Below are 103250 nucleotides of genomic sequence, written 5' to 3'. Positions count from 1 at the left end.
GAAAGGGTGAGGGTTTATCTGGATTGCTTGGTGGTCAGTGAGGGCTGGGCGATATATTGTCCCATACTGGTTTCTAGATAACCTTCCAAAAACAATTGATATGGCAACATACCACAGATCACAGTGTGTGTTTCTGGGATGCCCATTTGCCTGGAAGCAGCCGGCAGAAAGCTTTGCTTTGTGCAGCCCCTGAATATGCCGAGTTGCTGACTTCCCTCCCAGACGACAGGAAGCGAAAGACACACCTCCATTGCCCTGCTGAAACTGGATTTGCTCTCAGGAGCTAAGTTTTGTGCCTCACTGGGGACCCAGTGAGAACTGTACACTTTGAAAGCTCAGTAAACTATTACTGAAGAAGTCCTGCTGCCTCTGTGCGTGTTTTTGACCTCAGCGTGGGACTTGCTCTACACATGGCCCCTACCCTGCTGCTACTCCGCTCATGCCCTGGAGTTGCTGTACTTAAGCATGCAAGACGGGTGCGTTTGTGTGCACTTAAAAGCAAATAATGTAGGACTCGCCTTTCTATGAGAGTACAGTGGTACCTCGTGTTACAGACGCTTCAGGTTATAGACTCTGCTAACCCAGGAATAGTACTTCGGGTTAAGAACCTTGCTTCAGGATGAGAATAGAAATCGTGCGGCGGCAGCGGGAGGCCCCATTAGCTAAAGTGGTGTCTAGGTTAAGAACAGTTTCAGGTTAAGAACAGACTTCCGGAAAGAATTAAGTACTTAACCTGCAGTACCACTGTGATGTGTTTTCAACTGTTTTTTAAAAAATTTGTAATCTGCTCTAGGAGATTCAGATTACAGTGGTACCTCAGGTTAAGTACTTAATTCATTCTGGAGGTCCGTACTTAACCTGAAACTGTTCTTAACCTGAAGCACCACGTTAGCTAATGGGGCCTCCAGCTGCCGCCACGCCGCCAGAGCACAAATTCTGTTCTCATCCTGAAGCAAAGTTCTGGGTTAGCAGAGTTGTAACCTGAAACTTATGTAACCCGAGGTACCACAGTACAGACAGGGAACTAACAATAATGATGATGATGTTACATTGCTTAACATGCCCCTCCCAAGTCATGAATACTTGAGGGCACTCCTGGGTCCATCATGGTCGCTTGAGGCCCATGTCCAGCTCAGGCTAGTTCCCCACCCCACAGACCTTTTGGGACAGAGAGGACATGGCCCTGGTCCTCCCTGCTCTGCATCAGATGGGACGGTTGCAACGCTCTCTGTGTGGAACTGCCTTGAAGGCTGTTACCGGACAAATCCGAGGGCTCCCTTGGACAAACAGAGACACCAACCAGAGCAAGTCAGAGCAAAACAGCAGCCAGTAGGCTTGGTCTTTATTAGAAGGAAGACTGTCGTGACAGGGCTCCCACCGCCCACGAGGTGAAGCAAAATGGAAGCCCCGAACAAAAGAAGACCCTAACTTTTATTAGTTACTAATCCCCAAACTACACCCCCAGAATTACATCACATCTACATCATGATTACATTAAAATTAGGAGGAGTCGAGGAGGGGCTACACAGGTAATCCGAGTGTCCTGACACCTGGCCGGAGCCTCCTGCCTCCTCCCCACATGAGTCAATTTCAAGAACAAAAGGAGAAGGGCGAAGTTTCCTGCCCCCTGAGGGGAATCCGGTCAGTGTCCTTTGTACAAGTCTGGGTGGAATACACTAAAAGGTGCAGCTTGATTGTGTTCTTGATAGTCTCCTGTCTGGACTCATCACGATGGCTATCAAGGTAATCACGCCAGCCGGGGGGGAATCGCTGTGTACGTGACTGCTCGGTCAGGAGATTATGGTTACCCAGCGTCATGTCACCCCCCTTTGGTAGTCCTTTGGATATGTAGTAAAATAAAAGTGGTCCGATAAAAATCCGTCGTACGGTTGATTTTTAACGAATATAAAACGGCGAATACTTTGAAGTTCAAACCAACCCCAAGTTCAGGAAACAATGTAGCAAGCTCTTGATTGGATTAGTCACGGTTGAGTGAATTCGGAAACGTTGTATCAGTGAGCTGTCAAACAGGGACACAGCGAATGGCGGCTGCAGTACCAGCGCAGTCGCCACCAGGGGCGCTGTTCGCTAATGCTCATTGGTTGAAGCGGCTGTCGAGTGATCCAGAGTTCAGTCGCCCGGTCTACCCAAGTTAAGAATAGGACGATGCGGAGCGCTAGAGTGGAAAGCCGTCAGGCCAGCGCTTCCTTATTTACGGAAGGCTAAAGGGAAGGTGACCCTCTAAAGGGGCATCTCCAGGGCTGGGGGTGGGGAGATGCGTGTACGTGTGAGTGTGGTGCTTGTGTAATACACGTGACAAATGTGTGTGGGGGGGTGATTTCCGGTGACAAAGGCGACTCGGGAACTGGCTAAAAATGCAGCAGCCAGATGATTGGCTGGGCTGCCTCTCTTTATGAATGGCATTTCTCTCCCACCTCCTTGTCCAATGAGATCAAGGCGGCATCCATGGGTCTACCCCTCCCCACTGAGTCCCCCCACGACAAACACATTGGATTCCTGTTTTAAAAACAGTTTCACTGGTTGTTTCCTTTCCAGCAGGACCTCTCCTGCTCTGAATGCCTTGGCTGTTTACACTCCAGCACAGCTTTCTGGGAACTTCTCTTTGTGCACAGTGGTACCTCAGAATACAGATGCTTCAGGTTACAGACAGCGCTAACCCAGAAATATTACCTCGGGTTAAGTACTTTGCTTCAGGATGAGAACAGAAATTGTGCTCCAGCAGCGCAGCGGCAGGAAGCCCCATTACCTAAAGTGGTGCTTCAGGTTAAGAACAGTTTCAGGTTAAGAATGGACCTCCAGAACAAATTAAGTACTTAACTGAGGTACCACTGTATAGCTTTTGCTTATGCTGTCTTGTTTGGACATGAAGGAGAGCAGACATGATTCCTTTGTCCTGATGTGTGCTGAATAAACTGCTTGTAAATCTGCTCACATATGCCTCTCCAGCCACTTCTGCTGTGTGTTTACTCTGTTGAGTGTGCATGCCCAGCTTTTGAAGACTGCTGAAGCTCGGGTCGCTGATCCAAGGACTGGAGATCACCCAGCACACGGACTCCTTGGCTGAATCCCAACATTAAGCACTGGAGGAAAAAAGGAGGCCTGCAGGATCAGACCATAGGGCTGCTTCCTATGCAGGAGACAGAGCAGAGGATTCCCCCATCACTCTGTCCTACTCCTCCTCCATGGATTGGCCCCCTCCTCTTTTAACACCACCTTGATTGGTGGCCTCTGCCTCTTGTGGGAGGGAGTTCCACAGGTTTACTCTGCCCTGCAAGAGGAAGCGCTTTCGCTTCTCTGCATTCCTTCCTTCCTTCCTTCCTTGCACAGGTGAGGTTTTAGGGACCAGGGTATATTTCATGTCCAAATGTTTCCATCCACGGCCAACCTCTGTTATACAAGGGGACTGATCCATACATCTGAATGGGATTTCTCTCCATGCATTTCCCCGCTCCTGGATCCAAGGGGCCAGCAGCGCATCCATGCAAAGGAAGAGCAGATCTGCTGCCCTCCTACGACTCTCCGCGCCCTGACTTGCCCCCCTCTCGCCATGCAACGCTGGGACCCCCCTCCCTCCCCATGGGCCCTGTCCTGGGAAAGAGGAGACTCACCGGATCCCAGCAGGCGCCCCCAAACAGCCTCTGCAAAGCCGAACCAATGGGACCCCCACACGCCCAGCTTCTTGCAGGAAAGGGAGGGGTTGGGCTTTCACTCTGAAGGACCCTGCCCCCCCTCTTACTTTCCTGTCTAGGAATCTAGATCTTTCCGTTTAACCCTTGGCACGCCGAGCACACCCAACTCACGCCTCTCCCTCTCGAGAGACGGAGCATCGCGCACCAATGGCATCCCGAGAAGGCGGAGGAGGAGAGGTTTATGGATTACTTCCGGCAAGGGATACATTCAGTTATGGACAGCAGCTGAATGGTCCCCTAACAGCTGGCCCCTGAACACGGGTCCTAAGAAAACTTCACTGGCTCCCAGTCCGCTTCCGAGCACTGTTCAAAGTGTCGGTGCTGACCTTGAAAGCCCTACGCCTGAAAGCAGCACTTTATCGAGAAGTTTTTAATATTTCATGTTGTGTTATGTTTTCTTCTATTCTTTTGGAAGCTGCCCAGAGTGGCTTGAGCAATCTAGTCTGATGGGTGGGGTACTGTTACAATAAAATCTGGGTGCGAGGCTACTCTGCCACCAAGCTCGTCAGACTAAGTCCGCGGGTCCCTGCGGAGGAAAATGAGCTCAGCCGGGCACAGGAGCAAACTGCAGAAGATCCAAGTTTATTGTGCAACAGGTTCAAGGCGAGATTGAACAGCGAGAAAGGGGTGACATGAACTTTTGAAACTTCCCTCCATGTCCCAGAATACAGTGCAAAATACATCACAGTTACATCATGAATACATTAAGAAGATGTTGGGTTACACAGGTTACATCATGAATACATTAAGAAGAGGTTGGGTTACACAGGATTAACATATGGAGGAGGGAGGGGGGAATATGCAGAGCTGGAGATATGCGTAGATAAACACTTCCTTAGTGATGAGAAGACAATGGTCCATGTACTGGCATTGCCCGGAGGAAAGATTTGGCAGAGTGATTTGACAGGATTAGGGTCTTGACACCTTGCTTGAGGGATTATGGAGGACAGGGGAGGTGTCATGGAGTCCTAAAGAAATTGAGCAAATTGGCACGTTGATTTTCTATGAATTTTATAGATTTTAGTCCCTTTTGACATTGACAATTGGAAATAAATGGATATATTGTAGCTAAGAAGAAGGTGAAGAAGACATGCCCCCCCCTTCCGTATCAGTACAAAAAAACAAAAAAATTCCTTCCAGTAGCACCTTAAAGACCAACTAAGTCAGTTCTTGGTATGAGCTTTCGTGTGCATGCACACTTCTTCAGATACCATGCACACGAAAGCTCATACCAAGAACTGACTTAGTTGGTCTTTAAGGTGCTACTGGAAGGAATTTTTTTGTTTTGACTATGGCAGACCAACACGGCTACCTATCTGTAACTAGTACAAAAAAAGTTACTGTTGTTGTTAGACACCCAGCTTTTGATAGGGCTGCTTCGTTCTGTGCTTTTGGACTCCTATGTGGGCTTACGGGTTTGGTGCTTGTGGATCTCATGGGATTTAATGACTTGCCATTATAAATGCACGGACATAAGTGCATTTACACAGACACATTTCCAAAAAAACACCAAAACTCCGGCATGTAGCCGCAGGTGATACAATAGGCGCCTTTCTGCAAATAGCCTTTGCAACACAACTCACTGGATGGTAACAAAGTACACACATTTGCCTCTTTGCAACGGATGCTTTCACTTAGCCCCGTTTCCTCAATGAATCCACCCATTTCTTGATGAAATGTAACTTCTGCCAGGAAAACCTGAGCTGAAATAGTAAGGAGAGCAAAACAGCAGCCCTGTCTGACCCCCGCCAGCCCCCAGACTCCCCCAGTCACGTGGCAGGAGATTCTTCCTGAGCCCCCCCCTCCGTGAGATGGGTATGACATCATTGATGATCCATTGATGATCCACATGATCCAAGCAGACTGTTCCAAAGAGCAGATCTGTATGCCTGAATGAAACGGGTCTGCGATGATGGATTGTGGAGTCAAGAAATCCACCCTTTCCAATTATCTCTCAGGCTGGCCGGGAAAAGGCAGGGGGGTGGGCGACTATCTGAGGGTGTCCAAATTGCAACGCGCTTTACTTCTGGGCTGCTTCACTCCTTGCATGGGGGGGGGGGCTCTGCGCGCAAACAGATCAACAGCTGCCTTGTTTTATTCCTGGCCTCATTGTGTTACCTCTGACGGAGACAGAAGGGATGAATTTTACCTGGGTGTCGGGGCTGTGTGTGCAAAAGCCCAAGCCCCATTCTTTCCGTAACACAGGTGTCACAGAGCCTAACCCGCTGCTCAATGTGCACCAATACCGTCCTAAAACATGGAATGGATCTAAGCTCATGGCGTGGGGTGGGGAGGGAAGGATTTTGCAATGCAAACATTGTAGGGGGGGGGACAAGCTTTGCAAATGGATTGGCGTGATCAACCTTTTCCCGCTCTCCTCATCCCCTGAAGGAAGAAGGGAGGGGGGAAACCTTCCTCTCCTTCGCCCCCCTCAATTTCTCCCTCGCTGGTACATCCTCCTCTCACTCCGCCCCCACAACCCCAAATCCCCCCGTATGTCGCACCTCTTCCTTCTGCTCCTCCTCCTCTCCATCCGGCTTCTGTTTCCGGAATGAGGGGAGAGAGCCCCCCTCCCAACCTGCCTGCTTCGCCCGCAAGTGGAGCTTCTACTCCGAATTGCTGCTCTGCGGCGTAGCTCGCGGGGGGGGGGCGCTTTCGGAAAGGGGAGGAGGATGGGAAGAGGAAGATCCCCGCCCCCCGTGGATGTTGCAGGAAAGAAATGAGACTCGGGAGCGAGGACAAAGAGGCAAAGGGCTCCCGGGGGAGGAGAGGGGAGAAAAGGACCCAGAGACCCCCGCCAGCTCCCCAAAGCGCCTTTCGTGGGCCCCATGGGAAGGGCCTGGATCCCTGCACGTGTGCTGCGAAGGGGGCTTTCCTTGGCCCCTTAGGCGCCTTGGCAGCGGCAGAGATAACCCTAACCATATAAGGCGCCAAGGGGTGGGGGCCTCTGGGTGCAGGGGAGACTCTGGGACAGAGGGAGGGAGTCGAGGAAGTGGGGAGGGGTAGCATCCCTGGGGCAGGGAAGGGCAGCATTGGGGGGGGGGAGGAAGACCAGTCTTTGGGGAGACTTCTCCATGGTGGCGCCTGCGTGGATTCTCCAGAGGGGCCGCCTTGGCTTCTCCCTCCCTCCCAGGAATCGGCCACCCCTTCAAGGCAACCAGAGGGATCCCTGGAAAGTGGGGGGTCATGTCCCCCCTCCCCTCCTTCCTGCAACCTCCATCCTCTTCCCACCCCATAAGCCCCCATAAGCTCCTTCCCTGTCCAGGAAGAGGGGAGGGGAGAGGCCTTCTCAGAAGGAGATCTTCGTTTCCCCAATCCCACCCAGGAAGCAGCCAGAAACCTTTTCCTCTCTCTCAGGCTTCCATCTTTAAGTGTCTTTTCCACTGCCTGGTGCATTGAGGATGAGAATAACAATTGATCCCAAATCACCTGCTCTCAGCAGAAGGGAACTCCCTTATCAGCTAAAATGTTCCAGCTAGAGAAAACACCAGCTTTGAATCACACAGAGTAAAACCACCAGAACCTTCTTGAAGCAATAGACCAGGAATGATTGATCTCTCTACATTAGATCAATACTTTTCTATGCCTGAAAAATGCAACTATGACCCTTTAAAGGTCAGCACCAACAGAGCACTATCCAAGCATCTTAGAGACTCCACTCAAGATTTGTGTAGGTTTTCCTCCATAGCATTTTCTTCTCCTGAAGATAAGTCATGAGGCAGCAAAGTTTAGGATCAGAGTTTTCCTTCTCAATGGGCTCCCTTCCCTTTCCTCTGCAGGATGGGCAGAATCTGCCTTCTGGACTGTGGGATTCACTGTTGTTCTCATCCTCTCCATCCACCAGGGCCTGCCTTCACCTGCAGCAGAATTCCCCAACACACCAAGGATTTGAGACCCACCAGCTATCCTCACCTGGTTTTGCCAGCCAGTTGAAACTGTTCCTGGGATCGTGGCCCCTGTTGCATGCTGACAGCTTCTGGAAGCCACAGGTGAGAGCTGAGTGCAGGGTGGGGACCATTGATGGATAGATTACCCCATAAGGTGCATGTCATTTTCCCCACCAAACACAACTTCAGCGCATCAAGGAATCAATACCATATATTCAAGGCTGAAGTTTCTACTAAGTACAGTTATCCCTTTGCCTTGAATATCCAGCTTTGTCAGTGTCAGATTAGGATAGTTCTGTATCAGCAGAGGGGCACGAGATCAGGCAGGACATCAACATTATAAAGAACCATTGGGGTGGGGTGTTTCCAATTTGCCAGCTGCTTTCTTTCTGCTTCTCCTGCTCCCTCCAATGCAAGGCATGTAGATGGTGGTCCATCTCCAACAACAGGAGCTTCCCTGAGCACCCATTCAGCTCACCCCAAGCACCAAGCCTGGTCACTAGTTCTCTGACTGACCCAGACCACAGTCCCTGGAGAAGATGTAGACCTGGGTCTCACATAATAGTCCACTTGGACCTCCTGAGGCCAATGGGACTGTGCAGGTGATTCATTAAGAGACAGGGGTGGGTGGAGGATTATGATGCAGAGGATGGGGAATGTCCAAAGGAATCATGAACCAGAGAAAGAGAGGGCTGTTTCTTGGACAGAGAGCAGCTGTATTTCCTGTGAGGAAACAATTGATTTGAAAAGGCTGTTTTCCAAGATCATGCTGCTTTATTAATGATGATTGAGGATTACGAAAGGTTGCTGATGCATTACTATCATTTGACATCATTGCATCTTCATTTCATAAAAACTGGGAACATGGGTAGGAGGCAGGGGAATATAGGAAATGTTGAAATAAGAAAAGGGGCTAATTGTGTTTGATTTGTTATTTTCCCTTTCTTCTCTTCCTTGAAACCCAAACAGGATTTCCTTTCTGCCCATTCTGAAGAAGGTGATACAGAAGACAGTTAGAATTCCGGGAGATGGGGAACCTTCCGTTTCATTAGGAATAGCCATTAAAATGTGTGAAATGTGGAATATGCTTCACTGAATGAGCACACATATCTCACATCAATGAACTCAAACAGGGGAGAAACCATTTAGAGGTATGGAGAGAGGAAAAAGTTTCACTGACAGTGGAAAACGTACAACACATCAACGCACTCCCATGGGCAAGAAACGATTTCAATGCACAGAGTGTGGAAAGAACTTCAGTCAGAGGGGACACTTAAATTTACATCAACGGACACATACAGGTGAGAAACCTTTTAAATGTATGGAATGTGGAAAGAGCTTCAGTCAGAATGGAAACCTTAGAAAACATGAACAGATGCACACAGGGGAACAACCTTTTAAATGCATGGAGTGTGGAAAGAGCTTCAGTCAGAATGGAAACCTTAAAATTCACCAACAGACTCACACGGGTGAAAAACCATACGAATGTATGGAGTGTGGAAAAAGCTTTCATTTCACTGCAAACCTTAGAACACATCAACGGACTCACACAGGGGAGAAACCATTTAAATGCATGGAGTGTAGAAAGAGCTTCAGTCAAATTGCGCACCTTAGAACACATCAACGGACTCACACAGGAGAGAAACCATTCAAATGCATGGAGTGTGGAAAGAGCTTCAGTCAGATTGGAAACCTTAAATTACATCAACGGACTCACACGGGTGAAAAACCATATAAATGTAGGGAGTGTGGAAAGAATTTCAGATTTAGTGGAACCCTTAGAACACATGAAGAGACTCACATAAGTAAAAAACGATTTAAATGCATGGATTGTGAAAAGTGTTTCAGTCAGAGTGCACACCTTAGAACACATCAACGGATTCACACAGGGGAGAAACCATTCAAATGTATGGAGTGCGGAAAGAGCTTCAGTGACAGTTCAAGACTCCATTTACATCGACGAACACACACAGGGGAGAAACCATTTAAATGTATACAGTGTGGAAAGAGCTTCAGTCAGTTTGGAAACCTTAGAACACATCAACGGACTCACACAGGGGAGAAACCATGTGAATGTATGGAGTGTGGAAAGAGCTTCAGTCAGATTGGAAACCTTAGAATACATCAACAGACTCACACTGGGGAGAAGCCATTTAAATGTATAGTGTGTGGGAAAAGCTTCAGTTTCAATGCAAACCTTAGAACACACCAACGGACTCACACACGAGAGAAACCATTTCAATGTATGGAATGCGGAAAGAGCTTCCATTTTAATGCAAACCTTAGAACACATCAACAAACTCACAGAGGGGAGAAACCATTTAAATGCATGGAGTGCGGAAAGAGCTTCAGTCAAACTGCGCACCTTAGAACACATCAACGGACTCACACAGGGGAGAAACCATATAAATGTATGGAGTGTGGAAAGAGCTTCAGCCAGAGTGGGCACCTCAATATACATCAACGGACGCATACAGGGGAGAGATCTTTTTAATGAATGGAGTGCGGAAAAGTTTCAGTAAGAGTGAAAATCTTAGAAGAAGACATCTACAGACACAGGGGGGGGGGGAAACACTTATGGCTTCAGTCAGAGTGAAACCCTTGATTTACGTCAACAAACTCACACGAGACAAACCACATAAATGTCAAGAAGAACTTTAAGGGTAGAGGTTCAGTCCTATTGGAAGTCCTACATCAACAGAGCCAGTGTGGTGTAGTGGTTAAGAGCTGTAGACTCCTAATATGGGGAACCAGGTTTGCGTCTCCGCTCCTCCACCTGCAGCTGCTGGGTGACCTTGGGTCAGTCACACTTATCTGAAGTCTCTCAGGCCCACTCACCTTACAGAGTGTTTGTTGTGGGGGAGGAAGGGAAAGGAGAATGTTAGCCGCTTTGAGACTCCTTCGCGTAGTGATAAAGTGGGATATCAAATCCAAACTCCTCTTCTTCTTCTTCTTCACGGTCTACAAACCCACAACAAACTCAAAAATGAGAAGCAGTTTAGATGGATGTGGAATGGAATAAAGAAAGATCTGGAGGTGTGGGGACGAATTAAATTGTCATTTTGGGGAAGGATTTCAACGATAAAGATGAGCGTGCTACCAAAACTATTGTTTCTGTACCAAACGATTCCAATAATCAGGGGAACTGGGGTCTTTAAAGAATGGCAAAGAGTTATTTCAAGGTATATCTGGCAGGGAAAGAAGCCAAGAATTCAATTTAAGTTACTAACTGACGCAAAAGAAAGAGGAGGCTTCGCCTTGCCAGACTTGAAACTGTACTACGAAGCCTCATGTCTCTGTTGGTTAAAGGAATGGATAAAATTAGAAAATACAGAATTGTTAGATTTGGAAGGATTTGATAATAGATTTGGATGGCACACATATTTATGGGTGGGAAAGAAGAAAATCCATAGAGGCTTTGAAAACCACATTTTCCGAGGATCGTTAATAGAAATATGGGAGAGGTATAAAAACCTACTCGAACCAAAAACTCCACACTGGTTGTCTCCGTTAGAGGTTATGACTGTTAAAACAATTAATATGAGAAAGAATTGGATTACATATGGAAATTTGACTATGAAAGAAGGGGGGAAATGGAAAATGAAACCATATGAAGAAGTGAAAGAGTTTGTGTATGATTGGTTGCATTATTTTCAGATAAACGAAATGTTTAAAAAAGATTCCAAAGAATATGGTTATGCAGAGAAAGAGTCTAAATTTCAAACAGATATAATAAATAGTGAACATAAAATCCTATCCAAAATGTATAAGATATTGTTGGAATGGCATACAAAAGATGAAGAAGTTAAATCTGTTATGATAAAATGGGCCAAAGATATTGGATATAATATACAATTTAACAATTGGATAAAACTATGGAACGAAAGTATTAAATTTACTGCATGTACTGCATTAAAGTAAAATATTATGAAAATAATGTATAGATGGTATATTACACCAGTAAAACTTGCAAAAATGTACAAAACATGTAAGAAGTGTTGGAAATGTAAAGAAATAGATGGTACATTTTTTCATATGTGGTGGGAATGTAAGAAAGTGAAAAGCTTCTGGGAGTTGATATATAATGAACTGGAAAAAATGTTGAAATATACATTTGTTAAGAAACCAGAGGCTTTTCTTTTAGGAATTGTAGGCAAGGAAATAAATAGAAAGGACCATAAAATCTTCCAATATGCAGTAACAGCGGCAAGAATATTACTGGCCCAGAAATGGAAACAAGAACAACTACCTACGTTGGAGCAATGGAGAACGAAGCTGATGGACTATGCAGAACTTGATAAACTGACTGGGAAGATTAGATATCAACGAGATCAAAAATTCATCGAGGACTGGGCAAAATTAATAGATTACTGGGAATGTATAAGTGATAACGAAATAACGTTAGTGGCATTTAGAGAAGCTCTGTAACAGAATAAGAAATATTGTAAAAAAGCAAAATATAAGAGGGCGTAGGTATAAAGGCAATATCAAAATTTGGAAATGTGTAACTAAAGAAATTAAAATTTGAATGATTGGCAGAGAAGCCGAAGGAAGTCAAAAATTGAAAAGTTTAATATAAATTGTAATGTGGTATAAATGTATGGAAAACTAATAAAATATAATTGGGGGGGGAGAGAAGCAGTTTAGATGGAAACATTGCAGAAAGTGCTTTAGTTACAATGGAGTGTTTATGAAACATCTAGGGAGATCTAAAGGGGAGAGCCCATTTAGATGTATGGAGTGCTTATATGTAAAACTGTATAGTCATGAAATAATGAAGGTAATGTCTCACAACAGTGATTATAATTTTATATGTAAAGTACATTTTGATAGAGAGGGGGAATCTAGATTGCTGGTGGTGAGGATCAGGGCTTTGTAAAGCAATTGATATTGCAATACACCGTGAATCACACTGTGTGTTTCTGGGATGTGCCTGGAAGCAGGAGGCAGAAAGTTTTTCTTCATGAAGCCCCTGCAGATGCCGAGTTGCTGACTTCCCTCCCAGACGACAGGAAGCAAAACACACACCTCCATTGCCCTGTGTCCTTCCAGCCTCTTTCCTCCCTTCCTCCTTTCTGCCGGTGTGTGTGCCTGACTTAGATATCCTGTGTGCTGTATTTTTTCACTGCTGAAACTGGATTTGCTCTCAGGAGCTAAGTTTCGTGCCTCACTGGGGACCCAGTGAGAACTGTATGCTTTGAAAGCTCAGTAAAGTATTACTGAAGAAGTCCTGCTGCCTCTGTGTGTGTTTTTGACCTCAGTGTGGGACTTGCTCTACATGTGGCCCCTACCCTGCTGCTACTTGGCTCATGCCCTGGAGTTGCTCTACTCAAACATTCAAGACGGTTTTTGCACCAAACTGTGTCACACACACCCCACCTCATGATCTCCAAACACGGCTTCTTCACCATAACTTCTCCCCACCCCCTGTGTGTTCTGAAGAAAAGTTAAAATACTGTAATTTAATGGGAGATTGTCCCCCAAGCCTAATTCCAAGAAGGGGAAGGAGGAGCTTCAGGTACCCAACAGAACATTAAAAACACAGATTGAGTACAACAGAAAGCAAAGCAAAGCCTACTCCAAGGGAAGCCGCTTCAGCTTCCAGCCTGTCCACTCCCAGAAGCGCTGAAGGAGACTTGCCATTTGAGGATGGCAGAGCTGAATGGAAGCGGGCAAGGAAGCCCCACAATCGCTTCTGCTAGAGCAGGGGTAGGCAGCTTAAGGCCTGAGGGCCGGATATGGCCCATTCACCTTCTCAATCTGGCCTGTGGACGGTCTGGGAATCAGCATGTTTTTCCAAGAGAAGAATGTGTCCTTTTATTTAAAATGTATCTCTGGGTTATTTGTGGGGCATAGGAATTCATTCATTTCCCCCCCTTCAAATACAGTCCGGCCCACACATGGTCTCAGGGACGGTGGACCGGCCCATGGCTGAAAAAGGTTGCTGACCCCTGTGCTAGAGGAATAGGGGCAGTGACCCCTATACTCAAAGGTGAAGGCCAGGAAGGAATTCCTCCCCACCCTTGTCACATGCAGCTGGGCTCACTTGCCAGAGCCACCTGGAGAGCCTGACTAGAATTTCCATTTATATATATGGGAAAGGGGGCCCGTTCTCTGTTATGTTTCTGTGATTGTTATTAAGAAATGTATGCTCCCAACAGTGTAAAGCCTTGGCTCTAAGGTGGTCATGTTGATACAAAATCGTACTGTGTAATGCTTTGAATGTGCTACTGAAATAGACTTTGTAAAACTTTGTACAAAATAGCTGGAACTAAGTGAAACTGTTGCTGTCATGACAGACCCAATATAGACCACCCCACACTGGCTCCACAGTGAAAAACACACCCATTCATGACTAAGGCACTTTTATTGAATAAGCCATTCTTCAAACAAAGTAACAACCATTCACAAATAAAGACTGACTTCTCCCAGTCCCAATCAGACACAAAGCTGGGAGCATCTTAGCACAACATTCTAATTATGGCTTCCAGTGTTGTTGCCTGTGGCGTGCCCATTCCTGCAACATCACAAAAGGGACAGCCATTAACAGAATGGGTTCAGCCCAGACACCGGCACCAAGTACTTTGCAAACACATGAATAGCAAACATGTCACTATCAACCACCACTTCACAAAGGATCCTTAGCTGTAACCTCACGCTGGGGGACCTCCTCTCTGACGTCCTCTGTGACAGATCTACGAGGGCGGGAAAAGGTGGGGTGGACAACCTTTTTTGAAATTTATAAACATTTGGCCTTTCTTTTGTTCAGAGTTCCCTCCTTCCTCCTGTGTGAGTGCCTTGAGACTCTGCTGCAGAATGTCTATTAATAAAAGATCAGGGAGGACGCGGGTGGCACTGTGGTCTATGTGTGAATTTTTAGGGAGACAGGAGAGGCTATATTGTTTAATAATATCCTATCTAACTTGCGCTAGGAAGTTCTATAACTTAGCAGAGTTTTGCATTCCCCTATTAAACTCCCAGTCACCAATCTAGCTGCCACATTCTGGATTAATTGCAGTTTCTGGGTCACCTTCAAAGGTAGCCCCACGTAGAGCACATTGCAGTAGCCCAAGCGGGAGATAACTAGAGCATGCACTACTCTGGCGAGACAGTCTGCGGGCAGGGAGGGTCTCATCCTGTGCACCAGTTGGAGCTGGCAGACAGCTGCCCTGGACACAGAATTAACCTGTGCCTCCATGGACAGCTGTGAGTTCAAAATGACTCCCAGGCTGCGCACCTGGTCTTTCAAGGGCACAGTTACCCCATTCAGGACCAGGGAGTCCTCCACACCATCCTGCCCCTTATCCCCCCAAAACAGTACTTCTGTCTTGTTGGGATTAAACCTCAATCTGTTAGCCGCCATCCATCCTCCAACCGCCTCCAGACACTCACACAGGACCTTCACTGCCCTCACTGGTTAAAAGAGAGGTTGAGCTGGGTATCATCCACATATTGATGAACACCCAGCCCAGATCCCCTGTTGCTTTCCATCAGCGGCTTCATGTAGATGTTAAAAAGCATGGGGGAGAGGACAGAACCCTGAGGCACCCCACAAGTGAGAGCTGAGGAGTCTGAACACTCATTCCCCACCACCACTTTCTGAACACGGCCCAGGAGGAAGAGTGGAACCACTGTATGACAGTGCACCCAGCTATAGTCAATGGTATCAAAAGCCGTTGAGAGATCCAGCAGAACTAGGAAACAGCTCTCACTTTGTCCCTAGACCTCCGGAGACTCCTTTTGCTTTTAGAAGTGCTATTAAATGTTGCTTCCAGTGTACAAAATTTTATTCATTCAGCATAGGCATTTCTTGCCCTGCATCACTATCAAAAGCTATACTGGCCATCTCAAAATTCAAAAATATACAAAATCTCAAAATACAAAACAGATCTTCACTGCCTTAGGTCACTGTGAACTCTGAGGGACTGGGAGTAGGGTGCTTAATCCCCACCACACTGTGGAACAAAGGACCATGTGCTTACCAGGAAGTATGCTCAGAAAAATACTTTTCAGCTTAGGATCTCAATCCTCTGCAACCCTTCAAAACTACGCAACGCTGGGGCCAATAACCCTTTGTGGGAATGTTCAGAGAGGCAGGAGAGGATATATTGTTTAATATACTTCCTAACTTGTGCTAGCAAGTTCTATAACTTAGCAGAGTTTTACAATCCCCTTTTAAACACACAGTGGTTAGCTCGTTGCAAGCTTGTTTATGCTTCTCAATATAATATTCCTGGTAATTTCCCTTATATCCCTCTTAAAAAGAATAGACACGACACAATCTTGAGTAAAGTATATAAAAGAAGTGTACTCACACATTCAGTTCACAGATGGATCCCTGAAGGCAGACTTCGTTACAAAGTATATACACGTGGATCTACCCCCATATGAGGGGTTGATCCCAGTGACTGCAGACTGTCACTCACTGCAGCTCACATGGCGAAAGCAAGATGGAGAAAGAGAGAGGGGGTCTGCTTGCCCTGTGCTTTTGTTACCTGAACAGGTAAGGTCACGCCCACCTCTAGTCACATGCTAAAGGAAGTTTGTCCTAGTCAGGAGGAAACAGGATGTTTTTGACTGACTGGACCAGACATTCCCTTGCATGTCCACTCTAGACTAACTAGGAATGTTGTACTTGACTGCTATCTATGTATCACAGTCTACACCACTGAGCCTCTCGGGCTTGCTGACCAGCGGTTCGAATCCCCAAGACGGGATGAGCTGCCATTGCTCTGTCCCAGCTCCTGCCAACCTAGCAGTTCGAAAGCATGCAAGTACGAGTAGATAAATCAGTACCGCTGTGGTGGGAAGCTAAATGGCATTTCAGTGCACTCTGGTTTCCGTCACAGTGTCCTGTTGTCCCAGAAACTGTTTAGTCATGCTGGCGACATGACCCAGGAAGCTGTCTGTGGACAAACGGCAGCTCCCTGGGCCTGAAAGTAAAATGAACGTCACAACCCCATAAACACCTTTGACTGGACTTAACAGTCCAGGGGTGCTTTACCTTTTTTAACTTAATAAAAATCAGACTTAGCAGCTGGTTTGCTCCAGCATTACTCTGGTTAGTCTCTGTTAGTTTCTCCAACCATTGGGAGACTTACGGTTTCCTAGATGGGCTCCTCTTGCATCCCTTAAGGAGGAGCTGATTTACAATCTTTTTCACCATCATGCCTGACCACTAGTCTTGCTAGCTAGGGGTGATGGCAGCTATTGTCCATAAACAGCTGGAGACCCAAGTTTGGGAAACCCTGTTCACCTTGAGGAGAAAGGAGGGCTCACTTGCATCAGAACATCAGATGAGCCCTGCAGGATCAGGCCCAAGGGGCCCCTGCGGAGGGACTACAGCTTCCCCGCTCATGAAGGAGCTGTAGGGTGAAGGTGCCGTAGGAGCGATAGGGAGGCAGGCGGTATGTGGGGGGGAGGAGTGGAGGAACCAGGGAGGAGGAGTTTCTGGAGCCTCTACAGCCCCCTCCCCACCTGCTCCCTGAAGGTTTCCTCTCCCCTTCTCATTTCAAGGATTGGGGCATCTCAGCCCCCCGGGGTCGCTTTGCTTGGGGGGCGGGGAGCTATTTTGTTGCTGAGGGCAGGAGTCACAACCCTGTCACATTGTGGGTGTCAGGCTTTTAGGTAAGGGGGTGAGGTTCAGGTGGGAAAGAGTTGAGAAGGAAAATATCCCGGGGTGCGGATTCCCTTCGCTGCCCAGCTCGTCAGGGTGCCACTCCCCGGGGGTCTCTCCGGTCAGCAAAAGAAGGAGCCTCCAGCCAAGTTAAAGATGCAAAACAGCAGTCAGTTGACCTGATCTTTATTTGTTGCAACAAGGTTCAAACACACCAAGAGTAGGAACCCTGAACATATGGTTGCATGAATTTTTAAGACCTCTCCCCATTTCCCACAATACATTTTTCAACAGCATCTTTGATGCATCACAGATTTGTCACAAAGTAGGAGTCTTTGGCATTCAGAAACATGGACCCGTCACCCACCCCTGTCAACAACCCCAGTTTCCCAAACGTTTTAACTTCCCTCTTCCCCAAAGAATGTTGTTGTTTAGTACTTTAGTCCTGTACGACTCTTGGTGACCCCATGGACCAGAGCACACCACGCCCTCCTGTCTTCCACTGCCTCCAGCAGTTTGGTCAAGCTCCTGTTTGTGGCTTCAAGAAAACTGTCCAACCATCTCGTCCTCTGTCGTCCCCTTCTCCTTGTGCCCTCCATCTTTCCCAACATCAGGGTCTTTTCCAGGGAGTCTTCTCTTGTCATGAAGTGGCCGAAGTCTTGGAGCCTCAGCTTCAGGATCTGTCCTTCCAGTGAGCACTCAGGGCTGATTTCCTTCAGAATCGATAGGTTTGATCTTCTTGCAGTCCATGGGACTCTCAAGAGTCTCCTCCAGCACCATAATTCAAAACCATCAATTCTTCAGCGATCAGCCTTCTTCATGGTCCAGCTCTCACTTCCATACATCACTACTGGGAAAACCATAGCTTTAACTATACGGACCTTTGTCGGCAAGGTGATGTCTCTGCTTTTGAAGATGCTGTCTAGGTTCGTCATTGCTTTTCTCTCAAGAAGCTGGCGTCTTTGAATTTCATGACCATCTGCAGTGATCATGAAGCCCAAGAACGTAAAATCTCTCACTGCCTCCATTTCTTCCCCTTCTATTTGCCAGGAGGTGATGGGACCAGTGCCCATGATCTTCGTTTTTTTGATGTTGAACTTCAGACCATATTTTGTGCTCTCCTCTTTCACCTTCATTAAAAGGTTCTTTAATTCCTCCTCACTTTCTGCCCTCAAGATTGTGTCATCTGCATATCTGAGGTTGCTGATTTTTCTTCCGGCAATCTTAATTCCGGTTTGGGATTCATCCAGCCCAGCCTTTCGCATGATGAATTCTGCATATAAGTCAAATAAGCAGGGAGACAATATACAGCCCAAAGAACCATAATAGTATTTACCCATCCCCCTAGCTGCAAAGCTTTAATGGGCTTCTCCTTTGAAAGCATCAGAATTCAACCCACCATCCCGATGGATTTCTGCCTGGGGCATGTGCCTCCTGCCTCCTAAGGGATTATGGAGTCAGGGGGAGCCCTGGAGACCCCAATCACAGAGGAGTCATTAGGCGTTGGAAGCCAGGAAATCCGTCAAACCGTTGAATGTTGGCGATTATTTGAAGCTTCTTCAGTTTTCTATACAGTATTGCAGTGTTTCCCAACCGGTGTTCCGCGGCACACTAGTGTGCCGCGAGACGTTGCCTGGTGTGCCGTGGGAGGGAGGCGGGCGAGTCGGGCGGCGGGAGCAAGGCTTGCGGACGGCAGCCGGCAGCGCGGAGCACGGCACGCCCTTCGGAGGACGCCCCGTGCTCCGCGCTGGTGTCGGCAAGCCTTGCGCACCCGGGGGATCTCCCCCCGAGAGCGCAAGGGTTGCAGGCGGCAGCTGGCAGCGCGGAGCACGGGGCGCCCTTCGGAGGACGCCCCGTGCTCCGCGCTGGTGTCGGCAAGCCTTGCGCACCCGGGGGATCTCCCCCCGAGAGCGCAAGGGTTGCGGGTGGCAGCTGGCAGCGCGGAGCACGGGGCGCCCTTCGGAGGACGCCCCGTGCTCCGCGCTGGTGTCGGCAAGCCTTGCGCACCCGGGGGATCTCCCCCCGAGAGCGCAAGGCTTGCGGGCGGCAGCCGGCAGCGCGGAGCACGGGGCGCCCTTCGGAGGACGCCCCGTGCTCCGCGCTGCTGTTGGCCAGCCTTGCGCACCCGGGGGATCTCCCCCCGAGAGCGCAAGGCTTGCGGGCGGCAGCTGGCAGCGCGGAGCACGGGGCGCCCTTCGGAGGACGCCCCGTGCTCTGCGCTGGTGTCGGCAAGCCTTGCGCACCCGGGGGATCTCCCCCCGAGAGCGCAAGGCTTGCGGGCGGCAGCCGGCAGCGCGGAGCACGGGGCGCCCTTCGGAGGACGCCCCGTGCTCCGCGCTGCTGTTGGCCAGCCTTGCGCACCCGGGGGATCTCCCCCCGAGAGCGCAAGGCTTGCGGGCGGCAGCCGGCAGCGCGGAGCACGGGGCGCCCTTCGGAGGACGCCCCGTGCTCCGCGCTGGTGTCGGCAAGCCTTGCGCACCCGGGGGATCTCCCCCCGAGAGCGCAAGGCTTGCGGGCGGCAGCTGGCAGCGTGGAGCACGGGGCGCCCTTCGGAGGACGCCCCGTGCTCCGCGCTGGTGTCGACAAGCCTTGCGCACCCGGGGGATCTCCCCCCCCCCGAGAGCGCAAGGCTTGCGGGCGGCAGCTGGCAGCGCGGAGCACGGGGCGCCCTTCGGAGGACGCCCCGTGCTCCGCACTCGTGTTGGCAAGCCTTGCGCACCCGGGGGGCGCGTGGGGCACCCTGAAACAGAGGGTTCCCCATGCTGCAGACTGTAGCCTGCCGCCCGACGCGCGGGGCGCCCTGAAGCAGAGCGCCCCTCGTGCCAGGCAGACATGGGCCAGCCCCACAAGCTCGGGGGACAGCGGGGAGGCGCAGCACCGCCATCCCACTGTTCCCCGACCTGGTTTTGGGGGGGGAAATAAAGGAAAAAAATTTTTCCTTTATTTCCCCCCCCCCAAAAAAGTAGGTGCGTCCTATTTCATAATAAAGTAATTATAAAATACTTTCTTTGTGTTTATTTGATGCCTATTAAAGAGAGTTACTTTATATATAGTCAATATAGGCACACAGTTAATTTTTTAAACATTTTCTAATGGTGGTGTGCCTCAAGATTTTTTTCATGAAACAAGTGTGCCTTTGCCCAAAAAAGGTTGGGAAACACTGCAGTATTGGGTAGTCGGAGGAAACAGTCCGATTCATGGTATCCGCTTCTTGCTACAATTTTATAGGCTGCTTTTCTTAGCCTCTTTGTTGTTGTGCATGGAAGGTGCCTGTGTCCACGGTCATTGTCCGGTCCTTACTTAGAGGCTGCGTTGGGGACTTGGGGTTTTTTGGGAGTCGTTTAACCGCCCCCCCATTCCTGATGTTAACAGCACCAATACCTAAAACGTGGCCGGATCTAAGTTCATGGCGTGGGATGGGGGAGGGAAGAAATTTGCAATGTAAACACTGTTTGTGAGGGACTCCACTTTGCAATTGGATTGCCGGGATCAGCCCCTCTCCCGCTCTCCTGATCCCCAGAAAGAGGAGGGGAGGGGGAACCTTCCCCTTTCCCCCATTTCTTTACCTTCCCTCCCAGCATATCACTCTCTCACCCCTTCCCGCGCTACCCCAAATCCCGCCCCCAGATGTTGCCCCTCTTCCTTCTCCTCCTCCTCGCACGTCTGCTTCTGTTGTGGAAATGTGGGGTGTGAGCCCCCCTCCCAAACTGCCTGCATTTCCCGCAAGTGGAGCTTCTGCGCCGAATTGCTGCTCTGCTCCATAGCTCTAGGGGCGCGCGCTTTCGGAAAGGGGAGGAAGGAGGCAGGGGAGGACACACACCCCCCGTGGATATTGCAGGGAAGGAAAGGAGAATCGGGATCGAGGACTAAGAGGTAAAGGGATCGCGGGGGAAGGAGGGGGGAGAAAAGGACCCAGAGACCCCGCCAGCTCCCCCAAGCGCCTTCCGTGGGCCCCGTCGGCAGGGTCTGGATCCCTGCACGTGTGCTGCGAAGGGGGCTTTCCTTCGCCCCCTAGGCGCCTTCGCAGGGGCGGATATGGGGCCCCCACCCTGGGAGTCCCCACGACGGCCTCCTTGACCCGTTTCCCCCACGTAGGCATCCCCGGGGCGCTGTGGGGTTCGCGGGAAGAGAGTCAGGCCTTGAAAGAGTTAACGGGCGCTACAGACGCCTGGATAGAGACCTCACCCCCGTCCCTCCCTTGCTCGTCTTGGGGTGGCCCCTCCGGATGGAAAGATGGGGCGCGCATGGCGAGGGTTGGGCCGGGCCAAGGGGGCCTCCGGGTGCAGGGGAGAGGCTGGGAGAGAGGCAGGGGGTCGAGGAAGTGGGGGGGAGGGAGGGGAGCATCCCAGCAGCATTGGGGGGGGAGAGCTAGGAAGACCAGCCTTTGGGGAGACCGCTCCATTGTGGCTTCCTTGAGGAATCTCCAGAGGGGGCGCCTTGGCTTCTCCCTCCTACCCAGGAATGGGCCACGCCTTCAAGGCGACCAGAGAGGGATCCCTGGAAAGTGGGGGGTTGTGTCCCCCCACCCCTTCCTTCCTCAAGCTCCATCCTCTTCCCACCCCATAAGCCCCTGCCCTGTCCAGACACAGAAATTCTGCCAAGTCCAACCACTGTTCACCCTGGAGAGGAGAGAAAATCCTGACAGGAAGAGGGGAGGGGGGAGTCCTTCTCAGAAGCGGCTCTTGGTTTCCGCAATTCCACCCGGGAAGCAGCCAGAAACCTTTTCCTATCTCTCAGGCTTCCATTTTTAAGTGTCTTTTCCACTGCCTGGTTCACTGAGGATGAGGATAATGTACACCTGTCATCAGAAACAGGTGCAGAGTCCATGGAATGGCTCTCAGGATTGATATGGAAGTTGCACCTCAAAAGCATTCTGTTCCTCTTATTCTTTCTAGGCAATGTCAGAGTGACTGACAAGCTGAGATGCAATCCTTCAGCATCCGATGATAGCAATTGCATGAATCTTCCCAGTCAAAGGACCCATTTTCATGATAGACAGTACCTGTGGCTGGAGGCTCTACACACAGGGTGTGCCTATACAGGCCAAAGACTGCCAGTATTAGCACCGGTGAGGTGTGTGACCGCCCCAAATTTACAGACTCTATGTGAATGAGAGTTTGTGGGTGGGATTATCCTTTACGGCAACGCTGTGATTTTCTCCACCCATAACATTTCGTGAGCTGATATTGCAGTACGAATTCCAAAATAACTTTAAAAAATCACAAGATGATGATGATGATGATAAAAATAAAATTTTATTTATACCCCACCCTCCCCAGCCAAGGCCGTGCTCAGGGGGATGATAAGAATAATTGCAGTATTTAACCCCCGCCCATCACGTTGGGTTTCCCCAGCCACTCCGGGGAGCTTAAAATACATAAAAAAGAGAGTAAAACATCAAACATTAAAAACACCCCAATGCAGCTGTCTTCTAAATGTCAGAGAGTTGCCCATTTCCTTGCCCTCTGAAGGGAGGGCATTCCATGGGGCAGGAGGCCCTCTGGTTCCCAGGAACTTCACTTCTGCCAGCAAGGGAACCAGCAGAAGACCCTCGGAGGAGGACCTCCCTGTCCAGACTGAGTGATGGGGGTGGAGACGCTCCTTCAGGTCCACAGGGCCGGGGCTATTTATGCTTAAGGTTGCAGATCTTGTTCCTCCATAACGATCTCCAGAGCAAGTTCCACGCATAATTAGCAGAGTAGCAAAAAATGCTCAAAGGCAGCAAAAAAGTAATTCAACTGAGAAATCTATTACAGTGGTACCTCTGGTTGCGAACGGGATCCGTTCCGGAGGCCCATTCGCAACATGCGCAGAACACAAACCATGTCTGCGCATGTGCAGGTCACGATTCACTGCTGCAAATGCATGTGACATCATTTTGCACGTCTGCACATGCGCGAGCGGCAAAACCCGAAAGTAACTGGGTTGCCATGGGACACAAGACAGAAACGCACAACCTGAAGCAAACGTAACATGAGGTATGACTGTACTGAAGACAAATAAGCATAACAGGATCCAAAAAATAGCAAAAATGTAACTCACAGTAAAACCCTGATTTAGCATACCAAAACAGCACTCAAGTAAGAAACAGACAAACAAAGTAGAGTAATAGCTGAATATGAAGTGGGAGCAGGCGCATTTCAATACTGTAATTTATATATAATTCAATGTCAGAGTAACCCTGGGACTAGATAACAAGCCTCCAGGTGGACGTGCCCCACCAGCCCTTCACGTTCCTCTTCCACACGGGCAGAATCTGCCTTCTGGACTGTGGGATTCACGGTTGTTCTCCTCCTCTCCATCCACCAGGGCTTGACTTCAGGTGCAGCAGAATTCCCCAGCCCCCCAAGGATTTGAGACCCATCAGATTTCCTCACCTGGTTCAGCCGGCCGGTTGAAGCCATTGCTTGAACCCCTGTTGCATGCTGACAGCTTCTGGAAGCCACAGGTGAGAGCTGAGTGCAGGGTGGGCATGAAGGGTGGAAAAATGACCCCAGAAGGTGCAGGACATGTCCCCCACCAAAGGAACTACTTATCCCCAACACCCCATGACATCTCGATTCAGGTACGTAGCCGTGTTGGTATGACGCAGTTGAAATAAAAAATTACAAATTATTCCCATAGCACCTTAGAGACCAACTAAGTTTTTTTTAGGTATAAGCTTTTGTGTGCATGCACACTTTATCAGATACACTGACACAGATGTCACCAGACCCTTGTTTATCGTGGGAGGGTGGGGTGGGGTTTTCCTCAGAAGGGTACTCCTACTACCATCTCCCACTACCCTTCACTATATGAAGAAGTGTGCATGCACACGAAAGCTTATACCTAAAACAAACTTAGTTGGTCTCTAAGGTGCTATTGGACTATCTGGCTACCTACCATTAAGTACAGTTATCTCCTTGCCTTGAATATCCTGCTTTTCAGTGCCAGATTAGGATAGTCCTCTGTCAGAAGACAAGCAGAGGATCAGGCAGCACATCATCATTATAAAGAACCATTGGGGTGGGTGTTTCCCATGTGCCAGCTGCTTTCCTTCTGCTTCTCCTGCTCTCTCCATGCAATGCAAGGCATGAGGGCAGAGCTCCATCTCCAAGAACAGGAGCTTCCCTGAGCACCCATTCAGCTGATTCCAAGCACCAAGCCTTGTCACTAGTTCTCTGACTGACCCAGACCACAGTCCCTGGAAGAGATGAAGGCCTGGGTCTCCCAAAATGGTCCATATGGACCTCCTGAGGTCAGCGGGACTGTGCAGGGGATTCATGAAGATGTAGAGGTGGAAACGGGGGCAACCACTTGATTTGAAAGGCATTCTCAGAGGACAACGGTATTCCAAGATCATGCTGTGTTATTAAAGATGATTGAGGATTATGAAAGTTTCCTGATCCATTTGACACTTTTCATTTCCTAAAAATTGGGAACATGGGGAGGACATGGGAGAATGTAGGAGATGTTGAAATAGGAGAAGGTGCTAATGGCGATTGATGTATCCATTTTTTGTGTCTGTTCTTTCTCCTGAAGCCTAAACAGGATTTCCTTTCTGCCCACTCTGAAAAAGGTGATGGAGAAGAAAGAATTGCAGGGGACAAGGCACCTTTCGTTTCATTAGGAATAGCCATTAAAATGTGTGAAATGTGGAATATGCTTCACTGAATGAGCACACATAGTTCACATCAACGAACACAAAAAGGAAAGAACCCATTTAAAGGTATGGAGTGCGGAAAGAGCTTCTCTTTCAATGCAACACTTAGAACACACCAGCGGACTCACAGAGAGAGAAAACGTTTTAAGTGCAGGGAGTGTGGGAAGAACTTCAGTCATAGTGGACACCTCAATGTACATCAACGGACTCACACAGGGGAGAAACCATTTAAATGTATGGAGTGTGAAAAGAGCTTTAGTGATAGTGGAAAGCTGCGATCACATGAACGGACTCACACAGGGGAGAAACCATATGAATGTATGGAGTGTGGAAAAGTTTTCAGTCAGAATGGAAGCCTTAGATCACATCAACGGACTCACACAGGGGAGAAACCATTTAAATGCATTGATTGTGGAAAGAGCTTTAGTGATAATGGAAACCTAAGAAGACATCAACGGACTCACACAGGGGAGAAACCATTTAAATGCATGGAGTGTGGAAAGGACTTCAGTAAGAGTGAACACCTTAGATCACATGAACGGACTCACACAGGGGAGAAACCATATAAATGCATTGATTGTGGAAAGAGCTTTAGTGATAATGGAAACCTAAGAAGACATCAACGGACTCACACAGGGGAGAAACCATTTAAATGCATGGAGTGTGGAAAGAGCTTTAGTAACAGAGGATACCTTAGAAATCATCTACGGGTTCATACAGGGGAGAAACCATTTCAATGTATTGAGTGTGGAAAGAGCTTTAGTTTTAGTGGAAACCTTACAACACATCAACGGACTCACACAGGGGAGAAACCATATAAATGTATTGAGTGTGGAAAGAGCTTCAATCAGAGTGGAGACCTTAGAAATCATCTACGGATTCACACAGGGGAGAAACCATTTAAATGTATCGAGTGTGGAAAGACCTTTAGTGAAAATGGAAGCCTTAGAACACATCAACGGACTCACACAGGGGAGAAACCATTTAAATGTATCGAGTGTGGAAAGACCTTTAGTGAAAATGGAAGCCTTAGAACACATCAACGGACTCACACAGGGGAGAAACCATTTAAATGCATGGAGTGTGGAAAGAGCTTCAATCAGAGTGGAGACCTTAGGAACCATCAACGGACTCACACAGGGGAGAAACCATTTAAATGTATCGAGTGTGGAAATAGCTTTAGTTTTAGTGGAAGCCTTAGAAAACATCAACGGAGTCACACAGGGGAGAAACCATTTAAATGTATGGAGTGTGGAAAGAGCTTCAATCAGAGTGGAAAGCTTAGAGGACATCTACGGACACACATGGGAGAAATCATTTAAGGGTATGGACTGTAGAAGGAGCTTCAGTCAGAGTGGAACCCTTGATTTATGTCAACAGACTCACACAAAAGACAAACCATATACGGTAAATATCAGGAAAGTAGATAGAAATTCACTCTTAGTGGAAGTTCAAAATCAACAGACTTATGGACAGGAAGAACTTTAAGAGTTTAAACCTGTCATACCATCAACAAACTCAGAGGGGAGAAGCAGTTTAAATGAAAAGACTGCAGAAAGTGCCTTCTTTATAATGGAGCATTTAAGGAACAGGGACGCGGGTGGCGCTGTGGGTTAAACCACAGAGCCTAGGACTTGCCAATCAGAAGGTCGGTGGTTTGAATCCCCAAAACGGGGTGTGCTCCTGTTGCTCGGTCCCTGTTCCTGCCGACCTAGCAGTTTGAAAGCACGTCAAAGTGCAAGTGGATAAATAGGTACTGCTCCGACAGGAAGGTAAACAGCGTTTCCGTGCGCTGCTCTGGTTCGCCAGCAGCGGCTTAGTCATGCTGGCCACATGAGCCGGAACCTGTACGCCAGCTTCCTCGGCCAGTAAAGCGAGATGAGCGCCGCAACCCCAGAGTTTTCCTTGACTGGATCTAATGGTCAGGGGTCCGTTTACCTTTACCTTTATTTAAGGAACATCCAGGGACTCTCACATGGGAGAACCCATTTAGATGTATGGAGTGTGGGATGTCTTCCTCTCAGAGTCCACTCTGAGCAATAAACTCAGCTGGAAATCATTCCTAAAAACATGAAGTATATGTGAAGTTCTGGTGTTGATATGTAAAACTGTATAATAATGAAATAGGGCAACATCTCACAATGGTGAGTATAATTTTAGATGAAAGTACCTTTGGTTTTTACACCAAACTCTGTCCCCACCCCACCGCATGATCTCCACGCACTGCTTCTTCACCAGAACTTCATCGCTGCCTCCTGCCCTGCGCGTTCTGAAGAAAACTTGGAATACTGAAATTGAATGGGAGATTTCCCCCCAAGCCTAATTTCAAGAGGGGGAAGGAGGGGCTGCAGGTACCAGGAAAGTCTCCTGGGGGGTCCACCTTCATTCATGAACCCCATGGGGCAACCCCAGAGCTCCTGCTCATTCTGGGGTTTGAGGAAGATGGTCCCAGAAGTTTTGCTTCAATCATGCTTCTCAGGAGTTTTCCTACCAGAGGACCACAGTGCTGTGGCTGCTGTTGTTGCCATGGACTGGCTGGTGAGGGGGGGAGGCACCAGCTGGGGGACCAACAAGGGGAAAAGGCTCAGATCCTGTGGACTGGTGGTGGGATGACAATGAGTAGAAAGAGGGAGAAAATGGAGCAGACCAGAAGGGGAGATGTTGCAAGCTGAGGAGGAAACAGGGTTTGGTGAGCAGGAAGAGCTGGGGCAGAGAGCAGTTCAGGCTCAGAGGGAGGAGAGGAGGGGGCCTGGAGACCCAGAGGAGGCCGGCTGCTGAAGCATCCAGGGAGACTCCCCCTCCTGCTGCGCCAGCACATGCCTTTGCGTCTGGGAGTTAGAACTCTTAGAATGTGGGTATCCCATTTTTCAACCAGAACAAAAACCCGCTAGCCTTTTCCCAGGTCTTTCTTGTCCTGACAGTCATATGTCTTCTCTACGAAGGACTCTACAAAGTTCTTTTCCCTCCCTTTATTTACCATGGGGTCCCAGCAAACTTTTCTGCCTCTAGGGAAAAGAGTCCTTTTCCATTGGACGCCTGGCAGCCCAGTGCCAAATCCGGTTGCTCCAGAGAGAACGGAAAGGAGCTGTAAACGCCCTTGCGCTCTGACACGCACCAGTCACTTCCTCCTGGATCTTGGTGCTGCCAGTGCAGCTGCATTTACGAGAAAAAGAGAAATTGGAAACCGAGCCCAAGTCCCCTGCTATGCAAACTGGCCATTGGACCAGCCTTGGGGCGTCTTCCTTGGGAAAAAGGAAAAGTTTCAGATCTCAGGTTCCCCGACAGGGAATGAGAGCTTTGATTGGCGTTCTCCCCTTCCAGTTAATTGCCTCTCTAATTGCAGAACCCCAATTCTCCCATTCTCCCCACCCCCTCCTCGCTACTTCTTGCCAGGAAGGCTGGGAGTGAAGACCGTAAGCAAAAGAGACAGCAAAGGATGAGAATCTGGGTTGCTGGGTGTTTCAGAGAATCCCGCCCACAATCTTCTCCATTCCTAGACTCACGTCCGCATGCGCTGCTCCTGGCCATCCCGGGGTCTTTTGCTAGATTAATTTATGGCCAGCCTGGGGCTGAAAATAAACTACCAAAAAACTAAATTACTGACAAAGAGCCTCACAATGGAAGAAAAAAAAGAACTTCAAGTAAAATCAGGCCTGGAAATTAAAAAAAGGTTAAATACCTTGGGATCTGGATTTCAAATAAAAGTTTAAATTTCTATGAGGATGATTCTAGTAAAGTATGGAAAGAATTTTTTTAAAAAAATATATGGAAACCTGGACCAAACTCCATCTCTCTGGGGAAGAGTCTCGGTTGTGAAAATGAATATCCTACCCAAAATGATTTTCTTATTCCAAACAATACCCATTTTAGGAGAAATGAATTGTTTTAAGGAGTGGAAAAGGGAAATGTCTAGATTTATATGGAGTGGAAAGAAACCTAGAATTAACCACCAGTTATTAACAGATAAAAAGGAGAGAGGAGGTTTTGCATTGCCAGATTTGGAATTCTACCATGCGGCGGCAGGATTGGTTTGGATAAAAGACCGGATTACACTAAAAGATACGGACATGTTAGATTTGGAAGGCCACGAGAATCGGTCTGGATGGCACGCTTCTTTAATGTACAAAAAAGTGAAGGTCCACAGGGGATTTTTGAGCCATGTGATAAGGAAATTGTGATATAAAATCTGGAAGAAATATAAAGGACTACTTGAGCCAAAAATACCCTTGTGGACATCACCAAGAGAAGCCATATACTCATGTTAGAATATTTACAACTAGCAAAACTGATGGGAAGAGTCAGAGGAGTATTGAACCAGAAAATATTTGGAGAATGGAAAATATTTGAGGATTATAGAAGATCATAATGAGTGTTAGAAAAAATGTTGGAATGAAACTACTTGGCTTTAGTAGAAATGCTATAAGGAATTATGTACAAATAAGTTTTAAGCTTTAGGGCTTTTTTTGGTAAGATAAGGTTAAAATAAATTAAGGTAATTTAATGACAGAATATAGCAAAAGATGGAAAGTATTTGCTGAGATAATTAATAACTAGAATAAAAAAAGGGAGGTGTGAGGAGGTCGATGAAACAAGTTAACGAAAGATAAAGATTTGGGAATATTGGATTTGTTTTTAAATTTTTTGTTTGCTTTTGTTTTTGGTTTTGATGTATTGTGTGTTTTGTTTTTTGTTTTTTTCTTCTCTTTTTATTGACTTGTATAGTTTAATTTTTTTGTCTATCTTTTTTCCTTTTCCTTTTTTTCTTTGTAATTCTAAATTCTCAATAAATATCTTTTTTTTTTTTAAAAAAGAGGATTATAGATCATATTGTACCAACCACACCATATTAGCAGAACTTGAGTGATACTTGTAAACACAACAAATGCTGTTTGTGGAGTAGACTGGGACAATATTAAAGAATATAAAACTGTGAGGGAAAACAACGGCAGTATAAACAGTACCATGAGAATGATTGAAAGACTCATTTTGTCAGAAGTCTTTTTTATTTAATTAAGAAGATTAAGTTTTTTTATGCACATAAATCTGCTTTTTCTTCTTTCCTTTTTCTGTATTTTCTTCTTTCCTTTTTTCTTAATTGTTTTTTCTTAATTGTCTTTTTTGCAGTATGAGATTGTAAATTCTTTGTATATGTGTGTAGTTTAAATTAATAAAGATTATGTTAAAAATAAATAAATTTGTGGCCGGCCTGATCAAGCGTTGCTTCCTCTGGTTAGCCCCACTGGAACTCCAGTTCTTTTCAGACCCTGGGGTCACTAGAGGACTGGTGGCTCCTCCTGGCAAATGGACTGGTGCGCGCTGGATCACCATTCCTTCCTTGCCCCCAGAATCCAGCCAACCGAAGGTCCCATCTGGGGTGCCATCTGTTGTAAACAAAAGCTGCCCTTCTTCCCTTATGGGGGACACAAGAGCCCTTTATAGAGTCCCTTGTAGGTTCTCCATCGGTAGGAAAAAAACAACTGAGGCAACCAGAGACTATTGACTATTGAGAAGCAAAGCATCTAGTAAGCCTGATCTTTATTGATCTCTTGCAACAGGGTGCTCCCCTCACACGCAGAAAAGGAGGAGGACCCAGAACAAAGGTGTGCCTGCCTTTATATAGACATTTTAAATTCCCTGCCCTGGAGCTCCAGACCACCCCTCCATACATCACAGAAGGGGTGTAACCCCAGACCACCCCCCACAAACATCATACCTGCATCACAGAAAAGGTGGTCTGCAACAGAAATTTGAATGTTGTCGTTTTTCCTGCCTGCCAGGTTATCTGATAATGCCTTATCTGATTCCCTTTCCTGGTAGTCTGGCCATTCCTTTGAGATGGTGATTTCCCAATTCCTGAGACAATGGGAAGGTTCCCTACCCGCTCCCTCCTTGCAGAGTAAACATTTGGTCAGTTTGGGAGTCAAAATAGTTTTAGGACGGTCTTCCTGTGCTGCTCCAGACATGTGGTCGACATATCTATGTATGTGCTTGCTTGGTACATTTATGAGCATTTATTATATATATAAGACCTTAAATTTTTTATTACATAGTTCATCCAGTCCCGCCTTTTGCATGATGAATTCTGCATTTACTTTAAATAAGCAGGGAGACAATATACCGTCCTCCTTTCCCAATTTTGTTGTTCCATATCCAGTTCAAACTGTAGCTTCTTGTCCAACGTGGAGATTTCTCAGGAGACAGATGAGGTGATCAGGCACTCCCATTTCTTTAAGAACTCACCATAGGTTGCTGTGGTAGACACAGTCAAAGGATTTTGTATAGTCAATGAAGCAGAAGTAAATGTTTTCTAGCTTTCCCCATAATCCAGCGCATGTTTCCAATTTGGTCTCTGCTTCCTTTGTCCCTTCGAAATCCAGCTTGCACTTCTGGAAGTTCTCGGTCCACATACTCCTTAAGCCTGCCTTGTAGCATTTTAATAATAATTAATAATAATATTTTTTTTATTTATACCCTGCCCTCCCCAGCCAAGGCCAGGCTCAGAGCAGCTTACAAGCAATAATAAAAACAAGATGAATGATTACAACTTAAAAACAGAAATAAAATACAACATTAAAATAATGGAACATTAAAATATACCCTCATTGCAGGAGGAAAAGGAAAAGAAAGGGCGGGAAAAGAGAGGGAGGGAATCAAATTGGCTCCAAGCCAAAGGCCAGGCGGAACAACTCTGTCTTACAGGCCCTGCGGAAAGAAATCAGATCCTGCAGGGCCCTGGTCTCATGAGGCAGAGCGTTCCACCAGGCCGGAGCCAGAGTTGAAAAGGCCCTGGCTCTGGTTGAAGCCAATCTAACTTCCTTAGGGCCTGGGACCACTAGGGTGTTGTTATTTATGGACCTTGAGGCTCTCCATGGGGCATACCAGGAGAGGCGGTCCCGTAGGTACGAGGGTCCTAGGCCGTGAAGGGCTTTAAAGGTCAAAATTAGCACCTTAAATCTGACCCTGTATTCCACCGGGAGCCAGTGCAGCTTGAAAAGCACTGGGTGAATATGCTCCCATGGCAGAGACCCTGTGAGGAGCCTCGCTGCAGCATTCTGTACCCTCTGGAGTTTCTGGGACAGCTTCAAGGGCAGCACCGCATAGAGCGAATTACAGTAGTCAAGCCTGGAGATGACCGTCGCATGGATCACTGTGGCCAGGTCGGGGCGGGAAAGGTAAGGGACCAACTGCTTGATGCGGCGAAGGTGGAAAAATGTCGCCTTGGCTGTTGCTGTAACTTGCGCCTCCATGGAAAGGGAGGTGTCTAGGATTACACCCAAACTCTTAACGGAAGGCAATGGCACTAATTGGGCCCCCGCAAGAGAAGGGAGTTGGTCCCTCATCCCCATGCCATCCCGACCTAGCCATAGGACCTCTGTCTTCGAAGGATTTAGTTTCAATCGGCTCCCACAAAACCATCCAGCCACAGCTTCCAAACATCTGGTCAGTGTGTTCGGGGTCGAGTCAGTGTGGCCATCCATCAGCAGATAGAGCTGAGTGTTATCAGCATATTGGTGACAGCCCAGCCCAAAGCTCCGGATAATGTGGGCAAGGGGGCGCATAAAGATGTTAAAAAGCATTGGGGAGAGAATTGCGCCCTGCGGCACTCCACACACCAAGGAGTGGCGCGACGACATTTCCCTCCCTAGTGCCACCCTCTGTCCCCGACCAGAGATAAAAGAGCACAACCAGTTACGGGCTATGCCCTGTATCCCCACGTCTGTGAGGTGGTGGTCCAGAAGATCATGATCGACCATGTCAAAGGCTGCTGACAAATCTAAAAGGATCAGCAGTCCTGACCCGCCTCGATCCAGTTGTCTACGGAGATCATCTGTTAGGGCAACCAGAGCCGTCTCCGTCCCAAAACCAGGACGGAAACCGGACTGAAATGGATCTAATGCCGATGTTTCCTCCAGAAACCTACCAAGCTGTTCATAAGCATAACCTTGCTAGCGTGTGAAATGAGCACAATTGTGTGGTAGGTGGTGTGGGATGTGAAACACAAGAGCAGTCAATTACAACATTCCTAGAGAGAAGGTGGGGAGGGGTATTACTCAGAAGGGTGGTGGGAATGGGTGATTGGCAGGTAGCTGTGATGAGCCTGTTGACAGGCTCATCACAGCTATCTGCCAATCACCCATTCCCACCACCCTTCTGAGTAATACCCCTCCCCACCTTCTCACTATATAGAAGGGTCTGGTGACAGGCTCATTACAGCTATCTGCCAATCACCCATTCCCACCACCCTTCTGATTAATACCCCTCCCCACCTTCTCTCTATATAGAAGGGTCTGGTGACAGGCTCATTACAGCTATCTGCCAATCACCCATTCCCACCACCCTTCTGATTAATACCCCTCCCCACTTTCTCACTATATAGAAGGGTCTGGTGACTTCTGTTTCAGTGTATCTGAAGAAGTGTGCATGCACACGAAAGCTCATACCTAGAACTAACTTAGTTGGTCTTTAAGGTGCTACTGGAAGGAATTTATTTATTTTTTTATTTTGTTTTGACTATGGCAGACCAACACGGCTACCTATCTGTAACATTCCTAGAGTGTACATGTTTAGACATGGGGAGGAATGTTTGTCCTGCCAGCAGGTAAACTTCCTGTTTCCCTCTGGGCTGGGACAGACTTCCTCTGCATGTGACTAGAGGTGGGCGTGGCCTCACCTGTGCAGGTAATGATAAAAGTACAGGGCAGGGGCAGCCATCTCTCTCTTGCCTCTCTCCCTTCGAAGAAGCAACATCTACTAAGCCAGTGTTTCCCAACCGGTGTTCCGCGGCACACTAGTGTGCCGCGAGACGTTGCCTGGTGTGCCGTGGGAGGGAGGCGGGCGAGTCGGGCGGCGAGAGGCGCGGCGGCGGCGGCGAGCACACGCGGGGCGGCGAGCGAGCTCCCTCCCACATCCCATCGCCGCTCGCTTCGGCTGGCCTACTGGGCTGTCGCAGGCGGAAGGCCTGCGCATGCGCGAGGTTTTCGCGCCTTCGGGATTCCCTTCACGCCTTCCTCCTCCCGGGTCCTTGAGAGCGCGGGAAGCGGCAGCGCGAGACCGGCGTTGAGACAAAAACGCAAAGTTCCATTCAGGGCTCCCCTTTTGCCACGTCGTCTCACAGTTTGGAAGATAGCAGCTCTCCAAATTAATAGTCCTCTTTGAATAGGCGGGGCCTGAGCGTTCCACCAATTTAGGCCTCCTGTCGGGATGTGATATGGCTCCACCTTCCTCAAGGTGGTTCTGCTTTTAAATATTTTCCACCCTGTCACCATGAGGACTAGCGACTTCTTTTCATAAAATATAAAATCGCTGCTCCTTGCTCTCGTGAGACTGTGTGTTTTAATTCGAAAAGGGTGTTCCGTGTACATTTGTGCGAGCTGTGCTGTAAAAAAAAGGGGTCTGTATCCGTTTGTCAGTGGCAATTGGATGGCCGGATACTGCAGTGATGGAAAAGTTTTTGAAAAGAAAAGAACTGGACTCTGAACAAAATTTGGAGCCAGATGAGAGCCCAAGTATGAGTGGGCATGAAAAGAAAGCAAAGATGGTTAGCTCAAGCAAATTCTCTGGCACAAGGCAATATAGCGAAAGCTATATTTCATTTGGATTTACTTTCACCAGAGATGCAAACCAACCAACTCCACTGTGCGTGGTGTGTGGTGAAAAGCTAGCTAACAGTGCTATGGTCCCAAGCAAACTTAAACGCCATCTCCAAACGAAACACCCTTCGCTTCAAAACAAGATGCGGACTATTTTGTTCGCCTGCATGAAAACACGGAGAAACAGGCAACTTTCATGAGACAAACCTCAAAGGTAAATGAAAGAGGTCTTAAAGCTAGCTATCACGTTGCTGAACTTATAGCCAAGTCAAAAAAGTCGCACACTGTGGCAGAGACATTAATACTTCCCACCTGCAAAGCTATTGTAGAGGAGATGCTCGGACCTGAAGCAGCTAAGGAAATAGCCAAAGTCCCTCTCTCAAACAACACAATTTCCAGACGTATTAATGACATGTCTGCAGACATTGAAAGTGTGGTTTTGGAAAAGATCCATAGCAGTGAGAAATTTGCATTACAACTTGATGAGTCTACTGATATCAGTGGACATGCTCAACTCTTGGCCAATGTGCGTTTTGTTGATGGTGATGCAATTAGAGAAAAATTCTTTTTCTGCAAGGCATTGCCAGAAAAAGCAACAGGAGAAGAAATTTTTCGGGTCACATCAGAATACCTTGAACAAGGAGGACTTAAGTGGGAAAACTGCACAAGTGTCTGCACCGATGGAGCTGCAGCCATGGTCGGGCACACCAAAGGCTTTGTAAGCAGAGTGAAGGAAAGAAATCCAGATGTGATCGTTACGCATTGTTTTTTGCACCGTGAGGCCCTCGTAGCCAAGACTTTACCAGCAGACCTAGTTCATGTGTTGGATGATGTTGTGCGCATGGTAAACTTTGTAAAGTCACGACCCGTGAAAAGTCGCATATTTGCAGCTTTGTGTGAGGAGATGGGAGCGAAGCATAAAACCTTGCTGTTTCATACGGAGGTCCGGTGGTTGTCGCTTGGCAAGGTCTTGGTTCGTGTGTATGAGCTGCGGGAGGAACTTAAAGTGTTTCTGACAAATGAGAGGTCAGATTACGCAAAGCTGCTTGCAAGTGATGAGTGGTGTGCAAGGCTGGCATACCTGGCAGATATATTTCATCATCTGAATGAACTGAACACACGAATGCAAGGCCGAAATGAAAACCTGCTTACAAGTACAGATAAAATAAATGGATTCCGTTCAAAGGTGCAACTCTGGCATCAACACGTGGAAAGTGGCAATCTTGAAATGTTCACACTCACCAAGCAATGGCAAGGTGTTCACACTGCTGCACTGTGTGAGATAATAGGTAAACATTTAAAAACTCTCGAGGGGAAGTTGTCATTTTATTTCTCTTCAGTCTCCACTGAATGCCTTGACTGGGTTAGGGACCCTTATAGCTCAGCATCAGTTGGTGGAAAGGACATGACTTTACAGGAGCAGGAGGAACTAATTGAACTGAGACAAAATCGTGGTTTCAAGCTAAGATTTGCTGATCTACCTTTGGACAGATTTTGGTTGGAAACTGCCAAGGAGTTCCCCCTTCTGGCAAACAAAGCTATTTTGACATTTCTCCCATTTTCCACTACATATCTCTGTGAGTTGAGCTTTTCAAGCATAATTGCTATAAAAACTAAACACAGAGAGAGACTGAGAGCTGTTGACGAAGAGCTAAGTGTGTGTCTTTCTTCGATTCCAGCCAGAATATCAGCTTTGTGTTCAGCCAAACAGGCTCAGGTTGCGCACTGAATAAAGTATTTTATAATTTTTCATATTTCTGTTTTCTTACTATTTCATAATAAAGTAATTATAAAATACTATCTTTGTGTTTATTTGATTCCTATTAAAGAGAGTTACTTTATATATAGTCAATATAGGCACAGAGTTAATTTTTTAAACATTTTCTAATGGTGGTGTGCCTCGAGATTTTTTTCATGAAACAAGTGTGCCTTTGCCCAAAAAAGGTTGGGAAACACTGTACTAAGCTAAAGATGCCCTCTTGGCTCCCAGCCAAGAGAGGAGACAGGGACTGTCTTCTTATAAGATAGACTCCAAATGTATATTACTTCATTAAGCCAAAGTCTGCCTTCTGGGATCTGATTGTGAACAGAATGTGAGTAAACTCTTTTTATACTTTTGTAAAAGACTGGGTCGTCTCTTCTCTTTTATGAGGGAATAAGGGGAAATTACCAGAATAGTTATTATTAGAGAGGCTTAAGCGAGCCTGAGCAAACGCTGCCATTGCAAACTTAAAATAAAAGGGAATGTTTTACTCTGCTGATATTGGAAACTTGTTAACACAAGTTGGATAAGGATATAATCAGATAATAAATACTCTCCTGCATCCTTGAACATTCCCACAGGTGGAGCATTCTTTGGCACTGCCCTTCTTTGGGATGGGGATTCATGTGTTGCAGGAACCCCCCCCCCCCGCCCAATCATTCAGTTTGTACAAATAATAATAATAATAATAATAATAATAATAATAATAATAATAATAATAATAATTTATTATTTATACCCCGCCCATCTGGCTGGGCCTCCCCAGCCACTCTGGGCGGCTTCCATAAAAACCACGTTAAAAACTTCCCTGAACAGGGCTGCCTTAAGATGTCTTCTGAATGTCAGGTAGTTGTTTATCGCTTTGACATCTGCTGGAAGGGCGTTCCACAGGGTGGGCGCCACTACCGAGAAGGCCCTCTGCCTGGTTCCCTGTAACTTTGCTTCTCGCAATGAGGGAACCGCGAGAAGGCCCTCGGCGCTGGACCTCAGCGTCCGGGCAGAATGATGGGGGTGGAGACGCTCCTTCAGGTATACTGGACCGAGGCCGTTTAGGGCTTTAAAGGTCAGCACCAACACTTTGAATTGTGCTCGGAAACATACTGGGAGCCAATGTAGGTCTTTCAAGACCGGTGTTATATGGTCTCGGCGGCCGCTCCCAGACACCAGTCTAGCTGCCGCATTCTGGATTAGTTGTAGTTTCCGAGTCACCTTCAAAGGTAGCCCCACGTAGAGAGCATTGCAGTAGTCCAAGCGGGAGATAACCAGAGCATGCACCACTCTGGCGAGACAGTCCGCAGGCAGATAGGGTCTCAGCCTACGTACCAGATGGAGCTGGTAAACAGCTGCCCTGGACACAGATTTGACCTGTGCCTCCCTGGACAGCTGTGAGTCCAAAATGACTCCCAGGCTGCGCACCTGGTCCTTCAGGGGCACAGTTACCCCATTCAGGACCAGGGAATCCTCCACACCTGCCTGCCTCCTGTCCCCCAGAAACAGTACTTCTGTCTTGTCAGGATTCAACCTCAATCTGTTAGCTGCCATACATCCTCCAACCGCCTCCAGACACTCACACAGGACCTTCACCGCCCTCAGTGGTTCTGATTTAAAAGAGAGGTAGAGCTGGGTATCATCTGCATACTGATGAACACCCAGCCCAAACCTCCTGATGATCTCTCCCAGCGGCCGCATGTAAATGTTGAAAAGCATGGGGGACAGGACAGAACCCTGAGGCACCCCACAAGTGAGAGCCCAGGGGTCTGAACACTCATCCCCCACCACCACTTTCTGAACACGGCCCAGGAGGAAGGAGGGGAACCACTGTAGGACAGTGCCCCCAGCTCCCAGCCCCTCAAGACGGTCCAGAAGGATGTTATGGTCGATGGTATCAAACGCCGCTGAGAGATCCAGCAGAACTAGGAAACAGCTCTCACCTTTGTCCCTAGCCCGCCGGAGATCATCAACCATTGCAACCAAGGCAGTTTCAGTCCCATGATGAGGCCTGAATCCCGACTGGAAGGGATCCAAATGGTCTGCTTCTTCCAGGCGTGCCTGGAGTTGTTCGGCAACCGCTCGCTCTATCACCTTGCCCAAGAATGGAAGATTTGAGACTGGGCGATAGTTGGCCATTGTGGCCGCATCTAAAGATGTTTTTTTAAGAAGCGGTTTAATAACCGCTTCTTTCGGCGGGTCTGGGAAGGCTCCCTCACGGAGGGAAGCATTCACCACCCCATGAAGCCCATCGCCCAGTCCTTCCCGGCTAGCTTTTATAAGCCAGGATGGGCAAGGATCCAGGAGACAGGTGGTTGGCTTCACTCGTCCAAGCAGCCTGTCCACATCCTCGGAGGTAACAGATTGGAATTGATCCCACTCAACTTGACTAGACAGAACTCTAGCACTCTCCCACCCCGGCCCTGCTCCCACAGTGGAGTCTACTTCTTCCCGAATCTGAGCGATTTTATCTGCAAAAAACTTTGCAAAATCATTGCAGGAGAACATGTGGCCCGTACTGGGCCCCGATGTTGCAGGTGGTTCCACTATATTGTGAACCACCTGAAAAAGTCTCCTGCTGCTGTTTTCTGCAGATGCAATAGAGGCGGTGAAGAAATTCTTCTTCGCCATCGCTATCGCCACTTGGTAGGCTCGACATTGAGCTCTAACCTGTGTCCAGTCAGATTCGGAATGAGTTATCAGCCACCGACGCTCTAGCCGTCTCAACGATTGTTTCATTGCCCTCAGATCCGTGGAAAACCACGGGGCTGTCCGGGCTCCATGCAATCGGAGAGGGCGCTTCGGAGCCAAACAGTCAATAGCCCTGGTTAACTCCGCATTCCAGCGGGCCACCAGGGAATCAGCTGAAAGGCCATCAACATGGGATAAAGCATCCCCTACCACTCTCTGGAAAGCATTTGGATTCATTAAGTGGCGGGGGCGGACCATCCGAATTGGTCCCACCTCCCTGCAGAGGGGATGGGTCACAGAGAAGCCCAGTTGCACCAGGAAGTGATCTGACCATGGCACTTCTTTCGTTTCGCTTTTACTTAGTGTCAGATCACCAACATCCATAGAGGTAAACACCAGGTCCAAGGCATGTCCGCGACTATGGGTTGGGCCAGACTTATTCAGGGACAGCCCCATGGAGGCCATGCTTTCTACGAAGTCCCGAGAAGCCCCTTGTAAGGTCGTGTCGGCATGGATTTTAAAATCCCCTAGGACAACCAAACTAGGTGTCTCCAGGAGAACATCCACCATGACCTGAAGCAGCTCGGGCAGGGAATCCATGGTGCAGCGGGGAGGTCGGTACACCAAAAGGAATCCTGTACTGCCCCTATTGCCCAACTTCCAGAACATGCACTCGGAAAACTGGGTCTTCCCAATAGGACGCCTGGTGCAAACTAATGACTTCCTAAAAATCACAGCAAACCCCCCCCCCGCCCACATGACCTGGGTTGCTGTGCGTAAGAGAAACCTGGTGGACAAGCAGCGGTAAGGACAGGCCCATCTGCTTCATCCAACCAAGTCTCTGTTACACATGCCAGGTCAAATCCTCCATCCATGATCAAGTCATGGATGGCAGTGGTCTTATGAATCATTGACCTGGCATTGCACAGCAGCACCTTCAGGTAGTGTGGGTATCCCTTGCTGATTCTAGTATCCATCCGGTCAGGACCAGACCCGGAGGCAGGAATAGTCCTCAGACAACGACTAAACCTGCCCCCTCTGTAATGACATGGTCTAATCTTAGCATAAATCCTCCTCCTACCCGTGATCCCTGAGATCGGTTGTCCCAGTGCATCCCCCCCTGTGGAACATGTGAGGAGAATCAGAACTTACAGGGTTAAACAGTTCTGAGTGACGTCTCAAATTCTGAGGCGTGGCTATGTTCACATAGCGGAGTGTTTCTCTGTGTGTGTGCCTTCTTTCGCTTTTGACAGAGAAGCTGAGGGATGGCAGCCAATTCGCCGGGCTGATTTATGTTGTTATTCTACTCATTAAAGACTATTGGAGATAAGAGAAAAGCCTGCATCCAGTTTGATTTATTGCCCACACCAAGCAACTGTTACGAAAAAGGAGCAATGAAGCGAGCTGCAGCTGGCTGGAAAGCCAAACAGGATGTTGATTTTTGGGACTGTACCGTGGGATCGAAAGGACAGTCTATTCACTGTACTGAGCACTGGATGTTAGCTCAGAGTGTCACCTGACATGTACTGGAAGTACAGGGGTGGAGTTTCTCTCTCTGCTGTTGGTGTTTGGAGAGTGCAGACGTGTTTCTCTGTACTGCTGCATAGACAGAAATAAAGGCATGTAAATACATTTCTGTCTGTCTCTTTCCCCCTCCTGGGGAAGACAGGGAGGAGGGAAGAGTGGTGTGTTCTTCTCACGTTTGAGGAGGATCGCCGATAGAGACCCCGCCTGTCTCCTGCAAGGAGTCGCAGACAGGGAGGTCAACAAGTAATCCAAGCCGGGTGCCTGGAGAATGGCACATTCCTCTGACTTGGCTCGAGATTACAACATCTGGTAGCATGTGCTGGTGGTTCTGATCCATGGAAATGGATCCTCTGCACCAAGAGAAGGAAGATAACATCTGCGTGCAGCTGGAAGCTGAACAGACGGCTGGGCATCGAGATGAGCTGATTGCCAAGCGACGGAGCCCCAGAGGTATGGAGGATTTATGGCTGTAAAGTGAATGCGTTAAGGAAAGTTTTCGGTTCACAAAAGTGTCTGCGTTTGAGACAAACCAGCACTGTGGGGAAAAACAGCCGCATACCTTGCATGCCAAGATAAGACTGGTATGCACAGTTGCTAAGCAACGGAGAGTCAGAAGAGCTAACTCTTGCTGACTGGGGGCTGGAACACGGAGTGTGTTTTGTCTACTTCGCTGTTCTTTGCAAGGACATTTAAGCAGCTTGCGGTTTTACTGCCAAGTGGAGAAGGCAGTAAAAACAGCCAAGAGAGACTCTTGGAATTTTACAGACTCTAGAGTGAGAACTGAGGCCTAGATTCAAGATGGATGCCAAGAAGGGGGGAGGCTTGCCTTACCCACCTCCCCTGACTAATGACAATTATGCCTCATGGTCTGTAAAGATGAAAGCCCTGCTTGAGAATCAGAGGCTTTTTGGGGTGATTGAGAACCCCATCCCTGCAGCACCAACGCCAGGTTGGAATTCTCAGAATGTGAGAGCCAGGACGGCCATAATTCTGTGCGTCTCAGATTGTCAATTGGTGCATATTCAGGATTTGCAATATGTGCGAGAGGTTTGGCAGACGCTGCGTAGAACACATCAGAGAGATGCTGGTTCTTCAGCGTTGCTGTATTTTGAAAAGCTGACCAATCTGAGGCTTGCGCCTGATGGAGATGTTCAAGCGCACCTGACGGAGATGAAGTTTTTGCGCCAACAGATGGCGGAGCGCAATTTCCATCTACAGGAAGTGTTTTGCTTCATGGTTATAAACAGCCTGAATCGGACTTACAAAACGGTTGCCAGTCAGCTTGGTTCCCTTCCAGCCAACGATCTCACTTCAGAGAGAGTGTATGCGGTGGTTCTGAATGAACATGACAGACTTGCTGCACTGGAAGTAAAGGACAGGGGGAGGGAGGAACGGAGTTCTAGCTCCCCCACTGCTACTGCTACTGGAGAGGATGCTGTAGCTTTGAACATTGTCCATTGTTACAATTGTGGACAAACTGGGCATCTTCAGCGGAACTGTAAGAAGCCCCGTCAACCAAGGGGAGCTCTGCAAAGCCTGAGGCGTCAGGCAAAAGTCGTACCAAGTCACAGGTGAAACCTGCAAAGGCTTTGATGGCACTAAAAGCCACACCAGAAGTGGGAAACTCTTTTATTTTGGACACTGGAGCGACGCAACACATGACATATCACAGAGAACTGTTTTCGTCGTTTAAGAAGCAAAGCTGCGAGATCTTCAAAGATGGAGAGTTGTATCTTTCTGCCAGAGAGAATGATGGACTGTATTTGTTGACTTTTGATCAAAGTGATTACATGAAATGTAATTCATCTGATTCTAACATGATTTCTTTCGCAGGTATGGCAAAGGACGCCAGGAAGGTGACCAGAGTCGACAGGGCATTTCAGCGGGTGTATGCTGATGTGGTTGGTCCTCTAGCACCATCTAGAGGCAATGCAAGATTTTCCCTTGTGTGTGTGGATTGTTTCTCTAATTGTGTCTGGGCTTTTTTCTTAGAAAAACCACAAGAAGCCTTAGAAAGGTTTAAAGAGTTTTGTGACAAGGTTAAAAATGTGCATGATGCTAACATTGATTGTCTTTTCACAGATGAGAAGCCAATTTTTCTTTTACAGGATTTTCAGGACTTCCTGCAGAAGAAAGGGATAAGGCACAAAGTTGCTGTTTCAGCAGAAGCGTGGAACAGGGGTGTCTGTGTACGGGTGAACAAAGAATTGCAAAAGGGGATGCAAGCGCAATTGCTTAGTTCACATCTGCCACATGAGTTCTGGGCGGAGTCGCTAATGTCATATTGTTATACGTGGTTGAGAAAGGTTTCAAAAGAATTGGGAAGTTCTCCTTTTGAGAAGCTGTTCCATAGAAAACCTTCTGTTGCCCATTTCAAGGTTTTTGGGTCTCATGTGAGGACAGAGGCTCCAGGTGGAGTTAAAAATGTCAAAGGCATTTTTGTGGGATATGAAAAGGGTCTCTACAGAGTAATTTTGTCTGAATCTGGTCGGTCAGGTGATTCTCACAAAATTTCTAGAGAGTGCTCCTGAACAGGAGAGAGTAATTGTTCACACATTTCCCACAGAGGACAACTCACATGATGATGATGATTTTACTGATTACAGTGGTACTGAGTATGACAGTGATAGCTCAGGGAGCTCACTTGACACAGTCATTGAGAGGAAATCTCACACAATGGCTACACCCTCACAGGTGGAGGATGAACCATTGTTCACTATTGGAACTGGTTCTCCAAAAAGTCCTGAGACTGAACCAGTGAGCAGAGAGGATCAGCACCTCATACGTAGGTCTGAGAGAGTTACAAAGGGTGTACCACCCAAGAGTTATTCAAAAGAGTTCGCCAACTTAGCTGTTGCATGTGTTGCTGTTGTACACAACCGAGGACAGGTTGAAACTGTGTCTAAGTCAGAGACAAAGGCACAACAGAGAGTTACTAGCCAAGGTAATGCAGAAGCACCCATTCCTTGGAAGCCAAACAACCAAAGAGGTACACTGGGGAAACCAGTGGCGGGGAGTTCCAAGGGTGGAACTGAAACAACAGGGGAGAGTTATATGTATAACAACTGTTTGTTTTCCTCTTTGGATCAAGCTTTGCTCGCAACACGCATTGATTCTTTTGGGGGAGTATGTTACGAAAAAGGAGCAATGCAGCGAGCTGCAGCTGGCTGGAAAGCCAAACAGGATGTTGATGTTTGGGACTGTACCGTGGGATCGAAAGGACAGTCTATTCACTGTACTGAGCACTGGATGTTAGCTCAGAGTGTCATCTGACCTGTACTGGAAGTACAGGGGTGGAGTTTCTCTCTCTGCTGTTGGTGTTTGGAGAGTGCAGACGTGTTTCTCTGTACTGCTGCATAGACAGAAATAAAGGCATGTAAATACATTTCTGTCTGTCTCTTTCCCCCTCCTGGGGAAGACAGGGAGGAGGGAAGAGTGGTGTGTTCTTCTCACGTTTGAGGAGGATCGCCGATAGAGACCCCACCTGTCTCCTGCCGGGAGTCGCAGACGGGGAGGTCAACAAGTAATCCAAGCCGGGTGCCTGGAGAATGGCACATTCCTCTGACTTGGCTCGAGATTACAACAGCAACAGCTTTCCCCGCTGCGTGAACTCTGCTAAGAGAGCTAAGGGAGCTGGAAGAAGTTTTCGATCGGCACAGACATCCAGTGACGCAGCAAGGAAACATGCTGGACGCAATCTTATCTAACAGAACATGCCCCAGGCATTTTGTGGGCTGGGGCCCAATGCCCGGCAGCCCTGACCCCTCCCCTTACGAACAAAATGACACCTTAAACAAACAAACAAAACCAATAAAACAGTACAAACAGAAAACTGTAAAAATTACAAAAGCAACAAAATCAAAAAAATTCCCCAAACCCAGCCAAACATCCACCCCACTCCCACCCCCACATAGAAAAAAAATTCAAAGAAATCTTTAAAAAACATTTTAAAAACACTCGGTGCCCCTCCAGCAGTAACAGCAACTGCCCTAGTGAGGCCTGTCAGGCCCCGCCCTGGGCCAGGTGGTAAGTGGCAAGAGCAGGGCCCTCAGGCACTCACACAGGGGAGTCTTCCTGGGCAGCAGGCAGCAAGCATTTTGAACAGAAAGCAAAAATTATAATTAACAATGTGGTCTCAGAAGAAATTAGGATTGAGAAGGGAACCAGGCAAGGGTGCCCACTCCCCCCCCCCCCGCTTTCTACTTCTGTCCTAGAGGTGCTGTTGAATATGATAAGGAATGATGAGGAAGTTAAAGGCATAGAAGTGGGAACTAAACAATATAAGTTAAAAGTCTTTGCTGATGATTTGGTATTGACTTTACAGGACCCTGAGTTCAGTGCAATCAAAGCACTGAAGATAATTCAACAGTTCGGACAAGTTGCAGGTTTCAAATTGAATAAGAATAAAACCAAAGTTTTAGGGGGGGAAATAACGATACATGAAAAACTTAACTTAGAGGAACCCACAGGGCTGAAGTTTGTGACAAAAGTGAAATATTTGGGTGTAAATATGACTGCAAAAAAATGCATTTGTACAAAGACAACTATGAAAAGTTATGGAAAGATATCTGTCACGGCCACCCAGGACGGGTCCCAGCTCACAAGAGACCTCACTCCGTTGCAGTTTATTTACAGGAAAAGTTTATTGAAGATTTCTGCTTCTCGTACAGTTCAGCATCGTGGCCGTACGTCTGTCACGTTAGACCGCTGAAGTCCCCTCTGACTCCTCCCCTCTTCCACACCAACTTAATAGCCTGGCTCTAGACCACCTCTTCCTCTCCTTTCTTTTCCGCAGGGTCTTCCTGCCCCCCTGGGTTCCCTCTCTCCGTGACTCGCCTGAGGCTGAATCCTCTGCCGCCTCTTCCCCCCTCCTTCTGGCTTTAGGGCCGGGCTCCTCCCCTGAGCTCTCTCCACTTCCGCGCGCCTCTACGTTTGAACTTGGCGCGCGTACGTTGCTGCTGACCTTTCTTTCGACCGCTACACCACCCCTTGTTCTGCTCTCCACCCTTTCCGGCTGAACACCTTGCTCCAACCCCCTTTCTCTGTTCTCTCCTAATCCTGCTCCCTCCGAGAGGCTGACGACTCCACCCCCTTTACTCCGTTCCGGCTGAGACGCCTCTTGCTGCGTCTGTCTTCCACTGGGCTCCTCTCCGCTTCTCCCTTCTCCTCCCTTTTGCTTGATTAAGGTAACCCCCTTTTGAGAATCCTCTGACTCGCTGCTCAGACTCGTGGATTCCCTCAGAATTCCGTCATCTTCTTCCTCATCCTTCTGCCCCTCCTCCCACTCGCTCTCCGTCTCCTCTGTCATCTCCTCCTCTCTCCCAGAAACCCTGACATCCATCCCCCCCTCGAAGCCCCCCCTTCCCCCCTCCCGCTCGCCGGGTGCAGGTTGAGGAAAACGTGGTTCTTCCGGGGTCGGTTCAGGATACAAGTTGTCCACTTCAACGTTCTCCTCTGTCATCTCCGTATATGTGTGTTCGAACTCGGGTTCCCCACCCACAGACCTCACTCCGTTGCAGTTTATTTACAGGAAAAGTTTATTGAAGATTTCTGCTTCTCGTACAGTTCAGCATCGTGGCCGTACGTCTGTCACGTTAGACCGCTGAAGTCCCCTCTGACTCCTCCCCTCTTCCACACCAACTTAATAGCCTGGCTCTAGACCACCTCTTCCTCTCCTTTCTTTTCCGCAGGGTCTTCCTGCCCCCCTGGGTTCCCTCTCTCCGTGACTCGCCTGAGGCTGAATCCTCTGCCGCCTCTTCCCCCCTCCTTCTGGCTTTAGGGCCGGGCTCCTCCCCTGAGCTCTCTCCACTTCCGCGCGCCTCTACGTTTGAACTTGGCGCGCGTACGTTGCTGCTGACCTTTCTTTCGACCGCTACACCACCCCTTGTTCTGCTCTCCACCCTTTCCGGCTGAACACCTTGCTCCAACCCCCTTTCTCTGTTCTCTCCTAATCCTGCTCCCTCCGAGAGGCTGACGACTCCACCCCCTTTACTCCGTTCCGGCTGAGACGCCTCTTGCTGCGTCTGTCTTCCACTGGGCTCCTCTCCGCTTCTCCCTTCTCCTCCCTTTTGCTTGATTAAGGTAACCCCCTTTTGAGAATCCTCTGACTCGCTGCTCAGACTCGTGGATTCCCTCAGAATTCCGTCATCTTCTTCCTCATCCTTCTGCCCCTCCTCCCACTCGCTCTCCGTCTCCTCTGTCATCTCCTCCTCTCTCCCAGAAACCCTGACAATATCAAAACAGATTTGGATATTTGGACAAGGTTGAAACTATCGTTGCTGGGCCGAATTTCTGTGATAAATATGAATGTATTGCCTAAGTTGTTATTCTTGTTCCAAGTACTCCCTATCATTGATAAGTTGAATTGTTTTAAGGAATGGCAAAAGGTATTATCTAAATTTATCTGACGGGAAAAACCCCAGAATTAAGTTTAAATCATTAACAGATGTAAAAGAGAGGGGGGTTTCTCCCTGCCAGATTTAAGGATTTACTTTGCAGCTGCAGCCTTTTGCTGGCTGAAACAATGTTTTTTATCGGAAGATACAGATGTTTTGGATTTAGAAGGTTTTAACAATTTATTTGGTTGGCATGCATATTTATGGTATGACAACATAGAAGCTCACAAAGGATTTAAAAATCATATAATTAGAAAATCTTTGGATGATGTTTGGATAAGATACAGGGATTTGTTAGAAAGGAAAACACTCAGATGGATATCACCATTGGAAGCTAAGACCCATAAAAGGTTGAATATGAAAGATACATGGTTGAAGTATTATGATCAGTTGAAAGATAAATTAGATGATTTAATCCAGTACATCCAGATAAATGAAGTGTTTAAAATGGATAAGAAAATTGGTTTTCAAACAGAGAAATCCAATCTGGAAACAGAATTATTAGATACAAAACCAAAAAATCTATATAAGATGTATAATTTATTGCTGGAATGGCATACGAGAGATGAACAAGTGAAATCTGTAATGATTGAATGGGCCAGGGATGTGGGGCACAATATCATGATGGTGGACAGGGAGAAATTGTGGAAAAAAGAATTGGAAGAAACAAGATTTACCAACTATCGAAGAATGGCAGATGAAGATGATGGACTATATGGGATTTGCCAAACTGACCGGGAGACTCCGAGACCAGAGAGAAGAGATGGTGGAAGAAGATTGGAAGAAGTTTAAGAAATATTTGAAAAAATATGTTAATATTTAAATCTGAGAATAGCTTTGGAAGTGGATATAGGCTGTAGGCTTACAAGTAGAAGATAGTGTATTTTGAAATAATATTATTTGTAAGCAATAAAATGTGAAGTTACCGTATTTTTCGCTCTATAAGATGCACCAGACCATAAGACACACCTAGTTTTTGGAGGAGGAAAACAAGAAAAAATATATTCTGAATCCCAGAACCCAGAACAGCAAGAGGGATCGCTGTGCAGCATGCATTCACTCCATAAGACGCACACAGAATTCCCCTTACTTTTTAGGAGGGAAAAAGTGAGTCTTATAGAGCAAAAAATATGGTAATTTAAGTGTGATAAAAAAGATGGTTAGAAACTATGATATATGTAAACTGCTAAAGGAGAGCACACAGGGAAATCCAGTTTAGACTCCATGAGCCTGTACATTATATTAAGAGGTATTTTTTTGTCCCAACATACATCACTTTAAGCTCATTGACAATGAACTGTATTTTCTGCCCATTCACCCCATTTGTAGAGCTCTTTTTGGAGCTCCTAGCAGTCTCTCTTCCTTTGAACAACCCTGACCAATTTACTGCCATCAGCAAACTTTGCCCCCTCCCTGCTCCCTCCTAAGTCTAGATCATTTTTGAACAAGTTGAAAAGCCGCAGGTCCCAATACTGATCTTGAGGGGACTCCGCTTTTTGCTCCTCTCCATTCAGAGAACTGTCCGTTTACTCTCTTGGTGCTTCAGAAGGGCTGCCTCAGACAGAGGGGGCACATTTCTTCTAGGGCACATTTCCAGGGTTCCCACGGTGCCCCCCAGCCTGGCTTCACTCGGCCAGGGCAGCTGCATTTTGCTTCGCTGCAGGTGAACCACCTCCCTGAAACTTGGGATCTTAAGAAACTGTGACGGGGGGGGGGCAGAGGGGGTGCGGCTTCCACACACTTGTGAAGTAGCCATGGAGGGGGGAAGGCAGGCATAATGGGGGGGGAGTGGCATGGAGCAATTAGCGAAAAGGAGCTTCTGGAGCCTGTGCTGCCCCCTCCCTGAAACTTTCCTGAGCCTCTCCCCTTTTCATTTCAAGGATTGGGGGTCCCGCACAGCCCTCAGGGCACCTCAGTATCTTGGGGGGGGCTATTTTGTTTGCTGAGGGCAGGGACACAATCCTGTCCCATTGTGGGGTGTCAGGCTTTTAGGTAAGAGGCTCAGGTGGAAAAGCACTGAGACAACAGCAGCAAGAATATTCATCGCAAAGTATTGGAAGACACAAGAATTACCCACCCGAGAAGAATGGCAGACGAAAGTGATGGACTATATGGAATTGGCTGAGATGACTGGCAGAATCCGGGACCAAGGGGAAGAGTTGGTGGAAGAAGATTGGAAAAAATTTAAAGTATATCTTCAAAAATATTGTAAAATTAAGGAATGTTAGAAAGATGTTGGAAAAAGAAAGTTAGGTAGTTTTGGTAGAAATGATATAAAGGAATAAGTAAAAATGAGTTGATGAAATTGATGAAAGAGAGGACATTAAAATATAACATATTAAATTAAATTACTTAAAAGAAAATTAGGTTGGAAGGATTTGCTGAAACAACGATTTGAATTAGAATACAAAACTGGGAGGCGTGAGGAGGTCAAGGAAAGAAGTAAAGGAAGAAAGTTATATAAAGGTTTAATCTGTTCTTTTTTTTAAGAGAATGTATTTTTATTTTTTATTTTTTCTCTGTTGTTGTATTCTTTTTTGTATTTGGTATTGTTCTTTTTTTTTGTAACTTTTAAACTTCAAATGAATATTATTTAAAAAAAGAAGGAAAAGCACTGAGAAGGAAAAAATCCTGGGGTGCTGATTTCCTCCACTGCCCAGCTCCCCTGGGTCCACACCCCGTGGTCCCTCCGGGGTCAGCAAAGAAGGAGAATCCAGGCAAGTTAAAGGAGCAAAACAGCAGTCAGGAGACCTGATATTTATTTGTAGCAACAAGCTTCATCCACACAAAGAGTAGGAACCCCGAGAAGATGGTTGCATGAACTTTTATGACTTTTACCCCCTTTCCCACAATAAATTCTCCAACAATTTCATCAATACGTGACATGGGGTTTTTGGGGGGGGTTGTTGCTGTTGGCGTTTTGTATTTATATTTTAGATCTTCTTGTGATTCATGTGGAAATTGTTCAATTTTTCAATCCCATCATTCCAAACTAACCTATCGCCATCTAGCAATACCTAAAATGTGCTCTTCTACTGTAATTACATTAATATATTAATGTCATTGATACATGTGTACACAACTTTAAACACAAACACCAAGACATTGCACTGAAACTTTCAGTAAACGTGCATGCATGCAATTTCCAAGAGTCTCATTCGAGAATCGGTGTGGTACAGTCCTTAAGACTTTTGGACTAGGGAGACCTAGGTTCAAATCTCCACTCAGCCATGCAGCTCACTGGGTGATGGCTTCACGGCCCAACCTTCCTCACAGGGTTGTTGTCAGGATTAACCAATGAGGGGGAGAACCACTTAAGACCACACTGAGCTTCTTGAAGAAACAGGTGGTATATAAAGGCATCCAATAAATTTCACTAAGAAGAAAGGTAAGATTCTGCTCGTAGGCAAGAAGAATCAGCTGCACAAATATAAGATGGGACATGCCAGGCTTACCAGTAGTACATATGGAAAAGACCTGGGGTCTTAGACTACCATGAGTCAACAGTATGATGTAGCAGCAAAAAAGGCTGTTATTCTAGGCTGTGTCCAAAGAACTCAAGTGTCCAGCTCAAGAGAAGTAACAGCCCCACTTTCTTCTGCCTTGTTCAGACCACACCTGGAGTCCTGTGTCCAGTTCTGGGTGCCCCAACTTAAGAAGGATTTTGACAAGCTGGAAGGTGTGCAGAGGGGGGTGAGCAAGACAATTAAGCGTTGGGAAACCAAGCCTTCTGAGGAACAGGAAGGGATGCCACGTGGAAGATTGAACAAGCTTGTTTTCACTGGCTCTGGAGGCTGGGACCCAAACCAATGGCTTCAAATTAGAGACGTCCTTGGAAGGTTGTGGACTCTCCTTCCTTGCGGTTTGTAAGGAGAAGTTTGAAGGCAATATGTCATGGATGCTTGAGTTGAGAGTCCTGCAGTGGACTAGATGACCCAGGGGTCTCCTGCAGCTCTAAAATTCTATGATTTTATGAATTCTCTATGAATTCTTTGATGGGCCATGAGCTTGGTCCTCTTACCAAAGCTCTTTCCGCATTCCAAGCACTGATATGGTTTCTCACCACTGTGAATTCTTTGATGGGAGGGAGACTTTGCTTCTGACTGAAGCTCTTCCCACAATCCAAGCATTGATAGGGTTTCTCCCCTGTGTGGATTCTTTGGTGGGAAGCGAGACCGGACCTCACAGTGAAGCTCTTCCCACGTTGGGAGCACTGACATGGTTTCTCATCACTGTGAATTCTTGGGTGTGCCACGAGATTGGCGTGGTGACTAAAGGTCTTTCCACATTCCAAACACTGATATTGTTTCCCCCCTGTGTGAATTCTTTGGTGGGAAGTGAGATCGGCTCTCTGGAGGAAACTCTTTCCACAATCCAATCATTGATAGGATTTCTCCCCGGTATGAATGCTTTGATGGGTAGCGAGATGGGCGCTTTTACAGAAGCTCTTTCCACGTTCCAAGCACTGTGAATTCTTTGGTGGGAAGTGAGATTGGCTCTGTGGCAGTAACTCTTTCCACATTCCGAGCACTGATAGGGTTTCTCACCACTGTGAATTCTTTGATGGGAAGTGAGATTTTGCTTCCGACTGAAGCTCTTCCCACATTCCAAGCACTGATAGGGTTTCTCACCACTGTGAATTCTTTGATGGGAAATGAGACTTGCCTTCTGACTAAAGCGGTTTCCACAATTCTTGCATTGATAGGGTTTCTCCCCAGTATGAATTCTTTGGTGGGAAGTGAGACCAGAGCTCACAGTGAAACTCTTCCCACATTCTGAGCACTGATAGGGTTTCTCACCACTGTGAATTCTTTGATGGGCTGTGAGATTTGCCCTGTGATTGAAGCTCCTCCCACATTCCGAGCACTGATAGGGTTTCTCACCTGTATGAATTATTTGATGGGCTGTGAGATGGGTGCTCTGACTGAAGCTCTTTCCACACTCTCGGCATTGAAATGGCTTCTCCCCCCTGTGAATTCTCTGGTGTTTATGGAAGGTTGTGCTTGTATTAAAGCTTTGCCTACAATCCAAGCCCTGATAGGGTTTCTCCCTGCTGTGAGTTATTTGATGCGAAATGAAATGTGCACTCGTACTGAAGCTCTTTCCACATTCCAAGTATTTCATTGGGTCCTCCCCTGTGTGAATTATTTTCTGTGAAGTGAGTCTTTCATTCCAACAGAAAGTTTTTCCCCATTCAGAGAACTGAGAGGGTTTCTTCTCAATAGCATTTCTTTGGTGGGTAGTCAAATGGGAACTGTGACTGAAGCTCTCTCCACACTCCAAGAGTGGCAATGGCTTCTCCGCTGTGTGAATTCTGTCATGGGCATCCTCTCTCTCTATTTCTGAATCATCACCACCTGCAATAAAGAAAGAAATGGATTAGAGCTGCCAGAAGAAATGGAGTGCCACTGTATTGAGTATCGATCACCAACCCTTGTGATAGAGAAAGAATTCCATGTATCAACATTGCTGACCACACACTAGAGGTGAGCAGTGTTAGAAACAGAGATAGGACAGCTAGGACATAAAGAGGACCTTAAACCTAGGTTATGGGCTCAAAAATGGAATGTCCATATGCACTCTCCTATGACAAAAATACAAAGCTGAAAAGGAATGAACAGCAGCTGAAATAATATGTTCATTTTTCACATGGTCTAGTCCTTCCCCTGCCCACCCCTCTGAGTTTTTAAGAAGGTCTCTCCTTCAGTCTTTAGAGAGTAGCTGGAAGTGGGGAGGCAGGTAAAGGTCCTCCTTTCCTTCCACTCTGCAGTTCTAATCTGAAATCCTAGGTTCTGCGAGCAGAGCTCAGAAACTGCTTGTGTCTATGACATTCCCTGTTGCGAAATGTGTCTAGAACCATGCGAGTTTCAGACACTGGAGGTGGTGGATGATTTTGTCTACCTAAGAAACCAACAGCCTCTTCGTTGATGAAGGTCTATCAGGATTGTGTGTTGAGCAAGCTGCTTTGTGAAGTGAATTGTGGGCAATTACAACCATAAGAAACAACCCCCAATGCCTTCCACAAGCTCTGTGTCAGGAAGATTTTGGGCAATGCAAGGCAGGACAGTGTCAAACAAAGATGTGCTTTCCTAACCTCAAATTCCTAGCATGTTCCCATTCCATTCTCAGCAAGGTCTATGCTGACTTCATCATGTCCAAGGTCAAAACAGTCAATAGACCTCCATTTAAGGTGAGTTTAGGGGGTAATATAATCCCAGGTGCTGCAAATGGCCCTGTTGACTTCCATCGAAACCAGGGAGCCTTATCACAGAGAGAGATGCATGGAATTTCCAAAGAGAGATTGGGATCCAAAAGGGAGCCTTACTGAGAGAGGCCATGATCCCATGATTCTCCTCCATGACTTCCTTATGCAGAGCTCTCTGGTCAGGATCCAGCAACGCCCATTCCTCATCTGTGAAATGAACAGCGACATCTTCAAAGCACACTGGACCCTAAGAGAGAAAGGAAAAGGTCCTCTTTAGAGAGCATAAAGATTATCTGCTACACATTGCTCTGTTTCTTTCTGCTCTTTAAATTGTGTTTTCTTTCAATGGGATCGTCCTGCTGCACGTTTTAATTGTGGGTGCTGCTTTTAATGTCTTAGTGAAATTCTTTTCTTGTGTGATTTAGTGATGGACATTAATCTTTGTGTAAATGGAAGGAATTCATTGTGTTCTGAAAATCCTTCTGTCTGTGCCAGATGGAAGGATCCCCTCTCTGCTCCCCATGTCCTGTTCTTGGGGGGGGGGAGACACTTCTGATGCCCTAAAGACAACTTTAGTCCACTGGGGGAATGGAGGGTGAATCCTGGGAACTGTTTTTTAGGCTTTTTGAACTGCTTAGAAGTCTATTTTAACATTCAATGATAACTCTAGAAATAAAACGACAATGACTTATGAATTATCTTACTGACCTTCAGAAGGTGAGTTAAGGCAAGGTGGCTGTTCCTTATTCTCAGCACATTATGCTTTTCCAAACGCATTCCCAGCTTCTTGGCTTCTGTCCAAGCTGCCCTTGACAAAGATGCCTTCAGAGAAGCTTGGACAGAAGCCAAGAGGAGGAGAGAGATTCCTTGGGGGCCAGAGGCACCCTGGCTGCCCCACCCCTCAGCCCCCTTCCCCACAGGGCTCCCTCCCTCTACCTGAGCTGCTTCCACAGCCGTTGCTTCTTCCCCACCAGGAATAGATGGAAGAGGAGGTCTTGCTGGCATCATCTGGTCACCTACAAGAGACAGAGGTAAGTGGGAAGCCAGGAGTGCAGCTGCTCTCCAAAAAGTCTCACCTTCTGAGTGCATCTGGACATTTGGACCCATTTCATAATTTAGTTGGGTTAAAAAATACATCTCCCTCCTTGGTGCTCTTGGCCCCAAGTGTCTCCCCCCCCAAAAAAAAAGATGACAAAAACCCATGGATTTGTTTTGATATCCACAGAAAGGGACCAAACAGAGAACGGACTCCTTCGTTACCCAGCAGCCCCTCTCTGGTGTCCAGCGTAGTCCTTTTGGTCTCAGAGGAATCTGGGCCCATTTCTGCAAACAGATCCTGTCTCTGAAATAGCAACAAAGATTCAAAACAGAGAATATGAAGAAGAGTTAGAAAAGGAAGACAGAGGCAAAAACTGAAGGGCAATCTGATAGCATTCAATGGCTGCTTTCCAAAAAGGGATGTAGAGTTTTCAGATCCCTTCACTCATGTTCGGAGCCCCTTTGGAGTATCCAGAGGAAAGTCTCTCTCACCTGCTGCTCTGCCTGCTTCCTCTCCTCCGCCTGACTCAGGAGGAAACCTTCGGCCAGGGCCACTGCCTGGGAACTGGTCTCTGCTCCGCATTCCCTCACCCAGCTCTCCATCTCCGGTGGAAGGACAGCCAGGAATTGCTCCAAGATCACCAGGTCCAGCATCTCAGCTTTCGTGTGCCTTTCTGGCTTCAGCCATTGATGGTAAAGGTGGTAGAGTCGGCTGCAAACCTCTCGGGGTCCTTTGGCCTCCTGGAAGCAGAACTGCCTGAACTGCTGGCTCTGCACCTCTGAGCAAAGAGTGTCCTCCTCACCCAGGATCTTCTGCACAGTTTCTCCCCAGAATCCCCCACTGTTCCCAGTTCTGATGGCATGACCTCTTCCTGCTTCAGGGCCAGCTGAGTTTTCCTCATCCATCTGTGCTCTCAGGAAGCCTCCAAGAGAGAAAATCCCTTGATCTTCTGCCAAGTTCTGTCTGTGTGAATTACAGGTCCTTGCAAATTCCACAAAGCAAATACATCGTTCTGTTACAAAACTGACCTATTGCCTGGAAGAGAAAAATATTCCGTGAGGAAGTATGTATGAGTCTTGGAAGAGCCAGCTCTGGACTGCACCACAACCCAGACTCTTGAGGTTTCTTTAGAAAGGAGAAGGAAAACGTATTTTTCGCTCCATAAAATGCACCTGAGCATAAGGCGCACCTAGTTTTTAGAAGGGGATGCAAGAAAAAATATTTTTAAAGGGAGCTCTGAGCAGAGCCTGTATGCATCCCAGGCTCTGCTCAGCTCTCCCTTTCACGAGCCGCGTGGAGCGTGTGTGTGGCGCTTGCAGGCTTTTCCCCACTGTCCCTCTGTCCCTTCCCCCACCTCCCACAAAAGCCACCAAGAGTCGCACGCTCTTTAAGGGGGGCACGGCTCCTGCGAGAAGGGAGAAAGAACTGACTGGCTGTGTCACTCCCTCCTGGGGGAAGAGCACGAAAGAGCCGCGCGGAGCGTGTGTGTGACTCTTGAGGGCGTTTCCTGCCTGCATTCGCTCCATAAGACGCACACACATTTCCCCTTTTTTAGGAGGGAAAAACTGTGTCTTATGGAGAGAAAAATATGTTAAGTCTCCAGCCCTCTTACAGGGAAAGTGACCATGCAAAATGTGCAGGGAACTGTTGGTCTTTCTGAGAGATGAATCAGACTGGTTGCTCCTGTCTTTCAGCGTTTTCAGTCAAGGAATGAAGTCAGGACTGTGATTGACAAGTGAGTCATTTGTACTGAGTGTTATCTGAGCATTGGGTTATAGTGGGGGTCCTAACTCAGGGTTCCTCAAGAGTTGTCTTCTGCCCAACCCCATTCAGAGCACATTTATTCCCTTATCTAGCTAACTCCTGAGGGCCAAATGACATGTGGGTGGGGTCAAAGGACAACACTCAAAAGCAAATAGAGTGGGACTCGCCTTTCTATGTGTGTAATGTGTTTTCAACTGTTCTTATTGCTGTTTTTTAAATTTTATAATCTGCTCGTGGAAATTCAGGTGATTGGCAAGGAACTAACAATAACCATGATGATGTTAAATTGCTTAATGCTCCCCCTCCCCAGTCATGAATACTTGAGGGCACTCCTGGGTCCATCATGGTCTCTTGAGGCCCATGTCCAGCTCAGGCTAGTTCCCCACCCCACAGACCTTTCGGGACAGAGAGGACATGGTCCTGGTTCTCCCTGCTCTGCACCAGATGGGATGGTTGCAACGCTCTCTGTATGGAACTGCCTTGAAGGTGACTCGGGAACTGGCCCAAAATGCAGCGGCCAGATGATTGGCTGGGCTGCCTCTCTTTATGAATGGCATTTCTCTCCCACCTCCTTGTCCAAGGAGATCAAGGTGGCATCCATGGCTCTGCCCCTCCCCACTGAGTCCCCCCACAACAAACACATTGGATTCCTGTTTTAAAACAGTTGCATTGGTTGTTTCCATTCCAGCAGGACCTCTCCTGCTCTGAATGCCTTGGCTTGTGAGACCTCCAGTGGTGCTTTCATAGAACTATAGAAGTGGATGGCACCCCAAGGATCATCTAGCTCAACCCCAGGCAATCTCAGAGAACAGACTTGCATCTGGAGGAACTAAGCACTGGAGCAGAAAATGAGCCCTGCAGGATCAGGCCATAGGGCTGCGCCATAGAACAGAGGAACCCCCCCCCCCATCGCCCTCTCCTCCTCCTCCTCCACGGATTGGTCTCCTCCTCTTTTAATGCGACCTTGATTGGTGGCCTCCGTGGCTCTTGTGGGAGGGAGTTCCACAGGTTTTACTCTGCCCTGCAAGAGGAAGCGCTTTCTCTTACCTTCCTTCCTCCCTCCCTCCCTCCCTCCCTTCCTTCTGCTTGCACAGGTGAGGTTTTAGGGACCAGGGTATATTTCATGTCCGGATGTTTCCATCCGCGGACAACCTCTGTTATACAAGGGGACTGATCCATACATCCAAATGGGCTTTCTCTGCATGCATTTCCCCGCTCCTGGATCCAAGGGGCCAGCAGCGCATCCATGCAAAGGAAGAGCAGAGCTGCCGCCCTCCTGCGACCCTCCGCGCCCTGACTTGCCCCCCCCCTCTCGCCATGCAGCGCTGGGACCCCCGCTCTCCCCATGGGCCCTATCCTGGGAGAGAGGAGACTCACCGGATCCCAGCAGGCGCCCCCAAACAGCCTCTGCAGAGCAGAACCAACGGGACCCCCACACGCCCGACTTCTTGCAGGAAAGGGAGGGGTTGGGCTTTCGCTCTGGAGGACCCTGCCCCCCCCCCGTCTTACTTTCCTCTCTAGGAATCTAGCTCGTTTCCGTTTAACCCTTGGCAAGCTGAGCGCACCCAACTCACGCCTCTCCCTCTCCCGAGAGCCGGAGCATCGCGCACCAATGGCATCCCGAGAAGGCGGAGGAGGAGAGGTTTATGGATTACTTCCGGAAAGGGATACTTTCACTTTTGGACAGCAGCTGAAAGGCCCCCTAACAGCTGGCGCCTGAACACGGGTCCTAAGAAATCTTCACTGGCTCCCAGTCCGTTTCCGAGCACTGTTCAAAGTGTTGCTCCTGACCTTGAAAGCCCTAAATGGTCTCAGCCAGAGGAAAACATTTCCGCAAAAAGACCAAAACTCCGGCATGTAGCCGCAGGCGATACAATAGGAGCCTTTCTGCAAATGGCCTTTGCAACACAACTCATTGGATGGTAACAAAGTATACACGTTTGCCTCTTTGCAACGGATGCTTTCGCTTAGCCCCGTTTCCTCAATGAATCCACCCATTTCTTGATGAGATGTAACTTCTGCCAGTAAAGCTGAGCTGAAATAGTACGGAGAGCAAAACTGCAGCCCTGTCTGACCCCAGTCAGCCTCCAGACTCCCCCAGTCACGTGGCAGGAGATTCTTCCTGAGCCCCCCCCCCACGTGAGATGGGTATGACATCATGGATGATCCAATGGTGATCCCCATGATCCAAGCAGACTGGTCCAAAGAGCAGATCTGTAAGCCTGAATGAAACAGGTCTTCGATTATGGATTCTGGAGTCAAGTAATCCGCCCTTTCCAATGATCTCTCAGGCTGGCCAGGAAAAGGCAGGGAGCAGGAATCCCCAGGCATCCCGGTTGACAGACAGACTTGTCATGTTGCCAAAACATGGAGCCTGATCTGATTTCCAGGTACAACTCACTTTGTGGCGCAACCGGGGATGTTTTTGGGGTGCTCTCTCTGTGACGGGGGGGTGCGACTGAGGGTGTAGAAATTGCAACGCGCTTTAGTTCTGGGCTGCTTCACTCCTGGCCTCCTTGTGTTACCTCTGACGGAGATACAAGGGAAGAATTTTACCTGGGTGTCGGGGCTTTGTGTGCAAAAAGCAAAGCCACTTTTTTCCCCCTTAGACAGGAGTCACAGAGTCCAACCCGCTGCTCAATGTGCACCAATACCAAAAACATTGAATGGATCTAAGATCATGGCGTGGGGGGCGGGAGGGAAGGATTTTGCAATGTAAACATTGTGGGGGGGGGACCCCGTTTTGCAGTTGGATTGCCGGGATCAGCCCCTTCCCCGCTCTCCTCATCCCCAGAAGGAAGAAGGGAGGGGGGAAACCTTCCTCTTCTTCGCCCCCCTCAATTCCTCCCCTCTCCGTACATCCTCCTCTCACCCCGCCCCCACAACCCTCAACTCACCCCCCCCCCCGTATGTCGCACCTCTTCCTTCTGCTCCTCCTCCAATCCTGCTTCTGTTTCCGGAATGAGCGGAGAGAGCCCCCCTCCCAAACTGCCTGCTTCTTCCGCAAGTGGAGCTTCTACGCCGGATTGCTGTTTTGAGCCTTAGCTGGGGGGGGGGCGCTTTCGGAAAAGGGAGGAGGGGCGGCAGGTAAATCCCCCCCCCGTGGATGTTGCGGGAAAGAAAAGAAGAATCGTGAGCGAGGACAAAGAGGTAAAGGGGTCGCGGAGGAGAGGGGAGAAAAGGATTCAGAGACCCCCGCCAGGGGCCTGGACCCCTGCGCGCGTGCTGCGAAGGGGGCTTTCCTTGGCCCTTTGGGTGCCTTGGCAGGGGCGGCCATGCACCGGCCACCCAGGGGATCCCAGCGAAGCGCCCTCGCCCCATTTCCCCCGCGCAGGCATCCCTAGGGCGCTGTGGGTTCCGCGCGGAGAGAGGTGGGCCATGAAAGGGTTAATGGGAGTGAGGGACGCTTGGATAGAGACCCCCCTGTCCCTCCCCTGCTCGTCTAAGGGGGCCCCTCTGGACGGAGAAATGGGCTAGGGATGAGTCGCGCCAAGGGGTGGGGGCCTCTGGGTGCAGGGGAGACTCTGGGACAGAGGGAGAGAATCGATGAAGTGGGGAGGGGGAGCATCCCTGGGGCAGGGAAGGGCAGCAATGGGGGAGGGAGAGATAGGAAACCAGTCTTTGGGGAGACTTCTCCATGGTGGCGCCCGCTGGGGATCTCCGGAGGGGCCGCCTTGGCTTCTCCCTCCCACCCAAGAATCAGCCATCCCTTCAGGCAACCAGAGGGATCCCTGGAAACTGGGGGGTCCGGTCCCCCCACCCCTTCCTGCAAGCTTCATCCTCTTCCCACCCCATGAGCCCCTGCCCTGTCCAGACGCAGTGATTCTGCCCAGTCCAGCCATTGGTCCCCTGGAGAGGAGAGGAAATCCCGAGAGGAAAAGGGGAGGGGAGAGGCCTTCTCAGAAGCGGCTCTTGGTTTCCGCAATCCCACCCAGGAAGCAGCCAGAAACCTTTTCCTTTCTCTCAGGCTTCCATCTTTATTGTCTTTTCCACTGTGTATGAGGATAATGTACACCTGTCATCAGAAACAGGAGTGCAGAGTCCATGGCTCTCATGATTGATATAGAAGTTGCACCTCAAAAGCATTTCTGTTCCTTTTATTCTTTTTAGGCAATGTCAGAGTGACGGACAAGCTGAGTTACAATCCTTCAGCATCCGATGACAGCGACTGCATGAATCTTCCCAGTCAAAGGACCCATTTTCTTGATAGACAGTGCCTGTGACTGAAGGCTCTACACACCGGGTGTGCCTGTGCAGGCCAAAGACTGCCAGTATTAGCACAGGTGAGGTGTGTGACCCCCCCCCCCCAAAATTGACAGACTGTGTGTGAATGAGAGTTTGATGAGAGCTTGTGATTTTCTCCACCCATAACATTTTGTGAGCTGATATTGCAGTACGAATTCCAAAATAACTACAAAAAAATCACAAGATGATAAGAATGATTATACTATTTATATCCTGCCCATCTGGTCGGGTTTCTGCAGCCCCTCTGGGCAGGTTACAGCACATATAAAAGAGAGTAAAACATTAAACATTAAAATCCTCCCGATACAGGGTTGCCTTCAGCTGTCTTCCAAATGTCAGGTAGTTGCCCATTTCCTTGCCCTCTGCCTGCTTCCCTGTAACTTCGCTTCTCGCAGGGAAGGAACCAGCAGAAGACCCTCAGAAGAGGACCTCAGTGTCCAGACTGAGCCATAGGAGTGGAGACGCTCCTTCAGGTCTACAGGGTCGAGGCTGTTGAAGACTTCAGCTCACAGATCTTGCTCCTCCATAATGACCTCCAGAGCAAGTTTGACGTATATTTAGCAGAGTAGGAAAAAACCCTCAGAGGCAGCAAAAAAATTATTCAGCAAATAAATTTAATACTGAATACAAAATAGCATAACAGGATCCAAAACATAGCAAAACCTAACTTAAATAAAAACCTAACTTGGCATGCCAAAACAGCACTCAAGTAAATAAAAAGAATTGTCCAGTAGCTCCTTAGAGACCAACTAAGATTGTCCTGGTTATAACCTTTGGTGTGCATGCAAACTTCTTCAGATACACTGAAACAGAAATCCCCAGACCCTTATATATAGTGTGAGGGTGGGGTGGGGTTTTTCTCAAAAGTGTAGTAGGAGATGGGTATGGTAAAGCTGTTGACGACTGTTAATGACTGCAATTAGTCCTACAGGAAAAAGCATGGGATAGTATGCAGATGACCAAAAATAGCTCTAGTATGTGTAATGAGACAAGAATCCAATATCTCTATTCAGACCAGGTCTCTCCATAGTTTTCAGTTTAGTAATAAGTTGTAATTCAGCAACTTCTCTTTCAAGTTTATTTCTGAAATTCCTTTTTTATTAATTTCGACTGCGTCAGACTAATACGGCTACCTGCCTGAATCTAGCACTCAAGTAAGACGCTCACAAGCAGAGTAGAGAAATAGCAGAATAGGAAGTGGGACCAGGCGCCTTTCAATACTGTAATTGATAAACAATTCAGTGTCAGAGTAAACTTGGGATTGGATAACAAGCCTGGCTCACTCCAGTTTAAGCCAGCTTCTTCTGGTTCCCAAAAACAAGGAAGGTTCAGCATAATCTCATTACAACTGATCCCACCACCTGCTCTCAGCAGAAAGGAAACTCCCTTATCAGCTAAAATGTTCCAGCTAGAGAAAACACCAGCTTTGAATCACACAGAGTAAAAGCACCAGAACCTTCTTGAAGCAATAGACCAGGAATGATTGATCTCTCTACATTAGATCAATACTTTGCTTTGCCTGAAAAATGCAACTATGACACTTTAAAGGTCAGCACCAACAGTGTGAATTGTGCTTGGAAATGCGCTGGGAGCCAGGGAAGATCCTTTAGGACAGGTGATATGTGGTTTCCGCGGCTGCTCCCAGTTACTAGTCCAGCTGCCGCATTCTGGATTAGTTGCAGTTTCTGAGTCACCTTCAAAGGTAGCCCCATGTACAACACATGACAGTAGTCCAAACTGGAAATAACCAGAGCATGTGCCACTCTGGTGAGACAGTCTGAGGGCAGGGAGGGTCTCATCTGGCGTACCAGATGGAGCTGGCAGACAGCTGCCCTGGACACAGAACTGACCTGCGCCTCCATGGACAGCTGTGAGTCCAAAATGACCCACAGGCTGTGCCCCTGGTCCTTTAGGGCAACAGTTACCTCATTCAGGACCAGGGACTGTACTTCTGTCTTGTCAGGATTCAACCTCAATCTGTTAGCTGCCACCCATCCTCAAACCACCTCCAGGAACCAACACAGGGCATTCACCACCTTCACTGGTTCCGATTTAAATGAAAAGAAGAGCTGGGTATCACCCACATACTGGTGATCACCCAGCCCAAAACCCCTGATGATCTCTCCCAGCAGTGTTGTATAAATCTTAAAAAGCATGGGAGAGAGGATGGAGTCTTGAGGCACCCCACAAGTGAGCACCCAGGTGTCAGAACACTCATCCCCCAACACCACTTTCTCGACATGGCCCAGGAGGAAGGAGGGGAACCACTGTACAGCAGTGCCCCCAGCTCCCCTAGAGGGTCCAGAAGGATACCATGGCCAAAGGTCTCCAAAGCCGCTGAGAGATCCAGCAAAACCAGGAAACAGCTTCCTCCTCTGTCTCTAGCCCATTGGAGATCATCAATCACAGCAACCAGGGCAGTGTGAGTTCCATGATGAGGCCTGAATCCCAATTGGAAGGTTAATGGTTGCAGAAGCTTTCCTGGTCCTGCACCCCCAAAAGCTCCAGGCACAAGACTTTTATAAGTTTTCAAGGGGCCACCCTGATACATGGTGGTCTTTTCTTAAAAAAAAAAAAAACCACAAATATTTTGAATACTTTTACAGTTCCGTATGATGTAAGTAGCATTTCTGTTTCCCTTGCTCCACATCGGAGAGACTTTGATACACAGGTCTGAGTTGATTTCTCCACCTGAAACTGCTGTGTTAGCAGCACTGCCTGGGCAGTGTGTTTGGGGGTCCTGGGCTGCCTAGACAACAAGACCCCCTTCTCAGCAGAGCAGTACGTTAGGCACCAGCTTGGCTGCAGGAGTTGCTGGAAGGAGGTGTGCAGGGCACCATCCAACCGCCTTAGAGAGTCCACTCAAGATTTGTGTAAGGTTTTCCTCCATAGCCTTTTCTTCTCCTGAAGATAAGTCACGAAGCAGTGAAGGTTTAGGACCAGAGTTTTCCTTCTTGATGGGCTCCCTTCCCCGGTTGATGAGCCCCATCTGCCCTTCACTTTCCTCTGCAGGATGGGCAGAATCTGCCTTCTTGACTGTGGGATTCACTGTTCTTCTCATCCTCTCCATCCACCAGGGCCTTTCTTCACGTGCAACACAATTCCCTAATTCACCAAGGATTTGAGACCCATCAGGTATCCACACCTGGTTTTGCCAGCCAGTTGAAACTGTTCCTGGGATCGTGGCCCCTGTTGCATGCTGACAGCTTCTGGAAGCCACAGGTGAGAGCTGAGTGCAGGGTGGGGACCAAGGGTGGATAGATTACCCAAGAAGGTGCATGACATTTCCCCCACCAAAGGTACTGCCTCTCCTCTAACACCCCAATACATCCTATAATTATGATACTTAAGACAAATGAGGAATAAATTCTTGTCTCCAGAGATAACACAACTTCAGACCATCAATGAATAAATACCATATATTCAAGGCTGAAGTTTCCACTAAGTACAGTTATTTCTTTGCCTTTAATATCCAGGTTTTTCAGTGCCAGATTAGGATAGTCGTGCGTCAGAAGAAGGGCATGTGATCAGGCAGCACGTCACCATTAAGAAGAACGATTAGGGTGGGTGTTTTCATCTGGGATTCCCATGTGCCACCTGCTTTCCTTACGCTTCTCCTGCTCTCTCAGTGCAATGCAAGGCATGTAAACAGAGGTCCATCTCCAAGAACAGGAGCTTCCCTGAGAACCCATTCAGCTGACCCCAAGCACCAAGCCTTGTCACTAGTTCTCTGACTGACCCAGGCCACAGTCCCCAGAAAAGACGTAGACCTGGGTCTCACATAAAGGCATGTAGACAGAGGTCCATCTCCAAGAACAGGAGCTTCCCTGAGCACCCATTCAGCTGGCACCAAGCACCAAGCCTTGTCACTAATTCTCTGACTGACCCAGACCACAGACCAATGGATAAGTCATAGACCTTGGTCTCACATAATCGTCCGTATGGACCTCCTGAGGCCAATGGGGCTGTGCAGGTGATTCATTAAGAGATTGAGGTGGATGGGGGCTTCTGGTTGAGCTGCGATCAGGGAAAGAAGCGCGAGGCAGCCCTCAGGGGGGTCTCGAGTAGTGTGGGGGCTTTAGAGGGGCTACGAAGGCTACTCCATACCCTGAGAGGAGCATCTTGGGGGGCAGAGTACCTGGCAGAGCCTGGGCGTTCTCTCCTGTTTCACAGGCTTACAGCTAAACTGGGGACGGGATTGAGCTGCAGGCACCGAGGGGAGGCAGCAGACCTCGCGCTGTGCAGTCTCAAGCTTCGACTGAAAGCGGCCAGCTTCCAAACAAAGAAAACAAATCTGGACTAAAACTAAAGCAGTTATTATCTGCGGATTTTAAAAAAGAAAATTAACAAGATTCGGAGTGCTGAGGGCGAAAAAAGGGAGTACGTCCCAGCGGCAAGGAGAAAATGGCGTCTGGCGGAAGACTGAGAGAGGACTGAAAGTAAGAAAGCAGCTGCCAAGTGAGGTTCGCAGAAAATCCTTGGTTACTATGTTCTGAGGTAACGATTTGTGGGGAAACAACAGAGAGGCATAGAAGGGGAGGAAAAACTTCTTTGTATCGTCTTGGTTGAAGCGTCCTGTGCCAGTGGTCGGAGAATGAGCTTAAAATGGCCACCAGTGAACACCCGTGAACTCTGCTTTTTTCCTGCTGTTTGCAAAGAGGTTGGGCAGAAGTCTATGTTGGAGTAACAGTTGGTACATTTGCAGGAGGAAGAAAGAAGAGACTGGGGGATTGCTGTGAATAGCTGCGTAAGTTCTATCTGAGCCTCTCTTTTGCTTTTTTCGCCCTCTATGTGGGGGAGGAGATAAACAGTACGCTTTATAATGCTTGATTACCGGTCTTGAGTGGAGAATTTATGGATTAAGCTGATAAGGAACCGGAAAAAGAAGACTTTGTATTTGGAACAAAATAAAAAAAGTTCCTTCCAGTAGCACCTTAAAGACCAACTAAGTTAGTTCTGTTAGAATTCAAGCCCGGTCAGAGGTATGTGCCTATCTGTTCAGGCACTGGCTGAATTCCTTAGACCTCCCTCCGGCGACTCCCGGCAGGAAAAAAACATACACGAGGTCCGTTCCGGCGATTTTCCTCAGGCTGTGAGAAAAACACACCAACTGCTTCTCCTCCTCCCTGTTCCCTGCATATCCCCAGGGGGGGGGAATCAGACACAGACAGTAAACGTATCTACATGTCTTTATTTGTGTCTTTTAGCAGTCATACAGTAAAGATGTCTGCTCTCTTCAACAAACAGAGAAACTCAAAACTCCACCCATGTACATCCTGTACAGGTCATATGACAAACCCACTGAGCTAACATCCGGTGCTCAGTACAGAATGGACTGCCCCTTTGTTCCCATGGCAACAGTCACAAACCTCCTGTTTGGCTTTCCAGCCACAAGCAGCAGACCTGGCCGCTATTGCCTTTGCTTGCTGCAGCTTTGGTGCTTTAGAATAACAAACTCCCCCTAAAGTATCAATGCGTGCTGCGAGCAAAGCGTCATCCAGAGAAGAAAACAAACAGTTGTTATACTTATAAAATTCCCCTGTTGTTTCAGTTCCACCCTTGGAACTACCCGCCACTGGTTTTACCAATGTACCTCTCTGGTTGTGTGACTTCCAAGGAATGAGTGCTTCTGCATTACCTTGGTTAGCAACTCTCTGTTGTGCCTTTGTCTCTGACTCAGACACAGCTTCAATTTGACCTTGGTCGTTTACTACAGCAACACATAAGTTAGCAAACTCTTGTGAATACCTCTTGGGTGGTACACCCTTCGTTGCTCTCTCAGACCTACGTAAGAGGTGCTGCTCTTGTTTGCTTTCCGGTTCAGCCTTTGGACTCTCTGGAGAACCAGTACTAAGCTTAATCAGTGGTTCATCCTCCTCTTCTGAGGGTCTAGTCATTATTTGAGATTTCCTCTCAATGACTGTGACAACTGAGCTGTCTGAGCTATCGCTGTCATCATCAGTACTACTGAACTCAATAAGATCAAACTCATCATCATCTTCATCAGAATCATCACCAGTGGGAAATGTGTGAACAATCACTCTCTCCTGTTCAGGAGCACTCTCTAGAAATTTTGTGAGAATCACTTTACCAGATTCAGACAAAATTACTCTGTAGAGACCCTTTTCATAACCCACAAAAATGCCTCTGGCATTCTTTACTCCACCTGGAGCTTCTGTTCTCACATGAGACCCAAAAACCTTGAAATGGGCAACAGAAGGTTTTCTGTGGAACAGTTTCTCAAAAGGAGAACATCCCAACCCCTTTGAAAACTTTCTCAACCACGTGTAACAATATGACATTAGCGATTCAGCCCAGTACTCATGTGGCAAATGCGAACTTAGCAATTGCGCTTCCATTCCCTTTTGCAATTCTTTGTTCACCCTAACACAAACACATTTGTTCCAAGCTTCTTCAGAACTAGCAATTTTGTGTCTTATCCCTTTCTTCTTCAGGAACCTCTGGAACTCCTGTAAAAGAAAAATTGGCTTCTCATCTGTGCAAAGACAATCTATGTCAGCATCATGCATATTTTTAACTTTGTCACAAAACTCTTTAAACCTTTCTAAGGCTTCTTTCGGTCTCTCCAAAAGATAAATCCAGACAAAACCTGTAAAAGAATCAACACATATTAGGTAATACTTTGCATTGCCTCTAGATGGTGCTAAAGGACCAATCACATCAGCATACACCCGCTGAAATGCCTTGTTGACCCTCGAGGTGACCTGTTTGGCGTTTTTCTCAGCTACACCTGCAAAAGAGATCACGTTAGAATCACAAGAATTACATTTCATGTAATCACTTTGATCAAAAGTCAACAAATACAGTCCATCTTTCTCTTTGGCAGAAAGATACAACTCTCCATCTTTGTAGATCTCGCAGTTCTGATCATCATAGGACAGTTTTAGTCCCTTCTTGGCGATCTGCGAAACGCTGAGCAGATTGTACTTCAACTCTGGAACCAAATAAACATTGTTTATAGTCAAGTTCAGACTTTTAAGATACACAGTCCCAATTCCGGTCGCTTCCAGCTCTTGACCGTTGGCTAGTTGCACCGCGAAGCTTTGCTTCTTAAACGTAGAAAATAGTCCTCTGTGTCCTGTCATGTGAACTGTGGCTCCAGTATCGATGACAAAGAAATTCCCCGCTTCTGGTGTGGCTTTTAGCGACATCAAAGCTTTTGCAGTCTTTGCCTTTGGCTTGGTGTGACCTTTGTCTGACGCCTCAGACTTTGCGGAGCTCGCCTTAGCTCCTCTGTTCTGACGTGGCTTCCTACAGTTCCGCTGTAGATGCCCAGTCTGGTCACAATTGTAACATCGGACAACGTTCAAAGCTTCGGCGTTTCCTCCAGTAGCAACAGCAGTAGGGGCGTTAGAACTCCGTTCTTTGCTCCCCCTTGCCTTGACCTCCAGGGCGGCAAGTCTGTCATGTTCATTCAGCACGACGGCAAAGACTCTCTCCGACGTTAGATCAGCTGCTGGGAGAGACCCCAGCTGACTGGCAACTGTTTTGTAAGTCCGATTCAGACTGTTGATCACCATGAAGCAAAACACTTCCTCCTGCAGACGGAAATTGCGTTCCAACATCTGTTGACGCAGAAATTTCATTTCCGTCAGGTGCGCTTGAACATCTCCATCAGGCGCAAGCCTCAGGTTGGTCAGCTTCTCAAAATACAGCAACGCTGAAGAACCTGCATCTCTCTGATGTGTCCTTCGCAGCGTGTCCCAAACATCTTTCGCGTGCAGTAAATCATGTATGTGGATCAGCTGCGAATCTGACACGCACAGAATTATAGCAGTTCTGGCCTTCACATCCTGTGACTCCCAAGCACGCGTTGGTGCTGCTGGAATGGGGTTCTCAATCACCCCAAACAGTCTCTGATTCTGCAGCAGGGCCTTCATCTTAATAGACCAAGATGCATAATTGTCACTGGTCAGAAGGGGCGGAGAAGGCAAAGCTCCCTTCTTTGCACCCATCTTGAGTCCTTGCATTGACTCTCAAACACAAGCCTCTAAAATCCAATAGCTGGCTTGTTTACACTCTGTGCCACCTGGCAGCACTGAACGCTAGCTGCATTGGAATGTTTCTTCCAAGAGTTCCTTTGGAAGGGCCTAGTCATAACAATACCTTGTTTTTGCCTCTCCGAGGCAAAAAACTGACGTGTCCAGCCCTCTCGTGAAACTGGCCTTCGTTGCTAAGCAACAACATTCCTTCCCTTGAACAGGAAACCACAGGAATGCTTGGAATGCAGAGCTCTTGTCTCTCGGAGCTGTTTTTCCCAAACGTTTCTCCCTCGAAGCAGAGAATGAATCAATCTGCATTCACACTTCTAAGCCCGAAAATCTCATACCTGGGCTCCGTTGCTTTGGCTGTCTTTCCTTCTGGTCAGCTTCTGGCTGCAGAGGATCAGCTTTCTCATCTCAGGCTTCCATGGAGGCCACTTCTTGATGCAGAGGTCGATGAAAACAGCAACCGGCGTCTGCTACCACTGTTAGAATTCAAGCCCGGTCAGAGGTATGTGCCTATCTGTTCAGGCACCGGCTGAATTCCTTAGACCTCCCTCCGGCGACTCCCGGCAGGAAAAAAACATACACGAGGTCCGTTCCGGCGATTTTCCTCAGGCTGTGAGAAAAACACACCAACTGCTTCTCCTCCTCCCTGTTCCCTGCATATCCCCAGGGGGGGGAATCAGACACAGACAGTAAACGTATCTACATGTCTTTATTTGTGTCTTTTAGCAGTCATACAGTAAAGATGTCTGCTCTCTTCAACAAACAGAGAGAAACTCAAAACTCCACCCATGTACATCCTGTACAGGTCATATGACAAACCCACTGAGCTAACATCCGGTGCTCAGTACAGAATGGACTGCCCCTTTGTTCCCATGGCAACAGTCACAAACTTCCTGTTTGGCTTTCCAGCCACAAGCAGCAGACCTGGCTGCTATTGCCTTTGCTTGCTGCAGCTTTGGTGCTTTAGAATAACAAGTTCTTGGTATGAGCTTTCGTGTGCATGCACACTTCTTCAGATACATGCATGCACACGAAAGCTCATACCAAGAACTAACTTAGTTGGTCTTTAAGGTGCTACTGGAAGGATTTTTTTTTTATTTTGTTTTGACTACGGCAGACCAACACGGCTACCTATTTGTATTTGGAGTACAACACGAAGAATAAGTCTTTGACTTTTATTTTTATCTTTACTTCTTACTCCTGTTTTTTCCCCTCTCCCCCCTCTTCTTCTTTCCTGATCTTTTTTCCTCCCTTTCCTTACTCTATCGCCCCTCGTGTATCCCCTTCCCCCACCCTTATTTTTTCCCCCTTCTCTCTTTTTATCTGCTCTCCCTCCCTCCCTTTCTGCTCTCTCGGTGTTTTGGAGGTTTCATTCCCTTCTTTACTTTTTGTGCCTTTCTTCCTGAAACTCTATGGCAGTCTCCCCATCTGGTCCTCCAGCCACGTGAAAGGGGAAATTCCATTTGAAGGACAAAGAAACGGAAAGTAACTTTACTTAAGGAAGGATTTTTATTGAATTTACGGGAACTGCTGCCACTGTGTGGGGAGAGAGGGGAACTGCAATTGGGAAATTTGAAAAACAATATATGTTAACTTGTGATCCCTAGGGGTGGAAATTAGAATAACATTAGTAAATAAATATCTGATTAAGCAATTGTGACAGAATGAAGAAAGTAGTGGGAACACCAGGAGAAAGAAGACCATCTAGACAGGAGAATGGCAAGAATGGGAAAGAGATAAAAGGACTATGATGCATTGATGGTTGAAATAAGAAAGGAGTTTAAACAAAATGAACAATATATTGAGAAAAAATTGTTAGAAGTTCAGGATACATTAGATAAGAAACTGGAGGGGGTGGTGGGAGAACTGACAGGTAAAGTAAAGAACTTAATGGTAAGATCTAAAGTGTTAGAAGAGTCAATGAAAAGGGCTCAGAAAGATCTAAAGGAAAGTAAAAAGGAGACAGATAGGATCAGAGGAGAAATAAAGGACATAAGTAAAACACAAGAAGAACTACTGGATAATATGTCAGTGCTAGAAATGAGGCAGAAACAGTTGAATTTGAAATTCAGAGGTATTCCTGAGGGGATAAACTAAAATATAAGAGCTAAATTAATTAAAGAATCAGCAAACTGGCTGGGCATGAGGAAAGAGGAGATAGGCTATACAACAGCAAATGCATTTTGAATAAAGGTAAAATCTGCCAGAGCGAGAGGGAAGAAATTGCCTGGGGGATGTACTGGTTATGTTCAACTCTATGGACATGAGGAATGAGATATTGAGATTAAATTATAATAAAAACTTATGCATTGATGGGAAGACAATTATTGTGTTCAAGGAGGTTCCAGCCAGATTTCTTTGACATAGAGACATCTATAAACAACTAGTGGGTCAGTAAAAAAAAAAGGAATTCAATACAGGTGGGAATTCCCGGAGGGGATCTCATTTTATTATTATTATTATTATTATTATTATTATTATTATTATTATTATTATTATTTATACCCCGCCCTTCCCAGCCAAGGCCGGGCTCAGAGCGACTTACAAGCAATAATAAAAACAAGTTGAATGATTACAACTTAAAAACAAAATTAAAATACAACATTAAAATATTGAAACATTAAAATATTAAAATGTAGCCTCATCACAGGAGGAGAAGGAAAAGAAAAAAGAAAGAGAGGGAGGGAATCAAATTGGCTCCAAGCCAAAGGCCAGGCGGAACCACTCTGTCTTACAGGCCCTGCGGAAAGAAATACAGATCCTGCAGGGCCCTGGTCTCATGAGGCAGAGCATTCCACCAGGCCGGAGCCAGAGTTGAAAAGGCCCTGGCTCTGGTTGAAGCTAATATAACTTCCTTAGGGCCCGGGACCCTAGGGTGTTGCTATTTATGGACCTTGAGGCTCTCCGAGGGGCATACCGGGAGAGGCGGTCCAATAGGTACGAGGGTCCTAGGCCGTGAAGGCAGCAAAAGCAGCACCTTAAATCTGACCCTGTACTCCACCGGGAGCCAGTGCAGTTTGAAAAGCACTGGGTGAATATGCTCCCATGGCGGAGACCCCATGAGGATCCTCGCTGCAGCATTCTGCACCCGCTGGAGTTTCTGGGACAGCTTCAAGGGCAGCCCCACATACAGCGAATTACTGTAGTCAAGCCTGGAGATGACCGTCGCATGGATCACTGTGGCCAATGATAAGATAAGAGATTTAAGCTATTTAACCCCCAGGACCTTGAGAAATTTGCCAGAAGATATGAAAAGGAGCTGGGGAAGGTGGAAAAGAAAAGAAGAGAGGAAGAACAACTGGAGAAACAGAGAGGAGAGGGAAAAGAGCAGGAGGAGGAGGAGGAGAGGGACGAGGGGGAGGAGGAGGAGGAAGAAACAGACAGCAAAGAACACCAAGGTTAAAACAGGACTTAATTTTGGTTGGTAATTAAATAAAAATGGCCTTAAAAATATTGTCATGGAATGTGAACCGACTTAATAATAAAAATAAGAGAAATCAAATTGGACGTGTGCTGATTAAAGGGAATCTTGATATAATCTGCCTGCAAGAAACCCATGTTGCAAGAAAACATAAGAGGATTTTAAGTAATAAAAGATTGGGGAAAGATTTTATTGCCTCTGACAAAAATAAAAAATAGGAGTTATATAAAAGAAAAATATAACCCCAACTTAATCTATAAAGATGAAGAAGGAAGAGTGATAATAGTACAAATAACTTTCCAAGGAGAGAGTATAAACCTAGTTGGAGTCTATGCTCCTAACGATAAAAAAGCAGACTTTTATTTGAAATTAGCAGACATATTGCTTGACCTCCTAGACCAACATCTGATATTAATGGGAGATCTTAATGGTGTGATCATCCCAGATTTGGATAGATCCATAAGGAAAAGAGATACAACTGTGGGTAAACTACCCAGGTCATTTTTTGACCTGGTGGATACTACGGGACTAATAGATATATGGAGAGTTTAAAACCTCACAATGAAACAACCCACCTTTTTCTCGAGTCCAAATCAAAGCTGGGGAAGATTAGACTACATCTGGGTATCAAAAGAATTAGTCCCGAGGTCATTTAAACCAGAAATCCTGCCACGGACTCTATCTGACCATAATCCAGTGTATTTGGAGGTGAGAGGAAAAGACCCTTCATCATTTAGATGGAGAATGAATGAAAGCCTCTTTAATGATCAGAAGATAATAGATAAAGCGAAAGAAACAATTACAGAATATTTTAACTGGAACCTAAATAAAGAAACACCCATAGAAATAGTATGGGATGCAAGCAAAGCCGTTATGAGAGGCTTTTTGATTTAATAAAACAGTCATCAAAGAAGGGGGAGAGAAAAGAAAAAAGAGGAAATCTTAGCATACCTTGTGGAGAATGAGAGACTGCTAACAATTAAACCAAAAGATGAAAAAAATAAAACAAAATATAAAGATGTTGCAAACTCAGTTTTCTATGGTAGTGAATCAGGAAATAGAGTGGAGAATTAAAATGATGAGACAAAAGAACTTCAAGTCTGCTAACAAAATAGGAAAATATCTGACATGGCAATTAAAGGCAAGAAAAACAAAATTTAATATGTAAAATAAGAGAGGGAGAAAAGATAATAGAAGATCCCAAAGAGATAAGAAGGGCTTTCCAGAAATACTATAGAGTTATATAAGAAAGAGAAAGAAGACAATCATAGAATAGGGGAATATCTACAAAAACATCAATTACAACAAATTACAAAAGAAGAAAGAGAACAACTGAACCAGTTAATCACAGAAGAAGAAGTCAGAAAGGCAATAAAGAAGATGAAGATTGGGAAATCTCCAGGCACAGACGGAATATCGGCTAAATACTACAAAATATTATGTGATCAAATAACACCAGGATTATGTGAGGTTATGAACAATATCTTGAAAAAAGGCAAAATCCCAAATACGTGGAAAGAAGCCTATATAACCCTAATCCCCCAAAAAGATACTGATGGCAGGGAAAGAGACCAAGAATAAAAATGAAGATCTTAGTGGACAAAAAAGAAAGAGGCGGCTTTTCCTTGCCAAACATGATTCTTTATTATGAAGCAGCTTGCTTAATATGGATAAGAGATTGGATAAAACTAGAGAAAATGGACCTTCTAGATTTAGAAGGATTTGACAACAGGTACGGGTGGCACTCGTACCTGTGGTATGGAAAAAGCAAAAGTCCACAGGGGTTTCTTAAATCATATAATTAGAGGACCCATATATGATGTTTGGGTAAGAAATAAAAATTTGTTAGAAAAGAAAACCCCCTGGTGGATCTCACCAACTGACGTATTAATTACAAAAAAAAAAAACTAATATGGAAGGAAAGAGAGCTACTTATGAAGAGTTTGTTATGAAAACGGAGCAGGGGATTAAGTTAAAGACGTATGAAGAAATAAAGAACCTATTGACAGGGTGGTTACAACACCACCAAGTTAATGAGATACTAAAAAAGGATAAAAAAAGGTTGGGATTTGAGGAAAAGAAATCAAAATTTCAAATCAATATTATAGAAGGTAACAACAAACTTTTGTCCAAAATGTATGACTTATTACTGGACTGGTTTACTAAAGATGAGGAGGTAAAAGAAGCCATGATTAAGTGGGCCATGGATTTTGGATATAATATAGAATTAGAAGCGTGGCTTGAATTATGGAATGTCAATATGAAATTTACGGTGTGTACGGCCTTACAGGAAAATATGTGGAAAATGATATATAGGTGGTACCTCACGCCGGTAAAATTGGCAAAGATGTATAGAATAAAAAATAGGAAGTGTTGGAAGTGTGGTGAGGCAGAAGGAGATTTATATCATATGTGGTAGGTTTGTGTTAAAGTGAATGGTTTTTGGGAATTAATATATAATGAGCTTAAAAAAATCTTTAAGTACGCGGACTTCCTGTTGAGCGTCAACCTGTCGCAAGTGGGAATCTTCCCGGCTGGGAGATTCTGTGCTTTTTGAGGAAAAAAGGGGTGCTACAGGGCACAGTAGCCCCCCAAAATACCCTCAGTGGAGAACATTGAGGTTCTGGTTCCCGGGAAGCCAATTTGCAAATCGCCTGGCCGTCAGGTAGCCCTGCAAGGGTGAAGAGTACGGCAGAGAGAGAAGCAGGCAGAGGGAAGCCATTAACTATCCTCTAAAAACCGTAGCCCCAAACTTGCAAGGTAAGCGACCAACACTCAAGCTGAAGAAATTCGGACCTAATTGGGATAGAATTCGGAAGTTCAAGGCTAAAGGAAGGTTTTGGAGCAAAAAGAATTAAACGTGGAGTTCAGCTGTATCTGCAATTCAAAACAGACGCAGAACTGTCAGCAGAGCGGGAGCGAGCTGTGTGAGTAATGGCTAGCGGTCGTTGCCACTTTCTCCTCTAAAACTTCTAAGCTAAGAAAATAGCTAAGAACTAGCAATAAGATAAAAAAGAAACAGAAGAGGAAGCAGAGGGACGTTTGACTGTTATTTTTGGCAAATCTTCGGTGTGTTGGTGGGGGAAAGAAAGAGACAAGATTAGAAGGAATTCTTAGTTTCACTTTTAATAAAGAACTGCGCAACTGGATGTAAGGACTTCCGTCGCCACTGTTACATTGCTATATTCTGGAAAAATACCAGCAACGTTTTTGTAGAAGTGAATATTTTAACGGATAAAAGGGGAAGTTTTATGCACTGTAATAGATTATAATAATCTGACTTTTGAAATTGAACAATGCCACAGGTTTTAAGGTAAGGGTTGATGGTGAGCGTCAAAATTAACTTCTAAAAAAACTACTCCCCCTTTCCCCCCCTCTTCCTTCGCTTGTCGTTGGAGTATAACACCATTGCAGAAGCTTTGTAGAGTGGTTTTAACGAATGGATAAGGCTGGTAACTGATTGAGATCGTCCCTCAGAAGAATCCTGCTCTGGATATAATTTTTGTTTTTGTTTTTGTTTCCCTTTTTCTTTTTTTTGTGGGACTTATTTTATGGTTTTCTGCTACTTCTTCTTTACTTCCTTCCTTGGACTAATCTGGAATTGGAGAGTTTGAAGACTACATTGGATTATAATTGGAGTATAATTAAAATCTAAAATAACTGCCAATAACAAAACTGAGAAAATATATTATTTTTTGCTTTTTTATGGTTTGGTCCTTTTCTTGCCCTGATGCATTTTATTTTCAAAATGACGGATTGGAATTAGCCTAAGTGGTGGCAAGAAGATTTTCCTCTTTCTATCGTCTCTTCATTAATGAAAAGTTTTAAAACCTTGGCAAAAATTTGAAATTTGAGGACTGTGAATTAGTGAATTCTCCTAACAAAAAGGCTAAAAGTACAATCACGATTATATTCTCTCTTTTGGGATTTTTAAAGATAATAAGAGTATCTCCATTGGGTTATATTTTATTTTTATTCTGGCAATTTATTTTGTGATGTAGGAAATACCTGGGTTGATATATTGATCGGAGGAGTTCGGTGTTAGTTTTTATATGTTATTGGGTTTTGCTAAATATTGTATTGGGCCTTATATACTGGTTGTGCTAATTTTGGTGCATTAATTAACTTTGCTAGGAGTGTGAAGACTAAAAGATCATAGAATCATAGAATCATAGAGTTGGAAGAGACCACAAGGGCCATCGAGTCCAACCCCCTGCCAAGCAGGAAACACCATCAGAGCACTCCTGACATATGGTTGTCAAGCCTCTGCTTAAAGACCTCCAATGAAGGAGACTCCACCACACTCCTTGGCAGCAAATTCCACTGTCGAAGAGCTCTTACTGCCAGGAAGTTTTTCCTAATGTTTAGGTGGAATCTTCTTTCTTGTAGATATGTCGCACCAGCAGAAAAAAACAAGTGAAGGGGGGACACCGGCAGATAGGAGAAGCTCAAAACAAGAGTCAGATTTTAAGGGAGAAGTATTGAAAATGTTTGGATAAATTAAAAATGATATAAAGCAGAGTGAAAAAAATTTAGAGGCCAAATTAGAACAAATGAACAAAAGGATTGGAAAAATGGACAAAAAATTTGATGAAACAGTAAATGAATTAAAGGGACAATTGAAAGATGTGACTAAGAGAACACAAACGTTGGAGGAGGGGATGAAGAGGACAAAACAGGAAATGAGGGAAGTGAGGAGAGAAGAGGAGAAAATAAAGGTAATAATAATAATAATAATAATAATAATAATAATAATAATAATAATTTATTATTTATACCCCGCCCATCTGACTGGGCCTCCCCAGCCACTCTAGGCGGCTTCCATAAAAACCAAAAATACAGTAAGATCACACGTTAAAAACTTCCCTGAACAGGGCTGCCTTAAGATGTCTTCTAAATGTCAGGTAGTTGTTTATTGCTTTGACATCTGCTGGAAGGGCGTTCCACAGGGTGGGCGCCACTACTGAGAAGGCCCTCTGCCTGGTTCCCTGTAGGTTTGCTTCTCGCAAAGAGGGAACCGCCAGAAGGCCCTCGGCACTGGAGGTGGAGACGCTCCTTCAGGTATACTGGACCGAGGCCGTTTAGGGCTTTAAAGGTCAGCACCAACACTTTGAATTGTGCTCGGAAACATACTGGGAGCCAATGTAGGTCTTTCAAGACCGGTGTTATATGGTCTCGGCGGCCGCTCCTGAGGTAGAAATGTCGGAGATTAATAAAACACAAGAAGAAGTCTTGGATGCGATTGCTATGAATGAATTGAGGCAGCGGGAGACTAATTTGAGGTTGAGAGCCGTACCAGAGATACAGGGAAAAATTTTGCACTGATTGCAGAAATAGCACAATGGTTAGAACTTCAACCAGAGGAGGTAGCTATAACAGTGCAAAATGCATTTAGAATGAAGGCAAGAACAACTAAGACAAGGAAATCTCCGGGAGACTGTCTAATTATATTCAAGGACAGATAAATGAGAAATATGATCTTGCAGAAGAACAGAGAGAAAAGATTGAATATCGATGGGAATTATATAATTATTTTTAAATATATACCGATCAGACTGTTGAAACGGAGAGATCCATATAAACCATTGGTGCAAATTTTAAAGAAGAACAAAATAGAATTCAAGTGGGAATTTCCAGAGGGGATCTCTTTTTTCTATAAAAGTAAGAAACACAAACACACAAACCCAGAGTAAGCAAGCAAGTTTCTGAGAAGATACAAGGAATTAAGACCAGAAGAGGAAGAAATAAGAGGTGCAGCAGTAGGAGCAGGAGCTACGGGGGAAAGTGGATTGGGAGAGGGAAAAGAAGAAGAAGATGCAAGAAACACAGAAGAAGAAGAAGAAGAAGAAGAAGAAGAAGAAGAAGAAGAAGAAGAAGAAGAAGAAGATTATAAAATTTTAAATAAAATTTAATTAATTAGGATACCAAGATGGAGTTAAAATTATGGAATTGGAATATTAATGGGATAAACGATAGGAAAAAATGGAATAAAATTGAACAATATCTAAAAAAGGAAAATTTGGATATAATATGTTTACAAGAGACACATGTGGCGAGAAGACATAGAAGAGTTTTGATCAACAAAAGTCTAGGAAATGAATTTATATCGTCAGACAAAAACAAAAAGGGGTGGTATTGCATATAAGAAATAAAATTGAAGCTCAGCAAATTTTCAAAGATGAAGAAGGAAGAATAATTGCAATCCAGATCAAGTGGCAAGGTGAAAAAATAATAACAGTCGGGATCTATGCACCAAATGGAAACAAGACTGATTTTTATAAAGATTTGGAAGAAAAACTGTTTGATTATACAGTGGTGCCCCGCAAGACGAATGCCTCGCTAAACGAAAAACCCGCAAGACGAAAGGGTTTTCCGATTTTTTAGCGGCTTCGCAAGACGAATTTCCCTATGGGCTTGCTTCGCAAGATGAAAGCCCATAGGGAAATCTCCGGAGACAGCGGGGAAGCGCAGCGCGCCTTCTCCTCTGTTCCCGGACCTGTCCTAAGGCTTGCGGTGGGAGGTCCGGGAACAGAGGACAAGGTGCGAAGGGCTTCTCCTCTGTTCCCGGGGCTTGCGGTGGGAGGAGGGTTTTTCCTCCCCACCGCCAACATTCAGAACAGCATTCTGAATGTTGGCGGTGGGGAGGAAAGCCCTCCTCCCACCGCAAGCCTTCAGGACAGGTCCGGCGAACAGAGGGGAAGGCGCGCAGCGCTTCTCCTCTGTTCCCGGGGCTTGCGGTGGGAGGAGGGTTTTTCCTCCCCACCGCCAACATTCAGAACAGCATTCTGAATGTTGGCGGTGGGGAGGAAAGGGCTCCTCCCACCGCAAGCCTTCAGGACAGGTCCGGGAACAGAGGGGAAGGTGCGCAGCGCTTCTCCTCTTTTCCCGGACCTGTCTTGAAGACTTGTGGTGGGAGGAAGGTTTTCCTCCCCACCGCCAACATTCAGAAGGCTGTTCTGAAGGCTGGCGGTGGGAAGAAAAGCCCTTCTCCCCCGCCAGCCTTCAAAAGAGTTCCCGCCTAGGCTGCGGATAGCAGCCTGCTGCCCCGCGCGAGGGGCGCTCTGCTTCATCCGCTGTCCCGGGGCGATTTTAAAATGCTGGCGGGCGGCAGCACTGCCGCCCGCCAGCATTTTAAGATCGCCCCGGACAGTGAAGAAGTCCTCCGCTGTCCCGGGGGCTTTTAAAATGCTGGGGGACTGCAGCGAAGCCTTCGCTGCCGCCTGCCAGCATTTTAAGATCGCCCCGGGACAGCGGAGAAGTCTCCGCTGTCCCGGGAAGGCAGGCGGGGGGAAGCAAAGACTTTCGCCCCCCCCGCCGGCCTTCAGAAGAGGTCGGGGGACAGACTGTCCCCGGACCTGGTCTGAAGGCGGTTTCCATAGGAACACATTGATTGATTTTCAATGCATTCCTATGGGAAACCGTGCTTCGCAAAACGAAAAACTCGCAAGACGAAAAGACTTGCGGAACGAATTAATTTCGTCTTGCGAGGCACCACTGTATGGACCAAAAGATTATAATAATGGGAGATATGAATGGAGTAGTGTCAATGGAAATGGATAGACTGAGAGTATCAGGAATGAGTAAAGAGGGAAAACTACCAAAGATTTTTTTCTCGATGATTAAGAATTGTAACTTAATAGACATTTGGAGACTGAAACATCCACTTGACAAACACTTTACGTTTTATTCAGAATCAAATCAGTCAATGTCGCGAATCTATCAAATATGGGTATCTAATGAATTAACTCCAAGAATCATGCAAGTTGAAATTCAACCAAGAGTGATCTCAGATCATAATCCAATCAAATGTGAAATAAGAGGTTACGAAGAAAGATCATTCAGATGGAGAATTAATGGCTACCTTCTAGATGATCAAAAATTTTTAGAGGGGGCACAAAAGAAGCTGGCGGAGTATTTTATGAACAATTGTAATAAGGGTACAAAAATGAATGTAGTGTGGGATGCCAGCAAGGTGGTGATGAGAGGATTTTTTATCCAACAGAATTCAATAAAAAATAAAAGCAGAGAGAAAGGCAAGAAGGAAATTTTAAGACAAATAATGGACAATGAACAAAAATTAATTGAGAAACCAGACAATCTGAAAATAAAACAGAATATAAAAGCTCTGCAAACACAATTTGCTATGATGATAAATAAAGAAGTGGAGTGGAATATAAAAAAATTGCGACAAAGGAACTTTGAATTTGCAAATCAATCAGGCAAATGGCTGGCATGGCAAATTAAGAAAAGAAAGGAACAGAATACAATAAATAAAATCATCATAGAAGGAGAAGAGATAGTTAATCCAAAAGGTATCAGAAAAGGATTCTTGGACTTTTACAGACATTTATATAATAATAAAGAGAAAAATAACATGAGAAAAATAGAAAGATTCTTAAAAGAAAAAAAGGTGCAGAAGATCCCGACAGAAAAGAAAGAAAGGCTGAACGCCCCAATAGAAATGGAAGAGATTAAAGAAGCCATAAAAGAGTTGAAAAAAGGGAAAGCTCCAGGACCAGATGGATTTACAGCAAGTTATTATAAAGAAATGAGGCACATCCTGTCTACACCACTGAGAGAAGTCATGAACAATATTCTTCAGGATAGAGAAATGCTGGAGACGTGGAAAGAAGCTTTTATTACACTAATTCCAAAACAAGACTGATTTGACTCAAGTTAAAAATTACAGGCCTATCTCATTGCTAAATACAGACTACAAAATTTTTGCAAGTATCTTAGCGAAGAGGTTGAAAAAGATATTACAAGAAATTATTCATAAAGACCAGGCGGGTTTCCTTCCTGGCAGACAAATGAAAGATAATATAAGGAATATAATTAATTTGTTAGAATATCTGACAGCCAGGAATGAGAAACAAGCTGCGTTAATATTTGTGGATGCAGAAAAGGCCTTTGATAACATTTCTTGGGACTTTATGTTAAAAAATTTAGAATATATGGAAGTGGGGAAAGAATTCTTTAATGGAATAAAAGCGATATATACTGAACAAAGAGCGAAGCTTATTGTAAACAACATGACTACAGAAGAATTGAAAATATCAAAAGGTACGAGACAAGGATGCCCTCTCTCACCATTGTTATTCATAATGGTTCTGGAATTTTTTTTAAATTCAATAAGGAGAAATGAAGCAATAAAAGGTGTGTCAGTAGGCCAGAATGAGTATAAAGTGAAAGCCTTTGCTGATGATCTGGTAATAACAGTGGAAGAACCACTGGAAAGTGCAAAAGTAGTTTTGGAAGAAGTTGAACAATTTGGTCAAGTGGCAGGGTTTATATTAAATAAGAAAAAAACCAAAATACTTACAAAAATATGGAACAAGGTATGATAGAAACAATGCAACAACAAATAGGGATAGAAGTGGTGAAAAAAGATAAATATTTGGGAATCTTGATTTGTTTCAGAATAACTATGAGCCAGTGTGGAAGGGAATAAAGAAAGATCTAGAGGTGTGGGGTCGAATGAAGTTATCTTTTTGGGGGAGAATTTCAACGATTAAGATGAGCGTGCTGCCAAAGATGTTGTTTTTGTTTCAGACAATTCCAATAATCAAGGGGACAGTGATCTTTAAAGAATGGCAAAGAGCAATTTCAAGATATATCTGTCAGGGTAAGAAGCCAAAAATTCAGTTTAAGTTATTAATGGATGCGAAAGAAAGAGGAGGCTTCGCCCTGCCAGACTTGAAATTATATTATGGAGCTTCATGTCCCTGTTGGTTGAGGGAATGGATAAAGTTAAAAAATACTGATTTGTTAGATTTAGAAGGTTTTGATAACAGATTTGGCTGGCACCCATATTTATGGTGTGAGAAGAAAAAAATCCATAAAGGTTTCGAAAACCACATCTTTAGAAGATCTCTCATAGAAATATGGGAGAGGTATAAAAGTTTATTAGAACCAAGAATTCCCCACTGGCTATCTCCGTTAGAAGTTATGAGTCTTAAGAAAGTCAATTTAAGGGGGAACTGGATTACATATAAAGAATTGATAGTAAAAGAAGGAGGAAAATCGAAAATGAAACCTTATGAAGATGTGAAGGAGCATGTATATGATTGGTTGCATTATTATCAGGTTAATGAAATGTTTAAAAAGGATTTTACAGAAAGAGGTTTTGATGAAAAAGAATCAAAATTTCAAATGGAAATAATAAATAATGAGTACAAAATTTTATCTAAAATGTATAAAATGTTGCTGGAATGGTATACAAAAGACGAGGAAGTTAAATCGGTTATGATACACTGGGCCAGAGATTTGGGTCATAATATACAGTTCAATGACTGGATAAAATTATGGAATGAAAGTATAAAATTTACAGCATGCACTGTGTTAAAGGAAAATGTTATGAAAATGGTTTATAGATGGTATATTACACCCATAAAATTTGCAAAAATGTATAAAACATGTAATAAGTGTTGGAAATGTAAAGAAAAAGAGGGAACATTTTACCATATGTGGTGGGATTGCAAGAAGGTGAAGGGTTTCTGGGAATTGATATATAATGAGTTGAAAAAGATGTTGAAATATACATTTGTTAAGAAACCAGAGGCTTTTCTTTTAGGAATAGTAGGAAATGAGATAAATAGAAAGGACTGTAAACTTTTCCAATACGCAGTAACTGCAGCGAGAATACTACTGGCCCAAAAATGGAAACAGGAACAACTACTGACGTTAGAAGAATGGAGAATGAAACTGATGGACTATGCAGAACTAGATAAACTAACGGGGAAGATCAGATATCTATGAGACCAAAAGTTCATTGAAGATTGGGGAAAATTTTCTGATTATTTGAAATGTATATGTGATGAGCAAACAACGCTAATGGGATTTCAAGAGGCTCTGTGAATGTTTGAGGAATATTGTGTAGAAGAAAAATAAGAGGGTGAAGGTATATAAATTTCAATATAAAAATTAGGAAATGTGTAATTAAAAAATTGAATAATGGATGATTATTAGAGAGGCTGAAGGAATTCGAAAAGAGAAAATATGTGATAAATTTCGATTGGATATTATAAATGTATGTTGGAAAATTAATAAAAAATATTTATAATAAATAAATAAGTACAAAAAAATCTTTTCTAAAAAAACCTGAAGCCTTTTTATTGGGATTGAAAGGGAAGGAAATTAAAAAGAAGGATAAAAAATTTTTCCTGTACGCCACAACAGCAGCTAGAACTATGTTGGCCCAGAACTGGAAAACTGATACTCTACGTACAATCATGGAATGGCAGACCAAAATGATGAATTACGCAGAATTGGCGAGATTGTCGGGAAAAATACGGGACCAAGATGAAAAAAAGTTTGTCGAAAATTGGAGTAAATATTTGGTCTATGTAAGAGAAAATGGTAAAACTTTAAAGACACTGGCAGGGTTGGAGTAACTCTAACGGCATAAGACAAAATAGTATTAAATAGAATACGTGATGTTATAACTATATGATACTTACTGAAGAGATGGAGGGAAGTCCGAAGCTCGGCAGAGCTCAAGGCCTAGGTGGATGGATAAATGTATAATGAGTGTATGTATTCTATGTGTATGTGTAATAATGAAAATCAGTAAAAACAGATTAAAAAAAGAGAGAGAGAGATAGAGGTGGATGGAGGATTATGATGCCGAGGATGGGAAATGTCCAAAGGAACGATGAACCAGAGAAAAGGGGGGGCCTCTTCATGGACAGAGAACAGCTGCCTTTCCTTGTGAGGAAACAATTGATTTAAAAAGGCTGTATTCCAAGATCATGCTGCGCTATTAACAATGAGTGAGGATTATGAAAGGTGGTGATGCATTACTATCATTTGACATCATTGCATCTTCATTTCATAAAAACTGGGAACATGGGAAGGAGGTGGGGGAATATAGGAAATGTTGAAATAAGAAAAGCTGCTAATGGCATTTGATGTGTTCTCTTTCCCTTTGTTCTCTTCCTTGAAACCAAAATAGGATTGCCTTTCCGCCCATTCTGAAGAAGGTGATACAGAAGACAGTCAAAATTCTGGGACATGGGGAACCTTTTGTTTCATTAGGAATAGCCATTAAAAAGTGTGAAATGTGGAATATGCTTCACTGAATGAGCACACATATCTCACATCAATAAACTCAAACAGGGGAGAAACCATTTAAAGGTATGGAGTGTGGAAAGAGCTTCAGTCAGAATAGATATGTTAAATTGCACCAGAGGATTCACACAGGGGAGAAACCATATAAATGTATCGAGTGTGGAAAGAGTTTTAGTGATAGTGGAAGCCTTAGAAGACATCAACGGACTCACACAGGGGAGAAACCGTTTCAGTGTATGGAGTGTGAAAAGAGCTTTAGTGATAGTGGAAGCTTTAGAAGACATCAACGGACTCACACAGGGGAGAAACCATTTAAATGCCTGGAGTGCGGAAAGAGCTTCTGTTTCAATGCAACCCTTAGAAGACATCAGCTGGCTCACACACGGGAAAAACCATTTAAATGCATGGAATGTGGAAAGAGCTTCAGTTTCAATGCAACCCTTAGAAGACATCAACGGACTCACACAGAGGAGAAACCATTTAAATGTATGGAGTGTGGAAAGAGCTTCAGTTTCAATGCAGCCCTTCAAAGCCATCAACGGACTCACACAGGGGAGAAACCATTTAAATGTATGGAGTGTGGAAAGAGCTTCAGTCACAGTGGACAGCTCAATATACATCAACCGATTCATACAGGGGAGAAACCATTTAAATGTTTGGAGTGTGGAAAGAGTTTTAGTGATAGTGGAAGCCTTAGAAGACATCAACGGACTCACACAGGGGAGAAACCGTTTCAGTGTATGGAGTGTGAAAAGAGCTTTAGTGATAGTGGAAGCCTTAGAAGACATCAACGGACTCACACAGGGGAGAAACCATTTAAATGCCTGGAGTGCGGAAAGAGCTTCAGTTTCAATGCAACCCTTAGAAGACATCAACTGGCTCACACAAGGGAAAAACCATTTAAATGCATTGAGTGCGGAAAGAGCTTCAGTCAGAATGGAAATCTTAAAAAACATATACAGATTCACACAGGGGAGAAACCATTTAAATGCCTGGAGTGCGGAAAGAGCTTTAGTGATAAGGGAACACTTAGAACACATCAACGGACTCACACAGGAGAGAAACCATTTAAATGTTTGGAGTGCGGAAAGAGATTTAGTGATAATGGAACACTTAGAACACATCAACAGACTCACACAGGGGAGAAACCATTTAAATGCATTGAGTGTGGAAAGAGCTTCAGTCGGAATGGAAACCTTAAAACACATCTACAGATTCACACAGGGGAGAAACCATATAAATGTTTGGAGTGTGGAAAGAGCTTCAGTTTCAATGGAAAACTTAGAAAACATCAACGGACTCACACAGGAGAGAAACCATTTAAATGTATGGAGTGTGGAAAGAGCTTCAGTTTCAATGCAGCCCTTCAAAGCCATCAACGGACTCACACAGGGGAGAAACCATTTAAATGTTTGGAGTGCGGAAAGAGCTTTAGTGAAAATAGAACACTTAGAAGACATCAACGGACTCACACAGGGGAGAAACCATATAAATGCATGGAGTGTGGAAAGAGCTTTAGTGAGAATGGAAATCTTAGAAAACATCAGCAGACACACAGGGCAGAAACCATTTAAATGTATGGACTGTGGAAGCAGCTTCCGTCAGAATGGAACCCTTGATTTATGTCAACAAACTCACACAAAACACAAACCTTATAAATATGAGGAAAGTAGATAGAGGTTCAGTCCTAGTGGAAGGTCTAAATCAACAGACTCACGGACAGGAAGAACTTTAGTACTTGAAACCCTTCAAACCATCAACAACCTCAAAGAGGAGAAGCAGTTTAAATGAAAAGATTGCAAAAAGTGCTTTATTTATAGAGGAGTGTTTATCTGGATTGCTGGTGGTCAGTGAGGATTAGGGCCGGGCGATATATTGTTCCAAACTGGTTTCTAGACCACATCGTGATAACCTTTCAAAAACAATTTATATGGCAACATACCAAGAATCACAGTGTGTGTTTCGGTGATGCCCATTTGCCTGGAAGCAGCCGGCAGAAAGCTTTTATTCATGAAACCCCTGAATATGCTGAGTTGCTGACTTCCCTCCCAGACGACAGGAAGCAAAAGACACAGATCCATTGCCCTGTGTCCTTCCAGCCTCTTTCCTCCCTTGCTCCCTTCTGCTGATGTGTGTGCCTGACTTAGATATCCTGTGTGCTGTATTTGTTTACTGCTGGAACTGGGTTTGCTCTCAGGAGCTAAGTTTTGTGCCTCACTGGGGACCCAGTGAGAACTGTATGCTTTGAAAGCTCAGTAAACTATTATTGAAGAAGTCCTGCTGCTTCTCTGTGTGTTTTTGACCTCAGTGTGGGACTTGCTCTACACGTGGCCCCTTCTTTGCTCATGCCCTGGAGTTGCTGTACTTAAGCATGCAAGACAGTTGCATCTGTGTGTACTTAAAAGCAAATAAAGTAGGACTCGCCTTTCTATGAGAGTACAGTGGTACCTTGGGTTACAGACGCTTCAGGTTACAGACACTTCAGGTTACAGACTCTGCTAATCCAGAAATAGTACTTTGGGTTAAGAACTTTGCTTCAGGATGAGAACAGAAATCGCACGGTGGCAGCAGGAGGCCCCATTAGCTAAAGTGGTGTCTAGGTTAAGAACAGGTTCAGGTTAAGAACGGACTTCTGGAAGGAATTAAGTTCTTAACCAGAGGTATCACTGTAATTTGTTTTCAACTGTTTTTAAAGATTTTGTAATTTGCTTTAGGAGATTCGGATTACAGACAGGGAACTAACAGTAATGATGATGATGATGATGTTACATTGCTTAACATGCCCCCACCCCAGTCATGAATACTTGAGGGCACTCCTGGGTCCATCATGGTTGCTTGAGGCCCATGTCCAACTCAGGCTACTTCCCCACCCAACAGACCTTTTGGGACAGAGAGGACATGGCCCTGGTCCTCTCTGCACCAGGTGGGATGGTTGCAACACTCTCTGTGTGGAACTGCCTTGAAGGTGTCTTGGGAACTGGCCCAGAATGCAGCAGCCAGATGATTGGCTGGGCTGCCTCTCTTTATGAATGGCATTTCTCTCCCACCTCTTTGCCCAAGGAGATCAAGGCGGCATCCATGGGTCTACCCCTCCCCACTGAGTCCCCCCACAACAAACACATTGGATTCCTGTTTCAAAACAGTTGCACTGGTTGTTTCCATTCCAGCAGGACCTCTCCTGCTCTGGGTGCCTTGGCTTGTGAGACCTCCAGTGGTGCTTTCATGGAACTATAGAGGTGGGTGGCACCCCAAGGATCATCTAGTCCAACCCCCAGCAATCTCAGAGGCCACGCTTGCATCTGGAGGAACTAAGTGTTAGAATATTTCCGTTCCATCTTAAGGGACAGGCATGACTGTTGTGTGTCACATGCCTGTTTACACTCCAGCACAGCTTTCTGGGAACTTCTGTTTGTGTACAGTGGTACCTCAGGTTACAGATGCTTCAGGTTACAGACACCGCCAACCCAGAAATATTACCTCGGGTTAAGAACTTTGCTTCAGGAAGAGCACAGAAATCGTGCTCCAGGGGCACAGCAGCAGCAGGAGGCCTCATTAGCTAAAGTGGTGCCTCAGGTGGGGTGCTGTCTTGCATTGGACATGAAGGCGAGCAGACATGATTCCTTTGTCCTGATGTGTGCTGAATAAACTGTAAATCTGCTCACATATGCCTCTCCAGCCACTTCTGTTGTGTGTTTACTCTGCTGAGTGTGCGTGTCCAGCTTCTGAAGGCTGCTGAAGCTCGGGTCGCAGTTTCATGCTGATCCAAGGACTGGAGATCGCCCAGCACAGCTGGGGGGCTGCCATTTGCCCCCAATTCCTTGGCTGCATCCCAACACTAAGCACTGGAGGAGAAAATGAGCCCTGCAGGATCAGGCCAGAGGGCTCCCTCCTATAGGGGAGACAGAGCAGAGGAGCCATCCATCACCATCTCCACAGATTGGCCTCCTCCTCCTTTAACCACCTTTATTGGTGGCCTCTGCCTCTTGTGGGAGGGAGTACCACAGGTTTTATTCTGCCCTGCCAGAGGAAGCGCTTTCTCTTCTCTTCCTTCCTTCCTTCCTTCCTTCCTTCCTTCCTTCCTTCCTTCCTTCCTTCCACCGGTGAGGTTTTAGGGACCAGGGTATATTTCATGTCTGAATGTTTCTATCCGCGGACAACCTCTATTGTAAAAGGGGACTGATCCATACATCCAAATGGGGTTTCTCTGCATGCATTTCCCCGCTCCTGGACCCAAGGGGCCAGCAGCGCATCCATGCAAAGGAAGAGCAGAGCTGCCGCCCTCCTGCGACTCTCCGCGCCCTGACTTGCCCCCCTCTCACCATGCAGCGCTGGGACCCCCCTCCCTCCCCATGGGCCCCATGTTGGGAGAGAGGAGACTCATTTTATAATGGAATGTTTTTAGAATGTTGGATTATTTCATTGTTTGATTATTTGATTGTTGTTAGCCGCCCTGAGCCCGGCTTCGGCTGGGGAGGGCGGGATATAAATAAATTTTATTTATTTATTTATTTATTTATTTATTATTATTATTATTATTATTTATATTATTAAAACATCAGACATTAAAAACCTCCCGATAGAGGGTTGCCTTCAGCTCTCTTCTAAATGTCAAAATGTTGCCCATTTCCTCACCCTCTGCCTGATTCCCTGTAACTTCGCTTCTCGTGGGGGGCGGGAATCAGCAGAAGGAGCACCTCCCTGTCCTGACTAAGCGATGTTGGTGGAGATGCTCCTGCAGGTCTACAGGGCCGAGGCTGTTGAGGGCTTTAGGTTGCAGATCTTACTGCTCCATAAGGATCTCATTCAGCAAATAAATGTATTACTGAAGGCAAAGAAGCATAAGAGGATCCAAAAAGTAGCAAAATCTTAACTTACGTAAAACCCTAACTTAGCATACCAAAACTGCACTCAAGTAAGAATCACACAAGCTGAGTAGAGAAATAGGAGACTAGGAAGTGGGACCAGGCGCCTTTCGGCCTTGTAATTTATATTAAATGTCAGAGTAACCTTGGGACTGGATAACAAGCCTGGCTCACTCCAATTTAAACCAGCTTCATCTGGTTCCCCAAAACAAGAAAGGTTCTTCATAACCTCATAGCAACTTATCCCACCACCAGCTCTCAGCAGAAAGGAAACTGCCGAGTTTCAGGAAGCCTGCATTAGATCAATACTTTTTTTTGCCTGAAAAATGCAACCATGACACTTAAAGGTCAGCACCAACAGTTTGAATTGTGCTTGGAAATGTACTGGGAGCCAGGGAAGGTCCTTTAGGGGCAGTGATATGTGGTCTTGGTGGCTGCTCCCATTCAGTAGCACTTTCTGGGTCACCTTCAAAGGTAGCCCCATGTAGACCACATAGCAGTAGTCCAAGCCGGAAATAACCAGAGCATGCACCACTCTGGCGAGACAGTCTGCAAGGAAGGAGGGTCTCAGCCTGCGTTCCAGATGGAGCTGCTAGACAGCTGCCCTGGACACAGAAGTGATCTGCACCTCCTTGGGCAGCTGTGAGTCCAAAATGACCCCTGCACACCTGGTTATTTAGGGGCACAGTTACCCCATCAGGACCAGGGAGTCCCCCACACCTGCCCACCTCCTGTTCCCCAGAGACAGTACTTCTGTCTTGTCAGGATTCAAGCTCAATCTGTTAGCCACCATCCATCTTCAAACCACCTCCAGGCACCAACACAGGGCATTCACCACCTTCATTGGTTCTGATTTAAATGAGGAGAAGATCTGAGTATCACCCACATACTGGTGAACACCCCGCCCAAACCCCTGATGATCTCTCCCAGCAGCTTCATATAGATATTATAAAGCATGGGGGAGAGGACAGAGCCCTGAGGCACCCCACAAGTGAGAACCCAGGGTTCAGAACACTCATCCCCCAACACCACTTTCTGGACACGGCCCAGGAGGAAGGAGGGAAACCACTGTACAGCAGTGCCCCCAGCTCCCCTAGAGGGTCCAGTAGGACACTATGGCCAAAGGTCTCCAAAGCCACTGAGAGATCTAGCAGAACCAGGAAACAGCTTTCCCCTCAAACTCTAGCGCATCGGAGATCATCAAGCAGCACAACCAGGGCAGTTTCTGTTGCATGATGAGGCCTGAATCCCAATTGGAAGGATAATGGTGGCAGAAGCTTTCCTGGTCCTGCACCTCCAAAAGCTCCAGGCACAAGACTTTCATTAGCTTTGAAGGGGCCATCCAATACTTAGTGGTCTTTTCTTCAAAAGACAAATATTCTGAATACTTTTTAATTAATGTATGATGTAAATAGCGCTTCTGTTTTCCTTGTTCCACATTGGAGAGATTTTGATACACAGGTCTGAGTTCATCTCTCTGCCTGAAACTGCTGTGTTAGCAGGACTGTGAGCCTGGGCAGTGTGTTTGGGGGTCCTGGGCTGCCTAGAGAACAAGACCCCCTTCTCAGCCTGGCTTAGATGGTCCCAAGGAAAGCAGAGCAGTACGTTAGGCACCAGCTTGGCTGCAGGAGTGGCTGGAAGGAGGTGTGCAGGACACCATCCAACCACCTTAGAGACGGTGCCACTCTGGATTTGTGTAGGTTTTCCTCTATAGCTTTTTCTTCTCCTGAAGGTAACTCAAAAGGAAGTGAAGGAGTGCACCAAAGTTTTATGACCAGAGTTTTCATTCGCGATGGGCTTCCTTCCCAGGTTGATGAGCCCCATCTGCTCTTCATTTTCCTCTGCAGAATGGGCAGAATCTGCCTTCTTGACTGTGGGATTCACTGTTGTTCTCATCCTTTCCATCCACCAGGGCCTGCCTTCACATGCAACAGAATTCCCTAATACACCAAGGATTTGAGACCCAGCAGCTATCCTCACCTGGTTTAGCCGGCTGATTGAAGCCATTCCTTGGGTTATGGCCTCTGTTGCATTCTGACAGCTTCTGGAAGCCACAGGTGAGAACTGAGTGCTGGGTGGGGGCTAATAGTGGATAAATTACCCCATAAGGTGCATGACATTTCTCCCACCAGAGGTACTACCGCTCCCCTAACACCACATGATATTGTATGATTATGATCTTTAAGACAGAACGGGAATTAATTCATGTCCCCAGAAATAACACAACTTCAGGCCACTAGAGAATCAATATTACATTTTCAAGGTACTACACATTCCACTAAGTACAGTTTATCTATCTGCCTTGAATATCCTGCTTTTCAGTGTTGTTTCTGGATAGTCATGCATCAGAAGATGGGCACGAGATCAGGCAGCACATCATTCTTTAAAGAATCAAGCTGCTTTATGAACATTGATTGAGGATTTTGAAAGTTGCTCATGAATTACTATCATTTGACATTGCAACTTCATTTCCTAAAAATTGGGAACATGGGTAGGAGGTGAGGGAATGTAGGAGACGTTGAAATAGGAGAAGGTGCTAATGGAGCTTGATGTGTTCTCTTTCCCTTTCTTCTCTTCCTTGAAACCCAAACAGGATTTCCCTTCCTCCCACTCTGAAGAAGGAGATGGAGAAGACAGTCAGAACTCCAGGGGATGGGTCACCTTTGGTTTCATGAGGAATAGAAATTAAAATGTGGAATATGCTTTATTGAATGAGCACACATAGTTCACATCAACGACGTCCAACAGGGGAGAAACCATTGAAAGGTATGGAGTGTGGGAAAAGTTTCACTGATAGTGGAAAACTTAGAACAAATCAGTGGACTCACATGGACAAGATAGGATTCCAATGCAGGGAGTGTGGTAAGAACTTCAGTCAACATGGGCACTTAAGTTTACATCAACGGATTCACACAGAGGAAAAAACCTTTAAATGTCTGGAGTGTGGAAAGAGCTTCTATCGGAGTGATGTACTTAGAAGACATCAATGGACTCACACGGGGGAGAAACCATTTAAATGCATGGATTGTGGAAAGAGCTTCAGTCAGAATGGACACTTAAGTTTACATCAGCGGACTCACACAGGGGAGAAACCATATAAATGTATGGAGTGTGGAAAGAGCTTCAGTTTCAATGGAAACCTTAGAACACATCAATGGACTCACACAGGGGAGAAACCACATAAATGTATAGAGTGTGGAAAGAGCTTTACTGATAATGGAAACCTTAGAACACATCAACGGATTCACACAGGGGAGAAGCCATATAAATGTCTGGATTGTGGAAAGAGCTTCAGTCAGAACGGGGACCTTAGAAAACATCAACGGACTCACACAGGGGAGAAACCATTTAAATGTATGGAGTGTGGAAAAGGTTTCTGTCAGAATGGAGAGCTTAAATTACACCAGCGGATTCACACAGGGGAGAAACCATATAAATGTATGGAGTGCGGAAAGAGCTTCACTCATAGTGGATACCTCAATATACATCAACGGATTCACACAGGGGAGAAACCATATAAATGTATGGAGTGTGGAAAGAGCTTCAGTTTCAATGGAAACCTTAGAACACATCAACGGACTCATACAGGGGAGAAACCATTTAAATGCATGGAGTGCAGAAAGAGCTTTACTCATAATGGAAACCTTAGAAGACATCAACAGACTCATACAGGGAGAAAACCATTTAAATGCATGGAGTGTGGAAAGTACTTTAGTCAGAATGCAGACCTTAAAAAACATCAACGGATTCACACAGGGGAGAAACCATTTAAATGCATGGAGTGCGGAAAGAGCTTTACTGATAATGGAAAGCTTAGAAGACATCAACGGACTCATACAGGTGATAAACCATTTAAATGCCTGGAGTGTGGAAAATGCTTCAGTCAGAATGGAGACCTTAAATTACACCAGCGGATTCACATAGGGGAGAAACCATATAAATGTATGGACTGTGGAAAGAGCTTTAGTGATCATGGATGCCTTAGAAAACATCAACTGATTCACAAAGGGGAGAAACCATTTAAATGTATGGAGTGTGGAAAGAGCTTCCGTCAGAGTGGACACCTCAATAAACATCAATGGACTCACACAGGACAGAAACCATTTAAATGTATGGAGTGCGGAAAGAGCTTTAGCGATAATGGAAACCTTAGAGGACATCAACGGACTCACACAGGGGAGAAACCAGTTAAATGCATGGAGTGCAGAAAGAGCTTCAGTCAGAATGGAAATCTTAGAAAACATCAGCAGACACACAGGGGAGAAACTGTTTAAATGTATGGAATGTGGAAGGAGCTGCAGTCAGAGTGGAACCCTTGATTTATGTCAACAAACTCACACAAAACACAAACCTTATAAATATCAGGAAAGTTGATAGAGGTTCAGTCCTAGTGGAAGTTCTAAATCAACAGACTCATGGACAGGAAGAACTTTAGGAGTTGAAACCCTACAAACCATCAACAAACTCAAAGAGGAGGAGCAGTTTAAATAAAAAGATTGCAAAAAGTGCTTTATTTACAATGGATTGTTTAAGGAACATCCAGAGACTCTCACGTGGAAGAACCCATTTAAATGTATGGAGTGTTGGACGTCTTCCTCTCAGAGTCCACTCTTTTCTTCACAGAAATGAACTCAGGAGGAAATCAGTCTTTAATACATGTTGTGTATGTGAAGTTCTGGTATTTATGTGTAAAACTGTATAGTAATGAAATATTGAAGGCAATGCCAAACAATGTGATTATGATCTAAGATGTAAAGTAGCTTTTGATAGAGAAAGGGTGAGGGTTTATCTGGATTGCTTGGTGGTCAGTGAGGGCTGGGCGATATATTGTCCCATACTGGTTTCTAGATAACCTTCCAAAAACAATTGATATGGCAACATACCACAGATCACAGTGTGTGTTTCTGGGATGCCCATTTGCCTGGAAGCAGCCGGCAGAAAGCTTTGCTTTGTGCAGCCCCTGAATATGCCGAGTTGCTGACTTCCCTCCCAGAAGACAGGAAGCGAAAGACACACCTCCATTGCCCTGCTGAAACTGGATTTGCTCTCAGGAGCTAAGTTTTGTGCCTCACTGGGGACCCAGTGAGAACTGTATGCTTTGAAAGCTCAGTAAACTATTACTGAAGAAGTCCTGCTGCCTCTGTGCGTGTTTTTGACCTCAGCGTGGGACTTGCTCTACACATGGCCCCTACCCTGCCGATACTCCGCTCATGCCCTGGAGTTGCTGTACTTAAGCATGCAAGACGGGTGCGTTTGTGTGCACTTAAAAGCAAATAATGTAGGACTCGCCTTTCTATGAGAGTACAGTGGTACCTCGTGTTACAGACGCTTCAGGTTACAGACTCTGCTAACCCAGGAATAGTACTTCGGGTTAAGAACCTTGCTTCAGGATGAGAATAGAAATCGTGCGGCGGCAGCGGGAGGCCCCGTTAGCTAAAGTGGTGTCTAGGTTAAGAACAGTTTCAGGTTAAGAACAGACTTCCGGAAAGAATTAAGTACTTAACCTGCAGTACCACTGTGATGTGTTTTCAACTGTTTTTTAAAAAATTTGTAATCTGCTCTAGGAGATTCGGATTACAGTGGTACCTCGGGTTAAGTACTTAATTCATTCTGGAGGTCCGTACTTAACCTGAAACTGTTCTTAACCTGAAGCACCACGTTAGCTAATGGGGCCTCCAGCTGCCGCCACGCCGCCAGAGCACAAATTCTGTTCTCATCCTGAAGCAAAGTTCTGGGTTACCAGAGTTGTAACCTGAAACTTATGTAACCCGAGGTACCACTGTACAGACAGGGAACTAACAATAATGATGATGATGTTACATTGCTTAACACAGTGTTTCCCAACCTTTTTTGGGCAAAGGCACACTTGTTTCATGAAAAAAATCTCGAGGCACACCACCATTACAGCCCCGTGACGTCAGCGCGCAGCGTCACGCCGGGAGGGACATGAATTGCTAGCAAATTACATAATCACCTCCTTGAGGGCTGGCTCATCTTCTCCGAAGGCAGAACCCCATTAATTAACAGCACAGACTCACACCATAGCCAAGACGAGGGGGGGAAACCTCAGTCATGCACAGTCATGCACATGTGGGGGCTAAATGAGGACGAAGACCGGGCAGAGAGCAGGGTTCAAATCACCCCACCTGGCCAGGACAATCCCTGGGTGCTCCCTTGGGCCACTCGCCTGACCCACCTCGCAGGGCTGTTGTTGCGAGGATAACACGGGGAGAACCACGCGCGCCCCCGGGAGCTCCTTGGAGGAGAAAGCGGGCGATGAATGCAATGCACGAAATATATGAGAGGTGACCAGGTTTTGCAGGTGAGGGGCCCCCGCCAGCCTCCGCTTCCAACACCCGGCGCAACGACGCCGAAGTTTCCCCCCGGGCTCGGCTCGGGGAGCACCGGTGCTCCCCCCGCGGCTCCCCTTCGCCCTCCCGGCTCTCTCTGCCGCCCACTGGGCACCCCCCTCACCTGCCAAGTCCAGAGCGCCGGTGGAAGTTGCATGCATGCATGCAGGGCGCCGCGTTGCCATTGCATTGCACTGCACTCCATGCAACGCCTGCACGCATGCATTGCCTTGCACGCCCGCCAAGGGGTCTCCCAGCGGTCCGATGCGTCCCCTCCGGCGCAGATGCAGCATTGCAAAAATAAAAAACCCCCGACGCAGCCCTACCTGGGGGGCAGCCTCCGCCTCCGCCGCTCCGCCTCCGCGGGGATCCCCGGGCTCCATCCTGCCGCCCGATCTCCGGAGGGCGCAGGCAGGCTGTGCGGGGTCTGCGCGGAAGAGCCCCTGCCCGCCCGGCTGCCGCTGCTGCGCTCATTCCATGGCCGGGAGAAGAGCGCTTCAAATAAAACGCCCGGCCCGCCAGGCCACGCTGGGAAACGTAGTTCGCGCACCCCGCGCGGGCGCGGAGCCCAAGGGCGAGGGGACTACGGATCCCGGCAGCCCCCGCGCCGGGGACAGAGGAGGAGAGGCCGGGTGCAGGGATGGAGGGACGGGTGGGCGAGCGAGTGAGTGAGTGGCAGCCGCCAAGCCTTGGCCGAGAGCCAGGAAGGGCCTCCCCGGAGGAGGAGGAGGAGGAGGAGGAGGAGGAGGGAGGCGCAGAGCGGGAGGGAGGGAACCCCAGGGGTCATCTAGTGACGGCGCCCCAATCGAAAATTTGACTTTAAAAAAAAAATCTTTCAATTTTTAAATTTTTCCCGCGGCACACCAGGCAACATCTCGCGGCACACTAGTGTGCCGCGGAACAGTGGTTGGGAAACACTGGCTTAACATGCCCCTCCCAAGTCATGAATACTTGAGGGCACTCCTGGGTCCATCATGGTCGCTTGAGGCCCATGTCCAGCTCAGGCTAGTTCCCCACCCCACAGACCTTTTGGGACAGAGAGGACATGGCCCTGGTCCTCCCTGCTCTGCATCAGATGGGATGGTTGCAACGCTCTCTGTGTGGAACTGCCTTGAAGGCGACTCGGGAACTGGCTCAAAATGCAGCAGCCAGATGATTGGCTGGGCTGCCTCTCTTTATGAATGGCATTTCTCTCCCACCTCCTTGTCCAAGGAGATCAAGGCGGCATCCATGGGTCTACCCCTCCCCACTGAGTCCCCCCACGACAAACACATTGGATTCCTGTTTTAAAAACAGTTTCACTGGTTGTTTCCTTTCCAGCAGGACCTCTCCTGCTCTGAATGCCTTGGCTGTTTACACTCCAGCACAGCTTTCTGGGAACTTCTCTTTGTGCACAGTGGTACCTCAGAATACAGATGCTTCAGGTTACAGACAGCGCTAACCCAGAAATATTACCTCGGGTTAAGTACTTTGCTTCAGGATGAGAACAGAAATTGTGCTCCAGCAGCGCAGCGGCAGGAAGCCCCATTACCTAAAGTGGTGCTTCAGGTTAAGAACAGTTTCAGGTTAAGAATGGACCTCCAGAACAAATTAAGTACTTAACTGAGGTACCACTGTATAGCTTTTGCTTATGCTGTCTTGTTTGGACATGAAGGAGAGCAGACATGATTCCTTTGTCCTGATGTGTGCTGAATAAACTGCTTGTAAATCTGCTCACATATGCCTCTCCAGCCACTTCTGCTGTGTGTTTACTCTGTTGAGTGTGCATGCCCAGCTTTTGAAGACTGCTGAAGCTCGGGTCGCTGATCCAAGGACTGGAGATCACCCAGCACACGGACTCCTTGGCTGAATCCCAACATTAAGCACTGGAGGAAAAAAGGAGGCCTGCAGGATCAGACCATAGGGCTGCTTCCTATGCAGGAGACAGAGCAGAGGATTCCCCCATCACTCTGTCCTACTCCTCCTCCATGGATTGGCCCCCTCCTCTTTTAACACCACCTTGATTGGTGGCCTCTGCCTCTTGTGGGAGGGAGTTCCACAGGTTTACTCTGCCCTGCAAGAGGAAGCGCTTTCGCTTCTCTGCATTCATTCCTTCCTTCCTTCCTTCCTTGCACAGGTGAGGTTTTAGGGACCAGGGTATATTTCATGTCCAAATGTTTACATCCACGGCCAACCTCTGTTATACAAGGGGACTGATCCATACATCTGAATGGGATTTCTCTCCATGCATTTCCCCGCTCCTGGATCCAAGGGGCCAGCAGCGCATCCATGCAAAGGAAGAGCAGATCTGCTGCCCTCCTGCGACTCTCCGCGCCCTGACTTGCCCCCCTCTCGCCATGTAACGCTGGGAGCCCCCTCCCTCCCCATGGGCCCTGTCCTGGGAAAGAGGAGACTCACTGGATCCCAGCAGTCGCCCCCAAACAGCCTCTGCAAAGCTGAACCAATGGGACCCCCACACGCCCGGCTTCTTGCAGGAAAGGGAGGGGTTGGGCTTTCGCTCTGAAGGACCCTGCCCCCCCTCTTACTTTCCTGTCTAGGAATCTAGATCTTTCCGTTTAACCCTTGGCACGCCGAGCACACCCAACTCACGCCTCTCCCTCTCGAGAGACGGAGCATCGCGCACCAATGGCATCCCGAGAAGGCGGAGGAGGAGAGGTTTATGGATTACTTCCGGCAAGGGATACATTCAGTTATGGACAGCAGCTGAATGGTCCCCTAACAGCTGGCCCCTGAACACGGGTCCTAAGAAAACTTCACTGGCTCCCAGTCCGCTTCCGAGCACTGTTCAAAGTGTCGGTGCTGACCTTGAAAGCCCTACGCCTGAAAGCAGCACTTTATCGAGAAGTTTTTAATATTTCATGTTGTGTTATGTTTTCTTCTATTCTTTTGGAAGCTGCCCAGAGTGGCTTGAGCAATCTAGTCTGATGGGTGGGGTACTGTTACAATAAAATCTGGGTGCGAGGCTACTCTGCCACCAAGCTCGTCAGACTAAGTCCGCGGGTCCCTGCGGAGGAAAATGAGCTCAGCCGGGCACAGGAGCAAACTGCAGAAGATCCAAGTTTATTGTGCAACAGGTTCAAGGCGAGATTGAACAGCGAGAAAGGGGTGACATGAACTTTTGAAACTTCCCTCCATGTCCCAGAATACAGTGCAAAATACATCACAGTTACATCATGAATACATTAAGAAGATGTTGGGTTACACAGGTTACATCATGAATACATTAAGAAGAGGTTGGGTTACACAGGATTAACATATGGAGGAGGGAGGGGGGAATATGCAGAGCTGGAGATATGCGTAGATAAACACTTCCTTAGTGATGAGAAGACAATGGTCCATGTACTGGCATTGCCCGGAGGAAAGATTTGGCAGAGTGATTTGACAGGATTAGGGTCTTGACACCTTGCTTGAGGGATTATGGAGGACAGGGGAGGTGTCATGGAGTCCTAAAGAAATTGAGCAAATTGGCACGTTGATTTTCTATGAATTTTATAGATTTTAGTCCCTTTTGACATTGACAATTGGAAATAAATGGATATATTGTAGCTAAGAAGAAGGTGAAGAAGACATGCCCCCCCCTTCCGTATCAGTACAAAAAAACAAAAAAATTCCTTCCAGTAGCACCTTAAAGACCAACTAAGTCAGTTCTTGGTATGAGCTTTCGTGTGCATGCACACTTCTTCAGATACCATGCACACGAAAGCTCATACCAAGAACTGACTTAGTTGGTCTTTAAGGTGCTACTGGAAGGAATTTTTTTGTTTTGACTATGGCAGACCAACACGGCTACCTATCTGTAACTAGTACAAAAAAAGTTACTGTTGTTGTTAGACACCCAGCTTTTGATAGGGCTGCTTCGTTCTGTGCTTTTGGACTCCTATGTGGGCTTACGGGTTTGGTGCTTGTGGATCTCATGGGATTTAATGACTTGCCATTATAAATGCACGGACATAAGTGCATTTACACAGACACATTTCCAAAAAAACACCAAAACTCCGGCATGTAGCCGCAGGTGATACAATAGGCGCCTTTCTGCAAATAGCCTTTGCAACACAACTCACTGGATGGTAACAAAGTACACACATTTGCCTCTTTGCAACGGATGCTTTCACTTAGCCCCGTTTCCTCAATGAATCCACCCATTTCTTGATGAAATGTAACTTCTGCCAGGAAAACCTGAGCTGAAATAGTAAGGAGAGCAAAACAGCAGCCCTGTCTGACCCCCGCCAGCCCCCAGACTCCCCCAGTCACGTGGCAGGAGATTCTTCCTGAGCCCCCCCCCTCCGTGAGATGGGTATGACATCATTGATGATCCATTGATGATCCACATGATCCAAGCAGACTGTTCCAAAGAGCAGATCTGTATGCCTGAATGAAACGGGTCTGCGATGATGGATTGTGGAGTCAAGAAATCCACCCTTTCCAATTATCTCTCAGGCTGGCCGGGAAAAGGCAGGGGGGTGGGCGACTATCTGAGGGTGTCCAAATTGCAACGCGCTTTACTTCTGGGCTGCTTCACTCCTTGCATGGGGGGGGGGGCTCTGCGCGCAAACAGATCAACAGCTGCCTTGTTTTATTCCTGGCCTCATTGTGTTACCTCTGACGGAGACAGAAGGGATGAATTTTACCTGGGTGTCGGGGCTGTGTGTGCAAAAGCCCAAGCCCCATTCTTTCCGTAACACAGGTGTCACAGAGCCTAACCCGCTGCTCAATGTGCACCAATACCGTCCTAAAACATGGAATGGATCTAAGCTCATGGCGTGGGGTGGGGAGGGAAGGATTTTGCAATGCAAACATTGTAGGGGGGGGGACAAGCTTTGCAAATGGATTGGCGTGATCAACCTTTTCCCGCTCTCCTCATCCCCTGAAGGAAGAAGGGAGGGGGGAAACCTTCCTCTCCTTCGCCCCCCTCAATTTCTCCCTCGCTGGTACATCCTCCTCTCACTCCGCCCCCACAACCCCAAATCCCCCCGTATGTCGCACCTCTTCCTTCTGCTCCTCCTCCTCTCCATCCGGCTTCTGTTTCCGGAATGAGGGGAGAGAGCCCCCCTCCCAACCTGCCTGCTTCGCCCGCAAGTGGAGCTTCTACTCCGAATTGCTGCTCTGCGGCGTAGCTCGCGGGGGGGGGGCGCTTTCGGAAAGGGGAGGAGGATGGGAAGAGGAAGATCCCCGCCCCCCGTGGATGTTGCAGGAAAGAAATGAGACTCGGGAGCGAGGACAAAGAGGCAAAGGGCTCCCGGGGGAGGAGAGGGGAGAAAAGGACCCAGAGACCCCCGCCAGCTCCCCAAAGCGCCTTTCGTGGGCCCCATGGGAAGGGCCTGGATCCCTGCACGTGTGCTGCGAAGGGGGCTTTCCTTGGCCCCTTAGGCGCCTTGGCAGCGGCAGAGATAACCCTAACCATATAAGGCGCCAAGGGGTGGGGGCCTCTGGGTGCAGGGGAGACTCTGGGACAGAGGGAGGGAGTCGAGGAAGTGGGGAGGGGTAGCATCCCTGGGGCAGGGAAGGGCAGCATTGGGGGGGGGGAGGAAGACCAGTCTTTGGGGAGACTTCTCCATGGTGGCGCCTGCGTGGATTCTCCAGAGGGGCCGCCTTGGCTTCTCCCTCCCTCCCAGGAATCGGCCACCCCTTCAAGGCAACCAGAGGGATCCCTGGAAAGTGGGGGGTCATGTCCCCCCTCCCCTCCTTCCTGCAACCTCCATCCTCTTCCCACCCCATAAGCCCCCATAAGCTCCTTCCCTGTCCAGGAAGAGGGGAGGGGAGAGGCCTTCTCAGAAGGAGATCTTCGTTTCCCCAATCCCACCCAGGAAGCAGCCAGAAACCTTTTCCTCTCTCTCAGGCTTCCATCTTTAAGTGTCTTTTCCACTGCCTGGTGCATTGAGGATGAGAATAACAATTGATCCCAAATCACCTGCTCTCAGCAGAAGGGAACTCCCTTATCAGCTAAAATGTTCCAGCTAGAGAAAACACCAGCTTTGAATCACACAGAGTAAAACCACCAGAACCTTCTTGAAGCAATAGACCAGGAATGATTGATCTCTCTACATTAGATCAATACTTTTCTATGCCTGAAAAATGCAACTATGACCCTTTAAAGGTCAGCACCAACAGAGCACTATCCAAGCATCTTAGAGACTCCACTCAAGATTTGTGTAGGTTTTCCTCCATAGCATTTTCTTCTCCTGAAGATAAGTCATGAGGCAGCAAAGTTTAGGATCAGAGTTTTCCTTCTCAATGGGCTCCCTTCCCTTTCCTCTGCAGGATGGGCAGAATCTGCCTTCTGGACTGTGGGATTCACTGTTGTTCTCATCCTCTCCATCCACCAGGGCCTGCCTTCACCTGCAGCAGAATTCCCCAACACACCAAGGATTTGAGACCCACCAGCTATCCTCACCTGGTTTTGCCAGCCAGTTGAAACTGTTCCTGGGATCGTGGCCCCTGTTGCATGCTGACAGCTTCTGGAAGCCACAGGTGAGAGCTGAGTGCAGGGTGGGGACCATTGATGGATAGATTACCCCATAAGGTGCATGTCATTTTCCCCACCAAACACAACTTCAGCGCATCAAGGAATCAATACCATATATTCAAGGCTGAAGTTTCTACTAAGTACAGTTATCCCTTTGCCTTGAATATCCAGCTTTGTCAGTGTCAGATTAGGATAGTTCTGTATCAGCAGAGGGGCACGAGATCAGGCAGGACATCAACATTATAAAGAACCATTGGGGTGGGGTGTTTCCAATTTGCCAGCTGCTTTCTTTCTGCTTCTCCTGCTCCCTCCAATGCAAGGCATGTAGATGGTGGTCCATCTCCAACAACAGGAGCTTCCCTGAGCACCCATTCAGCTCACCCCAAGCACCAAGCCTGGTCACTAGTTCTCTGACTGACCCAGACCACAGTCCCTGGAGAAGATGTAGACCTGGGTCTCACATAATAGTCCACTTGGACCTCCTGAGGCCAATGGGACTGTGCAGGTGATTCATTAAGAGACAGGGGTGGGTGGAGGATTATGATGCAGAGGATGGGGAATGTCCAAAGGAATCATGAACCAGAGAAAGAGAGGGCTGTTTCTTGGACAGAGAGCAGCTGTATTTCCTGTGAGGAAACAATTGATTTGAAAAGGCTGTTTTCCAAGATCATGCTGCTTTATTAATGATGATTGAGGATTACGAAAGGTTGCTGATGCATTACTATCATTTGACATCATTGCATCTTCATTTCATAAAAACTGGGAACATGGGTAGGAGGCAGGGGAATATAGGAAATGTTGAAATAAGAAAAGGGGCTAATTGTGTTTGATTTGTTATTTTCCCTTTCTTCTCTTCCTTGAAACCCAAACAGGATTTCCTTTCTGCCCATTCTGAAGAAGGTGATACAGAAGACAGTTAGAATTCCGGGAGATGGGGAACCTTCCGTTTCATTAGGAATAGCCATTAAAATGTGTGAAATGTGGAATATGCTTCACTGAATGAGCACACATATCTCACATCAATGAACTCAAACAGGGGAGAAACCATTTAGAGGTATGGAGAGAGGAAAAAGTTTCACTGACAGTGGAAAACGTACAACACATCAACGCACTCCCATGGGCAAGAAACGATTTCAATGCACAGAGTGTGGAAAGAACTTCAGTCAGAGGGGACACTTAAATTTACATCAACGGACACATACAGGTGAGAAACCTTTTAAATGTATGGAATGTGGAAAGAGCTTCAGTCAGAATGGAAACCTTAGAAAACATGAACAGATGCACACAGGGGAACAACCTTTTAAATGCATGGAGTGTGGAAAGAGCTTCAGTCAGAATGGAAACCTTAAAATTCACCAACAGACTCACACGGGTGAAAAACCATACGAATGTATGGAGTGTGGAAAAAGCTTTCATTTCACTGCAAACCTTAGAACACATCAACGGACTCACACAGGGGAGAAACCATTTAAATGCATGGAGTGTAGAAAGAGCTTCAGTCAAATTGCGCACCTTAGAACACATCAACGGACTCACACAGGAGAGAAACCATTCAAATGCATGGAGTGTGGAAAGAGCTTCAGTCAGATTGGAAACCTTAAATTACATCAACGGACTCACACGGGTGAAAAACCATATAAATGTAGGGAGTGTGGAAAGAATTTCAGATTTAGTGGAACCCTTAGAACACATGAAGAGACTCACATAAGTAAAAAACGATTTAAATGCATGGATTGTGAAAAGTGTTTCAGTCAGAGTGCACACCTTAGAACACATCAACGGATTCACACAGGGGAGAAACCATTCAAATGTATGGAGTGCGGAAAGAGCTTCAGTGACAGTTCAAGACTCCATTTACATCGACGAACACACACAGGGGAGAAACCATTTAAATGTATACAGTGTGGAAAGAGCTTCAGTCAGTTTGGAAACCTTAGAACACATCAACGGACTCACACAGGGGAGAAACCATGTGAATGTATGGAGTGTGGAAAGAGCTTCAGTCAGATTGG

General features: G+C 46.6%; 5 protein-coding genes across 7 annotated transcripts; 4 read left to right on the top strand and 1 right to left on the bottom strand.

The window, feature by feature from the left end:
* The first annotated feature begins 6234 nt into the window (after nt 1-6234).
* On the top strand, nt 6235-10553 carry LOC309362430 (uncharacterized protein). Its single transcript, XM_081931780.1, has 3 exons — nt 6235-6456; nt 7555-7699; nt 8567-10553. The coding sequence occupies exon 3, from the start codon at nt 8751-8753 to the stop codon at nt 10089-10091; it is 1341 nt and encodes a 446-aa protein (XP_081787906.1). The 5' UTR covers nt 6235-6456; nt 7555-7699; nt 8567-8750; the 3' UTR covers nt 10092-10553.
* Nucleotides 10554-23522: 12969 nt separating this feature from the next.
* Nucleotides 23523-103240, top strand: LOC309362432 (uncharacterized protein; the record flags this gene model as incomplete). Its single annotated transcript, XM_081931782.1, has 2 exons — nt 23523-23661; nt 102111-103240. A coding segment is annotated over exon 2 (946 nt), but the record flags the coding sequence as incomplete, so codon positions are not given.
* On the top strand, nt 23692-85992 carry LOC309362428 (uncharacterized protein). Its single transcript, XM_081931776.1, has 3 exons — nt 23692-23778; nt 24744-26097; nt 83630-85992. Exons 2-3 carry the CDS (start codon nt 24867-24869, stop codon nt 85135-85137), a joined length of 2739 nt encoding a protein of 912 aa, XP_081787902.1. The 5' UTR covers nt 23692-23778; nt 24744-24866; the 3' UTR covers nt 85138-85992.
* On the bottom strand, nt 50824-57340 carry LOC309362431 (uncharacterized protein). The gene is made up of 6 exons (XM_081931781.1): nt 57194-57340; nt 54544-54974; nt 54274-54355; nt 53950-54029; nt 53134-53260; nt 50824-51943 (listed from the first exon to the last, which is right to left on the bottom strand). The coding sequence occupies exons 2-6, from the start codon at nt 54955-54957 to the stop codon at nt 50991-50993; spliced, it is 1656 nt and encodes a 551-aa protein (XP_081787907.1). The 5' UTR covers nt 54958-54974; nt 57194-57340; the 3' UTR covers nt 50824-50990.
* Nucleotides 58754-93553, top strand: LOC309362429 (uncharacterized protein). 3 transcript variants are annotated; one of them, XM_081931778.1, is made up of 4 exons: nt 58754-58966; nt 59927-60099; nt 90338-90482; nt 90748-93553. In XM_081931778.1, the coding sequence occupies exon 4, from the start codon at nt 91137-91139 to the stop codon at nt 92697-92699; it is 1563 nt and encodes a 520-aa protein (XP_081787904.1). In that variant the 5' UTR covers nt 58754-58966; nt 59927-60099; nt 90338-90482; nt 90748-91136; the 3' UTR covers nt 92700-93553. The 3 variants fall into 3 exon arrangements, with proteins under 3 accessions (XP_081787904.1, XP_081787905.1, XP_081787903.1); XM_081931779.1 differs by lacking the exon at nt 59927-60099 and having other exon boundaries at nt 91019-93553; XM_081931777.1 differs by lacking the exon at nt 59927-60099.
* Nucleotides 103241-103250: the final 10 nt, after the last annotated feature.

This window comes from Podarcis melisellensis (assembly GCF_964234715.1).
Source record: "Podarcis melisellensis genome assembly, contig: HAP1_SCAFFOLD_248, whole genome shotgun sequence".
NCBI classification, from domain to species: Eukaryota; Metazoa; Chordata; class Lepidosauria; order Squamata; family Lacertidae; genus Podarcis; species Podarcis melisellensis.
The sequence above is the reverse complement of the archived record's forward strand: the minus strand, read 5'-3'. Positions and strand labels throughout refer to the sequence as shown.

Excerpts from the sequence above, each read along its gene's own strand:
- LOC309362430 (XM_081931780.1), top strand. The coding sequence starts at position 8,751 with ATGGAGAGAGGAAAAAGTTTCACTGACAGTGGAAAACGTACAACACAT.
- LOC309362428 (XM_081931776.1), top strand. The coding sequence starts at position 24,867 with ATGAGCACACATAGTTCACATCAACGAACACAAAAAGGAAAGAACCCA. Across the intron at positions 26,098-83,629 it reads AGGGGAGAAACCATTTAAAT|GTATGGAGTGTGGAAAGAGC; the intron begins GTATGGAGTGTG and ends AACCATTTAAAG.
- LOC309362431 (XM_081931781.1), bottom strand. The coding sequence starts at position 54,957 with ATGGATGAGGAAAACTCAGCTGGCCCTGAAGCAGGAAGAGGTCATGCC. Across the intron at positions 54,030-54,273 it reads CACCAGAGAGGGGCTGCTGG|GTGACCAGATGATGCCAGCA; the intron begins GTAACGAAGGAG and ends TGTCTCTTGTAG. Across the intron at positions 51,944-53,133 it reads TGGGATCATGGCCTCTCTCA|GGGAGGACCCAATGAAATAC; the intron begins GTAAGGCTCCCT and ends TAATTCACACAG.
- LOC309362429 (XM_081931779.1), top strand. The coding sequence starts at position 91,137 with ATGAGCACACATAGTTCACATCAACGACGTCCAACAGGGGAGAAACCA.